Source organism: Rattus norvegicus, chromosome 1 (genome assembly GCF_036323735.1).
Source record: "Rattus norvegicus strain BN/NHsdMcwi chromosome 1, GRCr8, whole genome shotgun sequence".
Classification (NCBI taxonomy): Eukaryota; Metazoa; Chordata; class Mammalia; order Rodentia; family Muridae; genus Rattus; species Rattus norvegicus.
Window position 1 is genome coordinate 103,309,268 of NC_086019.1, and position 138,951 is coordinate 103,448,218.

The 138,951-nt window shown below is 46.5% G+C and overlaps 9 protein-coding genes and 1 long non-coding RNA gene across 18 annotated transcripts in view; 9 read left to right on the plus strand and 1 right to left on the minus strand.

The window, feature by feature from the left end:
• Positions 1 to 5,046, plus strand: part of Klk13 (kallikrein related-peptidase 13) — a 12,379-nt gene extending 7,333 nt beyond the window's left edge. For 2 of the 3 annotated variants that reach the window (XM_063283826.1, XM_063283832.1), the window contains exons 3-6: positions 1,095 to 1,284; positions 1,389 to 1,657; positions 3,634 to 3,770; positions 4,080 to 5,046. In XM_063283826.1, coding sequence (XP_063139896.1) covers positions 1,095 to 1,284; positions 1,389 to 1,657; positions 3,634 to 3,770; positions 4,080 to 4,262 — 779 coding nt within the window. In that variant the 3' untranslated portion in view covers positions 4,263 to 5,046. The remainder of the gene's footprint in view (positions 1 to 1,094; positions 1,285 to 1,388; positions 1,658 to 3,633; positions 3,771 to 4,079) is intronic. The other variant, NM_001170405.1, reaches the window with a different exon arrangement.
• Positions 5,047 to 50,006: 44,960 nt separating this feature from the next.
• On the plus strand, positions 50,007 to 54,919 carry Klk12 (kallikrein related-peptidase 12). Of its 2 annotated transcripts, none has more exons than XM_063261762.1 (6): positions 50,007 to 50,112; positions 50,308 to 50,363; positions 50,801 to 50,960; positions 52,037 to 52,293; positions 53,189 to 53,322; positions 54,578 to 54,919. In XM_063261762.1, exons 2-6 carry the CDS (start codon positions 50,327 to 50,329, stop codon positions 54,731 to 54,733), a joined length of 744 nt encoding a protein of 247 aa, XP_063117832.1. In that variant the 5' UTR covers positions 50,007 to 50,112; positions 50,308 to 50,326; the 3' UTR covers positions 54,734 to 54,919. The 2 variants fall into 2 exon arrangements, with proteins under 2 accessions (XP_063117832.1, NP_001100978.2); NM_001107508.2 differs by having other exon boundaries at positions 50,060 to 50,192.
• A 1,103-nt stretch (positions 54,920 to 56,022) lies between these two features.
• Klk11 (kallikrein related-peptidase 11) lies at positions 56,023 to 60,563 on the plus strand. Its single transcript, NM_001106252.1, has 6 exons — positions 56,023 to 56,201; positions 57,830 to 57,904; positions 58,231 to 58,387; positions 58,852 to 59,117; positions 59,660 to 59,796; positions 60,118 to 60,563. The coding sequence occupies exons 1-6, from the start codon at positions 56,150 to 56,152 to the stop codon at positions 60,268 to 60,270; spliced, it is 840 nt and encodes a 279-aa protein (NP_001099722.1). The 5' UTR covers positions 56,023 to 56,149; the 3' UTR covers positions 60,271 to 60,563.
• A 1,807-nt stretch (positions 60,564 to 62,370) lies between these two features.
• Klk10 (kallikrein related-peptidase 10) lies at positions 62,371 to 66,651 on the plus strand. Its single transcript, NM_001004100.2, has 6 exons — positions 62,371 to 62,446; positions 62,786 to 62,912; positions 63,884 to 64,067; positions 64,629 to 64,903; positions 65,543 to 65,676; positions 66,044 to 66,651. The coding sequence occupies exons 2-6, from the start codon at positions 62,822 to 62,824 to the stop codon at positions 66,197 to 66,199; spliced, it is 840 nt and encodes a 279-aa protein (NP_001004100.1). The 5' UTR covers positions 62,371 to 62,446; positions 62,786 to 62,821; the 3' UTR covers positions 66,200 to 66,651.
• A 6,969-nt stretch (positions 66,652 to 73,620) lies between these two features.
• Positions 73,621 to 77,913, plus strand: Klk9 (kallikrein related-peptidase 9). Its single transcript, NM_001106253.1, has 5 exons — positions 73,621 to 73,702; positions 73,842 to 73,998; positions 75,889 to 76,154; positions 77,079 to 77,215; positions 77,524 to 77,913. The coding sequence occupies exons 1-5, from the start codon at positions 73,660 to 73,662 to the stop codon at positions 77,695 to 77,697; spliced, it is 777 nt and encodes a 258-aa protein (NP_001099723.1). The 5' UTR covers positions 73,621 to 73,659; the 3' UTR covers positions 77,698 to 77,913.
• A 1,171-nt stretch (positions 77,914 to 79,084) lies between these two features.
• Klk8 (kallikrein related-peptidase 8) lies at positions 79,085 to 85,928 on the plus strand. Of its 3 annotated transcripts, XM_063261770.1 has the most exons (7): positions 79,094 to 79,155; positions 79,243 to 79,324; positions 79,554 to 79,631; positions 80,140 to 80,299; positions 80,498 to 80,760; positions 84,188 to 84,321; positions 85,731 to 85,928. In XM_063261770.1, the coding sequence occupies exons 3-7, from the start codon at positions 79,562 to 79,564 to the stop codon at positions 85,884 to 85,886; spliced, it is 783 nt and encodes a 260-aa protein (XP_063117840.1). In that variant the 5' UTR covers positions 79,094 to 79,155; positions 79,243 to 79,324; positions 79,554 to 79,561; the 3' UTR covers positions 85,887 to 85,928. The 3 variants fall into 3 exon arrangements, with proteins under 3 accessions (NP_001100979.1, XP_063117837.1, XP_063117840.1); XM_063261767.1 differs by lacking the exon at positions 79,243 to 79,324 and having other exon boundaries at positions 79,089 to 79,155; NM_001107509.1 differs by having other exon boundaries at positions 79,085 to 79,631.
• An 8,010-nt stretch (positions 85,929 to 93,938) lies between these two features.
• On the plus strand, positions 93,939 to 98,640 carry Klk7 (kallikrein-related peptidase 7). 2 transcript variants are annotated; one of them, XM_063283851.1, is made up of 6 exons: positions 93,939 to 93,991; positions 94,411 to 94,515; positions 94,838 to 94,979; positions 95,321 to 95,568; positions 95,703 to 95,839; positions 97,628 to 98,640. In XM_063283851.1, the coding sequence occupies exons 2-6, from the start codon at positions 94,449 to 94,451 to the stop codon at positions 97,781 to 97,783; spliced, it is 750 nt and encodes a 249-aa protein (XP_063139921.1). In that variant the 5' UTR covers positions 93,939 to 93,991; positions 94,411 to 94,448; the 3' UTR covers positions 97,784 to 98,640. The 2 variants fall into 2 exon arrangements, with proteins under 2 accessions (XP_063139921.1, NP_001099724.2); NM_001106254.2 differs by lacking the exon at positions 93,939 to 93,991 and having other exon boundaries at positions 94,449 to 94,515.
• Positions 98,641 to 106,143: 7,503 nt separating this feature from the next.
• Klk6 (kallikrein related-peptidase 6) lies at positions 106,144 to 113,415 on the plus strand. Of its 2 annotated transcripts, none has more exons than XM_006228982.5 (7): positions 106,144 to 106,290; positions 107,056 to 107,201; positions 107,619 to 107,679; positions 108,324 to 108,480; positions 110,072 to 110,319; positions 110,747 to 110,883; positions 113,107 to 113,415. In XM_006228982.5, exons 3-7 carry the CDS (start codon positions 107,619 to 107,621, stop codon positions 113,257 to 113,259), a joined length of 756 nt encoding a protein of 251 aa, XP_006229044.1. In that variant the 5' UTR covers positions 106,144 to 106,290; positions 107,056 to 107,201; the 3' UTR covers positions 113,260 to 113,415. The 2 variants fall into 2 exon arrangements, with proteins under 2 accessions (XP_006229044.1, NP_062048.1); NM_019175.1 differs by having other exon boundaries at positions 106,249 to 106,286; positions 113,107 to 113,401.
• Positions 113,416 to 123,475: 10,060 nt separating this feature from the next.
• On the plus strand, positions 123,476 to 132,744 carry Klk5 (kallikrein related-peptidase 5). 2 transcript variants are annotated; one of them, XM_063285199.1, is made up of 6 exons: positions 123,476 to 123,574; positions 123,834 to 123,917; positions 126,422 to 126,686; positions 128,215 to 128,471; positions 128,682 to 128,815; positions 131,454 to 132,744. In XM_063285199.1, the coding sequence occupies exons 2-6, from the start codon at positions 123,845 to 123,847 to the stop codon at positions 131,604 to 131,606; spliced, it is 882 nt and encodes a 293-aa protein (XP_063141269.1). In that variant the 5' UTR covers positions 123,476 to 123,574; positions 123,834 to 123,844; the 3' UTR covers positions 131,607 to 132,744.
• Positions 132,745 to 137,021: 4,277 nt separating this feature from the next.
• The window catches only part of LOC134484892 (uncharacterized), a 3,179-nt gene continuing 1,249 nt past the window's right edge, over positions 137,022 to 138,951 (minus strand). The window contains exon 2 of the long non-coding RNA XR_010062696.1: positions 137,022 to 137,254. This is a non-coding gene — a long non-coding RNA (uncharacterized LOC134484892). The remainder of the gene's footprint in view (positions 137,255 to 138,951) is intronic.

Genomic DNA, 138,951 nt, shown 5'->3' on the forward strand with positions numbered 1-138,951 from the left:
GCGCGTGAACTGGACTACTGGCATATTTGAGAAGTGTTTGTGAGTGGATCAACATTAGGTGTCTTCCTCTATCATTCTTCACCTTATGAGTATCCAAGTGGATGGATAGATGGAAGTAGGTGTGTGAGTGGATAGATGGAAAGATAGATGGTTGGGTTAGTAGGTGAATGGATGGATGGATATAAATGGATGGATGAGTAGATGGATGAACATGTGAATCAATTGACTGAGGATAGGTAGATTAGTGGGCACAAGGGTGGATAGATAGTATTGAAAGCTACATATGGATACATGGACAGATGGATACATTGATGGATGGGTAAGTGTATGGGTGTATGGACAGGTAGATGGATGGATACATAGGTGGATGAGTAAATGGATGAATTATGTGAGTCAGTTGGCTGGTGGATAGGTAGATTAGTGGTTAGGTGGGTAGATGGATAGATTGGAAGATTGATGTCTATATGAATACATGGATGGATGGATGGATGGATGGATGGATGGATACATGGGCAGGTAGATGTGTGAATGGATGGAAAGATGGGTGGGTAAATAGATGAGTAGATGCTATATAGAGGGATGGGTGGGTAGATAGATGGACATGTAAATGAATGAGTGTGTGGGCATGTTGGTGGATAGGTAGATGGGTGGTTAGATATATATGGATGGTAAATTGATGGGTTGATAGCTGGAAGGATGGGTGAGTGAGTGGATAGATAGGTAGATGGATTGATAGGTGGATGACATAATGAACAAGTGGATGAATGCTATCTAGGTAAATAGGTAAGCCAATATTTTCAGCTCAAGAAAATGCAGATGGAGAGAGAGGGAACCCCGCTTACTTCCTGGCAATCTGCTCATTCCATAAGCTCTCCTCTCAGTGCAATTAGACAGGCCGGCATTTCTATAGTACAGATGTCTACCTGAATCATCCCCACTGGATAGAATATGGCAACTTAGAAGCCAGCAAATGAATCCTCAGTCTTTGGTTATCCAAAACAATAATTTGACCCTCTCCACAAATCCAGAGCTATAACTCCGGCCTTTTCTTCTTCCTTAGCCCAGATTCTCTAAAAGTTTCTTGTCTTTGACAGGAATCTCCCGGGACTACCCCAAGATTCTCAATGGGACCAATGGGACCAGTGGTTTTCTCCCAGGTGGCTACACCTGCCTTCCCCATTCTCAGCCTTGGCAGGCAGCTCTACTGGTCCGTGGACGACTTCTCTGTGGAGGGGTTCTGGTTCACCCCAAATGGGTACTCACAGCAGCTCACTGCAGGAAAGAGTATGTGAGACATTGAGTTTGGGATGGGGAAGAGGCTGGGACTGGGATGGGGATAGAGGTGGGCTCATCTGCTGTCTCTTACCCACCACTTCCTGCACCCACAGTGGGTACACAGTTCATCTGGGCAAGCATGCCCTGGGGCGTGTGGAGAATGGCGAGCAGGCAATGGAGGTGGTCCGCTCTATCCCCCATCCTGAATACCAGGTCAGCCCCACCCACCTGAACCATGACCATGACATCATGCTTCTGGAGTTGAAGTCTCCTGTCCAGCTCAGCAACCACGTCCGTACTCTGCAGCTCTCGGCAGACGACTGCCTGCCCACTGGCACCTGCTGTCGTGTTTCTGGCTGGGGCACCACCACCAGCCCCCAGGGTGAGTGCTTACATGGTTGCTGGAGTCCTCACAGATGCCTGAGGAAACAGGCAGCCATAAGCAGAAGTCAGAAGAAGATTCTTTTATTACATTTTGGTTTTGTATTGTGTGCTGGTTTTGTGTTATATTTGGTATTGGTTTTGTGTGTGTGCATTGGAGGAAAGGTGCACGTGCCAAGGCAATCCGAAGAGAGGTCAGGAAACAAACTGTAGGATTCCTGTTCTTTCCTCCCACCATTGGGGTTCTGGGAATCAAGCTCAGGTCCTCAGGGTTGGCTGCAAGCACCTTACCTTCTGAGCCATCTTGCCAGTCCTAGGCTTGCTTTATAAAAGTAAACAAAGGTACATATCTCCTTAATATTAATATCACAAATATTATATGAATATATAATATATTAATATATGATAAATATATTATATGAATATATGAACTATATAATGGGGGTATTACTATGTAGCCCTGACTGACCTGGCCTGGAACTTGCAGAGATCCACCTGCCTCTTCCTCCCAAATACTTACTGGGAAATATACATACATACATATATATATGTATATATATTAGTTCTGTGTGTGTGTGTTTATAGGTTTGTGTGTATGAGTGCAGGTGCCCTCAGAGGCCAGAAGAGGGCCTGATTCCCTAGAACTGTAGTCACAGGCAGTTGGGAGCTGCCTGACATGGGTACTGAGAATCAAACTCTGGTCCCCCAGAAGAGCAGCAAGTACTCTTAGTCATTGAGCCATCTCTCCTGACTCAGAATAAATGAGTATGTAATAAGGTGGGTCTGGTGGCACATCCCTGTACAGTCGGTCGCCTGGGAAACTCAGTCTGTAGGGTCATGAATTCAGGGGCAGCGTAAGCTGCAGAAAAGACAGCCAGAGAGCTACACGGGTATGAAAACACCTATCATGTAATATCTAACACATTATTATATACTCACTGTAATAAATATATTTATGACCTGAATATTTGTAACATACGTAATGCATTAGTAAGTATATCTTGTGGAGGTGGGTGAACTATACAAACTGTGCTTTCCAGGTGCTTTATACATATGGCTAACAATGGTGTAATGTACATGAGCAGGCATTTCCTCAGCAATCCCTCGCTCCCTCCCGTCCCTCCTGTGTCCTTCCCCGCCGTCCCTCCTGTGTCCTTCCCCGTCACACTCCTCTCCCCACCACTGAGTTTTTCTGGCTCTCTTCCCACTACTCCCGGGACCCCCGCCCCTGCTAGTTCTCTTCCCCCCTGCCCCCTCTCTATTTCACACATGTGTGGTGTGCATGTGGTGGGTGTATGCATATTTCACACGTGTGATGTGCATGCATATTTCACACATGTGTGGTGTGCATGCATATTTCACACATGTGTGGTGTGCATGCATATTTCACACATGTGTGTGTGCATGCATATTTCACACATGTGTGGTGTGCATGCATATTTCACACATGTGTGGTGTGCATGTGACTGTATGCGTATTAAGAGCCTCAGGGTTGATGTTGGGAATCATCCTTGATCATTCTTCCACTTTATTCATTGAGGCAGTCTCTCAACCAAGCTCTCAACCAGAGCTAACTGTCATTGCTGGGACTGCTAACTAGCTTGCTTTGGGGAGGCCCTTCTGGGGCTGGAAACATAGGCAGGTCACTGTGCCCACTCCCAGCATTTACATAGTTCTAGGAATCTGCCCTCTGACCTCATGCTTGCAAGGAAAGCACTTTAACTACAGGGCCACTTCCCCAGTTCCCACTTTCAGGTTCTCATTTCTCCTCACCCCTTGTCCCTCTGTTTCAGCCCTCTTATCCACACCTCCTCTTTCTCCTCAGCTGTCCCCACATCTCTCTCCATATTTTTGTCTCCTTACCACTTTCTGCCTCATCTTTCTCTGCCATCTTACTCATCCCATCTCAATTTCCTACCCACTCTGACTCTTTAACATCCAGGACAAGCCTCCTCAGATGGTCTCTCTCCTCCCCAGTGAATTACCCCAAAACTCTGCAGTGCGCCAACATTGAACTGCGCTCAGATGAGGAGTGCCGGCAGGTGTATCCCGGGAAGATCACTGCCAACATGCTCTGTGCTGGTACCAAAGAAGGGGGAAAGGACTCCTGTGAGGTAAGACATGGAGAACGTTCAGGGCATGCAGTCCATCCCTCTGACTCTCTATCTCTCTGCCCCTCTCCCTGACTCCTCCTCTTCCTGATTCTCCCTCTCCCTGACTCTCTCTCCCTGAGTCTCTCTCCCTGAGTCTCTCTCCCTCTCCATGACTCTCCCTCTCTCTGACCCTCCTTCTCCCTGACCTTCCCTCTCCCTGGCCCTCCCTCTTCCTGCTGGTTTCTCTCCATCTTTCCTTTTCCTCCCCACATTGCCTCATCTCTACCTTCTGCTCAGCCTTATCAACAATTCTTTCTCTCCCCACCCCAGGGTGATTCCGGGGGTCCACTGATTTGCAATGGCAAACTCTACGGCATCATCTCATGGGGGGATTTTCCATGTGGACAGCCCAACCGACCTGGCGTTTACACACGAGTCTCAAAATACCTGCGTTGGATCCAGGGGACCATCAGAAACACTCCGGAGCAGGGATGGACAAAGGGCACACAATAAAACTGTGTTCGTTTGCCTGCCTCCCTCCCCTCTGTGCCTCTCTCACTGTGTGCTTCTCCCTTCTCTGTCACCTCTGCCTGAAGTGCCCCTTTGGAACAGCAGGCTCATATTCACAGCAACATTCCCTCCACCAGCCTTGGAACACCCCAGTAACTTGGGTGCTCCAACCCAAAGGGCATCCAAGTCCACTGCTACATCTTCATGACCACCATAAACTGGCGTTGATAGCTGCATATTCCAGTCTCTTGGTGCCACTCAGCCCCATCATGAACTCACCTCAGCAGCAGTCTGTAGACGACCCTCCCTGACAGATTCTAGGAACCCTCAAACCATTTACCCCTTGACAATGCATTTTTATATTCAAGAAGGTTCTAGGCTCATGGGATATTTCATTCTAAAAGTCTTTCTAGTCCAGAATCTTCTGCCTGGAGCACATCCTATGTACTTCAAGGTGACTCGCCACAGGTATTCTACACCCTTTGCACCCATTCCTACTCTGATGCCCTAACTCAAACAACATCCTACATTCTATAAGACCCAGCCCTTGCCAACTCTGCCCCTCTCTGAGTTGCCACCAACATGGATCAACAGCTCTCTGGTTCCTATAGTTACAGGACCCAAAGGGCCTCCCTCCTAGATCGTATCACCTCACAAATCTGTTATCGTCCCCACGAACATCCTTACTCAACAGTCCTGGCTTTCAAATCTTTGCCTATTATCCCGCATCTGCGTAATGCTAATCCCTGCTATGAATAAGTCATAAAACTCACAACTTCCTTGCTTCCTTTTTCGTTTTGTTGGTTTGTTTTGAATGACGCATCGGTTTTGCTGATGGCCTGCGCTGGCCTGGAAGTCTCCTGACTGTCCTTCTTCCTCCCCCTGCAGAGTGTGAGCCTGACAGGCATGTGCCACCCAAACCCAGCTCTTTGCTCTCTTGCCTTCAAAACAGGTTCATAATTTACCCTGAGAGCATTGTCACAAGGGTAAATTCTAATAGTCACCCTGTACAATCACCACTGAATTTGCAGTGTCTCAGAAAGTGTAGGTTGTATATACTGGGCTGGGTGCTAAAGATATAATTTTTTATTTGTTCAGTAAATATTGGCACCAGCCAGGGTCAGGCACCATGGCAGACACAAGTGAAAAGCAATGAGTAAGATGTAAGAAAGCAAATTGTAAGGGTAGGGTGGTGCATGCCTGTCATCTCACCTCGAGAGATGGAGGGAGAGGATGGGGAGTTCAAGGTCACCATTGACCTTGAAGTTTGAGGCTATCCTGGGCTACATGAGACCCTCTCTCCAAACACCAGGAAGGAAGAGCCATGTTGGATGTGAATGGGTTGAAGAGGTGGGAGAGAGACAACAGAATCCAAGATGGCCACAGGAATGTTAATGACCATTTTCCTGCCTCACCCTGCAGAGTGTGAGTATGACAGGCGTGTGCCACCCAAAACCACCTCTCCTTTATCTTGCCTTTAAAATGGGTTAATAATTTACCCTGAGAGCATTGTCATGAGTGTAAATTCCAAGTGACAAGAAAGACAGAATTTCCTAAAATAGGAGGTGGTCCTGAATGTGGTGGCACACCTCTGTTATGCCAGCACTTGGGAGACTGAGGCAGGAAATTGATGTTTGAGGTCAGCCTCAGCTACAAAGCAAAACTGCCTCAAACAACAGTAGGAGAGGCCAGGGAATGGGCTCTACAGGGAAGGCTTTGGCTGCCAAGTCTGACAACCTGAATTCAAGTATCCATGGTGGAAAAAGAGAGCTGACTCCTGCAGCTTGTCCTCTGATTTCCACACAGGTGTCCTATAACACACATACCACATGCGTACTCATACACATACACACACACACACACACACACACACACATACCCAGTATGTCCATACACATGCCACATGTCACACACCACACATCACACACACACACATTCCACACACACCCAACATACACACATCACACATATACACACCCAATATGTACATACACATGCGACACATGCCACACATCACACATCACACACACACAACATACACACATCACACATATACACACATACACAATACACACACCGCACATATACACATCCAATATATATATACATGCCATGCATACACACACATACATACAGGCCATACATACCCAACATACATGCCCAATATGCTCATATACACATGCCACACACAACACCACACATACACATACAAACATAAACATACACACAAATGTAATTTTAAAAATTTAAAAGAGGGGCTTGAGAGATGGCTTAGTAGTTAAGAGTACTTGTTCTTGAAGAAGAAGATGTAAGCAGGCAAAACATTCATACACCTAAAATAAATTTGATTTAAAAAAAAAAAGGGCAGGCATAATGACTCATGCCTCTAATTCCAGCACTTGGGAAGCAAAGGCAGTCAGATCTCCATGACTTTGCAGTCAGCCTGCTTAACATAGAGTTCCAGGCCAGCCAGGGATACAAAGTGACACTTTGCCTTTAAAAAAAAGTTTAAAAAGATACTGGACAATAATAACAACCCCCAATGTGTGACTGGAAAACCAAATGTGTGATGGGTTATGGGTTGTATCAGTTTCCAGAAGAACCAGCCACCTGCTCCAAGGCTGAAGTTCTTCCCTGCAGCAGGAGGGAGGCTAACGGTTGAGTTGATCAGTGACCAATAATAACTGGCCTGACCAAACAGAGGTGGCTGATCTATGGGGGAGAAAATCCAAGGTGTGACACTCAGCTGGAAAGCTGCCCTGTTGTCATGTGTTGTGGTGATCTCTATGGACTCAGGGAATGAGTCACTTCTGCAAAGAAGGATGGGGTTTTCATTATGGGATCAAATATGGCGGTTTGAGAACTTCCCTGGGTAGGCAAGAACCCTGCTTCTGACCTGAGCCACTCTGCACTTAATCTCTGAGCCATCTTGCCAGTCCCAGGGTGCTGGTTTTATAAAGTGTGAAGAGTATCTCTCTGGGAAAGTCACGGGATGATCAGTGGCTACAGCGTTAAGACACAGAGACAGGTCAGGAACATAGGATACTGTGAAGTATACCTTCTATTCTCTTTGTGATAGGCTTTCACTACATAGCCCAGAATAGCCTTGGATTCATTTATGCAGCTCTTGAACTTTATCCTCCTGCATGAGCCTCCCAAGTGCTGGGATTACAAAGTGTGCCACCATGACTGGTGTCTGATTCCTGCTTTATGGGTTCTAAGACTCTGATGACTACTATCTGAACATATGCATAATAAGTTTTCCTTAAAGTGTCCCTTCATCCTTGGTTCCTGAAGATACCCTCTATTAGCTGGGACACACAGGAAAATATACTCACAAGTCTGTTCAAATGCACTTACTTAGTTTTTGTTTTGTGTTTTTTGTTTGTTTTGAGAAATAGTCTTATATTGCTGAAGCTGACCTCAAGCAGAGGCTAGCCCCAAACTCCTTTTATTTAAAAAAAGATTTACTTATTTATTTATTCATTTATTTATTTATTATATATGAGTACACTGTAGCTGTCTTCAGACACACCAGCAGAGAGCATCAGATCCCATTACAGATGGTTGTGAGGCACCATGTGGTTGCTGGGGTTTGAACTCAGGACCTCTGGAAAAGCAGTACAGTGCTCTTAACCACTGAGTTATCTCTCCAGCCCTAGCCCTGAACTCCTAATCTTCCTTTCACCTTCCAAGTGTTGGGATTACAGGTGTACACCACCACACCCAGCTTCACCATACTCCAAATACATTACTAGAGAGGTTTGTGGAAAAATCCCTACAAAATCAGAGTTGAGGTGGTATGAGATTAGTTATTAGAGGGTCAAGCCTCCCAGTTCAAAGCTGAAACTTCTGGTTTAAGGTTGAATTCGTCACCAATGGCCAATAACTTAACCCCCTAAAGACCAAGTTCAGAAAGGCTAGTCATTGGCAAACACTTGGGAGGCCTCAGGAAGGTGAGCATGGGAACTCCGTTGAGACACAGGTGCTTGGGCTTGGGAACTTGCTGGCTGTGTCTACTGATTTCGGTCTTTTAAAAATATCTACTGTTTACTGCTGATGAGAATGGGGCAGTCACTACAGAAGTCAGTATGGAGATTCTTGAAGAAACTAAAGACGTGGGCTGGGAATGAAACTCAGTTGGTAGATTGATCATCTAGCATCCATGACACCTTGGGTTCGAGTCTTACCACTGCATCAACTGCGTGTAGGTGCACATACCTGTATTCCCAGGGCCTGGGAGGTGTAGGCAGGAGATCAGATGCCCAGAGTGGTCCTTAGCTACACAGAAAGTTCAAGGACAGGCTGTGCTACATGAGACCCTGTCTCAAAAATGCTCAGGAAGGAAGGAAGGAAGGAAGGAAGGAAGGAAGGAAGGAACGAAGGAAGGAAGGAAGGAAAAGGAAGGACCTGTTTCTGACCTGAGCCAGGAAGAAAAGGAAGGAAAGAAGAAAAGGAAGGGAGGAAGGAAGGAAAGAAAGAAAGAAAGAAAGGAAAGAAGGAAGGAAGGAAAGAAAGAAAAAAGAGGAAGGTAGATGGGCAGGCAGACCAACTAAAATAGATCTCAGTATACCTGAAGGATTCAAAGCCAACAAAGCACAAAGACACCTTCCCACTCACATTTATTGAGGCAGTACTACTAACAACCAAGATGTGGAATCAACCTTAAAGTTCATCCAGGTGAGTGGATGAAGAAAATGTGGTATGTGCATTGCTGTAGCTTTATTAAGACTTGGAGAATGAAGTCACACTGTTTGCCGAGAAATAAATATGACAAGCCAGGTTTCAGAAAGGCATTGTGACACAGCCTAGAAACACCAGTCTCTGCAACGTGTGCAGCGCCACGCTCGGCCAGTACTCTCCAGAATACCGCGACGAAACAGACCTTAAAACCAGGTGCAGAGGTGCAGACCTTTAATCCCAGCATGGTATTTTGTCAAGTGAAATTAAGACATGAAAATAGAGAGTATTGGCTGAGTGCAGTGGTTCCCACCTTTAATCCCAGTACTCAGAAGACAGAGGCAGGTGAATCTTTGTAAGTTTGAGGTCAGCCTGGTCTACAAAGTAAGTCCAGGTTAGCCCAAGCTTGTTACACAGAGAAACCTTGTTTTAAAAAAAATCAAGGAAGAAAGAAAGAAGAAAAGAAAAAGAGGAAAGAAAGGAAGAAAGAAAGAAAGGAAGAAAGAAAGAAAGAAAGAGAAAGAAGAGGGAAGGAAGGAAGAAAGAAAATATAGTATATTTTTGGGTGAAGAGGAATGAGAGGCAACAATAGGGTCTGAGTACAGTTGAGGCACACAAAATATAATGATTTTGTTCTTTTGTACAGTAAATATAAGATGATAATAAACTATTCTTTGTAATAATGCTGTGTGTGTAGTGCTTTCCTTAACCTCATGAACTGTTTTAAAAAGTCAGGAGTGGATGACAAACTTACTAAACTAAAATGTAACTCCTATGTGATCCAAGTATACCAACTCTTAGGCATATGCTTAATGGACTCTTACATTAAAATGCCACAAAACCACATGCATATGCATCCCCTGTCCTAGTTAATTTTCATTGTCAGCTTGTCACAACTTGGAATTATCTGAGAAGAGATCCCTAGTTGAGAAATTGTCTCTAACAGGTTGACTTGGGTGTCTGTCTCTGGGAATTGTCTTGATAGTTCATTGGTGTATGAGGGCTCATCCACTGTGGGAGGCACCATTCCCTAGCCAGGAGTTCCTGAACTGAATAAGATAGGAGAAAGCCAGATGAGAGCCAGAAACAGAGGCAATTAGCACAGGTGCACTCACCTCTCTCTCTCTGCTTTTGATTGTGGATAAGATGTGATTCACAACTGTAACCCTATTTTTTATATGGTGATGTTGGTCAGGGTATTTGTCACAGTAACAAATATAAAACTAGAACACCAAGTTTATAGTCACTTGGTCAAAACAACTTGAAGCTTGCAACTGGTATCTGATTTTGATAAAAGATGATCCAGGACTTCCCCGCTATGAGGTTATCTGAAGTAAAAGAACCCACTCTAAACACCATTCTGAGGTTCCCTTCTAAATACAAACTTAAAGTGAGCTGAGTGCAAGTATTCCTCCATTTCTGACCAGATGTAGGTGACCAAGTGTAGGTTGATGCCATTATGCAGGTGAAGGCAGACAAGTTAGATCATGATTGGACAGTAAAAAAAATAAGGCAGGGACAAAGCTTTTGTAAGGCAGGAGAGAAGGGGAAGAAGGGAGAATCAAGATGGAGACAACAGAGCAGGATGATCCAGATCTAGGTGGACGAGGTCAATTTTATCTTGTCTAGGTGGGCGGTTTATATCTTTATTAATTAGCAGTGAATTTATTGTGTGGCTGTATTGTGGGTTGAGAGTTTAACATATAAATCTGATTGTTGGGTTACAATTTGTTGAGTCTTGATTTTTCTGGGTAGTTGGGAGTTTATACTTTAACTACCAGGGGGTGGTTGCAGGAGTGTGGGCAGGTCTGTGGCAGGGAGCCGAGATAGGTCAGCCACTGCTGAACTTCTAGAACCATGATTTTACTGGGTAGCTGGAACCAGAGAGTTTGAGGCTAGCAGAGAGCTGCCGGGAGAGATACTAATGAGATAAATTAACACTAGTTTCAATGGCCCATTGAAGCCAGAACTAGAGACCGACAGGTTACACACAAGAACAGGTCCTGCTGCTTTTTTTATTTATACTGCAACAACCAAGGACCTCAAGTTCCTGGTGCCATGACTTCCCCACCATGACAGGTGATGCCCTTGAACTATGAGCCAAAATAAACCATCCCTTCCCTAAGTTGCTTTTGACACAGCAATGACAAAAGTAACCAATACAACAACTAATGCAACAGACCACTGGCACCCACTGCAGAACTGGCTCGGGTGACATCACCACAGCCTCTGAAGGTGTCAGATGTCTTCTGTTTTGGTTATCATTGACTGAGCATGGCACTACATGTGTGGCTTAGGGACTGGCCTAAGTGAGGTGACAGGGAACGAAGACATGACACACGTTGTGTTGATTTGAATGAGAATGGCCCCCACAGACACCCTAGTTAGTAGAACTGTTTGGGAAGGATTGGGAGAACATGTGTCACTGGACCTTTAAGCTCACTCGATGTACCCTCTCTCCCTGCCTCCCGCCTGCAGATTAGGATGTGCTACTACTCCAGCACCACACTTGCCTGCCAGCCACCAAGCTTCCGAACATAATGATTGTGAACTAACACAATCTGAAACTAAGCACACCTCCAGTTAAATGCTTTCTTATAAAAGTTCCCTTGATCATCATGTCTTGTCACAGCAATAGAACAGTAACTAAAATACACACACATATACAGAAAAGCTGGGGTTGGGTCAGCCCGTGATGTGCCCTGATAGAAACTCGGCAACAACAGCAACTTTATTTTATAAATAAAGCTTTATTGTATAGATCTGAATTGAGGGAATAGGCTTATCATGTACAGCTGAACCAGAAGACGAGTTTAGCTAATCTCAGGAGGGAGGTGTCTGTATGGGAGTGGTCTCAGGTTGTAAACACCCGGGAGGAGGAAGATGGTGTTGATATTTTCTGTGCACTGTCAACATCTGGACAAGGACCAAAGGAAAGCATTATCATCTCGAGCAGCCTTATCTGGGGAAGTCTTTGCCATTCCTGTGGGTCTGAGGCATTGGGGTCCTTGAGACAGCTGTGTTCGTGTCTATAGCACACAGTCACCCAGAACGTCATCCACTTCCCACACAAGAGTAAGAGGAATGGAGTCTGCTTTGGCCTGTACTCAACAGAAGACTGGCGGGTTCCTGAGGCCAAATATGCAAATGTTTTTAAGTTGCAGTAAGAGGATCTGGTCTGCTGGTCAAGGGCAAATCTTCTCTGAGGTACAGCACCTTTCTGGGTGCTGAGTGAGGGGCAAGGTTTGTGGAAAAGACAGGTGAGTGGAGAGGGTTCTATAGTATCAGGCTGGGCAAGGGGACAGCCTGGGGCCAGTTAAGAGCTGGAGAGGATTAGGAGAGTTTAAATTGGATATGGCGGCACACGGCTACAATGCTTTAAACACAGGACATTGAGGCAGGAGGGGGTAGAATGACTAACAACACTGGCAGAGGACCCAGGTTCTGTTCCCAGTACTCGTGTTAGGTGACTCCCAATGTCTGCAACTCCAGTTCCAAGGGATTCTATGTCGTCTTCTGGCCTCTGAGGGCACACACGTGATATGCAGCGCTGAAGAGATGGCTCTGTGGTGTTTCCTGTACAACACAAGGACCTGAGTTTGATGATGAGAATCCATGTAAAAATGCCAAGCAGGATTGTGTGCCCCTGGAACCCCAGAGCTGGGAAGCCATAACAGGAGAGTCCCCAGGACTCGCTGACCAGAAAGCCTGTGCATCAGGCTCAGCGTGAGGAGACCCTGCCTCAAAAAAGAAGGTGGTGGAGAGTGATTAAGGGTGACTCCTTATGTGGGTCTCTGGCCTCCATATTACAGAGAGAGAAAGAGAGAGGGGGGGAGAGGGAGAGGGAGAGGGAGAGGGAGAGGGAGAGGGAGAGGGAGAGGGAGATGGGATACACACCCATCACACACACACACACACACACACACACACACACACACACAATTCTTTGTGGTTACAGCAAAGAAACTCCACAATACAGTCAGTTGTGTTCTGCATAGTGGTTTTGTTGTGTACAACTTCTCTGAGCATCAAATGAGCAAATACTAAGCCTCGCCCAAGCAGAAGATAAGTTGAGGCTCCCGAAAGCCCCAATGTTTTTGCCTACTGACCCGATCTGTTGAAAGTGAACTCATTTAACATATTTTGTCATTTTCTCACATAGGATCCAGAGCTCAAGGCTCTCTAACTCAGCCTAGAAGAAGCTCATCTGACACGGGTACTTCTCTATGATGCTCAAGTCTTCTTACTCTTGTGGACATTAGATAGTGATTACAGCGTATCTATGAAGCATTCTAGACAGTGGAATCACAGTTACACACGGGCACAAAAATGTAGGAACTAAAATAGGGAGATTGTGGCTTTGAGCCAGACCTCAGCAAAACAGTAAGACCTTTTTGCTCAGAACAGGACAAAGCAAGGGACTCGGTATGTAAAGGTTGGACCATCAAGACTGACCACCTGAATCTGATCTCCAGGCTATAGAAGTGGCTCAGTGGGGTACCTAAGCACAAGAGCCTAAGTTTAGATTGCCAGCATTTGTATGAAAAGCCGGAAGTAGAACATACCTGCAAATCCAGTGGAGATGGGGAGATCCCAAGGGCCCACTGACCAGTCAGTCACTCTAATGAACCATCCAACTTCAGTGAGAGACCCTGGCTCAGAAAACATGATGGACAGTCCCTGAAGAACAGTAGTAGAAGTTGTCCTCTGGCCTGTATCTCTCTCTCTCTCTCTCTCTCTCACACACACACACACACACACACACAAACACATGCATGAATAAGGCACATACATACACACAGAAACACACAAAATCAACATAATATCCAATGTATAGCATGACCTTATATTATATGTAATGAGTGATCTAAACATTACTTAACCCTAAAGGCTATGGAGTGCTATCTGTAGATTCTGTGCACATATTGCACGGTGATTTCTATGACCACAGACCCTACAACATGTTACCCTTCAACACTGAGGGATGGTATGATGTTTAGTTTTGTCAACTTGACACCATCTAGAATTATCTGGAAAGAGTCTCAATCAGGACTGTCTAGATCATAAAAGCATATGACAAAGTAGACAAGGATCCCAGTGACTGAGGTGGGGTAGTTGGGGCTCCAGTCACACCCAGCTTTGCAGGGAGGCAGCAGGATAGGTTAGAGGTAGTTTTCTGTGGTTTTGAGTGTGCGTAATTTGCAGTTATTTGTGTGTGTGTGTGTGTGTGTGTGTGTGTGTGTGTGTGTGTATACATGTACCATGGCAGTATGCGTGTATGGGTGTATAGGTCAAAAACTATTTGGGAAAATAAAATAAAAACAGAGGTTGAACAGATAGCTCCATGATTAAGAGCACTTGCTGCTCTTTCAGAGCACCTGGTGTGATTTCCAACACCTCTGTGATGATTCACAACCGTCTGTGACTCTAGTGTCAGAGAACTCGATGCCCTCTTCTGGCCACTGCAGGCACCAGGCATGTAAGTGGTGCATAAACATGTATTCAGGCAAACACTCATCAAGAAGAAAACAAAGACTTAAAACAACAAAAGCATTTTGATTGTTGTTATTGGGAGTAAGCCCTTCTCTGTAGCCCACGTGCTCCCACCACCTCAATGTCCTCAAGTGCTGGGATGACAGCCATGTACCACCACAGGGGATCTCATGAATCACCTCCTAATGGTCCAGTGCTACCAAGCACAGTGGTAGAAGGTGAGACTAGAAATGCCAAGGACTGGGGAAAATAAGAAACAGTAGGAACACTAAAGATGCTGTTGGCTGCCACATAAAACACGGGAAGACCCCTTTGGAAAGCATGTGGCCAGCTCTTAAATAACTAAGCCATACACTTGTCACGTGACCAAGACATTTCACTCCTGAGTGCTTACCCAAGAGAAATGAGAAGTTAACAACCCCTACCCGAATGATTATAGTAGTATTATCCCTAATAACTAGAATCTGGAAAGCCACTCAAAGTATCCAACAACTGGTACATGGACAAACATGTTATCCCAGAAGGCCGTGCAGTGGTATGATGCCAAGAAAGAGGAAAGAGTGAGCCTGAAGTAGAAGATGCTTGCAGATCTGTGGATGGAGCAGACATTCGTGGGGCCAGGGAAGGAAGCAGTGTTCAGGTGAGGTTCCAAAACCAACAGGATAGAAGTAGAAAGTAAACCAGTAGCTGTCTCGGGAGTAAGCCAGCCGGGGAGCAGAGCTTTGTGGAAGAGGTTCAGAACTGTTAATGGGGTTGGGGATGAAGACTGCCACACATTTTGATAAGGATGTGGCCCAAGATGGATAGGGCAAGTATTCTTTTATGTAAATAAATACAAACTTATTAAAATGAGCAATGCAGATCTCGGTGGAAAAAATAAGGAAAACTATGTGCTGTACCACAATTGATGTAAATTTTAAAATATACACGTCAGAACAACATACAATTTGTAGGCACATTCTTTTTTTTTTTTAAAGGTACATTGGGCTAGAGAAAAAAAAACACACATACTCATAAAATAAAATTAAATAAATCTTAAAAACCCAAGAAAAAACAGCCTGGACGAGAGAGACAGCTCAGCAATTAAGAGACCACACTGCTCTTATAGAGGACCTGGGTTCAGTTCCCAGCACCCACATCAGGAAGTTCACAGTCACCTGTAATTCCAGCTCCAAGGCATCTGCTGCCCTCTGCTGGCCTCCTTGGGCACTGTGTTTGTGTACACACAGCCCTTGCCCCATCTCCCTATATACATAAACAAAAAATTAAAAATGATTTTTAAAAAGATTTAGAGTCTTGCTAATGCTCTAGGTGAAATTGATTGCGATTGTTATGTTTCTGAGATAGGGTCTCACTGTTCTGATTGGATTTCTATTGCTATGACAAGATGCTATAGCTAAAAGCAATCTGGGGGAGGGGGAGTTTATTTAGCTTACTCATCCTGATCATAGTCCATCATGAAGGAAAAGCAGGGCAGGAACTAAAGCAGGAAACTGGAGGCAGGAAGTGAAGTACATGCCATGGAGGGGTGCTGCTTAATGACTTGCTCCCCGTGGCTTGCTCAGCCTGCTTTCTTATTTACCCAGGACCACCTGCCCAGGAGTGGCACTGTCCACCATGGGCCCAGCCTCCGCACCTTAATCATTAATCAAGAAAATGGTCCACAGACTTACCTACAGGCCAGTCTGATGGAGGTGTTCTTTCAACTGAGGCTCTTCCCAAATAACTCCTAACTTGTGTCAAGTTGGGAAAAAAATAAAAAGTAACCAGGACACTCATGTAGTCCAGGCTGGCCTCGAACTTGCTATGTAGTTACAGACAATTGAACTTCTGATCCTCCCACCTTTGTTTTCCAAGGGCTGGGACCACAGGCCCACAGCAGCACCCTGGGTTTGTGCAGTGCGGGAGACAGAGCCCAGGGCTTTTGGATTGTTCGGTTCAGGGTAGAAATTGAGGAAGCTCACTTCAGATAGAAAGCTTTATTTTCTGAGCCTTGGGGCTCAGCTCAAGATCTGAATCGTACCCAAAGAGAGGTTGAACAACATTTTTAAAGGATGGGAACACAAAGTGAGGGGGAACTTCGCAGTGTTATCCCATCGTCTTTTGACATTATGTATTAAGCAAGGGTGTACCCTTTGGATACTGGGCCTTATCCAGGGCATCGCTTCTAGGTCTTTAATTTGTTCTCCCGGTCATTTGTTGCAGAGCTCAGAGTGACAAAAGAGATAAACAGGACATAGCATGCAATTGGTTATATATTTTTACAACGTATGCACCTTGGTTTAGATAACAGCAAGTCCTATATTCCTTACTAATTAACACACAATTAGGAAAACATTTGGATAAGTGGGATAGGTGTTCATTCCTAGGCTGGGAACATGAACTTGTTTGACCTTGCCAGCAGGATGAAGTTGTCCTCGAGATACCTGTACTCAGACAACTGTCTCCTTACATCTTGTCGCTGAGATGTCTGGACTCAGACAACCGTTTACAACAGAAGCTTTTCCGCTAAAGGGAAATCCCCAAGTTCCCCCAGGGCCTGGGACCTTAAATTTAGTTTCTCCCTATGATTTAATGGTGTCGGAAAATGAAACGGTAGTCCTGAGAACAAATTTCTTTTGCTTGTTTCCAGTATTTCTACCTGTCTTTGTGTACCTGGATTAAAGCTTTGATGCTGTGCCTCCTGACCATTATATAAGGGGTCGTATTATGCCCTCAAAATCATCAGTTGGATATCATTAATGCAGCCTTGGACAAAACATGAAATGAAGCTTATCATGCGGGCTACATAAAACATAACCAGGAGAAGCAAAGCTAAGGGCCAGTCTGTCTGGTGATGAGAGTGGTATGTCATTTGGCACTATAGGTAGCCATTTATCCTTTGTGCCAGGGAGTGTCCTTGAATTTAGCATTTCAGCCAGTTAGTGAGAAATGGACGACATATTCTCTTCTGTAACTACTTCCAGATGACAGCAGGATGCTGTCACCAGGATCCAGGAGGGTTGAGAGGCTAGTCAAATGTTGGTCAACGGGACACTTGTCAGAGCATCTGATTAGCCGATCCATCTGGAAGACAGGGAGCAATCATATCGGCTGGACTGGTTTCTATCAGATTTCAGCAAGTCCAGAGTTTAGGTACGTCTGTATTATCGTAGTTTGTGATTTGTGCTGAAATCCACATAGAAGAGAAAGCAATAGATTCGTATCTTTGTATCATAGTAGAAGCTTGGAAAATGGTTTTGGGTTAAAAGTATGAACACTCGTTAAGGCAAGTTCAGGGAAGACAGAAGCATTCCATGGAGCAGAAGGGGTGAACTCTCACTGGATTTTCAGTGTAAATCATGAAAGAGGGGGCTTTGTCCTTCTATCCAGAGGACTGGATGAACATAGATTTACCATAGTGAGAAACATTTTTAAGTCTGTATTTAAAAAGACAATCAAAGGAAATTTAAAATTTTTAGCTTGTGCTTATGATAGTAGATTGTAAAGTGGAAATCTTTACCAGAGTTGGACTAATAACTTACCAGAATTTCGTTGGTTAATTAAACATTAAAGCTCTGAACTTCTGAAGTCTTAAAATAACAGTAGCATGGTGAAGAAAAGGAATCTGAGACATTTTCAACCACCTTGTATCGTTTTCTGATCATTTAAGTTTTATGTATTCTAATCTTCATAATTTGCGCTCATCAACTTTAGAAAGTCTCCTTGAACCATCAAATTCCTTCTTAGATGCTCAAATGTTTCCTCAGATCCCCATCATTTGAGCTTTCATATCTTCAGACCTTACATAAATTTTACATTTTCTCCTGTCCCAGCTATTCATCACGAGACACAGGTGGTTGGTTACTGGAAGCAGTCATTATAAAGTGAGTTGGTTTAAAAAAAAAAGGGAAACATATCTGAAAACTGTTTATCTTTTAGTATGAAGCCTGTGAGCAGGGGAAACCTGCCTGCCTTTTCTTAACAAGAGACCTAGGAGATCTAGGAGAAGCAAGGCTTGGTCTTTATGTATGAAATGGACTAATAAGATGGCTGCAGCCTTGTGGGGAAGAAGATGGTTCCTTGCTGCTGCCGAGCTGACAAAACTACAGTTAGCCTAACCACCGATGCTATCAAAGATCTGAGAAGATTAAATCATAGCTGGAAGAATAATCTAAATGGTCTATGTATCAATTAAAATGACAGAGACTTACTTATCACCCAGAGGGCCGCCCCATTAGGCTCCTGAAGTCAGTGGCTTCATTGGGGGCATAAGTCTCAGGGCAGCATCAGTCTGGCAAATCTGAGAGGCCTTCCTGTGGAAGAGGAACTTGGGAGGCTGACTTCTATGTCTAAAACAATGCATCTCCAGTGTCCTGTTTGTAAACAGTTCAGGCCAGACCCTAGCGGCAGTCGAGGTAATATGGGGCAGTCTTTCCCAGTGGTTAACGTACCACAATCCATGGAGTCCTTTGTCATTGTACCCATATCTTCTTGGAGACCTTGAGGAGTCACTGTTAGGATTTTAGAGTCTCTGTCTTTCATAGTATGTTTAACCATCTTATATGACATATTCAGCAGATTCTCAGACCGGTTTGAGGACCAAAATCTATTAAGTATAATTGAGCCAAACAAACTTTGCTTGTTTTTAATTATTTGTTTCAGGCTTAACCTTGAGACCATGTACAGCAAGCTAAGTAAAGCTTTGTCACGTAATTCACTGCATGAGGTCTTAGCATGACTTCAAATGTATTTCTGCAGACACTAAAGGTGTGATCATTTACAAGGTGGCTGACTGTCAATTGCATTTCTTAGTTATTCTTGATAGTTTATAGTAACTTAGTAAATTCCTAAGACCAGGATCTTATGTTTTATCCTCATTATATTTAGATTTAAAATAACAGTTTTAAATTGCAGTCCTCTCAGCATTAAGATAAAAAATTTAAATCCATGAACATAGGCCATAAAGAGACTGGGAACTGTGTAACATTATACACAGTTTCCTGTATGACTCACTTTATAATAAAAACTATATTATAATAATGCTAGTAAATATAAGGTTAAATATACATCTTTAAATTTGTCTTGTTAGCCTGAATAGACCTTCGGAGCCAGTGACTCTCACTTTCTTTAACATAGTATTTTTTTATGTTGTGGTAACATGAATCATAAAATAAACATCTGATTTGCAGTCAATGCTAGGCTACTGGGGTAAAAACAGTCTTTAGAAAGGGTTGTAACCCATATGTTGAGAAATTGTTCCAAATTCTTTGTCAGACTGCCCAAGGTCATTGTCTCATAAGATAGGAATTCTTTAGTCTCTTGTGTTTAGCTGTGGTCCTGATTTAGGTTTTTTTTTTTTTTTAGTTAAAAATTCCTTAATTTATTTTTATTCCTGGTACCACTATCATAATTTATAGGGCAATCTACCTGATATAATGAAAAGAAAAGGTGAAGGCAAAGCTAAGCAGATAAAAGACCTCTAGTTAACATCACATTGTATATCTAGTTGACATCGCCTTGCCTTATCAGTAGCTGCACACTTCACCACTGTGGCTAGGACAGTCCTGAAGGGGCAGGGCGTCCTGTTTAAGCTGCAGTGACTTTCCTGACCGTCGTTCCGTCTACAGCAGAGTTTTACAGTTCCTCTAATGCATTTGGGATGACTGCCTCAAAATAACCGGCAGCTTTCCTGACAACTCCTTGCTCTCTCTCCTGCTAAGAACTGTAACCCTTTTCTGCTTTTGAGAAAACCCTCTGCTCTCATATCCACCACCAGACCCACAGCCATCGGCACAGGGACTGCCCGAGCTTCCCCCATCTAACTTGATCCCCTTGTGGGTCCATGATTTGATGGCTGTTGTCCATTATGATTTGATTTTCAAAGTCATTATGTTTTCCATCATCATCATGGTTACTCCACTAAAATTAACCTTCTTCATTGTAACCATCATATATTAATAAAGACATTTTAATAATACAATATTTGATAAATTTGAAAACATCTCAAGGTCTTATATATTTAACTGTTTTTAAAAGTTGGTTTTGCAATATTAAAATAAAGTGCCTTTAAGAGAGTGACGTTGTAGAGCATAACCATAATTTTTTAGAAGACAAAACCAATTTTTAGCAGTGTAAACAATTCAATGTCTCTAACATCAAGACCAAGGGCATTGTTTCTATGCTATAAAGTTTGGCTGCCACCAAGAAAGGTTCTTGTATATGAGCAAATGGAGGTACAGTTTTAATATCTCCTTATTCAAGCACAGTTTTAAACTTTCTTTTCTATAAACCTGGTTTTTAAGACAGGGCAGAAATTCTGTAAAATCCTATCCCAATTTAACAGTCTTTGGAGACCTGTTCCTTTGTTGGGTTCATGCCATTTGTTGCTACTCAGGATGGCTCTAACCTCGAGTTTCAAGCTTAGGCTAGCCTTTTCTTAGAGATTTTACAGATTTTTAACCATATCCAGTAATTTATAAAACAATAATCTATAACTAAGATGTATAGAACATAGTAAATCCATATATTTAAGACCAGTCAGAAACAAATATGGAGTGGCCACATACATTTAAAAATTTAAAACAGACAGATAAAACTTTCCTTCTTACCTCCAGCTGTAATTTCAAGGGAGGAGCCCCTTGTTACCTGCTGAATCCAACTGATCCAGACAGGAGGCAGGATTTCTCCAGCAGGACTCACCTCCTAGCTTCCTGGGCAGGGATACAAGAGCAGGGTCAGGTTATCCATTTTGTTGTCCCAATTCAGCCATTTTTTTCTGTAAATGCTTGAAATGAGTTAAAATTAAGTCAAAGTGTGAACAGCCAGCAGATGAAGTTTGTCTGTCCCTTTCCTCTGAATAGGAACTGTACTGGCTGGTTTTGTGTGTCAACTTGCCACAAGCTGGAGTTATCACAGAGAATGGAGCCTCCCTTGAGGAAATGCCTCCATGAGATCCAGCTGTAAGGCATTTTCTCAATTAGTGATCAAGGGGGCGGGGAGGACCCACTGTGGGTGGTGCGGTCTCTGGGCTGGTAGTCTTGGGTTCTATAAGAGAGCAAGCTGAGCAAGCCAGGGGAAGCAAGCCAGTAAGTAACATCTCTCCATGTCTTCTGAATCAGCTCCTGCTTCCTGACCTGCTTGAGTTCCAGTCCTGACTTCCTTTGTTGATGAACAGCAATGTGGAAGTGTAAGCTGAATAAACCCTTTCCTCCCCAACCTGCTCCTTGGTCATGATGTTTGTGCAGGAATAGAAACCCTGACTAAGACAGCAAACACAGAGCAACAATCAAACAATTGAAACTATAGCCATAAACTGACAGACACGGACAGACCGGCACACCAAGGACACAGAGCTGGGGAGGGAGAGGGAAGGGAACCAGAGGTCCCATCGGTGAGACCAAATCCTGGCTTCCTTCTGGAAATGCTGTAAGGTGAGTTCTAAAGGAGACAAGGCTAAGGAAGAACTTGGATCCATGGTTTCAAAGTGGAGTGAGAGACAGGCTGAAGAGGGAAGATGTGGACGGAAACCAAGTTTCACACCAACATCAAAGCCGCAAGAAGACAAAGGAGCTGGTCTGCTTCATGTAGTCAATTAAGGCATGGCAGGCAATTGGTTATGTGTTCTTATAACTTATGCCCCTTGCTTTAGATAACCCCTGTGAAGTCCGGAAGTACTGCATGGAGACCACCACTCGCATATGCAATTAGCAAGCATGCTTTTATTTCAGAAAGCAAGAAGTCTGCATGCAGGGGTTGGCCACTTGCCAAAATGGCAGCGACCAAAGACAAAGGTGCACGGAGCTTTTCATAGGGAACTAGGGGAATTTTAGCTAGGGTTAGGTAGTCTTTATTAGTGGATGCCAGGGATGTTACATGGGTTGGTTTCTGATTGGCTCATGTCCAGGTGGTCAGTGGACTGCATTCCTGTGTCATGAACATGTAACCACCACCGGGTGAGCTAGACAAACCATATAAGGCTGCCCGGCACAGATGGCCCATCCCGAGATAAGGTATTTCCCCATCCTAGTGGTTCTCTCCAGGCTGTTTCTTGGATTGGGGAGTTTATGGCCTAGTTTCTGGGACTGATGACTTGGGGGAAGGAGTTAGGGTCAGTTCCTAGAATGGATGACTTTCTTTTTGAAGTCAGGCCTGGTCCTAAAATGGAGTTTATGTCGTCCTCTCACCACAAGTTCTATACTCTTAACCCATGAGCAGACAATTAAGAAAACACTTGGAGAAGAGGGATAGGAGTTTGTTCCTAGTCCTGGAAACATGAACTTGTTTGATCCTGTCATATAGATGGACACGTTGTCCTTGAGATGTCTGGTCTCAGACAACTGTTTCCTTACAAGTTGTCCCTGAGATGTCTGGACTCAGACAGATGTTTACAACACAAGCTGTTCAGTCGTTGGGAAGTCCCTAGCTTCCCTAGGTTCTGGGACTTTGATTTTAGCTTCTCCCTGTGATTAAATTGAGTCTGAAAACGAAATGGTAGTCCTAAGAATACGTTGGGTAGTCCTAAGAATACGTTTCCTTTGCTTGTTCCCAACAGGATGATAAACACTCTACCAACTAAGCTACATGCCAAGCCCACATCTTAATTAAAGAGAAAAAAAACAGTAGGAAAAGATACACAGTGATGAAGATAAGTAGTCAGGGCTAATTAAAACCAATACTTCGGGAGATACACTAATAAAGGGAGTTGCGAAAGATACACAATGATAAAGGCAGTGTGGAATGGAGATAAAACGCAACAATGTGAATGAAGAGAAACAAGACTCTACCACTAAAGAAAAAAACAAAAGCAACACCACCAGCTAACTCTGAACAAAATAGACACTTAAACCACTTTTATTGTTCTTGTTTGGAGTGGGAGTCTCCACTGCTTGTTTTTCCAGGCTGGTTTCCAATTTCTGAGCTCTGGTTATCCACCTATTTTGGTCTCCAGCATAGCCGGGACTGCAGGTGCAAGCCACCACACCCGGATGAAGATTTTTTTTTTAATTGGAAAAAAATAGTAACAGAGACTTCAGAGGGTTGCTGGGAGGATTAGTCGGACTATTACTGTGTGGAAAGCACAGAGAACGCCTCGCACAGAGTGAGTGTTTAGTAAGTGGTAGCTGTCATCATTATTATTACTGTGGCAGTTGCCCTATGGATTTAATTGCCATGATGCCAATGTCTCCAAGGTTCCAGGGCCACAGCCAGCAGCCATGAATGACAGCAGGGGATTTGAGCAAGCCAGAGAGAGCCGCCCAAATCCCTCCGGTGGAACAGAAAACAAGGACAGAGTTGAGTTGAAGAGACTACCAGCAAAGAAAAAAAAAAAGAAGTCAGGAAAGCCAGCCAAGTTGCCGGGCTTCCTCCTCCTCCCTCCACCTTCTGCCTCCTCTTCCTCCCCCCTTCTCCTCCTCCTCCCTCCTCCTCCCTTCCTCTGAGTTTCACAGACAACTAACCTCCACTTCCTGTTTTTGCCCAAGGGAGTTTTAATAACCAAAGGAAGCTTATGCTGGAGAGGAAGGAATCCAGAGAGAGTTGCAAGGAGGAGACAGAGGAAGAGAGACTTGGAAGGACCTCCTCGGGGAAGGGCTTTGTCAAAGGGCAGCTGTATTTCCTGGCACACACCCGGCCCCTACAGCATGAGAAAGATCTCACCCAAGGGTGAGATGTCATATCCCTGTTATATAGAAGAATGGGCCTAGAATAAGGAAGGTTCAACTCAGGTCCATTCAGGTTGATGGGACACATTGTAGTTAGCCTGAAAGGCCAAGAAAGGGGTTACTGGGGAAGGGAAAGTGGATTCGTGTCTCCATTTAAACAGGTCGAAAGATGAGAAAAACATTCAGCTCATAGGAGCCTTGAGAAAACCAGGATGGCTGTTTGGGCCAGAGCCTGGATCTTGGGAGTCCCAAGGACCACCTGCTCTCAAAATAAACAAGTCATGGTAAAAAGCAGAAAAAGCATCCACTCTGGGAAGAGGGATCAAGGGAATCTGTAACACGAATACCCTCCAGGTCCCCAAACAACAGAACCCTGATATGAAGTGTATGCTTAAACAGTGGACAAGAGGTACTCGTAGCTGAGCAGTGCTGACCAAGCTGTGAGCCCCCTCGGTCTTCCCCCCTGTCTCTCCTACAGTGGTCTGACAGTTTGTGTTTGGGGGAGGGAGGGGTTCAGTCAGTAAAGTACTTACTGTGAGGACCTGAGTTCCATCCCCAGAACTCATACAAAAAGTGGGGTGCAGTAGTGCATGTGTTATCCCAGGGCTGGAGAGGTGGAGACAGGAGGATGCCTAGGGCTTCCTCAAGCCAGTGAGAGGCCTGTCCCAAAAACAAAGAAGCAAACAAAAAGCCAAGGTGAACGCTATCCAAAGCTGTCCTCTGACTTCCATACAGACATGAACACACACCATGCACGGGCACATGAACGTACGCACATGAACGCACACACTTAAAGTTTTAAGTCTCTTGGGGCTTGAGACGGTTCAGTGGTTAAGAGCACGGGCTTTAGAGGACCACAATGCAGTTCCCTACACTGATATGGTGGCTCACAACTACCTATAACTCTAGTTCTAAGGATGTAAGCAAACAGGCGATTCTTCATAGGCCTGCTCCCAGGAGCCTAGCAGCTGCTATGTCATTACCTGCCACCACCAGGGTGCTGCAGAAAAACAGCCCCCACCCCAGCTCCAGCCACCCTATATTTCTCCCTCTGCCCTCAAGTCTCCCTCTCCATCTCCCTGTCTGTCTGCTTCTATCTCTGCTTCATATTGACATCCTTTGGTTCTCCCTCCCCCAATAAACCTCCCACACCAGATCTGTTGCTTCTCATAATTTTTCAAGGGTATGTCTTGGCACAGGCTGCCAAAGTTACTTACCTGCATTTTTATCCTATCAGGAGATCTTAGAACTCCTTTCTGACCTCCGAGGGCGCCAGGCACTCATGCAGCACACATACATACACATAGACAATGCTCATGTAAATAAAAATCAGTAAGTTTTTACAAAATCTGTTTCCCAGAGGCAAACCATCCATCTGTCTTGTACATGGATTTCCCTGATTTCTTTTCCCAGCATAAGACTCCTGGGGATGTCTAGTTTCTTTGGGCCCATTGTCTCGAAAGTCTGATAGCCAAAGGGAGGTGCAAAAATGTCTCTTTGGAATATCTTCGTCTTCAGACATGGGCCTGGAGATGTCCAGGAGTCCATCAATGTTCTATGCTCCATAGATGGCCTCTGTCCCCTGTGGGGTGCAGCTAGCAATGTTGTCACAGTTCCAGTGATGTTCTGATGTGCTCTGTACAGTTTCCCCGGAAGTACAGGTAGTCTGGCATAGATTGAAGCAATGACGTCAGGAGATGTATGGAGGAAACTCTCCTTCAACTGGCCCTGGGTTCTGTGTCTGGCTTGGCTAGGCACTCTGTGTGGGCCTTGGTTTTAGTTTGTTTGTTTTCATAGTTTTGAGACAATGTTTCCCTGTGTGGCCCGACTGTCCTGGAACTCACTCTGTGGACCAGGCTGGCCTTGAACTCAGAGATCCACCTGCCTCTGTCTCCCCAATGCTGTGATTAAAGTTATAAAGCACCGGATAGTGTGATTTTTTAAAAAAATTCTTCTTTCATTTATTATATCCTGAACACAGGTTCCCTCCCCTTCTCTCTTCCCAGTTACCCTCCCCCACCCACTCCTGTATTTTCCGGCAAAAACTGCCAGACCTCTCATGGATATCAACCAACCACAGTATATCAAGCTGCAGTAAGACTAGACCCCATACCTCCAATTAAGGCTGGATGAAGCCTCCCTGGTTTCTAACTACAAGTATAGCAGAGTATCATTATGGATCATTTCGTTCACACGCGCGTGCACACACAGGAACACACACACACACACAGACACACACAGACACACACACCATCATCATCCTCATCATCATCCTACATAACCTAACCTGTATAACCCTAATGCTAACCCTAACCCTAATGCTAACCCTAACCCTAACCCTAATGCTAACCCTAACCCTAATGCTAACCCTAACCCTAATGCTAACCCTAACCCTAACGCTAACCCTAACTGTAACCCTATATATGGTCCTATTTGATTGTATCCTGGGTTTCTGAGCTATCCAGCCTCTGGCTTCTGGCCCTCAAGGTAGTGTCAGGGGTGGGCTCCATCTCACGGTCTCAAGATGGACCAATTTCTTTCTTCAAAACCTTGAAATTCTTGTCATACAGATTTTTCACTTGCATGGTTGCCTTAGTTGGCCACTCAAATAATGTCTGCAAGACCTTTACTCCAGTACATCTTGTAGGCAGGACAGATTAATTATAAATCAAGGCTTCTGTGGCTGGACTGGTGTCTCAGTCTCTCCACTGGAAACTTTGCCTAGTTACAGGCTGCTGGTTCAGGCTCCCCATCCCCCATTACTAGGAGTTTCCATTGCCTGAGGTTTATCTAGCTCACCCCTGGGATACCCCTCAATTCCAGTTGGCTCTCCCGAGTACTCTGTCCTTCCATCTTCCCCTCACCTGACCCCTGCTGTCTCCGTCCCCACCTGCCCCCAGATCACCCACAATATCTATTCTATTTCCCCTTCTCAGTAAGACTCACGTGTTCCCCCTTGAGCCCTGCTGGTCTCTTAGCTTTACTGGGTCAGTGACAGATTGCAGCATGGTCAGCCTGTACTTACAGCTAACAATTCATAGTGTGAACTGAGTTCATACTTACAGCTAATGCCCACTTAGAAGTGAGTTCATACTATGTGTGGTCTTTCTGGGTCTAGGTTACCTCAGTCAGATTTTTTCCAATTCCATCCATTTATCTGTAAATTTCATGATACAATTTTACAGCTGAGTGGCATTCCATTGTATATAAATATACTGAATTTTTATTGCCATTTTCAGTTGAGGGACATCTAGGTTGTTTCCAGTTTCTGGCTATTATGGATAAAGCTGCTATGAGCATTGTTGAGCAAGTGTCCTTGTGGTGGGATGGACTTTCCTTTGGGTATATGTCCAGGATGGTATAGCTGGGTCTTGAGGTAGGTTATTGCCATATTGCTTCCCAAAGTGGCTGTACAAATTTGCACTCCCACCAGCAATGGAAGGGTGTGCTCCTTTCTCCGCATCCTCACCACAGTGCACTGTCGATGGAGTTTTTGATCTTCACCATTCTGACCAATGTAAGATGGGATCGCAGAGTCGTTTTGATTTGCATTTTCCTGATGACAAAGGATGCTGAACATTTCTTCGCACGTTTCTCAGACATTCGAGATTCCTCTGTTGAGAGTTCTATTTAGATTTGTACCCCGTTTTTAAACTGGATTATTTGGTTTGTTGATGTCTAGTCTCTCGAGTTTGTATATTTTGTATATTAGTTCTCTGTCGGCTGTGGAATTGGCAAAGATCTTTTCTCATTCTATTGGCTTCTGTTTTGTCCTATTGATGGTGTCCTTTGCCTTACAGAAGCTTTTCAGTTTCATGAAGACTCATTCATTGTTTATCTTAGTGCCTGCACTACTAGTGGTCTGTTCAGGAAACTGTTTCCTGTACCAGTATTAGATTCAAAGTATCTGGTTTTGTGTTGTGGTCTTTGATCCACTTGGACTTGAGTCTTATGCGTGGTGATAAATATAGATCTGTTTTCATTCTGTGTGCAGGCATCAGTTTATAGAAAATGCTTTTTTTTCATTGTATAACTTTGGTTTCTTTGTCACAATTCAGATGTCTGTAGGTGCATGGGGTTCTGTCTGGATTTTTGATTTGATTCCATTGATCAACCTCTTGGTTTTTATGCCAATACCATGCAGTTGTTATTACTGTACTCTGTAGTACAGCTTGAAATCAGGGATGTTGCTATAGCTAGAATTTAAGTACTATTATGAATGGATGTGGAGGGAGCTTTGTCTTGTTTTTATTTTAGTAGAATTATTTTAAGTTTCTCTTCATTTAATTTGATGTTGGCTATAGGTTTGCTGTAAATTGCCTTTATTATGATTATGATTATGTCTCTTGTATCCCTGATCTCTCCAATAAAAGAAGTTATTTTATTGTACAGGATTGTTTTAGCTGTCCTAGAGTCTTTCCTTTTTTTGAGCATTGCTCTTTCAAGGTCTATAAAGAGTTGTGTTGGAATTTTGATGGGATTGCATTGAATCTGAAGATTGCTTTTGGTAATATGGCCATTTTTATCAAGTTAATCCTACTGATCCATGAACATGTAAGACCTTTCCAACTTCTGATATCTTATTCAATTTCTTTCTTCAAAACCTTGAAATTCTTGTCGTACAGATTTTTCTCTTGCTTGGTTAGAGGTATCCCAAGATATTTTATATTATTCGTGACTGTTGTGAAGGATGTTGTATCTCTGGGTTCTTTCTCAACTTATTTATTTTTTGTACATAGGAGGATTATTGATTATTTTTGTTAATATTGTATCCAACGACTTCACTGAAAGTGTTTATCAGCTGTAGAAGTTCCCTGGTAGGACTTTTGGGGTCACTTATATATATTACTATATAAAGCTTTAATTTTTCAAACTCTACTTTTAATGATGGCTCATAAACGTTTTAACCACCCTTCTAGCCCACCACCCACCACAGGTAGTGGAAAAGAAAGGATATGGGGCTGGAGAGTGGACCTGTTTAGAAATGGTTCTTTGAAGCAGCTCTCATCTGTGTTGTCAGTTCATAAAGCAGCTTGATCCACTCACAATATTCACAGATACACAATCAGTCCAGTCCAGTTGGGATAGAAAACATAAATCAGTAGGAGGGACTAGGACCAACAGGAATGTCAGGAGCAGTTGAAGTGGAAACTTCTAGTTTCTTTGGAAAGTGAGTTACATCAAATGATATTTTGCTGGGGCACACAGGTGAAAGGATGTCTTGCTAAAGCAGACATGGGAAAGAATGTTTTCCTGAAGCAAACATAGGTGGAGGGATATTTTGATATAGCAAACATGTGAAAGGACGCTTGAAGAAAGAGTATAAATATGACCCCACCAACAGTGGGAGACAAGCATTGAGCATTGGTTTGGTTTGCTCTGCCTCACTGTTGCTAAGGACATGAGTGTATTGTTTCACCTTATATAGTGCTGTTGAGCTCAACTTGTGATATCACTGCCATTGAGAGAAACTCACAAGGACCTGCTCCTGAGGCTCCTGTCACAGCTTGCCACTTTGGCTGATTGGTGTTTGTGCCTCATATCTGCCTGCCAAAAGAACTGGACTGTAGCTGCCAGTTCTTGTGTGCTGTCTGCCGACCTAGAGGACTCATCTACAGCTGCCAAGTTATATATGGTGTTTGCTATGGAACTAAACTGATGCCAAAGAAGATCGAGCTCACCCCCAAAGAACTATTGCTGAGGCCAACTTCCCCTATATCCTAATAACTTTTCTATTCCACTATCTCTTCTGGGTGGTGGGCTAGGGGAGAGGTTAAACTCTTATTAAGAGTGGGTTGCAAAAAAATTTGCCTACCAGAAGTTCTAAGTGGTGCCTCTCTCAATGAAGCAAAGATCAGTGAAGACTGGAGACCAACAAGACTTGCACAGCTAGCTCTACGAGCAAGCCAAGCTCTGCTTGCATTACTGTCTATCAAGTCCTATTAATACCCTCTAAACATCACGTGTCCTCCACAGGTTTTGCCTTACCATGCATCTTGCCTTAGCACGTGAGTCTGCCTCAGTTGACATCACTGTGCCAATTGGCCTGAGTCTGCAGAATCAGCAAGAAACTGCAGCACACCACTAGAAGTTTTCTGGTGCATTCCTTTCTATGGAGCCCTGACAAATGCAGCTCAACTATGCAGTGTAAGGTGGACTGATATGTTTGTGTCATTAGCAAAGAATCTTTCATCACATGACCTTTCATGTGCTTGCTTTAGCAGAACATCCTTTCACCTGTGTCTGCTTCAGAGAAACGTTCCTTCATGTGTCTGCCTTAGCAAAACATCATCCAACATAACTGACCCTCCAGAGAACCCTTAAGTTTCTACTTCAATTACATCATTCACAAATAACAATACTCTGGCTTCTTCCTTTCCCGTGTGTAACCTCTTGATCTCTTTTAGTCGTTTTATTGCTCTAGCTAGAACTTTAAGTACCATTTTGAATAGATATGGAGAGAGCTTTGTCTTGTTCTTGGTTTTAGTGTAATTACTTTGAGTTTGTCTTCATTTAACTTGATGTTGGCTATAGACTTGCTGTATATTGCCTTTATTATGATTAGGTATGCTCTTTCTATCTATCTATCTCTGATCTCTCCAAGACTTTTACCCTGAAAGGGCGTTGGCTTTTTCAGCATATAATGAAACGATTGTGTCGTTTGGCTTTTTTTTTTCAGTTAATTTATACGGTGGATTATGTTGGCAATTTTTTTTTCCTTTTCTTTTTTTCGGAGCTGGGGACCGAACCCAGGACCTTGCGCTTGCTAGGCAAGCGCTCTACCACTGAGCTAAATCCCCAACCCCATGTTGGCAAATTTTAGTAGGCTGATGATCTTCTTGATGCGTTATTGGATTTTGTTTGACAGTATTTTATTATTTTTGCATTAATGTTCATGAAAAAATTGGTCTGTGATTCTCTTTTTTGACTCTTTGTGTGGTTTGGGTAACTGTGACTTCATTAAGTGAATTTGCCAATTCTCCTTCTGTTTTGTGGAATATTTTGAGTATTGACATCAACTCTTCTTTGAAAGTCTCATAGAATTCTACACTAAAAACCATGTGTTTCTGGTCATGTCTTAGTTGGGATACTTTTGATTACTGTTTATATTTACGTAGGGATTATAAGTCTATTTAAATTGTTTATTATCTTGATTTAACTTTTGTAAGGGTTATCTTTCAAGAAAACTGTCTTTTACCAGTTTTGTGAAGTACAGATTTGGAAGTATGACCTTATGGTTGTTTGGATTTCCTCAGTGTCTGTTATTATGTCCCCTTTTGGTTCTGATTTTGTTAACTTGGATATTCTCTTTCTACCTTTTAGTTAGTTTGATTAGGGGTTTCTCTATCTTGTTGATTTTCTCAAAGAACCAACTTTTTGCTTCATTGGTTCTTTGTGTCATTATCTCTACTATTTTATTAATATCAACCTTGTTTGATTATTTCCTGCCATCTACTCTTCTTGGATGCATTTGCTTCTTTCCGTTCTAGAGCTTTCAGATGCGCTGTTAGGTTCTAGTATGAGATCTCTTCAATTTCTTTATGAAAGCTTTTTGTTTGTTTTTTGTTTTCTTGGTTTTTTTTTTGGAGCTGGGGACCGAACCCAGGGCCTTCTGCCACTGAGCTAAATCCCCAGCCCCCCCCTTTAAAGACAGCATTACTTTTTTATTTTTATATTTTTACAACAACACAGACACACCAGAAGAGGGCATCAGATCCCATTACAGATCGTTGTGGGCCACCTTGTGGTTGCTGGGATTTGAACTCAGGACCTCTGGAAGAGCAGTCAGTGCTTTTAACCACTGAGCCATCTCTCCAGCCCCTATGAAAGCTTCTAGTGCTGTGAATTTCCCTCTTAGCACAGCTTTCACTATGTCCCATAATTTGAGTATGTTGTGCCTTCATTTTCATTTCATTGAATTCTAGGAAGTCTTTAACGTCTTTAATTCTACCTTGACCTAATGTTCATTTAGTAGAGGAATGTTTATTTTTTCATGAGAATTCTGTTGTTGAAATCTAGCTTTAGTCAATGGTGGTCTTAGGATACAGGCAGTTTTTTCAAAATTCTTGTATCTGTTGAGACTTGCTTTGTGACCAAGCATATGGTCAGTTTTGGAGAGAGTTACATGATGTGCTGAGAAAGTATATTCTTTTATGTTCGGGTGAAATGTTCTATAGAAATCTGTTAGGTTAATTTGGGTCATAACATCTGTTACTTTTGTTATTTCTCTGTCTAGTTTTGCTCTGGAGTGCCTGTTCATTGGTGAGAATGGCGTGTTGAAGTCCCCTACTATTAATCTGTGGGGTTTAATGTATGATTCAAGCTTTCGTAATGTTTCTTTTTACAAATGCCCTTACATTTGGAACATAGATATCCAGAAGTGAGAAATCATCTTGGTGGATTTTTTTTCTTTAATAAATATGAAGTACCCTTCCCCATCTCTTTTGGTTAAATTTGGTTGAAGTCTAATTTGTTAGATATTAGAATGACTATGCCAGCTTGCTTCATTTGCATGGAAAATCTTTTTCTAACCTTTTATATAAGGTAATGTCTATCTTTGGTGCTGAAGTATGATTCTTGTAAACAACAGAAGGATAGTTCTGTTTTCACATGTATTTTGTTAGTCTGTGTCTTTTTATTGGGGAACTGAATCCACTGATATTAGAGATATTAATGATCAATGATAGTTAATTCTTGTTATTTTGGTGGTATGTAAAAGTATGGCACTTTTCTATGCCCCCCCTCTTACCTGAATAATGACACAGAGACCTACTATATTTATTAATAAGTTCCAAGCACTATAACTGGGCAGGTATTCACCTACTAACCCAACTCTGCTGCCTACTACCCACGCATATGTCCCATTTCCTGCCATATTAGTCCCACCCTGGTTGCTTCTGCTCCATCTGTGTCCCCACAGACTCCCTCATGGCCACTCCTTCCTGGAAATTTCTCCTTTCTTTCTACCCACGACCCTCACTGGGATCAGAAGCTTCATCTTAACTCTCCTCCTATAGGCTGATCAGATCTTTACCAACCAATCAAAGGTGATGGAGAATAATTGCCACGCAACCTTGAGACAGGAAATGCTTCAATAATAATAACAATACCAACATCCATACTGCAACAAGGTCTCTGGGCACAGTAATCAGCATCTGCATACACAGTTCACAAAACGATCCCCCAACTTCTCCCCCTTTTAGTTGAATAGAGGCTATTTCTCTTATATTAATAAACTATATACAATAACAACAATTATGAAAACTATCAGGTAAAAATTACATTCACAATGTCCAGTCCATTTGTACTTGGCAACCTTGGAGAAAGTCAACTATACTATCTTGGTGAGGTCAGAGTTCTGTATCTAAATCATTTTCTATCATAACTCACATTTATCAACCTATAAATATATCTTAGACTTTAAAACATTTTCTTAAATCCTAAACAGCTTGAACTTAATGGTGAGATTTTAACTATCTAGTCCTTAACCTCAGCAGAACCCAAGAAGGATAAATATTACCTGAGTGAACAGGAAGTGCAGAACAAGAAGCTTCCAAAACTGAAGAAATGACAAGGGTTTCTCACTACCTGGTTAGTCATTCAATGTTTCTCTGCATCGTCAGAGTATCATCTTCAGCCTTCTGGCCCCATGTATGATAGACTTTCCCGTGAAGCAGGAATTATGAAGGACTTGCCTACCCTGTACTTGCAAAGTCCAGCAGTCAACTTTTTCTGTGTTCTGCTCGTCCAGTTTAGATAACGTGCTGTGTACAGTTGAAACCAGAGCAGGCTTTTGCCTGGTGGCAGTTTGCCACATTTGGAGCAAATCCCACATGTAGATTCTTCAGTGCTCATCATTCTTCTTTAAAGTAGAATGGGTGTTGCCAGAAACTGACATGTCTCACTGTCATGAAAAGCCCACTGTTAATAAAGCACCTTTAAATGCCATATTCTGTAGATCGCTGAGGATTTTGAAGAGCATCTACCTATAATATATCTGAATAGGCAACTGTTGCTTGCTTCCAGCTATTTATTATCTGTTTATCTTAGAAAACACTTAATGGAGGCTAAATAAAGTTTATTTCTGTAATTAGCTAAACTATTACCTAACAAGACCATAAATTTGATTGATTGACTACTAATTTGCATTTCTTAATTATGAGCATTTGCAATATCAGTTTTCAAGGACTAGTACCTCACATTGCATTTTTAAATGAGTTGCATAGGCATAACACCTTAAACAAAAGTTAAAACATATGCAGTGTGTTGTTTTAAAAAACCTTAAATTTGTATCAGTCATACAAATTTCCATACCAGTGTAAACATATTTGGCTTGTTGATGTTCTTTAGATTTAATAGTCTATCCTTTTATTTTTTACTCCGATATCCCTTTTTTTCTTTCAATCCCTTCTCTCCCTCCTTCCCCAACACTAAATAGAAGAGATAGAAGAATAAAGGAAAGAAAAGAAAGAGAGAAATCCCTGAATCTAACCTCCTACATTTTATTTCCTCCCTGACCAAGACCATTTATAATTTGTAATCAACCCCCAAAGCAACAACAACGACCCCTTACCCACCAGACAACCAAAACCCACCCAACCCTTGTGGGGGGAATGGGGCATCATCCTCTTAAAACTGCTTCCTGCTGTCTGAAGTTGACATTCTCTTTTGGGAGCCCTAAGACAATTAGGATAATGGTCAAGTCCTAAGAAAGATAGCAGTATCATTTGTTGTCAAGTTTCTGTGTGACGGGAAAGTACAAGGCTTAACTGAAGTCCTGGCTGGAACGTTCTGTGAGTCTGCCCAGACTTACAAACTTACTGTCCATCTTGAAGCAGTTTTGGATGCAGATTCTTGAGGAAACAGCTACTGAGCCAGTCTGTGAGGTAGGGGGATCTGGGCTGTTTATCTCGTCTTCTTTGCTGTCTGGTTCCATTGCTCTGCAAACACAAACTTTCGAAGGCAAGATCCATGTCTGCATTAATGTGTGTATGGAATGTGCGGTGTGCCCAGATCAGCTAAAGATGATTCTTTGATCTTTGAGCAGGAAAGGCATATATCCTCTTTTTAAAAAGGTTCCTCTGAACTGTGTAACCGAACTGTAATATAAACATTACACAGACACACTAGAAAAGGGCCTCAGCTCTCATTCCATTTGGAATAATAAATCCTGAGGACTCCGTATCCACCAAGACTTATTGGGTAGACTCAGCTGAAGTCCTGGCTGGAAACATTTTTATCTCAGCGACTCTCAAAGCTGTTCCCACGTAGAGGGATCCATGTTCATATTACCTGTTTTGTTGTTACTCTTGAAATTTTTTTCCTCATGTCTGTAGCCAAGATTTTTCAAGAGGTCTCCTCTGACCAAATTTAATCTCTGTTCATTTTAATGGTATCCATAGCTGCTCTTCTCCTGCTGAAACAAAGACAAAACCTCTTCATTAATGCAATATATTTCTTTCCTTCCATTTCGAAGTTAGGGCATCCTTAAAATAGACAGAATGTTCTAATTCAGCAGTTTTTTCTATGAGCCAATATTTCTCAGCAGCTGTTGATTTTTTTTGTCTATTGCCAAGGTTTTAAGTTAATAAAGCATTATATTCTATTTCAAGGGGTCTTTGTTACCTCTTTCTGTTTATTAAGCATCTCTTTTAAAATTTGATTTGAACAATCGTTTGTCCTTTAGAATCATGCGGTATACCTGTGATATGTTTTATATTGTAATATGCAAAAATTGTTTCATTTTACTAGAGATAAATTCTGGAGCACTGTCTGTCCTAATTTGTACAAGTATCCCCATAATTGCCATAACTTCTAATACATGTGTAATTAGTAAAACAACCTTTTCAGACCTTAAAGCAGTTGCCCATTGAAATCCTGAGTACGTGTCTATGGTATGGTGCACATACCTTAATTTTGCAAACTCTGAGAAATGGAACATATCCACTTGCCCAATTTCATTTCTTTGAGTATCTTTTGGATTACTCCCAGTAGGTGATGGAGTTCGGTTATACAAAGAACAAGTAGGACACTGCCTTGTCATTTTCTTGGCTTGTTACCAAGAGATAAAATATCTTTAAACCTTTGCTGTTAACATGGTTGTTTTTAAAATATATATAAAATTCTGAAGCTTCTAGCATATTTCCTATGAATATCTGAATAATTTCTTTATTCCCCCATGTTGGGGATCCTGGTTAACCTGCATGGGTTCTCATACGTATTATACGTAATGGATGATCTCTGTTTCTGATTACTTGTTGTAGTTGAATAAATAGTGAAGTTAAATTGTGCATTATCTTGAATAAGTTCAGTGGCTTGTAAAACAACTCTTTCTGTAACTATGTTAAGAGATTCAGGAAAATCTAGTAATGTCATAAGAATGGCCTACAACTCTAATTCATTATGTATAAGTACACTGTAGCTGTCTTCAGACACACTAGAAAAGGGCCTCAGCTCTCATTACTGATGGTTGTGAGCCACCATGTGGTTGCTGCGATTTGAACTCCGGACCTCTGTAAGAGCAGTCAGTGCTCTTAACCACTGATCTATCTTTCCAACCCCACCCCACCCCCACTCCCCACAACTCTAATTTTTAAACTAAGTTATATGGACTCTGGGCCATTTTACTAATTTTTCTGACTTGTAACCTGACTTTTCTGATTTCTTTGCATCAATATAGAATGTAGGGGCCCTAAAAATTGGTGTCGCTTTTACTGTGTGAGAAAGAATCTAATTAGTTACTTTTAGAAATTGAGTCACTTGTGTTAGGCATTGGTTCTAATGCTGTCTCAATTCAATTTGGCTCCCAAAGGTCGTGTTATCACACACTGAGGGTCTCCACCCCCAGATGAATTTGATTGGCAATAAAGAACTGCTGTATAGACAATGGCTGGGCAGGTAGACTGAGGTGGGTCCTGGGGATTTGCACAGGCTAAGAACAGGGCAAGAGGAAGAAGAAGGAGATCGACATGACTGAGAAGAAAAATGATCAGCACTAAAGGTCCTCAGACATGTGAAAAATCAGGGAAAGTGGCCACAGAGGCCACTTTCCCAATTGTGCTTGGGGTAACAGAGATGAAATACAGATTTTAAAAGATGTTAATTTAGGAATACCGCTGCTTGCTAGCGGTGGGAAGGATTAGAAATGCCCAGTCAAGTCAGCCAAGTAAAAGTAACTCTCCCTCTCTCTCCTCTCTCTCTCTCTCTCTCTCTCTCTCTCTCTCTCTCTCTCTCTCTCTCTCTCTGTGTGTGTGTGTGTGTGTTTCATTTGAGAATCCAGAAAGCTCTTGGGTGGGTGTGCATGTGTGACCCATTGGGAGCTAGAGTGCTTAGCTAAATTACTTCTTCCCACTTGCTTCAGGGGTATTTGTTTTTAATCTCTTCCCCCCAAAATTATTACAAGGTTCTTGCCAATATTCACTTTCTGCCCCCAATGAGGCAATTTCAGCATTAGTCAAAGGTACCACAATTTCTGCTAATTATTAAGCGGTCTCGTTTTTCCTTCTAGAATCAATCCAGAAAACTTTTCTAAACAGATCTTTGATTTTCTTATTGTTTGTGTGCTAAAAATATCCATTTTAAGATAAAATCTTCTCCCCTGCATAAAAATTCCGGTGGGAAAATGAATAGAACTGAAAAGAACTAAAATTTAAGTCATCTTTGGATCCAAATGATGTATGTGTGCATCCTGTAATTTCTTTTCTATCAGAGTCAATTCTTTTTCAGCCTGAGCTGATAATTTTTAAGTCTGTATCACCTTGTAAGGTTTGAAATAAATTACTTAACTTATGAGTAGTTAATGCAATTATGGGCCTTAGCCAATTGATACCTCCCAACATTTTACTTTTTTTGGAAATCATCAAGAGTTCTTAATTGATCTCTCCTGATTTGTACCTTCTCTGATTGAATTTTCTGCAAACCTATCTTATATCTTAGATAATTATTAGGATATCCTCTTTGCATTTTTTCAGGATCAATTTGTAATTCCCAACAAGGCAAAATTCCCTTTACCTCATTAAATGTTTTTCCTAAGGTATCTCCATCTGAATCAGCCAGCAAGATATCATCCATATAATGGTAAATTATACTGAGGTAAATTGAGGAAATGGCTTATGAATTATTTCTGATAGTTGTTGTACAAAATATTGACATAAGGTAGGACTATTCTATATTCCTTGTGGAAGCACTTTCCAGTGATACCTTTTTATTGAACAACTATTATCATAATCAGATATTAAGAAAGCAAACCCTGGTAGCCATTTTCCAGTAACTCACACAAAGGGAAAGAGGAAAGGCACTTGGTTTATGTTCCCTAGGCCTTTTAGAAAACATGGAGTTGTTCCTTTGGCCACATACATATGAATCTACAAGGAGGGTAATATTGTAGACATCAAGGGAATGGGTACTGTTCAAAAGGAATGCCCATAAGTGTTATCACAGCAAACTGGGAGTCTACAGTGTCACCCAGCTTGCCGTGGGCATCATTGTAAACAAGCAAGTTAAGGGCAAGATTCTGGCCAAGAGGATCAATGAGTGGATTTAGCACATCAAACACTCAAAGAGCAGAGATGTCTTCCTGAAGCAGGTGAAGGAGAACGATCAGAAGAAAGAGGAAGCCAAAGAGAAGGGTACCTGGGTTCAGTTGAAGCACCAGCCTGTGCCACCCAGAGAAGCTCACTTTGTGAAGACTAACAGAAAGGAGCCTGAGCTGCTAGCGCCCATCCATACAGAATCATGGCCTAATGAACAAAAAGGAAATAAAGGAGTTGGACTGCACAAAAGAAAAAAAAAGAAAGAAAGGAAGGAAAGGAAGAGGAAAAGAAAGAAAGATAGAAACCTTTTTCTATCATACTCTGCAAAGATATTGTGAAAAGGCAATCTTTTACATCATAGACCATGTCTTAGGTAACAAACAAGCCAATGGATTCCAGGCTGTAAAGAGCCTACTGGTTGAATGATTTTATTGATTGCTCTCAGATCTGCTAGATTTCTTTTTAATGACAAATACAAGAGAATTCCAAGAGCTGCTGGGCTCTTCTACACGTTGAGCCTCCGGCTTCTCTTGGACTAGCTGTTCTGGTGCCTGTAACTTGGTTCTATATAGGTCATTGTTCTACACTAGTGAGTCAACCGCCTTAGTGGTAGGGCTGTTGGTGTTCTGCCAGCTCCCTCATATAAAGTTAGTCAGCCTCTGTTGTGTCCTGCTTATGGACAAGTTGGACAGACTTCAACTCTTCTTGATAACATTTTTGAATACCAATGTGGCCACTGGGATTCTTCTGGACATCAGCCATCATGGTTTCCAGTAGGGCCTGGGGCTTCTGTTGGAGTTGTGGGCCAGCATATGGAAACAAGTGGAGGAGTGCTATTAGAAAAATCTGAGCCAGGTCTGAGGAAGCATTGGACATCTATGAGTGGGTCCTATCTGAGGCTCTGGTACAGGTATGGTATCCAGTACAGTAGTAGCTAGTTTGATTTTTTTTTTTTGAGTCACAGTCTTGCACTGTAACCTAGGCCTCAGCTTCCTGAGTGCTAAGATTACAAGTATGCACCATCACACTTGGTTTTGTTCATGTGAGTGTGCATGTGAAATCAGAGGATAATCTTAGGTATCATTCATCACCTTTTATTGTATTTGTTTTTTGCACTATTTTGGGGGTGGGAGGTTACATACACCATTGCTCGGATATGGAAGTCAGATGTTTCAGGTTTGTTCTCTCCTGTGACCATGTGGGTTCCAGGGATTCAACTTGGGTCCTCAAGCTTGTCCGCAAACACTTTAGGTGATCCAGCTTAATGACTCTACCTCGTGTTTGGTTGTTGTTTTGTGGTTGTTCTCTTTTGTTTTTGTGGGTTTTTTTGTTTGTTTTTTAGTTAGGGTCTCACTAAGTAGCATTGGCTGGCTTAGAATTTACTGTGCAGACAAGGCTGACATTGAATTCACAGAGACCTACCTGCCTCTGCCTCCCAGGTACTGGGATTAAAGGTAATGTCACCATACCTAGCTCTCACCTTATTTTTAGAGAGTCTCTCACTAGCCTGAGACTTGACAAGTAGGCTAGACCAACTGTATTGAGCTTCACAGACCTTCCTCTCCTTATTTCCCTAGCTCTGACATTACAAACATATGACAGACCAGCTACATACAGGAGATTCTCTGACCCATGAATCTCCTACAAAGAAATCCAGGGTTATGGCTCTGGAAAGCCATAATCCGTGCTAGGGCAGCTTTTTGGCGATGCAGCTGTCTTCCTGTCATCCCTGCTCCTGTAAGTAACCCAATACTCATTGGTTTGCCAAGTTGGACCTTGGTATAATCTTACTTTGGTCTGTTGTGTGTTTCCTGTTTGGGCCAAGTAGATATGTGTGGTGTCTCCTTAGGAAAAGCCACACAGCATGGCCACTAAGGGTTGTTAACTGTGCCACTAACTGAAGTTAAACTCCAGAGGTTGGACTGAGAGCCTACCATAACGTCTGTGCTGCTTTATTCCAATGGATCCTCACATACCACACAGCACTAGTCCAGAAAATGGAAACCTATCCAAACCCTGTAAGCATTCACAAATTCAATGCAGACTCCATAGCTTTGAGAGTTGACAATACTGACTTGGGAACTTAGAGGAAAATAAGGAAGTAGCAGTATAAGAATGCCAAAGAGGAGCCACCCCACCTTGATGTGTATCCAGTCATCAAACACTTAAAGATAAATTCCAGTATCTTGAAATGAACTTTTTAAATTTAGAGGGGAAAAAACTTAAGAACTCCATTGTACAATGTGCTGACTTTAGCTACTACCCAGGCAATGTGTTCTAGGGAAAGCTAGAAGATTTCAAGCATTCACATCATTAAACAATGGTAGCTATGTATAGCAGTGTGTGTGTGTGTGTGTGTGTGTGTGTGTGTGCGTGTGTGCGTGTGTGTACCATCTGGGGTCATCCACCCAACAGAGCATACAGATTTCTTTGTGCTCTGCTTGTTTTGGTTTGCTTTGTTTGTTTTTACTTTGGTACTGGGTATGGAATCCAGAGCTTCATGACAGCTAAGTAAATACTCCACCACTAAGCCATGCTCCCGATTTTCTGAGGAACTGCCGGATTGATTTCCAAAGTGGTTGTACAAGTTTACACTCCCACCAGCAACAGAGGAATGTTCTCCTTGTCCCACATCCTCGCCAGCACGAGCTGCTTTTGAGTTTTTGATCTTAGCCATTCCGATGTGTGTCAGAAGGAATCTCAGAGTCGTTTTGATTTGCATTTCCCTGATGACTAAGGAAGATGAGTTTAAGTGCTTCTCGGCCATTCAACATTCCTCCGTTGAACATTCTCTCTGTAGCTGTGTTCCCTGTTTTTTAATTGAGTTATTTGGTTTGTTGGTGTCTTACTTCTTGAGTTCTTTATGTATTTTGGATGTTAGCCCTCTTTCAAATGTAGGATTGGTGAAGTTCCTTTCCTAATCGTTAGGCTGCCGTTTTGTTCTATTAATGGTGTGCTTTGCCTTACAGAAACTTTTCATTTTTATGAGGTCCCATTTATTAATTGATGATCTTAGAGCCTGAGCCATTGGTGTTCTATTCAGGAAATTGTCTCTTGTACCACTGCGTTCAAGGCTATTTCACTTCCTCTTCTATTAGAATTGGTATATCCAGTGTATCCAGTTTTAGGTTGTGGTTATTAGTGCACTTGAGCTTGAGTTTGTGCAGGGTGATAAATATGAGTCTATTTGTGTTTTCTACATGCAAGCATCCAGTTAGACCAGCACCATTTGTTGAAGATGCTTTCTTTTTTCCATTGTATGGTTTTGGCTTCTTTATCAAAAATGAAGTGTCTATAGGTATGTAGGTTTATTTCTGGGTCTTTAATTCTATTTCATTGATCAACCTGTCTGTTTTTATGCAAATATCATGAGGTTTTATTACTATTGTTCTTTGGTTTGGCTTGAGATCAGGGATGGTGATAATTCCAGAAATTCTTTATTGTTCAGGATTGTTTTGATTATTCTTTTTGTTTGTTTGTTTTTGTTTTTTCATATGAAGTTGAGAATTCCTCTTTCAAGGTCTGTAAAGAATTGTGTTGGCAATTCGATGGGAATTGTATTGAATCTGTAGATTTTTTTTCCGGTAAGATGGCCACTTTTTAAATGACTATTTATTTATACATGGATGAGTTTCTATCTGCATGTATGTCTGAAGGCCAGAAGAGGCCACCAGATCTCAATATAGCTGGTTATAACCACCATGCGGTTGCTGAGAATTGAACTCAGGACCTCTCGAGAGCGGCAAGTAAGTGCTCTTAACCTCTGAGCCATCTCTCCAGCTCCAAGATGGCCACTTATACTGTTAATTCTACCTATCCATGAGCATGGGGATCTTTCCATCTTCTGTTATCTTTTTCAATTTCTTTCTTCAGGGACTTGAAGTGATTGTCACACAGGTATTTTTCTTGCTTGGTTAGAGTTATACCAAGGTATTTTATATTGTGGTTATTGTGAAGGATATTCATTCTTAAATTTCTTCTTAGCCCATTTATCATTTGTATCTAGGATAACTACTGATTTTTTTTTAGTTAATTTTTTATCCAGTCACTTTGCTGAAGGTGTTTATCAGCTGTAGGCATTCTCTGGTAGAATTTTGGGAGTCACTTATGCATACTATCATATCATCTGTAGATAGAGCTATTTCGACTTCTTCATTTACAATTTTAATCCCTTTGATCTCCTTTAGTTGTCATATTGCTCTAGCTAGAACTTCAAGTACTATATTAAATAGATATGGAGAGAGTGAACAACCTTGTCTTGTTCCTGATTTTAGTGGAGTTCTTTTAAGTTTTTCTCCATTTAATTTGATGTTGGCTATTGGCTTGCTGTATATTGTCCTTATTGTGTTTAGATATGAGTCTTATACCCCTGATCTTTCTAAGATTTTTACCATGAAATGGTGTTGGATTTTGTCAAAGGCCTTTTTATTAGCATCTAACTGTTTATATGATGGGTTACATTGATGATGTTGAACCATCCCTGTATCCCTGGGATGAAGCCTACTTGATCATGGTGAATGATTTTTTTAATATGTTTCTGGATTTAGGTTGTGAGTATTTTATTATTTTGCATCGATCTCTAAAAAAGAAATTGGCCTGAAATTCTCTTTCTTTTTTGAGTCTTTGTGTGGTTTAGGTATCAGGGTAACTGTAGCCTCATAGAATGAGTTCAGCAATATTCTTTCTGTTTCTATTTTGTGGAATAGTTTGAGGAGTATTGGTATTAGCTCTTCTTTGAAAGTCTGGTAGAATATTGTACTAAAACCATCTGGTCCTAGGACTTTTTTAGTTGGGGGACTTTAGATGACTGCTTCTATTTCCTTAAGGATTATAGAACTATTTAATTGTATGCCTGATCTTGATTTAACTTTGGTACATGGAATTGATCCACTTCATTTAGATTTTCTAATTTTGTGAAGTACAGGCCTAGTGACCATTTCAATTTCCTTGGCATCTGTTGTTATGTCCCCTTTTTCATTTCTGATTTTGTTAATTTTTTTTTTTTGGTTCTTTTTTTTTTTTTTTCGGAGCTGGGGACCGAACCCAGGACCTTGCGCTTCCTAGGCAAGCGCTCTACCACTGAGCTAAATCCCCAACCCCGATTTTGTTAATTTGGAATCTCTCTCTCTCTCTCTCTCTCTCTCTCTCTCTCTCTCTCCCCTCCCTCTCGCTCTCGCTCTCCCTCTCCCTCTCCGTCTTTCCCTCTCTGTCTTTTAGTTATGTTGTATAAGGGTTGATCTATCTTGTTGATTTTCTCAAAAACCAGCTCTTGGTTTCATTGGTTCTTCATATTGTTCTCTTTGTTTCTAATTGATTGTTTTCAGCCCCAAGTTTGATTATTTCCTGCTACCTACTTCTCTTGGGTGTGTTTGCTTTTTTTTGTTCAAGAGCTTTTAGGTGTGCTTTTAAATTACTAGTTTGAGATCTCTCAAGTTTCTTTATGAAGGCACTTAGTGACAGGCTTGAGAGTTTCGAGGTGCAGCTGAATGTTACTGCCTCTGGGTTTCAGAAGTTGTGGGAATAGCAAGGCATTTATTTATACACTAGCACAAAGTGGGGCCCTGAGCTCTGAGCCCCTAATCTGAACTGAGACTAAACAAAAGGCATTCAGGCTTTAAGAATAGATTTGACTTCAGCTCCAGCCCTAGGACTTCCAGATATCTCAAAGTCTTCTCATCTGTTTGTCCATGAAACGAAAAACAAAGGGGATTTTAACCCAAAATTTTGGGGCCGTAGAAATACCCTATGACATACCTATCCAAACAACTGGTATGCAGGATGATCCACCAGTTTAAGAGCTATGGAAGCTACTGCTAGTTTAATGAAAGAAAGCAAAAATTAATTCTGGTTAGGACTTATACTCACAGCACCCCACAATGCACTTGAGGTCCTCCTCTGAGGAGCATCAGAACACTGGCTGTCTAATAACTGTGTTGCCCAGTATCAGGCCCTACTCTTGGATGACCTTCAAGTTGGTTTGAGAGATCCACTGCCATCAATCCTGCTACCTTCTTGGCTGATGATCCATAGGTGCTCATCCATGACTGTCACGAGATGAAAAATGAAAAGAGCTATAGTTGCTATTTTAACCAAAACAGTTTGGGCCCAAGCCAGGTACCTCAGCCCAGACAGCAGAATTGATCTGACCTAGACTCTCAGATGGGAAAAAGGAAAGTCCACCACCATATATATGCACCATCAGTCAGTATGTTTTTACTTCTGGGCGTGTCCATTGTATGATCTAAAGAGAAAGAGGACTTCTCACTACTGGGGAAAAAAAACATTAAAAAAAATTTGGCCTTCCTAGAGGCTATTTGACTTTTCCTACAAATTGCTGTTCTCACCTGCTGGGCTGCTAACCTGGCTGCTTGACAAACAGCCCAAAGACCAGCGGGGCCTGTTGATATTCTGATGACATACCAGAAATGGTGCTGCCTGAGTGAAGAAGAGATGGACATCTCGAACTCACAGGTTGAGGAGGACACCAGAAGGAAAGACCATTCTCCCAGAAACAACTGGCAGGACTCTGGTAATTGACCTTCAGCAGGCTTCTCAGCTGGGTCCACAAACACTTCTGAGGGCTCAGAACAAGTGATGCTATACGTAGACTGGATAGGCTAGCCTGAGAAGTCTCAGCCAGAAGCAGGATTGTGCTCAAGTGAATTTAAAACACAGCGCTTTTTACCCAGGAAGGGATTGGAATAAGAGAGCAACACCCTAGTGAACTCTAGAAAAACTGACTTCACCAAACCTCCCAGGGAAGATAAAAGAAAAATGCTTGCTACATTTTATAGAGACCTTTTCTGGGTGGGCAGATACATTCCACAGCTCGACTAAAACTGATCGAACAGTAGCCAAAAAGCTCCCTGGGAATTGATCTCCTGATTTTCCTTCCCTCACTAGCAAGGAGTCTGACAGTGGCCTAGCTTTCATAGCCAAACGTCTCAATTAATAGCTAAAGCTCTAGACATAGATCGAAAGTGTCACTGCTCATATAGACCATATGGACCTTACAGTTCTGGCCAGGTTAAAAAAAAAGAATAAACAGGACATTCAAAGAAAACTCTAGCAAAACTCTCATTAGAGTCCACAAAGGGTGGATGGACACTCTTCCCTTGCTTTGTTTTGAACCTGTTGAACCCCATATAAGGACAAATTTACACCACCATGAGATTATGTTTGGAAGACTTCCTCCATGCTTCCCAGGCTCAGAGACCAACAGTTGGCAGAACTGTCTAAGCAATCCTTTCTTAAGTCATCATGGGCCTTCCAGTTCTCCATACAGATTATTCATTGGACTATTAAAGAGACTCAGCCAATCTCTGAGTATACCACCAGTTTCCCTTTTGTTTGAGTCCAATGATACCATCTAGGTCAAGCCAAAGAGATGCTGGAACTAAACTTAAAAAGGAGCCCACAAGGTGATTTTCTCCACTCCTCTAGCAGTAAAGAAAGCTGGCATTACACCTGGATTAAGAAAGAGGAAGCCACAGATGCTGCTGCCAAATGGACTGTCTCTAGACTATAACATTAAAATTAAGCTTTCACTGGGCCCCAGGGACTCCTACTCCCCACTCTCTATCTCCTCCAGAGTCTTGTGTTTTACACTATAGGTATGAAGAGTCATGGTTCATCCCCCACCACCCTCAACCCTAGACTGGAAACAGAGGGAGACAGATACAGGGAAAGTATTCACAAACATGACTTCAGGTCAACAACCCATATCCATTTTTGATCTCATTTTGGTCCCATTTTGACCTTTACTGACTGATTCCTCTTTAAAGGTCTGGAGATGTGTGTGTGTGTGTGTGTGTGTGTGTGTGTGTGTGTGTGTGTATGTGTGTGTGTGTGTGTGTGTGTGTTCTAGTATATCGTTTGAGATAGGAATACAGAGTTTACAATTCTGTGCATGCACAGCAGTTGGACTCCCTAGTTGCCAGGAACAATGGAATTTCCATGGCGAAAAACAGAGGCAGCATCCTAAAAGCATGCAGATGAAGATATAGAAAGAAAGGCCCTTCCCAAGAAATACACAATAGGAAAATGTAATCCAATGACTGTAAAATTAAAAATCTGGAAATTCCTTAAAACATATTCTGGCTTTTGAGAAACAGGAAAAACCTGGGATATCAGACTCTACACCACTGGAAAAGACCTTGGGGATAGAGTTAACCATTCCCAGCCAAAAAATTAGCCAGGATTGCTGGTTATGCTTAGATACCCAGCCCCTGCACTACATAAGGATAGGAACTAATCAGACTGTCAGCCTAATGCCCAATAAAATCCATCATGACTGAGGGTATTAAAACAATAGTTAGATTCCCTTGCAGAAATGATCCAGAAACCGAAAGGGCTTAGACACATTTCTCCGAGATAAAGGAAACTATGTCTGCCTTCGAGGGTTGGGGGGAACCCCCTGCTGTTTCTATGCTAATTGATCAGGAGTAATTAAAACTATTGACATGGTTAGAGAAAACTCAAAACTCAAAAAAAAAGAAAAGGAAAGAAAGGAAGGAAGGAAGGGAGAAAGAAAGAAAGAGAGAGAGAGAGAGAGAGAGAGAGAGAGAGAGAGAGAGAGAAAGAAAGAAAGAAAGAAAGAAAGAAAGAAAGAAAGAAAGAAAGAGAAGAAAAAGACATAAACCAGATAGTTAATATCAGCCTTTGTTCTCTGGCTTCCCTGTCTAACTGCTGTTATCAGTACTGACTGGGCCTTTAATTCTCATTCTGACTATATTAATGGCAGGCCCCTGAATATTGAACTATATGGCCAATTATATATCCATTTAGTAAAATTAAACTAATGGCCCTTAGGACCAACTAGAGCTCTTTAGAGCAGGATGAGTCTAAGATTTGACTCATTCACTAAGACCCATGGAAACTGTTACAGAGCCGAGACCTTAGAAGGACCCGAGACTTTAGCACCACTGACTCCATGATGAATGTGCCATTCAGGCTGTAGAACTCAGTGGTAGACAATACCACCTTCCAAAAGGAAAACAAAGGCCAAATCCGTCAAAGTCCATAGTTCTGGGAAAGTCTCTAAATTTACTAATGTTTCCATTTGTTTTCTGTAGTTATGCTCTGGGTAACTGCTCTTGTTAACTGAAGTATGTGAACACAGAACATGGTATTTGTGCTTAAAAGCTCATCATGAGTGTAGCCAGGATCCCAAACACACAGTGTAGTCACTGTCCTGATTAATAAAGACTTCCTATTTGGCTTAAACCTGTCTGAGCAGTCTTCCCTGGTGAATGCCTCATAAGGATACTAATTATTGTTAGAAGGGTTTTCTTAGGTTGGAGAGATGGTTCCGCTGTTAAAAGTGCTTGGTGCTCTTGCATAAGACCCCAGTTTGGGTCCCAGAAACAATGTGGGGTGGCTCACACTGCCTTCAACTTCAGCTCGAAGGGACATGATGCCCTCTTCTGGCCTCTGTGGGCACTGCACTCACAAGAATATACCTCTACACAGAAACACACACAAACACACTTACGTAAAAAAATAAAAGAAATCTGCTTTTTATTTGTTTGCATTCTTGATTTTTCTTCTTCCTTCTTTTTTCTTCCTTTCTATGTAGCCCTGACTATCCTGAAACTCACTCTGTAGACCAGATTGGCCCCAAACTCAGAGATCCACCTCTTTAGTGCTGGGATTGAGTGTGCACCACTGTCTGGCTTGCCTGCCTGCCTTCTTTCCTTCCTTCCTTCCTTCCTTCCTTCCTTCCTTCCTTCCTTCCTTCCTTCCTTCCTTCCTTTTTTAAAAAGGAATTTTGCTATGATTAAAAAAATTGCACTGATAGAGTCTGGAGAACAAAAGGGAGCAGTGGCTATCCAGAAATTTCCATAGGTAGCCTCTCACTCAGGGTTCTGTGTTCCAGTCTCCCTCCCTTGCAGAGGCTTCCCTCTGTTCCTCCCATCTCTGCGTCCATCTTCCTTCTCTCCTTAGTTCACCCCTTCCCTTCCAGATGAGACACATTTTAAACAGGATTTAGGGATGGGGGGCTTCCTTAGGAACATACCTTTGTTGTACACTTATCCTGTTTCCCGTTGGTTGGATTCTTCCACTGTGGCAGGGGACTTGCCTTGCCTAACATTCGCGTCTTAACTTGTCTACCGGGATGTCAGTTGCCCATGTACATGTTTCTTTCTGCCAAGTAGGATGTCAGATTCCCAAGGAGGTCTTAGGAACTTAAACTTTACTCAATCCTTACTCAAAACGGAAGCCTTATTCCAAAGAGTTTCTTGTATTGGGGCAGGTGTCTCTCTTATACTGGGGTCCATCCCAGGGGCAGCTTATAAAGGCAAATACCATAAAAGCTTATACATAGATGCAGGAAGTGCAGCTGGGTGGTTGGTTCTGGTCCAAGTTTATTGCAGATAACCATTCAAAGCAGTTCTATTAACTTCTATCATGATTGGTTCCCAGTGGCATAGAACATAACAACACATTTAATCAACTTTAGAAAGTTTCTTAGCAACAGCAGAAACTTATGAGACAGTTTCCTTCAATGGCAGGCTAGCCAGGTGACAGTCACCTAGGCCTTAACATTCCTTCTAGGCATTAATGTGTGTGATCCCAGCACTCAGGAGGCCAAGACAGGATGGTTGCTTGAATTCAAGGATAGCCTGGGCTTCATAGCAAGTACAAGGGTTAGCTGGGGCTAGCAAGACCCTGTCTCAAACAACAAAACAAATAAACAAGATAAAAACAAATTCAGGGTACTGGAGATGTAGCTTGGAAGTTAAAAGCCCTGGCTATTTTCAGGGGACCCAGGTTCAATTTCCAGCACCCATATGGTAGCTCACAGTCACTTCCAGGGGATCTGACTTCTTCTTCCGACCTCCACTGGCACCAAGTACACAGGAGTTACATGGATATACATGCAGACAAAAATACCCACACACATAAAATAATTTAAAAAAACAGCAATGACAAATAAAACAAACAAACAATGACAAATTAAAAGGGGATTTGAACTTCCAAAGAGCCCAGGTCAGGAGCCCACATTGTACATCCCTAACCACAGGGCTGGGAACCTCTCCTGGCCTCTGTTCTTCCACCCCGGGCTCTCTCTGCTTTCAGTCCCCCACTGAGCCCTCATACCCTGTACTCAGCCTCTTTCTTCTGCCCTCCCAGGGTCAGGGTGTTCTAGGGCCCCACCCTCCCAGCGCATTCCTCCCAAGAGTGGGGATTAGAATCCAGGTCCACAGACATCTTGAGTCATTGTCCCCTGAGCCCATCCCCTGGGCCACTGCGGGTGGGGTGGGGGGTAGTCGAGCTGGGTCTTCATAGAGCTGCAAAGCTCAATTATGTGTCATCCGTGTGCATAGAGTTCCTGCAGGATTAGAGCCATGCCCCACCCTGTCTTCCTTGTCCTCTTCCACCCCACCACCACCACACGGAAATCCGAGGAGCTGACACAAAGGGATCAGGTGGGGCATCCTGTGTGACCGGTGGACAGTAGGAGAAGTGACTCTCAAGGCGGCCGGCATTTGAAAGGGCTGGAAGGTAGGTGAACCAGAAGATAGCAGAGCGAGACAGATAGACAGGCTGGGCAGGTGACAAACCATCGAAGACCTGGCAAACAGGTGAGAAGATGGAAACCATGAAGGAGTGGCCTGGGGGGACAAGGGGCAGAGAAAAGAGAGCAAAGATGAGGGGCACAGGAGAGAGTGATTTCAGATAACCCAACTTTCCTGGCAGACCCTGGAGGCAGTCCACCATGAAGCTCAACATTCTCTTGCTCCTGTGTGTTGTAGGTGAGTTTTCTGATTGGTGGTTGGGGGGACGAGGGAGGGTGTGGGGGTGTGGGAAGGGATGGAGGAGGAGTGGTGGCAGCCCTTGGACTGGGTCCTTCCCCCATGATAATATTTTATACCACCCTTCTGAAACTGGTGCTGACGGTGGGTCACAGGGCAACCCTACTTAGTTGTCTCCCTGTATCCGTGGGTCTGTGAACCGTCCAGCCTTCTCTGCTACTTCTCATCTCCCATCTTTTTGTGCATTTTGTTTTGTTTTCCTGAAACCCGTGACAGATCTCCTGCCTCGGCCTCCTGAGTGCTGGGATATCAAGCACACACCACCGCACACCTTCAGCCTTCATCTCTTCACCTTTCCCCTTCCTGTACCTTGCCTCCTTCTCCCACCCACAATCTTCGTGTCTAACCCCACTTCTCTGGTCCACACCCCACCGCAGGCCTCAGTCAGGCAGACAGGGAGAAGATCTATAATGGCGTTGAGTGTGTGAAGAACTCACAGCCTTGGCAGGTGGGGCTGTTCCATGGCAAATACCTGCGCTGTGGTGGTGTCCTCGTGGACCGCAAGTGGGTCCTTACGGCTGCTCACTGCAGTGGCAAGTAAGCAGCCTGAATGGGCCCTCCTCAGGTTAGAGGGGCAGAACTTCCTGCAGTAGAGTTGGGTGTTGCCAGGTGGGACGAGGTGCGCAGAGGGTGGAGGACCTGGATGGCGCCTCTGTTCCTTTCCCATTTCCTTCTGTGCGCTTCTCTTTCCTACAGTGTTTATCACCAGCCCCAGGCATTCGCTAACCCCAGCTAGACTCAGAGTGTCACTGAACTTGAGTCACAGCCTGTCCCCCCCTAAGAAGCCAAGTTCAGCCACCCTTCCTTGAGAAGCCTATTAAAACAAATTAAAAACAGAAAGATTAACTCAACATGGCCACATTGGGAAGGGCACAAAGCAATTCAGTGCTCCCCTCCACTCCACCTTTGGGGTCCCTCCGTGAGACTGAGGTGTAAATAGAGGGCTAATGTCCTGCATGTCTATGCAGTCCACAATGTGATCCTACCCAACCATTGACCCGACGAGTTCTTAGAACTGTGTGATATTTTTTCAGGGGAGATGTTACCTCTTGGCTGGCACCTTTTTCTTCTCCCAGCATGAAGTTCCTAGGAAGGAGATTGCCATTTCTTTGGGGTCCATTGTTCCAATAATCTGATAGATGGGTTGAGAGACACTAGTGTCTCTTTAGAATGCCTTCATTTTGTCTGTTGGTGGTGCAAACCTTTAAGTAGACAAAATACCAACTACATAACCCCTGAGCTATCTCCCCAGACCCCAGATGACCCATTTTCTAGGTCTTGACATCATTGTGAAAGGGGAGCCTAGGTGCTAAGAGACCAAGAGGATCCGTGCAGGACAGAGAGGTGGTGTCCTTCTTATCCATTGCTCAGTGAACAGCCCTGGCATAACTGCTGGTGATGGCTATGGGGATAAATTTGGCAGCTGGTATATTGAGGACACCCCTGCCCTAAGACAAGAGCAGCAGAGAGAGATGGGGGCTGTGGAGGTAGAAGACTAAGGCAACATACATCGATGATGGGGGACAGAGACCCAGAGACAAAGACAGAGAGACAGAAACAGAAAGTGGTAAGGGGCGACCTATCTGCCACTCACTAACCAACCACACCCTCAGGTACATGGTGCGCCTTGGGGAACACAGTCTCTCCAAGCTGGATTTGACGGAACAGTTGAGACTCACCACCTTCTCCATAACACACCCCAGCTACCATGGTGCCTATCAGAACCATGAGCATGATCTTCGACTCCTACGGCTGAACAGACCCATCAGCTTGACCTATGCTGTCCGGCCCGTGGCCCTGCCCAGTTCCTGTGCACCCACTGGGGCCAAGTGTCATATATCAGGATGGGGTACTACAAACAAGCCGTGGGGTAAGAGGGGTGAGAGATGTAGGGTAAGAGATCAAGTCATTCACTTCAGAGAGAGCATGGGGTTAATCATCAGGGTCAAGGGTAGGTCATGGTAGGTGGGAGTCTTTAGAGTCACAAAAGTTAAGAGATTGAATATGGAGTCAGAAGACAGGGGTTAGAGTTGTGACCAGAGATCAGAGTAGCACCAGGGTTGTCAGGACATCATGGGTAATGGGTTCAGGCACTAGAGGTCTATATAAGGCTGATATCATCGGGCCTCAAATTCCAGGTTCTCCAGAGGCTTCAGTAAAAGGGTTGCAAGTTCAAGGCCAGCCTTGGGTAGAGAATGAGAGCCCATCTCAAAATACAAAATGAAAACGTTTATAGATGTGGCTCAATGGTAGATCCTCTGCCTAGACTTCTCAATTGAGTGTCTGGGCTTAGTCTCCACTAGGGGTGGGACACTGAGGTCCCTGAATCACAATCTGGTCAGAATCTTTCTCATGTCTGCATTTGGAAGTCATAAGGATTTGGGCTAGGGTTTCTGCGTCATGGAATCTGAAGTCAAATGACCCAAGATCAGAAGACTTTTTTTTTTTTTTCAGTTGAGGTGAAGTGAAAGTCTGGAAGATGCAGAACTGAGGTCTGAGGTTAAACTGAAACTCGGGACATGGATTCAGGAGATGGGAGATGAGAGTGAGGCTGAGATTGAGAGCGAATGAGGTCAAAGGTCAAGGGACCAGGCCTATGACCTTGGGACAAGGGTCACTGTGAAACTGAGTCACGAAACTCGGAGTGTTTAGGAGGCAGTGGAGTTGAGGGGAGGGGTACGAATTTGGATGGAATGTCTGTGGGAAGAACGTAGCCTCAAAGGAGGGATCTCAGAGGGCCCTAAATCATCTATCTTCATCTCCAGACCCATTCCCAGATCGGCTCCAGTGCCTCGACCTCTCCATTGTCTCTAACGAGACGTGCCGGGCCGTATTTCCTGGAAGAGTGACAGAGAACATGTTGTGTGCAGGTGGAGAAGCCGGAAAGGATGCCTGTCAGGTGAATCCACTCAGGGTGGTGACCATGGCCTGGGACAGAAAGTAGGAAAGGAAGACATAGCCTTGGGTGGGGCAGGGGAGGAAGCTGAAGAAGGACACCAAGGTAGATGGCTGAGGTGTAAGGCGTTTATTAATAGAGTTCTTAGTGTCATGGACAGGTAGACAGACAGAGGCAACAACATGGCAAGAGCTGGGGAGTGTTCAGGCCCCAGCACCAGAGACAGAGAGCATGATAGGACCCTGAGGAGGAATCAGAGTCCATATGGCATATAAAAATGTCTTTTTATACCTTTCTGAGAGTGAGTTAAGTTTCACAGCAAGGCCTTGCAGGCAGGCTCTCTGGAGGCAGGCAGGGGGCACAGGAGCAGCAGGGATGGCCACCAATAGTCGCGTTGATGTAAACTCACTTCCCAGGCCAGGGATCCTGGCACCTGGGACTCTTAGCTAGGGGCTGGAAGACAGTACCTGCACAATGGCTATTGGTGTCCATGAGAGGTGAAGAGGAAGGTTGCTGCCAAGTATTACGGCTTGAGCCACAGCTGGATTCTGACCTCACACTCTTACAGAAGTGAGGAAAAACAGGAAGAGACCCAGACCCAGGAGGTGGGAGGTGAAGTAATGAGGAGAAGAGGACTGGGGGAAGGCAGACTCGCCTGAGGAAGGGAGAGGCAGGGATTAGGAGAGAGGGGTCAGAATGGAAGACCAGGAGAGGGAGGAAAAGGGACAAAAGGTTGACAAGAGGGAAGGACAAACAGACAAGCAGTAGAGGGCAGAGAACTAGCCAGGAGTGGATATGACAGGGCCCCTTCAAGGGTACTCCAAGGCTTCCCTACCACTAATTGGGCTTACCCACATGGGAAGGGGGAGGGAGAGGGAGGGGGAGGGGGAGGGGGAGGGGGGAGGGAGAGAGATTGGATGAAGAAGGTCATAAAATCAGCAGATCATGTCAACGTGTGATCAGATGTTCCTGATCTCTTGGATATCCTAAAAGAGGCCAGTGTCATAGGGCCCAGAGACCAACCAATTTTCTCAAAGCACTCTCTTCTATTATATATACCAGCCCTCCTCTCCTGGGGTTGGGCACGGAAGATAGCATTCTCTTTCCTTATTGGCCAGAACCCGGTCAGGTGGTAGACATCTTCCTTCCTATTGGCTAGCTATTATCACGTTCTTCCTGTGAGCTAGCTGTGCTCCTTTCTCCTGGGACCTGGCTTGGAGCCACTTTCTTTAATATCAGTCTTATTTCTGTCTTTTAGGGTGACTCTGGAGGCCCCCTGGTGTGTGGAGGGGTTCTTCAAGGTCTGGTTTCCTGGGGATCTGTTGGGCCTTGTGGTCAAAAAGGCATCCCAGGGGTCTACACCAAGGTCTGCAAATACACGGACTGGATCAGAGTAGTCATCAGGAACAACTAACTGGTTCCCTCGGTCTGCATGCAGCTCTGCTTAGGGCCACTCCGACCCTCGGAGCACCAATGTCTGTCCCCTCGCCACTCCAAGCTCCCACCCTTTGAGCTTAGAACCTCTTGAAACCTTGGTTGTATCTATGGCAGTGGAGAGGGGGCTGTACAACTGTCTGGAATAAAAGTTATACAAACAGGGGAAGGGACTGCACCTGCCTGTTTAATATCTGATATAAGACTGGAGGAAACCAGAAAGGGTGGGGGTTTGTGCTGGACTTGGATGCATATGTCTGTGATCTCAGTACTCTGAAGAGAGAGGTGAGGAGGATCAGGAGTTCAAGGCCGTTCTGGGTTTTGTGAGACCCTCTTGCAAAAACAAACAGCCCAGCAGTAATGGTGGAGGTCTTTAGTCCCAGCACTTGGCAGGCTGATCTCTGAGTTTGAGACCAACCTTGTCTACAGAGTGAGCTGTAGGCCAGCCAGAGCTACATAGTGAAAATCTGTTTTAAAATCAAAGGTGTGGGTCTTTAATAATAATAATAATAATAATAATAATAATAATAATAATAATAAATCTATTATATATTATTAGAATTATATTATATTTTTTTTCGTGTATGGGTATTTTGCCTGCATGTATGTCTCTGAGCCACATGTATGCAGTGCCCACCAAAGCCAGAAGAAGACATTGGATTTGGAGCCCCTGGGACTGAAATCACACACGATTGTAAACCACTGTGTGAGCACTGGGAATTGTATCAAGGTCCTCTAAAGAGAGCAGCCAGTGCTCTTAACTGCCATACCAGCTCTCCAGCCTCAGCTTTCGGCCTTCTTGTGAACTGGACATAAATGACCAGAGTTGGGGTGGTATTATGCCTGTATGAATACTGTACTATTCATCCGTTCTATCTGATATGGCATGCCAGTATGCTTTATTGTGTCGGAGATGGTCCAAGGTTAATCTGGAGATGAAAAAACCCAGCTACAGTGGTTGGTTATTCCCACCCCACTGGTCCTGTCTCCACATTCTCTTCAGAAGACAGAAAAGAGGGCCTTGCTAAAAACATGCCTAAGAGGGGACTTGGTGTGCTGGGGACCCGGTATACTGACCCAAAAACAGAAGGATGGTAGCCTTTCCCAGAATCCTCCTGGCATTTTGTCCCCCACTCCACCCCAAGGCAAGGCTGGCACCCCCCCCCCCATGTCACAGAGTAGGGAACTGAATTTCCCGGGGGTGGAGTCACCTGTGGCATGTACAGTCACCTGGTTAGGAAGAGGCAGAGCCCATAGTGTTTGAGGCCAAGGTAGGCTGCTGGCAGAAGCCAGGCCTACCCCGCCTTGCCCCACATCTAGTTGGGTAGAAAGGCGGAAAGGGCCTACAGAAGAAAGATCTGAATGAAAACATAAGCTGGGAGAGCTGAGCTAGCTAATGAGGAGGCCCAGGAGGCTGAAGAGTGACTGGAAATTATCTACAGAACCCAGTAAGTGCCGGAGGCCTGGGCAGTGGAGACCCGGGGCGGGGGAAGGGTCAGCAGAGAAAGGAGGCCCACATAGGAGCCCTGGGGCCCCTGGCACACCCGCTGAGGTTTCTCTCTCCTTTCTTGAGCCATGGCTGCCACAGGCCCTGACCTGCCTCCCCCACCGTCCTGTCCTGCCCCTTCACCTAGCAAGCAGCCCCACCTCTGTGACGCCCCAGATTACCCCCCTTCTCTCTTTGGAAAGGAGAAGGGAGGACCCAAAGGAGGCCAAGAGGCCCACTGGGCTGTGAGGAGGGAAAGGCATGCCGGAGAAGAGACAGTCACAGAGACCTTAGAGAGAAGGAGACAGAGGCTGGCACAGTGGGAGACCTAGAAAGGGATGGTACAGGACAAAATGCTGAGACAAGAGGAAATGAGGATCCAAAGGCATGCAAGGACAGAAGCCTAGAGACAAAGAGACCAAAATCACACACACAGAGGGGAGAGAGGGATGTGGGGGGCCTAAAACTCCGAGAACTACTGGAAAGAAAAGGGTATACCTACAAGAAGAGGCCGCCATGGGGAAGAGAGGGGTTCAGCCAGGTGACATCCTGGCTTCCACACAACCCTCTCCCAGGGTAATAAGGCAGGACTAGAAGCTCAGTCATCTCAGCCCCCCCTTACAGGGGCCAACCCCCTGCCTGCCTGCCCGCCAGCCTGCCTTTTCACTGGGTGCTCAGACCCAGCCGGATGCAGCTGCCAACCGCACCCTTTGGAGTCCCCATTCCCAAAGCCCAGGAATGAATCCAGAAGAGAAGAGAAGGTTCCCCCACTCCACCCGCACCCCTGCCCCCACCTGCACCTATTCCAGGAGACTGCCATCCTAGAAACTAGGCCTCCTGTTCCAGGATGCATTTCCCCCTCCGATCTGTCCTTGGACAATGGGAAGGGACTTGAAGCTACACTCAACTTCTCTCTGTATCTCACACCTCCAAACTGCTGCCCCCAAACTCAATGACCTCTGTCCCTTTCGGTGGCTAAGTCCTGCCCTCCTCTCCTAACCCCACCAGCCAGGGCAGCTGTAGGCACCCGCTGTCCCTTAGCCAACCACACCCAGTCTTGTCCGGCTGTCCTTCACAGGAGTTCAGCAAGGTGGAGGGAGGGATTTCACTGGTTGTGGACAGACCCCATGGGTCCCTAATACTCTGCCTGTTGAGACATATAAAATGAGGTCCTTTCCCAGTAGGCAACCCCTTCCTCTTGCCCTTCTATTTGTGGGGCTCCCAGTGGTAGAACAAGCCAGGAACTCGTGTGAGGAAGAAGAACAATATTCTCTAAGACTTTTCCAGGGGTCTTCCTTCTCCACTGGAAGAGTTTAAACTGAGTGAGACAGGAGCCTTGCTCAACAAAGTCCCTCCCAGCAGCTTTGCTGTTCTCAATACCCAGGAAGCTGCCAGCCTAGATCCGAGCCTCTGCCCAAGGCCACTCTAGAAGCAGAAGGCTTTTCTTACAGGCTTGGGAACTTGTGTGAGAACCAGGAGGTTCCCCTGGGGGAAAGAGGCGGGTGGTCAGAGAGGCAGAGAAACCCAAGTGAAGGAAATGGCTTTCCAATTGCCTCTTAAAAGTGATTAAGTCTTTCTCCTTGTCCCCAGGGGAACCTGGAGCCCGTCCTGCTTTACTCCAGGCCATGATGATTCTCCGATTCATTGCACTTGCTCTGGTAACAGGTACAGTGGGGCGTAGAGGGAAGTATGAGGCCTCCCTCTCCAATTTCTAAGTCTCCCCTATAACTACGGTGACCCCTGCTTAGAGATCACCTCCATGAACTAGTCTGAGCTATACCAAGCATCATCAAGTGGGTATAAGAGGAGGAATGAGGGGGTAGGGTCCCTTCAAAATCTTAGGACATCCCCTAATGACCTGGAGTCTTATGCCAGTGCGTGCCAGCTGGGAATGAAAGCACCTACCCTTTTGATCCTCCCATTCCCATATCTGGGGTCCTTCTACCAGCCTACCTCCTCTTATGCTTGCACCTCATCTTTTCCCCCTTCAGGGCACGTAGGGGGAGAGACGAGGATCATCAAGGGTTATGAGTGCAGGCCTCACTCCCAGCCATGGCAGGTGGCCCTTTTTCAGAAGACACGGCTTCTCTGTGGGGCAACCCTCATCGCCCCCAAATGGCTCCTGACAGCAGCCCACTGCCGCAAGCCGTGGGTGCGGGGGCTGGGGCGGGGCAGGGCGGGGCTGGGAGGGGGCTGGAGATGGAGAGATGGATGGAGATAGGGGCTGGGGCTAGGGAGAACATGTGGAGGGTGGCAGCAGTGGGTGGAGGGATTGGGTATGGAGTGGTGTTAGCATGGATGATGGGGGTGTGACCAAGACTGGAGAGGATGAAGTAGTATTAGTATGTGTAATGGTGGTCTAGCTGGTCTGAAGATGAAGGGGTGGGGGATGGAGGGGCATTCATTTTATGATGAGGATCTAGTTGGGTTGATGATAAAGGGATGAGGTGGTCTTGGAATGGCTGATGGCCTTAGGATGAGGATGCAGGGTGAGTGGTGCTGGAAGTTGGATGGGTCTGGGTGTTCACAAGGTACAATTCATCATCTCTCCCTCCCCACCCCTGCCCTGTCCCCCTACCTTTCTACCTCTGACCACATCTCTCCCACCTCAGCCATTACGTGATCCTCCTTGGGGAGCACAATCTGGAGAAGACGGATGGCTGTGAGCAGAGGCGAATGGCCACTGAGTCCTTCCCGCACCCCGGCTTCAACAACAGCCTCCCCAACAAAGACCACCGGAATGACATAATGCTCGTGAAGATGTCGTCTCCCGCCTTCATTACCCGAGCTGTGCGACCACTCACCCTGTCCTCACTCTGCGTCACTGCAGGCACCAGCTGCCTCATTTCCGGATGGGGCACCACGTCCAGCCCCCAGTGTAGGGGCTCCTGAGGGAAACGTGATCAGGGTGGGAGATGGGATGTGGGGAAAGGAGACCAGAAATCTTCAGAGAGAAAAATCAAGAGGCTTGGTTACCTGGGGCTGTCAGGAGAGGGATGAGCTAAAAGGAAAATGAGAAATTCACTTTTGGGCCTCAAGACTGAGACATGTGTGAGACAGGTGCAAGACAGACAGGTGTGAGACAGGTGCAAGACAGGTGTGAGGGGACAGGTGTAAGATCATTGTGATTCCCAAATCTATAACTTTCTAGCTGTGGGATCTAAAGCAGGTGGCTTTACCTCTCTGAAGTCTTTTTTTTTTTTCTAAAAAAGAATAATCATATCCACCTACGGGGTTGGGGGCATCAGAGATAGGACATAGGGAGCAAGCAGTGGGAAGAATTTACTCATAGCATTGCTGTTGCTACAGTTAAAAGCATAAATATGGGTAAAGGCAAGGATTATCTGAGTCGTTGGCTACTGTGGTGGGGTTAGAAAATCAGGTGACCGCTGCTCACACCCTCCACTGCTGTCCCCACAGTGCGCCTGCCTCATTCCTTGCGATGTGCCAATGTCTCCATCATCGGACACAAGGAGTGTGAGAGGGCCTACCCGGGGAACATCACGGACACCATGCTGTGTGCCAGTGTTCGGAAAGAGGGCAAGGACTCCTGTCAGGTCAGCAGGCAGGGGCTGGGTCTCCAGCCATACACTCATTCCAACCTCCGGCACATCTTTACTGATATCCCCAGCCCTGACTGCAGCCATATCCAACCCTGCCTCCCCATGTTCACCCTCATTTCCAGCTCCGTCACCCATGAAGAACCTCTGAACCTTAACCCCATCTATCTTCTCACCCAGAATCCCACCTTCATCTCCCAGCCTCTCACTGTCCCACTGTCAACGTCTTCCTTCTCCTCCCTGCCGCCTTCACCACCGTCCTCACCCCCATCCCAAACACCCCACTTGGCTCTAACAGGTTGTCTCCTCTCGTGCCAGGGTGACTCTGGAGGCCCCCTGGTCTGTAATGGATCTCTCCAAGGCATCATCTCCTGGGGTCAGGACCCATGTGCTGTCACCAGGAAGCCTGGTGTCTACACAAAAGTCTGCAAATACTTTGACTGGATCCACGAGGTTATGAGAAACAATTAGAAGGACCCTGCTTACCACCACCCAACCCCTCCAACCTCTTTTTAATGCTTCGACTTCTGTTCATCCTTCCCTAAGGAGTCCTCAGCTGGGACCCTTGCATGTATCTCTCCGACCTACCACGAATATGATCAACCAGGGGCTTGTTGGAATCAAATCCTGACTTGAACTAAATTGTGACTCTGGACATGATCATCACTAGTTTTGTTCGTCTGGTTGGTTTTTGTTGTTTTGTTCCCAGCTTTGAAGACCGTCCCTGGCATATTCCAGTGTTTCAATAAATATTTGTTAAATATAAATGATTCTGTTGAGTGCCAACTGCATATTAATCCTGGTCCAGAGGGCTCATAAATGTCGTATGTGTATGAGAGTTTGTCTGCATACTTGTTTGTATGCCGTATGTCCAGATATCTGAGGAGTCCAGAAAAGGACGTCAGATTCCCTGGCCACCATATGAGTGCTAGGAACCAAACCCTGGTCCCCAGCAAATGCAGTGAATCCTCTGAACTGCTGATCATCTCTCCAGCGCCCCCAAAGACCTTTTAAATATTACTAATCAATGGAATACTCACAAATCTCTAAGGAGATTGATCCTATTTTTCTACCCACTTGACAGACATGAAAGTGGGCACAGACCGGTGAAGGCACTTGCTTACAGCCACACGGCTGAGACCTGGAAGACCAGAGAATTTAAAAGCCCAGTGACTCTTAGCTATCAGCGTGATGCCCCATTAAAGCTCTGTTCACTTTCTTTTTATGTTACATCTAAAATATTTTTAGTTTTAGTTTAGTTTTGTTTTCCATTTGTTTAAACTCATTCATTTTTTTTAGGGGTGGGCAGGGAGAGGTTCATGCCATGGTGCACATGTGGAAGTCAGAGAGCAAATTGCAGGGGTCAGTTCTCTCCTTCCACCATGTGGGATCCAAGGATCAAACACAGGTTGTTAGGCAAGCATCCTTGCCCACCAAGCCACCTTGATGGCTAGGCAGGACAAAAACCACACTCAGTTTGTCTCTTTGCATGAAAAATTGCACACGCGCAAGCGTGATCACAGTGAGTGTGTCCTCACGCATAGAGTAAGAGTTCGTAAAGGAGGCTACCATCATTTTCCAACTGCCAGATTCAGTTCACTTAGGTCAGCGTTGACGGGCATCTGTCAGCCAAAATGAAGTCAATGGACTCAAAAGCAGGAGGAAATTCCTGTCATCTTTACCACATTTTCAATGCTCTGTAGCTCTAAGTAGCTGGTGGGCTGGTACAACGTAATCTCTGGAGCAAAAATCTGGACAGGGCTGAGCCAAAGCAACCTCTGCAGTTAATACAGTTCTCGACAGACAAGATGCCTCAGATAACACAGGTTCTAAGGGAGAGATCGCTGGAACTAGAGAGAATAGTCTCTAGTTGTTAGGTGGACTTGCTTGCTGTGTGACCTCTTATGAGTCACAGCCCTCTCTGAGCCTCCCATTCCTCACCCAAAATGAGGGTGTCAGCCAAGGTGATGTGGCCTGTCCCTCGAGGTGATTCATTAGCTCGTGTCACCTGAAAAAGACACACGGGAAGGGTGCAAGGTGATCACACAAGGGCTTAGTGCAAAACCACGGCTTCCCACCCTCACCCTCTAAGCACATGCTGAGACACAAGGAGCCTTCTGTCTCCTGGTTTAGACACTTGGGAGTGTGTCACTGCCTTTCCCACTCTTTCCTTCTGCCTACTTGAACTCTGCCCACCTACCTCTTCTTCCCCATTCCAGCAGCAGCCCTCTCCTCCTCTGTTTCCCCTTGCCACCACTCACCATCTCATCACCCCAAGCTCCCAGAAGACTTGAGTCCCCCCCATCTTCCCACCACACCTGGGAATACTTCTCAGAACAGGGCATGGGGGAACCCCCAAGAAAGCCAGCTCCAAAAGGTATTGTCAATGACAGGAGCCTGTATTCCAGGGCCCCTCCCAGAGCAGGAATCTGGGGCCCTGGTTGAATGCCAGCCCCACCCACGTTATAATTAGGGAGAGGGAAAGAGAGGGAGTGAATCCCTAAGGGGAAGGGTGGGGGGAAGCTTCCGGGATCTTGAGGGTTAAAAGGGAAGGTCTGACCAGGGGTCCCTGGTCAGAGGACTGTTTGCAGTCCATACTGCTGGGCAAGAGACACTTCTGAGTCGCCTCCTTTCTTCTTACTCCCAGGTGAAGCGGGATGCACCCCACCCTATTGGGTGAGAGGATGGGTGGAGACCCTCGGGCAACGGGCAGGAACTCTTTCGCAGTCCTGATTTCCCTGCAGCATGGGGAAGTCCCTCAGCTAGGAGGTTAGGAAGAGGTTCCCACGGGCTCTGAGGACGACCCTCACCCACCCACAAAGGAGTGTGGACCTGGAGTTCAGCGTGGCTGGTGGCCAGGAAAGGCTGGGTGCACAAATTGCTCCCCTCTGGAGGACTGGAGTCCTGGGGGCCTGTGGAGTGGGTCCCACTAAAGTGGCCCAGGTGTGCTGAGACGGGGGGTCTTGACGGAGTATCCCTGTTTTAGGTCTCCACTCCAGCCTCTGCAAGCCCGACATCAGCTATGAGGGTCCCGCTTCTTCACCTCCCTACTGCCTCTGGCTCCTTGTCCCTGGTGAAGCTACTGCTGCCGCTACTGATGATGCAACTCTGGGGTGAGCCTGGGGCCGGGGGCGACAGGAGGGGAGGGCCAGGACTGGAGGTGGAGGGAATGTTGCTACTGCAACCATAGTCAGCTCGCCTTCCTGGGAGTCTGGCACCCACATAGACATCCCAAGCAGGATCCACCCTCAGGTGGGCTCTGTCCCCAGATGCCGCTCCCATTTGTTAGAGAACCCAGCCCCTTCGCTCCATCAGCTTCTCTGCCTCTGTCTCCCCTGCCTTGCAAGCCTTCTCCTCACTCCTCTCAGACCCATTGCATCCCTTCCTCTTCTTAAACGAGGTGCTACAGCACCCCAATCTGCTGTGCACTGTTGGAGCACCTTCCCATCTTTGGACTAGACCTAAACTTCCGTCTTGCACCTCCCTTCCCATTTATCTGGGGCTTCTCAACCTTCTGGCCTCCATCTCCTGCTGTCCTCCCTTGACCCTCTCTCCTCCTCTCTGATGCTTTGGGTTCCAGTCTCCTGCTCCTCACTGCCCCACTGTGTGTCCTGTCTCCTGTTCCTTGCTGCCCCACTGTGTGTCCTGTCTCCTGCTCCATACTGCCTTCACCATGTTGAGCACTCCCATTTACCTCCCGCTGTATTCTGTCATTGCTTCTTACTGCTCCACTGTGTCTTTGCCCCTCTGTCCCCCGTTTGCCCCTTACCTACCACACTTCCTCTGCACAGTGCTCTGCCTAGGCTCGCATCCGGTCTCAGCCTGGTAGGTAAGATCCCTGTCTTTCCTGCACATTGCCTCACCCCCCATCCGACTCCCCCAGACCCAGGGTGTCTTGGATCCGTTCTTTTCTAACCCCCTTTGCCCTTTTATGTCTCAGCGACTGGTTCGCAGAGTTCTCTCATTTTCCCACGGCTCACGACTCAGCTGCGCCCCCGAGGGGTCAATCCTGTGAAGTGCTGCACTAACCCGAAACCCAGACTGCGGGCCAGTACTGATCCCCTTGTCCTGTTTCTCTATCCAGCGGCGCAGGCTCTGCTGCTCCCGGGAAACACCACGCGCGAGGACCTCGAGGCCTTCGGCACTCTGTGCCCGAGTGTCTCTCAACCCTGGCAGGTCTCCCTCTTCCATAACCTCCAGTTCCAATGTGCGGGTGTCCTCGTGGACCAGAACTGGGTGCTCACGGCCGCACATTGCTGGAGAAATAAGTAAGGAACGACTCGACTCAGAGGCAGCAATGAAGGAGCGGGTTCGGTCAGGATCGGGGTGTCAGCCATCCTACTGAAGAGGCAGGATCCAAGCTGCTATGCCAGGGCGGGGCGCTGTGAGCCCATCGATCCTTTCCACAGAAGTCAGGGCCTGTTGTAGTCAGTATTTAAGACAAAAACAAACAAACAAAAAACAAACAAACAACAAGAACAACAACAAAACCCTGTAGTCTCTTCCATATAACTGCAATGCAGGGAGAAAGGACCAGGTGACACGAAGAAAGGAGAGGTGGGCATATCAAAGAGTTGAGACACCATCAGCCTTCAACCTTCAAACTCTCTTCCCTCAGAACCAGGGTTTCAGTCCTTAGTCCTCCTCGCTCAGACCCAGGAGTCCAGTCTCTAGCCTCTTCCCTCAGTCCCAGGGGACCAGCCCCAACTCCTCTCCCAGGACCTCTGATCTCAGAAGCCCACTTCACTTCACCCTCTGACCCAAGGACTTAGATCAGGCTCTGTCTCCATGACGATTTTGGCTCCAGCTGACTCCTCTTCCCTCCCCAGGCCACTGAGGGCTCGAGTTGGAGATGACCACCTGCTGCTTTTCCAGAGCGAGCAACTGAGGTCCACGAATTCCCCTGTTTTCCACCCCAAGTACCAGCCTTGCTCAGGTCCCGTTCTGCCACTCCGCTCAGATGAACACGACCTCATGATGCTAAAACTGAGCAGTCCTGTGGTGCTGACGTCCAAAGTGCATCCCGTGCAATTGCCCTTCCAGTGTGCTCAGCCAAGGCAGGAGTGCCAGGTCTCAGGCTGGGGGACCACAGCCAACCGAAGAGGCAAGAACTGGGCTGGATGAGTGTACTTTCGGGAGGAGGGCTGAACTCCTGGGTTTAGGGGAGGATCCTGTGGCCAGGGTTTCCAGGTCCAAAGGGTGAAAGGCTGAATGAGAGCTAGACCCTAGATCTGAGGGAAGATGACTGAGCCTGGATGTCTAGGTCTGATGGAAGAGGCTAGAATATCCAATGGAAGAGGCTAGACTATGAACCCTGGGTCAGGACTCCAGAAGTTGGGATTGGATTCTTGGATCTGAGATTAGAAGGTTGGACTTTGTAGCCCTGGATCTGGGGAAGAGGGCTGGAGTCTAGACACTTCGATGTGAGGTCAGAAGGCTGGGGCCTGGACCTCTGGTTATAAAAGAGGAAGACTCCCAGGTTGGGTTAAGAGGGCCGAGGTCTGGCATCTGGGTTTGAGGGAGACTAGGATCTAGACCCCTGGGTCTGAGAGGAGAGTCTGGGTCTGGTACCCTGGGTCTGAGGGAGGAGGCCTAGGGAGGACCAGGAGGGTATGGATTTCTGTGCCTAAGGGTGGAGGGGTGGGGTTAGGTTCCCTGAGTATGAAGGAGGAAGGCTTGGGCCTGGACTCGGGGGTCTGGAAGAGAGAACTAACGGGTCCCTGTGTGACTGGCCTGTTCCCAGTGAAATACAACAGGAGCCTGAGCTGCTCCAGGGTAACTCTCCTCAGCCAGAAGCAGTGTGAGACCTTCTACCCGGGTGTGATCACCAACAACATGATTTGTGCTGGGATGGACAGAGACCAAGATTCTTGCCAGGTAAGAATCAGCAAGTGTCTTGGATGGGGGGTGGTGCAGGAAGACTCTGAAAGAGCTGTTTCTGCCTCCCTCCTGTCCCACCCCCAATCCACAGTCCTCCCTAATCTTTACCCCCTTTCTTGATCCGCTGTCTCGGTCCACTTTTCACCCTGCCAACCCTATCTCTTGATCCTTCTCAGTCCTCTCACTTCGGATGAGCCAGTTCCAGCTGCAAGCCCATCGCATCTCCACTGTCACCTCCCAACTTGACCCCTTTCCCCCCCATGCCAACATCACCTCTACCTGTGTCCCCTTACCACCCCAACGTCCAACATCATTCCGGCCCCATCCCAGCATCTCACTTCATGGTATCTCCTCCCATCCCCAGAGTGACTCCGGTGGACCCCTGGTGTGTGACAACACCCTGCATGGCATTCTTTCATGGAGCATTTACCCATGCGGGGCTGCTACCCAGTACCCAGCTGTCTACGCTAAGATCTGCAACTACACCAACTGGATTCGAAGAGTCATCCGTTCCAAATGACCCGCCTCTCACACCCTTCGTCCTCACTTCATCTGTCCACCCCCCACTCCGTCCTCCTCTCATGGGTGCCCACACCTCTGAGAATGCATCCTCTTCTCTCACCCCCGCCCACTCCTGTTCTCCACTCACAAGTGTAGAAAATGGTGGCTGGGAGTTCTAGGGCCTCAAGGAAGCCGGCAGTCTCCAAGTCTCTAAGAGAAGTTATCTGTTATTCAACCTGGCTTTCTCTACCTCCCTCCTCTGTGTGACTGGGACAATGAGCCTTAGTTTCCTTGTCTGAAAAATGGGGACAATGAATTGTCTACCTCTTACATACATTGTATGGGGTCTGTGATGGAGTGTGTGTGTGTGTGTGTGTGTGTGTGTGTGTGTGTGTGTGTGTGTGTTTATGGTAATTGTCACAGAGACGTGAAACCATCTGGTTATCGCCGATTAAACAGTACCTGATCTGACCTCCAATGTGTGTGCATCTGTCTGGGATCAGAGCCAGTGAGTGCACAGAGGACGGCCTTCATATAAGTCAGCAGCAAGGAAGAGTCTGTCTCCACACTGCCACCCAGAGTACCCTCAGAGCGCCTTTCTGTTTTAACGACCTCAGTTCCATCCAGTAAAACTGGATTCCTTGATGATACAGAGTGCAGTAGAGCTGGGGGCTTTTGGTGTTTTTTTTAATAACATTTATTTTGTGTATGTGCATGCATGCACGCAGCATGGAACATGTGTGGAGGTCAAAAGCAGTTGGTTCTTTTTTTTCTACCACGTGGGTTCCAGAGGCTGAACTCAAGTCATCTGGCCCCATGATGAACACCTCTGCCCACCGAGCAATCTTCAGATCTTCTCAGTTTACAAAAGCATGTATTTATTTCCACGAATGAGCGCGAGCACATTCATAGATGTCAGGGGACAGACACCTCAGGAGCCAGTTCTTCCATTTGAGGGATTAGGATGTCAGGCTTGGTGGTGCCTTCACCCACTGAGTCATCTTACTTGCCCACGTTGGAGTTCATTGCAAGAAATTTTTAACATAGATTTTAAGCATGAGGGTTAAAAGAAAGAGAGGCACTTTGGAAGAACGCCAGACACATCTAAAAGCATGGCATGGCCTTCTTTTCATTATTATATTTACATATCTATTTGTTCAAGTGTGCACAGGTGTGTGTGTGTGTGTGTGTGTGTGTGTGTGTGTGTGTAGATCAGAGAACAGTTTGTGAGAGTCAGTTCTCTCGTTGTGTAGATCCCAGGGATCAAACTCAGGCTGTAGGCTTACCAGCATGTGATTTCACCCCCGAAACCACCTCACCTATCCCAGGAGAGTGGGCTTCTCAAAGAAGAATCTGGCTCATTGGTTTTCACAATAGCCAGAATGGGCTTCTCTTTTCTTTTTAAAAAAGATTTATTTATTCTATATATGTAAATACACTGTCACTGTCTTTGGACAGACCAGAAGAGGGCATCGGATCCCATTACAGATGGTTGTGAGCCACCATGTGATTGCTGGGAACTGAACTCGGGACCTCTGGAAGAGTAGTCAGTGCTCTTAACCACTGAGCCATCTCTCCAGCTCCAGAATGGGCTTTAAAGTTAGCATCATAAGGATATCTTATTATATCAATATAATTGTGCCATTATATCTAAATGAGATCACAGGGTGACTTCAGTGGGCATCTGGTGGGACCACAGCAGAGATGGTGGTGCAACTCCAAATTGGGAGGATTTGGGAAGGTAGTTATCTACAATGTTGCCAGTTAACAGGCTTATCTCTGAGGCACTCAGAAAATTCTTAGGAAGTCAGGGCAGGAACTCAGACAGGGCAGGAACCTGGAGGCAGGAGCTGATGCAGAGGCCTTAGAGGGGTGCTGCTTCCTGGCTTGCTTCCATGGCTTGCTCAGTTTGCTTTCTTATAGAACCCAGGACCACCAGCTCAGGGATGGCACCACCCACAATGGGCTGGGTCCTCCCCATCAATGACTAATTAAGAAAATGCCTTACAGCTGGATCTCGTGGAGGCATTTCCTCTACTGAGGCTCCTTCCTCCATGATGACGCTCGTTTGTGTAAGTTGACACAAAACCAGCCAGTACACCTGGAGGCATGGCTCAATGGTTAAGAGTGTGGACTATTCCTACCGAGGAACCTGAATTTGGTTCCCAGCACACCAGGGGTCAGATGCCTCAGGCTTCCTCAGGCACCTGAACTTACATCCGAGTACCCATCTACAGACATGTACAAATATACACGACTTTAAAACAATGAATAAACCTAGCAACAAAAACTCAAACAAACAAACAAAAAGCTCCATATGGTTAACTGTTGGAATCCCTGACTCTCAGCTAGTGAGACACTTTGAAGCAAAGGATTCATCCCTCTTCCACCATTTTTCTTTCCTGTCTCACGCCCAGCCCACCCATAGGACTAATGGGAAAATCAGATTCTCCATTCCTCTTAACCTTCCAGAAGGGTCTTTCAACCACTTCCTTTTCCCCTCCCACTAGGTCTCATTTTTGGGTCCACCCAACACCAGTTCTTCCTGTCCTGGCAGGAACCAGCTTGACCTTGGGTCACCTGACACACTCTCCACCTCCCTTGGGGCCCTGGAACTTGGGGGTCTGGTGTAACATCCAAACCCACTCCCAGCTACAGCAGAGAGGCCCCCCCACTGCTAAGCTCACCAAGGAGCCTGCCCGTGGGCTTTAGAAAGAAAACCGTGCTGTATGCTAAGGGCTCCCCTCCATCTTGATATGGTCTGTGGATAAACGTATCTATTTCAAAAGGCATATGGGGTTCTTCCCAGAATTCAGATGAAATGTAAAAGTGGCTGAGCATCCTGACTGACCCTAGACCTAAATAAAGGGAACACAGAAATCTTGATAGAGGGGCAATTAGTTTGGGTCTTAAAGGATGACTAAGAGTTCGTCAGAAAAAAGGATATAGAGAAAAGTGATCAGGTATTAAATCAGCACATTTCCCCCTTTGAACACCAGTTAACTGAGTCTCTGTTATATGCCAGGCCCAGAGCCCACAGACTGTTGGTGTCTAAGGTCAGAACATGGAGTCTGACCTACAGCTCCCTTCCACTGGCTCCTCCCCTATCCCATACCATTAGCATACCCAGGAAATGCCAGTCCAATGTGTCATCTGAGGATCCGAAGCACAGTAAGTAGGGTCTTGCAGACCGGCCTCATGCTTAGAAGTAATTCATCCATGTCCCCTGCCAAGTCCCAGAGATGACTCCAACCAAGCCCTACCCCCAGGAAGCTGCTCATCAGGTCTGGGAGACAGGCTAGTCTCACATTCCTGACATTCAGGTCTCTGTGAGGTCACTTCCTCCAGGAGGCCTCCCTGGATTGACCTAGACAAACTCTTTGTTGGCTGTCAATCTCTCTCTCTCTCTCTCTCTCTCTCTCTCTCTCTCTCTCTCTCTCTCTCTTTAATTTTTATTAATAATTGTATCAGTTTTTATTTCAAATGATATCCCCCTCCCTGGTTACCCCTCCACAGACCCCCACTTCCTCTGTGACACCTGTGACAGCAGCTGTTGTACAGTGTGTTTACTCAACTTCATCGGCATACCCCAAAACAGAGATACCCACTAGATTAAATGAGATCATAGAAACCAACTTATTTAACTCCAGACTACTGGGGGGCTGGAGATGACTCAGTGTTTGAGCAGAGAGAACCCAGGCTCAATCCCAGCACGGCAGCTCACAACTATCTATAACTCCACTTCTAAGGGGCCCCATGCCTTCCTCCGACATCTGCAGATACCAGGCAATACACGTACATACATCCAGGAAAAAAAATCATGTGCACACAATCCTAGAATCTAAATACTTTTTATAAACCCCGCTCGAATGATTCAGCTGGAGAGATAGATGGCTCTTTGGGTACAAGAGCTTGTTGCCAAGCCTGATGACCCGAGTTTGACACCCATGACCCGTATGGTGGAAAGGAAGAACATGATTCCCACAGCTGTGCTTTGACCTCCACACACGTTCTGCATCATGCCCACAGACAATAAATTAATGTCATTTTTTGAAAGGTAGCTGCTAGAGGCAAAAGAGATAGCTTGACACTTACAAAGCTCTTGACATGAGAACTGCAGTAGGGGCCCAGCATGAGTAAACATTTGTTAACACATGAATAAAAGAAATCTTTTATTTTAAGGATAGCTATTAACGCTGACTTTTAAAAAGATCTATTTTATTTGCATTTAATTTTCTGTGTGTGCATACACTCAAATACCAGAAGAGGGCATCAGATCTCCAGGATCTGGTGCTTTAGCTCACAATACAGGCTGCTGTGTGTGTAGGCCAAAGGTATGTGCATGTGTATGTGCATGTGGAAGCCAGAAGTGTGTGTGCACATTTGTGTGTGTGCATATGGAGGCCAGAAGTATGTGCACAAGTGTGTGTGTGTGTGTGTGTGTGTGCATGTGGAGGTCAGAGGTGTGTGCACATGTGTGTGTGTGTGTACATGCACATGTATGTGTGTATGTGGAGGCCAGAGGTAGGTGCACATGTGTGTGTGTGTGTGTGTGTGTGTGTGCATGTGGAGGTCAGAGGTGTGTGCACATGTGTGTGTGTACATGCACATGTATGTGTGTATGTGGAGGCCAGAGGTAGATGCACATGTGTGTGTGTGTGTGTGTGTGTGTGTGTCTGTGTGTGTGTGTGCATGTGGAGGTCAGAGGTGTGTGCACATGTGTGTGTGTACATGCACATGAATGTGTGTATATGGAGGCCAGAGGTAGATGCACATGTGTGTGTGTGTGTGTGTCTGTGTGTGTGTGTGTGCATGTGGAGGTCAGAGGTGTGTGCACATGTGTGTGTGCACATGCACATGTATGTGTATATGTGGAAGCCAGAGGTATGTGCACATGTGTACATGTGTGTGTGTGTGTATGTGCATGTGGAGGTCAGAGGTGTGTGCACGTGTGTGTGTGCACATGCACATGTATGTGTGTATGTGGAGGCCAGAGGTAGGTGCACATGTGTGTGTGTGCATGTGGAGGTCAGAGGTGTGTGCACATGTGTGTGTGTGTACATGCACATGTATGTGTGTATGTGGAGGCCAGAGGTAGGTGCACATGTGTGTGTGTGTGTGTGTGCATGTGGAGGTCAGAGGTGTGTGCACATGTGTGTGTGTGTACATGCACATGTATATGTGTATGTGGAGGCCAGAGGTAGGTGCACATGTGTGTGTGTGTGTGTGTGTGTGTGTGCATGTGGAGGTCAGAGGTGTGTGCACATGTGTGTGTGCACATGCACATGTATGTGTGTATGTGGAAGCCAGAGGTATGTGCACATGTGTGTGTGTACATGTGTGTGTGTGTGCACGCACGTTTAGAGGTCAGAGGTCAGATCATTTCTCTCCCTGTATTGCTGCCCACCCTTTCTTCTTTTAGCAAATATTTCTTAAGTTTTTATTTTTATAATTCTTATTTTTTATAATTTTTATTTATTTGTTATCTATGTACATTTTGCCTATATGTGTGTTTGAACACTATGTGCATGCAGGGCGGAAGGAGACCAGAAGAGAGCATCGGATTGGATCAGATCTCCTGGAGCTGGAGTCTCAGTTCTGAGCCATCATGTGGTTGCTGGAAATTGAACTGGGGTCCTCTGGAAGAGCAGCCGGTGCTCCAAGCCATCTCCTCAGCCCCTCTACCTCTTCTTATTACATCATATTACTTTTAACTTGTGTGCATATGATGGGGGCTGAGAGGTATTCATGCCACAGTGCACATGCAGAGGTCAAAGGACAACTCATAAAAATCAGTTCTTCGTTCCACCATGTGGGTCCTGGGGATCAAATTCAGGTCAACTTGGCAGCAGGCCCCTTTACCCACTGAGCCTTCTCCTGGTCCTTCTTATTTTTTGGGACAGAGCCTTTCACTAAACCTGGACATCACAGATTGGCTAACCTGGCTTGCCAGCAAGCCCCCGAGATCTGCCTGTCATCATCTCCTGGTGCTGGGACTAAAAGGACATGAAACACCCTGCCTGTTTTGTTTGTTGTTGTTTGGTCGTAGTGGTGTGTGTGTGTGTGTGTGTGTGTGTGTGTGTGTGTGCACGTTCGTGCTTGTGTGTGCATGTGTGTGTGCATGTGCACGCATGTTCTAAACAGGGGCTCTGATAATTGAGCTCAGGTCCTCAGGTTTGCACAGCAACTACCCTACGCACTGAACCATCTCCCCGGGCACTCCGATGAGAGCACCATGGGTTCATTAGTGCCATCTGCTTCCTCCCTGCAGCTCTGGTTACTATTGTCACTTAACATCCCCAGCAAGTCACACATCTAATCTTCACCCCCAAGAGGATTGGGCACAGACAATCGGCTCACATTACAACACCATAGGGAAGGGCTGTTCCAGGGAGCAGATCTCAACTTGATGTTCAGGCTCCTGGGCATCAGAAAGTGGACACGAGGGCCAAGTCAGCCTTGACCTGAAGAAATCATTGAAGGCAAGTCAGCAGAGGAGCGCTGGGTCCTGAAGATGAGTAAGAGTTTATCAGAAAAAAAAAAAGAGGATATGGAGAAAGATACTCACTCAATCACTGACATCTTTGCAGGACTCCAGAGAGCCCCACCCACAACAGGGTGATATTGGGGACAGGGATGAGTCACACCCAGGTTGGGCTCTCCCAGGGGATTCACCCTGTGCTGGGAGGGAGATGCATGAATGATGAGCAAAATAGAAGTGGGGGGATGGGGTAAGATCAGCACAACGGGTGTGAGGCTCTGAGAGGGTGGCAGAGGACAGAGGGGAGGGGCCGAGAGACTTGGGCTTCATTCCAGGGACCATGAGCACCTGGGTTCTTGGGGAGCTGTGGGGAAGGGGGCAGGTTATGACAAGAGTGGGTTAATCCAGGTAGGACCAGATTTCTCAACACCACAGAAGGGGCCCATGTGCTTGAGAGAAGAAGCCCTGATCGCGGCCCCAAAACAGGTTTGGTTTGGTAGAGAGAGCTTCATTCTCACCCAGACATACATATTCTCTGTCTCTCTGTCTCTCTCTGTGTGTCTCTCTCTGTGTGTCTCTCTGTCCCTCCTCCCTTCCTCTTCCTTTTTCCTCTTCTGCCCTTCCTTCCTTCCTCTTCCTTCTCTTCCCTGTTCCCCTCCTCCACCAAGCCGTGCAACAGTTTGAATCCAGATCTCGAAGTCTGAGGACATAGGAAGCAAACCTCACCCTCTTAAGGCTCTGACGGAAACTTTCTAAGGCCCAGCAATCTTCTCCCACTTAGCCCATTCTGCTGAGCTAGGAGGCCACATGGAGAGTCCCCTGTGCCCCCTCCTCTTCCAGATGATCCTGTCATAAGGCCTTCCCCCTCCCCCGGGGACATTTCCCAACTCTGATTAATCACAGGGGCGGCCCCACGGAGGAGGAAGGAAGATCTCTATGGCTTACCATAAAGAAGGCCGGGAGCCCAGTAGCAGGCCAAAGGATCTGTGCCCAAGGCCATGAAGCTGGGACTTACCTTAGTGCTGTTCTCTCTGCTGGCAGGTGAGAAGCCCAGACCCACATCCTTGAACCCCATGTTCCCCTATATGGTGTCCTCGCCCTTTGGATTCCCCAGGAAACTCCTCCCTAAGCTCTCCCCAGCCTGCTGGCTCTGACCCCTGTGCCCTCCACCGCACCCCAGGCCACTGTGGAGCTGACACCCGCGCCGTGGGAGCCCGGGAATGCCAGCGCAACTCTCAGCCCTGGCAAGCTGGCCTCTTCTACCTCACCCGGCAACTCTGTGGAGCCACGCTCATCAATGACCAATGGCTGCTCACAGCTGCTCACTGCCGCAAGCCGTGAGTGTCCAGAGCTGGTCAGGCCCAGCAGGGACTGGGAAACAGAAGGAGGGGAAGGTCTAGCTTGGGGGTTTGGGGGCTCCGGGATTGGAAGCAGGAGAGGGATGACATCAAACCGGGGCTCTTAGCTACCTGCTCGGAGACCTGATTCTAAGACTCAATTCATAAGCTCTTCAGGGTATCACTGTGTAGTAATCCTGGCTATCCTGGAACTTGCAATGTGGACCAGACCGACCTGGAACAGAGATCTACAGACATTTGCCTTCCCAGAGTGCTGGGGTTATAGACATCCTGGCCCAATCAGAAATTCAAGATTATCCTCAGTGACATAGGGTTCTAGGCCAGCTGGGACACATGCAACTCTGTCTCAAGGAAAACAAGAAACAAAAAACAAAAGCGAGAAAAAAGGAAAGGGAAGGAAAGAGTGATGGAGGGAATATAAATGAGAGGAGGGAAGAGTGATGTGACAGAAGGAACAAAGAAAGAAGGATAGAGAGGAAGGAATGGAGGAAAGGAACATTCTAGAAGCCTGTAGTCAGAAATTACTAGATTTCCAGCCACAGTGTTTGGAGTGGACTGATGAACATGTAAAATCTGGCCAGTTTAATATCCCAGAATCACACCATTGCAAAGTCTTGTGGACCAAGATGGCTCTGAACTGTGGATGCTTAATCCACAATCAAATGTTTATACGGGTACTAGATCTGTAACACTCTTGTCTTATTGTCCTAGAACATTGGGATTCTAGAATCTTCGAGCCCTAGTATGCTATTTAATGCAGACCATCTTAAAATCCTGGAGTTTTTTTTGAGACGGGGTTTTGAATAGCCCAGGCTGTTCTTGAACCTGCTATGTAGCGAAAGGTGGCCTTGAACTCCTGTTTTCCTAACAAACTCTTAACTCCTACTCCTCCATGTTAGGATGACGGGCTTTCACAACCACTGGACAAAAATCTTGGACTTTCTGACAAAATAAGATGTAGGATGTGAGGGGTATGGACTTAGTCCCCTGAGTTGAACTTCTCAGAACCCCAGAGGCATAGACAATGTAGTGTTAGACTCTTAGCAATCTGGGATCCTGATTCCGGTTGTCCTAGGGTCCTGGATACTGTGAGGCCAAAGAATCCTCTCCACATTTTCTCCAGTCAAGGTCACCTAGGCTATGCCAATTTTCTCTCTAGGAATTTCCCAACATGCACCCTTCCAAGACGGGCACCATCTTGGGCTGTAAGGGTGATATTTTGATTTAGCCTTCAAGATAACAGGGTGGTGGAGAGGGAGGAAGAGTCATGGGGGCTAGATGGATGAAGGGGCTAGTTTCCCCGTCCCCAGGGTGTCGGTGAGGTGTAGACACAGAAATAACACCCCATACTCCTCAAACACCAAGTTTTCAATCATCACCCTGATGCTTCCTATCGAAAGTTGGAAACTAGGGGACCTGGAGACCATAGAAAGTCTCCAACTGCCCATAGCATGAACTAGACCAGAGTAAGTTTGCTTAACAAGGGAACCTTGTTAGAACCTGGGCAATAAAAGGATATTACAGGTAGAAGTGGCTTTTAGGCCTTTTGGAAAACTTGGGAGTTATCTATATCCCACCCCTCTCCACACACACGTTAAAAGTACTTAAAGCCACTCCCACAGAAGCCACCAGACCTGTGGGAGCAGAGGCGGGGTTGTTTTGTGTGGTAGGTGGGGTTCCTCAGCATCCACAAGGTTCCAGTGGACCCAGGTCACCACTGAGGCCCCAGGTGGGAAGGGCAAGAAGATGACTGATTTTGAAAAGTACAAGGAGCAAAGTCTTGGGTGTGTGGCTGTGGAGGGGCCTACAGGACCTTGGGTGGACAGAGCTCCCTGTCCCCAGCCTGATCTCCGAAGTCTGTCCTCACAGGTACCTATGGGTTCGCCTCGGGGAACATCATCTCTGGCAGTGGGAGGGCCCTGAGAAGCTGCTTCTGGTCACAGACTTCTTCCCCCATCCTGGGTTCAATCCGGATCTCTCTGCCAATGACCACAATGATGATATTATGCTGATCCGGCTACCTCGGAAGGTCCGGCTGAGCCCAGCTGTGCAACCCCTCAACCTCAGCCAGAGCCTGCCATCTGTGGGCACCCAGTGCCTTATCTCTGGCTGGGGCAGTGTGTCAAGCTCCAAAAGTATGAGTTTGCCCTTAACCCTTGCTCATCTCCTACCACCTCTCCTCTGTTCTCTGTCTCTCCCTCTCCTTTTCTTCTTCCCCTTCATCCCATCCTCCCCCTCTTCCCTTCCCAAAGGCCTCCTCTCTAGGACTTGTTAGCTCCCCGCCGAGCTCCAGGTTCAGGGAGAGACCTTGGGTCAAGGGAATGTTTCACAGAGTGAAACAGCAGGGGACCTGATGGCCTCCTTTGCCTCTGTGTACACCCCCCACCTCCACATGTGCATATACAGACAGAAGATTCAGGACAGGATGTGGTGGTTCGTGTTTTTCATCCCCAGATTTGGTTGGCAGAGGCAGACCTCTAGGAATTTGAAGTCAACTTGGTCTATACAGCATTATGTACATTTATACATATACACATACACATATACATATGGGAAAAAGAGGTGCTCACACTCTCAAAGTAGCACTAACGTGCCAGAATCAATAACACAGGTTCATCCCAGAGTAGCAGTAGACGCTACACTCCAGGGATTTCTGCAAGAGACCATGTACCCCACTATGCTGTCCAGTTCCTGTAAACATCTCTCAACCCTTTTCTCTTCATGTCTGCCTTGCAATTTGCCTCTGGTAGTGGTTTTCACCTCAGGGATGTTTATCTCCCTTCCTGGTCTTTATGCACCCCACTCCTGTGACACACACACACACACACACACACACACACACACACACTCCTGCTTCACTGCCTCTCTCCCCTTTGGTCTTCTCCCCTGCTTTGTCCATCTATTCTTTTTCCAGCCCTGGGCTGACTGTCTGGGATGCCATCTCTGAGTCTTGGCCCAGTGACTCTGTGGGAGTCCTGAGGAAAGAAGGGCTGCAGGGAAGGTTCTTAGGGGTGCTGCCTGGGATTCTGGGAACATCCTCCATCCTTCTCCCCCAACAGTCCAGTTTCCAATGACACTGCAATGCGCCAACATTAGCATCCTGGACAACAAGCTCTGCCGCTGGGCATACCCAGGACACATCTCTGAGAAGATGCTGTGTGCTGGCCTGTGGGAGGGTGGCCGAGGCTCTTGCCAGGTGAGCCATCCCCTGCAGGAGGGTGGAAGCAGTTTTCTAGACCTCAGGATAGGAGATGGCTGGAACTACAGATCCCAGGACCTAGGGATCCAGGATGAGTCCTGGGGGTTTCTGGGAGCCCAGGATGCTGCATGCTGGGGTGGGAGATAAGATCTCTGAGCTTTTATTCCTGGATCTGGGGGAGAAGAGATTGATTATACACCAGGCCTCCTGGGTATTGACAGCAAGAAACAGGAGGTTTTCTCAGGAGGAAGCTTCCATTCTCATGAATAAACCCAGCTAACACCTCTGTTCTTCACCATGTATAGGGTGACTCTGGGGGACCACTGGTGTGCAAAGGAACCTTAGCAGGAATAGTGTCTGGGGGATCTGAGCCTTGTTCCAGACCCCAGAGACCTGCTGTCTACACCAGCGTCTTCCACTACCTGGACTGGATTGAAAACACCGTGGAAAAATACAATCATACCAACAAGCTTATTTGAGTCCACGCTAAAGACAGACTGGAGAGGAAGATGGATGTAGAACAAGAAGACCCTGCAGGAGTCCACAGCCCCAGCTTCTCTGATGTGTGTCAAAACTCCCTCAGAAACTCCACTCCTCAGACTCTGACCCTCAGAGTCACTCCTTAGGCTCCGCCCAAAGACTCCACCCACTTACATCTTCCCTCTTGGGTTCTACTCCCAAGCAAATCAATGATACGACCACGCCCCCTCAAAAAAAACTGAGACACGCCTCCTTTGCTCCTGGCCCATACTACATGATTTTAATCACCATTCTCTGGAATAGCCCAACCCTCGGGATCACTGCCAAGAAATATCTTTCTCTAAATAGCTATTGCACCCCTTCAAATTTCACCCAAATAGGATTACTTCTCTGGAGTCCATCCCATTTGTCCCCACTCGGAGGGATGTTAGGACTGCGCTTACTCCGCGCACGTGGACCTTGGACGGCTCTGTGTTCTGCCCTGGGTGTCGTGGGTTTGACTCTTGAGAGAGGATGATGGGGGCATTGATCTCTCCAGAGCCACCAGATGAACCAGAATAAACTATAGGAACGATGACTTCCTGTCGCCTGTAATGTGGGATAAAGGGCGCGCACAGGTGGGGAGGAAAGGGTAAATGAAGGAACCTGCACCAGCCGAACCTTTGCTCTAACCTTAACAACAAGATTATTGCAGCACCTTGGGACTTCAGCCAGGGCTGGGCCCGCCGCCCTGGGAGGAAGGGGAAACCAGGTTACAGCCTCACCCTAACCTGCCTACCCAGCTGGTTACTGATCCACCCTCAAAGTCCCCAACCAGAATGCAGGTCTTTCCCAATTTCCACAAAACTCAGTTCCAAGCCCGTCTTCATGAAGGACAGAGAACTTAATCACAGCCCCCTGCTCCTTCAATCCCTGGGGAACACCCGAGTCCTCCTTCAGATTCAACCTCCACCCTCAGACTCAGGAGTCTAGATCTTAGCGCTCCTCCCTTAGATCCAGGGGTTCAGATGATGTATTCAAACCCCAACTCACTTTCCTCGGACTCAGGGATTCAGGCTTCCACTTTCCTCTCTCAGATTCGGGCCCCTGTCCCTCCTCTCTCAGACCAAGATATCCAAATATCAGCCCTCCCCTCTCAGGCCCAGGAGCCCAGATTCCAGCTGCCACCCTCCGACCTATCTCTTTCTTTTCTACTCAGGGTGCGGTGCACTGCCCCTCTAGTCCTCACCTCGGCTTCCGATCCGCCAGCCCCTCCTTCTAAATTCACTCCAGCCCCTGCTCCCTCCTCGAGTGTTTGCGGGTTCAGAGGCACCGCACCAAGGTGCGGGCAGAGGGAGGAGCCGTAGGCGGGGCTTCCTAGTTAAAAGGCAGCAAAATCTTGTACCTGACACACCGAAGGGAAGTCCGGGGGCCGCTTCCACCGAGTCCGAGTGACCCCGCCCCCTGCATTCTGGAAGGTGAGGCGCAGAAGTCCCCAGACATGGACCTCAGGCGCAGGGACTTTCCCCTTCCGTGAGCCCAGGATCTCACATTCTTTCTCTCAGGATCTTCGAGCGGGTCTTCTAAACTCCCTCCTCCCCAGGACGTTGGAGTCACAGCCTCAGATCTTTCTCTCCAATCCCACGAGTGGGTCAGAACTCCTTCCTTTAAAATGTCGGGATTCCCACCAGCAAGCTCTCCCCTACACTAAAATTCGGGAAGTCTAGAGCTCTGCCCCAGCTTCCTCAGACCCCAGCTCCATCCTCCAGCAAGACTCAAGACAGCTCCGGAAACACCTCCTTCCCCCAGTTCCCCAGACAACAAGATCTCAGGCTCCTCCCTCGGGACTTCCTCTCAGTTCCACCCTCTTCTTCAGGGTCCACCATGGGACGCCCCCCACCCTGTGCAATCCAGACGTGGATCCTTCTGTTTCTGCTAATGGGAGCGTGGGCAGGTGAGGGGAACAGGTACCACCACCCAGGGCCTTCAGTGGGGTAGGGATTACTGGACTCTGAGTGGTTCCTGCTGACACGTGGGTACGTGGATGCCGTGCGGTGGTCTTGGGGACTGGGGGGCTTTTTTGGGAGTGAGTAGAAATAACAACACATGGCGGGGAGCGGGGTGTGTGTGTTGAGTTTCCCATAGGTGCATGGCTGCCGAAGAGACCTCGTTGCCTGTTAGACAAGGGGCTGAATTTGAGTGTGCGGATGGATAAGAACTCACCTAGACGCATGGTGGGGGGGGGGGTCTGTGCCTAGTGTTGATTATTCTCAGGTCTCAATGAGCTTACATGTGTGGCCACGTGGTCATGTTCCAATGGATGCTGGGACCTCATCTGTTGAAGTCAAAACAGATGGTACACAGAGGAACTGGCCCGTGTGTCCATTTGAACCCACAGTGGCTTTCCTGGCTGGGGCTCTGACATCGCGGGTGGCGAGCCACCCTTCTCCTTCCTGATGCAGGACTCACCAGAGCTCAGGGCTCCAAGATCCTGGAAGGTCAGGAGTGTAAACCCCACTCCCAACCTTGGCAGACAGCCTTGTTCCAGGGCGAGAGACTGGTCTGCGGGGGTGTCCTGGTCGGAGACAGATGGGTCCTAACTGCAGCCCACTGCAAAAAAGAGTGCGTGGAGGACTCGGCACAGATGGGTGGATCTGGAGGGAAGAGGCTGAGGGCTGTTTGAGGAGGAGGAAATGAGAGACTTGGATCTGAGGGAGGAGGGCTAAGGAGGACTGCTGCGTCTGAGGCAGTCAGGCTAGGCCTCCTGCCTGGGTTCCAACGCTCATCGCCACCTCTCACCCCCCACCCCTCCTTGTGCAGCAAGTACTCCGTGCGTCTGGGTGATCACAGCCTTCAGAAAAGAGATGAGCCCGAGCAAGAGATCCAGGTGGCTCGGTCTATCCAGCATCCTTGCTTCAACAGTAGCAACCCAGAGGATCACAGCCATGACATAATGCTCATTCGACTGCAGAACTCAGCAAACCTCGGGGACAAAGTGAAGCCCATCGAGCTGGCCAATCTGTGTCCCAAAGTTGGCCAGAAGTGCATCATATCAGGCTGGGGCACTGTCACCAGCCCTCAAGGTAAAGAGCTGGGCCCCTACCTAAGAGGGTGAAAAGAAGGCAGTCACTCCAGTGGGTCCCAAGCCATTGCAGTCTGCACCCCCCACCCCAAAATACCCTGACCTACACACTCCCTAAGAGAAGATAATGAAAGAGAAAAGTGATCACATTAAGTTTTATGGGGAAGGGGAAGAAATGCTTTGGGAGGGGCGATGCTGTAAGTAAAGCATTTGCTGAGCAACTGTGAGGACTTTGAGTTCAGCTCCCCAGCACCCATGTTAAAGCCACATGTGGCAGCATGCACTAGTAACCCCAAAGCTGGGAGATGGAGAAAGATGGGTTCCAGGGTTCATCATTCAGCCAGTGTAGCCTAAAGATCCAGGTTCAATGACAAACCCTGTCTCAATACAGACATCTGGGTGCTGTTTGGTTTTTTTAAGTTATATCTATTTATTTGTGTGTTTGTGTATGTATGAGCATGTGTACGCATGCATGCCCTAGCATGCATGCAAAGGTCAGAGGACAGTCTGTAGGAATCAGTTGTTTCCTTCCACCCTTCGGGTCCTGGGGGTGGAACTCAGGTTGCGAGGCTTGGCAGCAAGCCCCTTTACCTGCTGAGCCGTCTCAGCAGCCGATGGTGTGCATTTGTGACCACTGCTCTAAGGAGTTAGATAAACAAATGGAAACTCTTTGGCCAGACAGCCTAGCTGAATTGCTGAGTTACAGGCCAATTGGAAATACTGGCTCAAAAAAACAAAGAAGACTCCAACTTGAGGATCAACACCATTGGTTAATCACTGAACACACACACACACACACACACACACACACACACACTCAACCAGAGCCCATGTTAAAAACCTTGAATGCTAGATGATAATGAGAAAGAGATTAAACAGGTTGTTAGTGTTAAGCAGAATTCAAAGGAAGGAAAAACCTTTCCTTTATCTTGTATGCACTTCCACTGTATAGAGCTTTATAGAAACGTTCTAGCAAACTTGGGCACAAGCTTCCGTCTGGCCCTGTCCCTTCCTACACCCTGGGGTCCAGACCCTTCATCATCACCCAGCCTCCAGGATCCAAAGGGATCCAGACTCCCTTCTTATTCATGAGCCAAACGTTAGTCCCTTTGGGACTTTGGCATATTTAGAATGTTCCTCTGCTCATAACTTCATAGTGAGAACAAGTGGGACTCAGCTCAGAGAAACAATGGGGCCCTCCAGGCATTGGCCACGCCAGCAGTCAGGTCCCTACATGCCTCGACTTCTACTGAGACAGCATGGCTTGGAAATGCAGACTGAGGAGTGCAAGGATCTTTCCATCAGCCCGGGGCAGCCCCTTTCCATCCCCCAGCCTCACTTTCTCCAGACAGGTCCAGGGAGTCAGCATCCAATTGGCAATAAGCCCCACGAGGGTTCTGTTTCCTTCAGTTTTATTGCATTGTGTATGTGCATGTGTGTGTTTCACAGTGCATAGGTGGAGGTTGGGGACAACCTAAGGGACTTAGTTCTCTCCTCCCACCCTGATGTCCTGAGAATAAAAATCAGGCCTTCAGACTTAAGGTTTGACTCACTGAGATACCTGTCCAAGACTCATCTGTTTCCTTTCTTAGGGTTTTTATTTTTCTTTTATGTGTGTGAGTGTTTGCCTGCATGGGTGTGTGTGCACTCCATCGATGGAGTACCTGAAGTTCTGAAACTGGTGTGATAGATGGTTTTAAATCACCATGTGGGTACCGGGAGCAGAGCCTGGGTGCTCTTAACCACTGAGCATATCTCCAGACCTCAGTCTGAGTTTTTTTGTTTGTTTGATTGATTTTTTTTTGACACAGGGTCTCTCTATTGTGTAGCCCTGGCTGTCCTGGAACAATGTAGACAAGTCTGGCTTTGAACGCCCAGGGATCCTCCTACCTCTGCCTCCCAAGTGTCAGGGTTAAAGGTGTCCGCCGCCACTTCCAGCCCTGTGTTCTCTTGATGATGTGTTCTATGTGCTTGGAAGTTCGCTGGGACCCTGGAAATGCTTTGTAAATCCCCCCCCGTGAATGAATGAATGAGAAAGTGAATGAGTGCACCCAGACCTCTTCAAAGAGCATCTGTGAGGGTCACATGAGATTGTGAGCAGAAAGATTCTGGGTTTTTCCCTCATCTTCTCCTCAGAGGGGATTAAGAGCAAAGTTAACTGTAATTCCCATCATTAATTTTTTTTGTCAGTGTTAGAGATTGAGCTGAGGGCCTTGTTCTTGCTAGGCAGGTGCTCTATCACTGAGCTGTGCCCCCAGGCCCTCTTGGGGGAGTCTAGGCAAGGGCTCCACCTCTGTGCCACACCCATAGCAAGTCATTAATATTTATTAAACACCCAGTGTTCCCAAGATACTGTAGTCAACATGGGAGCAAACATAAAGCCCTGAGCAAAAGCGAAGATTTGCTGGAGCTCACCCTAGTTGGGTGAAACAGACAACAAACCAATGTACGTACTGTAGAGTAATGGGTAGAGGCAAGAGGAAAGCTGTGGAGGGTAAAAGGATACAGAATCCTGGGAGTTAGCACAGACTATCATCAGGCACCAGGAGGCTGAGGCAGGAGGATCCCAGTCAAGGTCAGTCTAAGCAGTTTAATGAGAGTCATGTCCCAAAATCAAAAGTATAATGGATTATACACAGTTATGACTCCAACACTTGGGTAGTGGAGGCTGGAGGATCAGGAGTTCAGGCTCACTTAGCTCATCAGAGAGTTGGAAGCTAACCTTGGCTACGTGAGAGCACCTTGAAAGAGACCAAATTTAATGAAAAAGAGGATTAGGATGCAGTTCAGTGATTCAGTGTCTGCCTAGGATGCGTGGAGGCTTGAATTCTATATCCTCCCTCCTCCTCCTCCTCCTCCTCCTCCTCCTCCTCTTCCTCCTCCTCTTCCTCCTCTTCCTCCTCTTCCTCCTCTACTTCTTGCTCTTCTTTCCTCTTCTCTCTCTGTCTCTGTCTCTGTCTGTCTCTGTCTCTGTCTCTGTCTCTGTCTCTGTCTCTCTCTCTCTCTCTGTCTCTCTCCTCTCTCTCTCTACCCCATCTCTCTGCCCCCCCCCAACCCAATGAGGACAGACAGATGTACTTTAATTAGAGTGGTCAGGAAGGACTTCTAGGAGAATATTACATTTAGGAAAAGGAGAATATAGACTAAATTAAGAACCTGGTGGGCTAGTGACAAGAAATCTGGGAGGAGAGCAGGGGCATGTCACAGAGAGGTGTTCCAATATCCCCCTCCATCATCTGCCCCCAGATTTAAATTTTACTAAAGGCAAGAAATGGAAGGTAAGACTCAAGGGCTCCTGTCTAGACAGAGAAAGGTGCACTGGTCTGGGAAGCCAAGGGCCTGTGGAATGTCCAGCCAAGGGACAGAGGGAGCTCTGGTGTGGATGAGATGGCGAGAAAAGGTTCCTGTTCTTGCCTCTTCCTTCTCAGAGAACTTTCCAAACACCCTCAACTGTGCAGAAGTGAAAATCTACTCCCAGAACAAGTGTGAGAGAGCCTACCCAGGGAAGATCACCGAGGGTATGGTCTGTGCTGGCAGCAGCAACGGGGCCGACACGTGCCAGGTGAGCAACCTCTGAAACTGCCCCCTCGCAGCTTGGTGTGGATGGGGGTGACCCCAAAGATGTAGGACATAGGGACATTGTGCCATCCTGGCAGAGGTCAGAGAGAGTGAGCTACTCCCAGAGGTGAGGTTGGCATCTCAGGAGCCTTGCCGTGCACAATCCTTGTCTTGTCCTGTCTAAGGACAGGCTGTGAAGAGGTGGCAGAGGGTATGGAGGACCATCTGAGGCTAAGGATTAGGCAATGCTTCACTACACTGATGGCTCCTTGAACTGGTCTGCTTTCTGACACCGGGTTCCCCAGGGAGGCTTCCTTCTGTCATTGCGTCCTTGGGGACCAGCATTGCCTTCTCAGTGGGCCAGGAAGAGGAATCTGACTTCCAAATCTCTCAATTCCCATCCTGCCCTCCTGGGATTTCTTTCCCCCACATATACAATATTCTCTTCCCTGTCAACTGCCATGCATCTGTGTCCACAGGACTTCTTCTGGCTTTGACCCTTTCATGGAGGCTCCACCCACATCACCAATGATTAGACCCCTGAAAGGCAGATCTTTCTTCCTCATTGGCCAAGGCTGTTGTCATTCCCCTCACTGACAGGTCTGCCTGACTTAGAGACAATGATCTGTTTCAGGAAGAGCCTCACCATTGCCCCTTAGGGATTGGTTCTGTGCATGAATGAGGTATCTTTCCATCTGTCTCTATGAGGATCCTGTGCCTTCCCCTGTGCTCCCCATCTGGAGTCATTATCTAAGTTCCCTTTTAGAAGGAAGGCCTTGTGTCCTCTCTATGAATTACCCTTTGGATTCTTGACTTTCTTTTCTCATTGCTCAGGAATTTGAACATCACCTTTAGCACTCTTCTCTGCACTGGAAACTCCACTTTCTCCCCCTGGACCACCACATCTTATCCCATTTCCTATCAGAAACCAAGCATTCATTCCACCCTATGGAAGAATTGGTTTCAGGACCAGGAGATGTGGCTCAGTTGTTAGGGTATACTTACACACAAAACTACAGGGTCCACCGCCAGCGATGCAGAAACTGGGCGTGGTGGTGCACACCTGCCATCCCAGTACTTAGAAGGTGGAGGCAGGAGGATCAGAAATTCAGGGTCAATCTTAGCTACACAGAGAGTTTGAGGTACCTAGGCTATATCTCAAAAATTAAGTGCTGATGGGGTTCAGTGCAAGATAGCTCAGCAGGTAAAGCGGTTTGATATTCAAACCCAACGATCTGAGTTTGATTCCCAGGACCCTCCTTGTCAAAGGAGCGAACAGCCCCCTGTGCACCGACCTCCGATCTCCATGTACTGCACTAGATAGCAAGATGTAGTCCAGAGTTTTAAATGTTGGGGGCAGAAGAAAAAGAAATGTGGGCATATTAAGGCAAATGAACTTCTGCCTTTGTTCAGGGCGACTCGGGAGGTCCTCTGGTGTGCAACGGGGTGCTCCAAGGCATCACCTCGTGGGGCTCAGACCCCTGTGGGAAACCTGAGAAACCCGGAGTCTACACCAAAATCTGTCGCTACACTAACTGGATCAAGAAGACCATGGGCAAGAGGGACTGATCCTGGGGATGGGCGGTCAATAAAGACCACTGCTGGCTCCTCCACTGTGTTTCTGCCTGTGTTTAGGGAAGAGGGATAGAGGAGGGCAAAGGGCTACACCTTGCTAATAGACTTCGTGGGAGGCATGAAGGAACTAGGTCCCCATGGCTTCTGTGACCATCACATTTTCTGAGTGGCTATACAAGGATTTGAGGGACGTAGGCATGGTGGAACATGTCTGTCATCCTGGCACTCTGCAAAGGCTAGCCTCAGCAACGTGGGAGGAGGAGGAGGAGGAGGAGGAGGAGGAGGAAGAGGAGGAGGAGGAGGAGGAGGAGGAGGAGGAGGAGGAGGAGGAAAACAACCGTGGTTAGTGGGAAGCTGTTTTAAAGGATCAAAATTTATAAGAATTCCAAATACTATGACAGATCAGTATTTTGGGTTTTCCTTCCTCCACATCCTCATGAGATGGGGTTTCATCATATAGGACAGGCTGGTCTCAAAATCATGATTCTGACAGTTGGGGATTTAGCTCAGTGGTAGAGGCCCTGGGTTCGGTCCCCAGCTCCGGAAAAAAAAAAAGGCACACAAAATCATGATTCTGATGCCTCAGACTCCTGAGTGCTGGGATTGTGGGAGAATACCATCACATGCAGATTTCCATTATGGTTTTCCTGCTTTTAAAGTTAGTGCTATCAATTGATCCCAGGGTTTACCAGACCAGGCAAGTGCTTTAACCCCAAATCATGGCTCCAGCTCCTTACACAAGGATTCTAGGCAAAATCTCTACCACTGAGCCAATACCTCCTGCCCCTCACTGGTAGGATTTAGGTAAGCCCTACTGCCGAGATACGTCCATAGCCCTTTTTTAAAAGTTACTATCACTGTGTGTGTGTGTGTGTGTGTGTGTGTGTGTGTGTGTGTGTGTGTGTGTGATGTATTTGTGTACAGCATTGTCAGAGGACCACTTCATGAAGATGTTTCTCTCCTCCCTTTACGTAGGCTCTAGGAGTTGATTCAGGAAGTCGGGCTTGTGTGGCAAGGACTTCTACCTGCTGAGCCATCTTGTCAACCTCACAGGATACTTTTAAAGACACTTTAATTCTAGACATTCCTCAGTAGGTTGTCCAGACTGACTGGAACCTTGAACACACTCTGAAGCCACCACGGGCTTTGAATTAAAAATCCTGTTGCTTCATTCTCTCCACACCTGAGGTAGTAGGTCTTCACTACGAGGGCTGGCTGTGTTTTTGTCATTCATTGATTTGTAGAGATGGCCTCACAGAGCCTAGGTTGGCCTCAGTTTTGAGTTTCATATAGTCAAGGATGGTCTTGAACTCCTGATCTTTCTACTTGCACCTCCCATGTGATGGGATGACTGACAGGTGCATGCCACTGTGCTATAGAATTCAGGCTTACTGTCACATTTAGTATGGCTTTTAAATAATTTTTATTTTATATTTATCGGTGTTTTGCCTGTATGTGTGCATGTGCATGTGCATATGTATGTGTATACAGTGCCTGTGGTGGCCAGAAGGTGGCATTAGTTCCCTGCAACTGGAGTTACAGATGGCTGTGAGCTGCCATGTGGGTACTGGGACAAACTTGGGTCCTCTGAGAGAGCAGTGCACTGCTCTTACCCACTGAGCAATTTCTCCAGCTTCTCAATATAATATTTTTAGTGTGATACCTTAAGTTTATTCTCTGAGTCTTCATGGGTACAATAGTGGCACGAATGCTGTGAGAGTGACTGATGGCTTTGTGATTGGATTAAAGGCCTGTGCCACAGGAGGAACTGTGTACAGCCTAGAGCCGTAAATCTGGCCCCAAACTCACAAATTAAAAAAATTATCATATTCAGCATTCTTAAAGATTTATTTTATTTTTATTTATGAATATGTCTCTGTGTGTGTGTGTGCGAGAGAGAGAGAGAGAGAGAGAAAGAGAGAGAGAGAGAAAGAGAGACAGAGACAGAGACAGACAGAGAGAGAAAGAGAGACAGAGACAGAGACAGACAGAGAGAGGAAGAGAGACACAGAGACAGATGTATGAAGCTATCTGAGAAGACTAGAAGATAGCACCAGATTCCCTGGAGCTGGAATTAAACAGATGGTCATGAGCCACCATGTAGTCTCTGGGAACAGAACCTGCATCCTGAATTAAATTAAATTCCCTCCTCCCCATCTCCCTCTTTTCTTCTCCCCACTCTTACACTCCTCCCCACCCTGTGTGTCTGCCCACCGTGTGTGTGTGTGTGTGTGTGTGTGTGTGTGTGTGTGTGTTTCTCTCTTCTTTCTGACTCTCTCTTCATAGTTCTGAGTATTTGACTGCATGCATGTCTGTGTACTACATGCATGCCTGGTGCCTAGGGATGTTGGAAGAGGGCATCAGATCCTCTGTAGCTAGAATTAAAGGTGGTTGTGATGAGCTGCCATGGGGGAACTGGGAATTGAACTCTTGATGTTGTTAATGGCTGCCCCATCTCTCCAGCCCCAATAATTCATGTGTTGGTCTTTTTAATAAAAGAGGGCAGGGTTAGTCAATCTTATTTTTCTCCTTTGGCCACATCATAGATTACTAAATAGCTAATGATTTCACTGAGCTTTATTCAAGAGACCAATCCTAACTAGCCAGTGCCTGTTTGGTGTCATGTGGTATGAAACATGGCTGATTGGGTTATCTGAGGACCATTTTCCTCCACAGGTGTGTGGGTGTGTCAAATGCCTTGCACAATTAGATCCCAACTCTGGTCCAGCTTGAAGGGGACCCACCCCAGGAACAATGACTGTTGCCAGCTTGCCTTGAGTCCGTATCCATCCAGGATATTGTACTCATGAAGACTCAGAGAATAAATGTAAGGTGTCATACTAAAAATATTATATTGAGAGGCTGGAGAGATAGCTCCGTGGGTAAGAGCAGTGCACTGCTCTCTCAGAGGACCCAAGTTTGGTTCCCAGCACCCACGTGGCAGCTCACAGCCATCTGTAACTCCAGGGATTTAATCCTCCAGTGTGAGAGAGGGATTGGAGGACTCAGAGGGAGGCTTTCACCAGATATAGGAGAGGAGGGAACCTCTCCCTCAGAGAAGTGGATGCTGTCCTAAAGTGAAGGCAAATGAGACTCAGGAGATCAGAAGCAATAAACCACCAGACCCATGGATGACTCAAGCGTTGCTGGAGTCGCTGTGTGCAGCCACCTCCGGGCAGGGCACAGGTGGAAGGGTGACTGGCTCTCAGTTCTCGCATGTGATTGTGAGGTGCCATAGGTGTCACCCTCAAAGGCTTCAGGACGGAGATCTGAGGACAAGGAAGACATGAGACTGAGTGTCCGGATGGGGCTTTGATGACGAGTGCTGGGATTAACTCCAAACACAAAAAACTTCTGTTTGTTTTTTGGTTTTGGTTTTGGTTTTCAAGACAGGGTTTCTCCGTGTAGCCCTGGCTGTCCTTGAACTCCCTCTGTAGATCAGGCTGGCCTCGAACTCAGAGAGCCACCTGCCTCTGCCTCCTGTGTGCTAGAATTAAGGAATATGTGAGGATGTGTATTTAATAGGACCAGCAGTTCTGAGGAGTGTGTGTGTGTGTGTGTGTGTGTGTGTGTGTGTGTGTGTGTGTGTGTACATGTTTGAAGGTCAGAGGTCAAACTCGTCCTTCCCCAGGTTCAATCTATCACTGGCCTGGAGCTTGCTAATTAGGCTAGGCTGGCCAGCAAGGAACCCCCAGGGATCCATGTGTCTCCAGCTGCCCAGCACTGGGTCCTGGTCTTCATTCCCGGAAGGCAAGCGCTTTACTCGCTGAGCTAGCCTCACCACCTCACAGTTCCTCCTTCGGTATACAGCGGTTTGTTTTCTTATCTGTGAAACAAGGGTAACAATCCTCTATCCACTCCACATGAGAACGAAAAAATGGGCTCGAGAGACAACTCAGCGGTTAAGGGCATTTGCTACGCTTCCAGCGGACTAGGGTTCAGTTCCCAGGTCAGATGGTATGCAGCCAGCTGTAACTTCAGCCACAGGGTTTCTGACTCTCCTTTGGCCTTTACAGACACCGCCTATGTGCACGTATGCACACACACACGTGCATATAAATAAAACCTGTAAACACAAAAATCTACCAGGTCTGAGAAGCATCTGACACGTGTCCCGTAGGCCGACAAGGGATGGAAGCCTCTTTCTTTGTCGAACTTCCGTTTCAACTTCTCTGTACCCGTTTCTCGTGCACAGCTTTAGGAAGTCCTTCTTTCTGGTGTGGCTCTGCTCTCTCCTACTTTAGAGGAGGGAACAGGGAGACACAGAAGAGTAAAGTCACTCACCTAAAGTCACAGGGTGAGCAACTCTGTGTTGGATTGACCTGCGAGGTCACGTTCTTTTCTGTCACACCCTGAGGCAGAATGGCTCGGTTGGACTAAGTGTAAGAAGGCGGCTCTGTGGGTGCTAGGTGGTTTGCACAACACCATTTAAGTTCCTCCAGCTGATGCAGGCTCACCGCTAAAAAAAAAAAAAAAAAAAAAAAAAAACAGTGAACACCACACAGGGTTCGCTGAGCTCAGGGACCCGTGTTAAGTCACAAAACCAGCCTTACTTATGAAGAGACTGTAACAGAGGGCTAGACATACAGAAACAGCTAGGGATTTCAAGATAAACAGGCCTTTCAAACACCGGAGTTTCCCTCCCCCTTACCACCCTGATTCCCTCACAATAGAATCAGTCTCATGCGGTCCGGGTAGACTCAGAGTACCCATGTAGCCAATGGTGACCTTAACCAGTGGTGATCTTCCTGCTTCCAACCCCCCCAGTTGCTAGGATTGCAGTCATGAACCACCACACCCGTTTACGCAGTGCTTCCTGGACACCGCCAATGCTTACTTTGGGAGTCCAAGTCAGGAAGGCTGACACTCCCTGGGGCCAGAGTCAGTCCCATGGTGGGGGTCTGCCTTCTGGGGTCTAATTTGGACTCTGATAGGAGGAAGGGTCTTGAGCCTTAGTGACTTAGTTTGAATATAGTTATTGCCACTTTTGTGTCAGGGCAGAGCTGGCTGGCACAAGTTATCTTAGAGTTGGCTGCGGGGGATAAACATTGTGTCTGGAAGTCATGTTCAGCGGAAAAGTTGGTCATTTCACTCACTAGGGAAGCAGAGGCAAGGCAGGAGGACCAGGCATTCAGCTATAGATTAAGTTCAAATTCAACCTCCAGTGCAGAGCGAAACACTGTATCAAAATGAAAAGTAAAAAGAGGTCTCAAAATGTAGCTCAATAGTATATCTCCTGTCTAGAATCCCCCAGAAAGAGGCTGGGGGCGTGGCTCAGTGGTAGAGCCCCTGCCTAGAATCCCCCAGTGAGGGGCTGGGGTGTGGCTTAGTGGTAGAGCCCCTGCCTAGAATCCCCAGTGAGGGGCTGGGGTCGTGGCTCAGTGGTAGAGCACCTGACTAGACAACCCCAGAAAGGGGCTGGGAACATGGCTCTCAGCTTAACCAGTTTCCATGGTTGCTACCCATCACTATGGATGCCAACCCTCTGGAACCAGAAGCCAGAATAAACCCTTCTATAAGTCACTTTATTTATGTATTTGTGGTGTTTTGTCATAAGAACAAACACGCACACGCATACTCTCTCTCTCTCTCTCTCTCTCTCTCTCTCGCTCTCTCTCTCTCTCTCCCCTTCACATCTGTTTATCTGCATCTTGTGGAATGTGGGTGCATGGACCCATGCATATGTGGGGGAGGATAGAGCAGGATATAAGGTGCCTTTCTTGACCAATTCCATCTCAGCACCATGAGACAGGGTCTCTTAGTGAACCAGAAGCTTGACAGTCAACTAGGCTGCCCGACCAGCTAGGTCTTGTGATCTGCCTGTCTCTATCTACCCGCAATAACAGGGATACAGGAATATACAACGTGGGGTTGTAGGTATGCACAGCATGTTTGGCCATTTAAATGGGTGCTGAGGATTTGAACTCAGGCCCTCAAGCTTTCAGAGCAAGTACCAACGGAGCCATCTCCCTATCCTTATCGAGAGTTATTTGATTATTGTTTTTACAAAAGTCTACCAACACCTTGAAATAAGAGTCTCTATCCAAGTGTATGCACCTCTGTATCTTTGACATGTGGGCCAGCCCGGTATACCGTTGATACTCAATACAGTTCTTTCGAGTTTTTGAGGGACTGGGTCTGGAACAGGATATGGCATGAGAACTGTGAAGAAAGCAAGGGCCAGAGGAAGGCTTGGACTTTTTTTTTTTTTTTTTTTTTTTTTCCGGAGCTGGGGATCGAACCCAGGGCCTTGCGCTTCCTAGGCAAGCGCTCTACCACTGAGCTAAATCCCCAACCCCAGGCTTGGACTTTTAACTTCTGTGGTTTGACATAGGGCTCCAGAGATAGAAATGCCAACATAGATCTGACACCCCCACATTTGGAAGTCAGATGGGAGGATCACGAGTTCAAAGCAAGCATGCTATAAAGTGACAGCCTGTCTCTGAAAGACGAGGGAGAAGGAAGAGGGGGAGGGCAGAGTTTTAACTGGATTTGGCTTTCTATTGAGGGCCATATCTGAGTTGGCCTTGTATTCAGCTCCAAGAGTGAATAGCTATAACCCAGAAGGAGGCTCGGAACAGTCAGGAGAGGGAGACACGCCATTGCTGATGTGTCTGCTGGCTCAGAAGCAGCCCCAGAAGGTCACCTCAGTTCATCCACAGTGTGTTGGTCTAGCCGACTGCCATGTTCTTCATGGTTCTAAGAAGGCTCCTCCAGTCTCAGAATTGGCACCCCAAAGGGGGACACCGCCAGGTAGGATGAAAACTGAGCCACCTTTATAAAAATTTTATGAGACAGTATCGTGTGTGAGCCTACTCACGGAGCCAAAGTCAACCCTGATTCCCGACTCTCTTGTCCCCACCTTGGGAGTGCTGGAATCACAGGTATGTGATGCCACATCTACCTGCCTGCCTGTGTCTCCTTTTGAACATAAGAATCCCCCAGAGAGGAGCTAGGGTGTGACCCAACAGTAGAGCACCCACCTACTATGTGCAAGGAGCTAGGTTCAATCCCCAGTACTCTCCCCACCATAGGAAGGTAGAGTGGAATCTTTTGAAAAAAAAAAGTGAGATAAAGAGGGTTGTGGGGGATGGGGGACTCTATTAGATAATGCTTGAATCTTACATTTTTATTATCAAAAACAATACATATGCTTTTATATAAGTGTATTAAATATTGTATATAAAATGTACTAAATGTACTACATTTAATTATATTTATATTTATATTGTATATAAAATGTATTAAAATAATATGTATTAAAGTATATAAAATGTATTAAGTGTAAAAATGTATTTAAAGAACACAATACGTGTATTATATGATTAAAGATCAATATAACCACTGTCGAGATGGTGAGATGGGAAAAGGTGCTTGCCACCAGGCCGCATGTGATGAAAGGGGACAATCAACTCCCCAAAGTTGTCCTCTGACCTCCACATCTAAACCACAGGCAATAAATAAATATAATTTACAATTTTTTAAAGAACACGAGGACAGAGACTAGACCTATATCCATAAGAGCCCTGCTGGTGTTGGGTGTGGACTCCGTATTTAATTTAATTTAATTTTATTTTATTTTATTTAATTTGTCTGTTTGGGCTGGGAGTTAAGTTCAGCCTCACAGGCAGTACTGGATCCAGCAGGCAAGAGTCACAATGGTCACAATCATGGTGTGGGGTCTGGGCTACCCTGGGAGAAAGTTAGAGTTAGAAGATGATACTACTTGTAAGGCTCCAAACTGAACGCCCCTCTGCTTTCTGCACCTGATTGAACACTGCTCCAGGGGATGACTCCTTGACATGGTGATGCTAGAATGTGCGGGGGCCGGCTTCCACATGGGAGTCACCCTACCTGACTGCAGTACAGAGGGTGGAGGGAAAGATCTGTGGTATCAACTGTTAGGGCTGCCTCAGGGATTTCAGATAACTCTAAGCTCAAAGCAGAGGGAAGGCACCCAGAGACAGCTCCACCTGTGCCCCAGGGAGCTGGAGGCGGTGCGGGGGCAGAGGAGGTATAAAAGGATCAGCCCCACAGAAGGCTGAAGACACTGGACTGGGCTCCGGATCAAGGACAGAGCTTAGCCAAGTCACTCCCAGGTGAGAGGAGCTTCATCGGGGGTTGTGCATGAACCTCCCTGGAGACTGGGGTTCCAGGGTCCTAGATGGGAGGCCATGAGGGGTAAGAGGGCTGCTATCCACCCACAAGATAGAAGCAAAGGACCTTAGGTGCTGTCCTGGAACAGGGCCTGAAGGAGGAGGGCTGGGGTCTGAATCCTAAGAGCTGAGGGAGAAGACTGGGGTCTGGACCTTTGGGTCTAAGGGAGGACGGCTGGAATTGGACTCCAGGGTCTGAGAGAGAAGGTCTAAAACCCAAATGTCTGAGGGAGGAGGGCTCTGACTAGATTCCTGAATCCCAGAGAGAGACTAGAGGCCTGGACTCCTGAATCCAGGGACGGAGGGTAGGGCTGTGTCTTAGTGCCTCATCTTTCGTCATCCCTTGCTCTGGCAACATTTAGCTCTCTCATCTGGCAGTCCCTGAGCCACTGTCACCAAGATGGGAGTCTGGCTCCTTTCCCTGCTAACTGTGCTGCTGTCTTTAGCCCTGGAAACTGCTGGACAAGGTGAGGGCTTGCTCAGTGTCCCCAACATCCTGAGTCTGAGTCCCCTGTCCCAGATAGCTCCTGCCAGGTGACCTGACCCCATGACTCTGTGATCCTGGTTGTCTTTTCTTCTCACCTCAATCAGGCAGACTCCCTGTGGCCTCTGCAGGCTCCAGAAGCCTGTGGCTATCACCAGTGGTCCCCAGTCTCTCCCTAACCCATTCTCACATCCCCCTCATGATCCTCCATCCCACCCTCGACCTTTCCTCCCAAGCCTTATAGACCCATCACTGACTCTAACTCCCTGTTTACTGTCTCATTCTCCCCCTGGTGCTGGATAAAGGAGAAAGGATTATAGATGGCTACAAGTGTAAGGAAGGCTCCCACCCATGGCAGGTGGCTCTGCTCAAAGGCGATCAGCTTCATTGTGGAGGAGTGCTGGTGGGTGAAAGCTGGGTGCTCACAGCAGCCCACTGCAAAATGGGGTAGGTTCTGCAAGGGCAGGCAGGGTAAGTCTCTTTTGGGTCCCTGCCTCTGTCCTCACCCTCCTCTCTCTTTCTGTTCTGTGTTTTTCTCTGTGTGTATTTCTGCCCCTTTCTTTGGCTCCCTATTTTTTCTCTGTGTTCTTCTCTCTGGGCTTCTAACCCAGCTCTTCCTCTCACTTTCCCTCTCTTCCTTCTCCTTCCCTTCCTCCCCTCTCGTCCTTTCCCCTCTCTTCATCCTTCTCTTCCTCTTCCCCCTCCCTTCCTCCTTCCGTCCTCCTTTCTTCTCCTCCCTCCCTTCCTCCCTCCTCCCTCCTTCTCTGAGTGTCACTCTCTTCTCCCAGTCAGTACACGGTGCATCTGGGCAGTGATAAGATAGAGGATCAGAGTGCCCAGAGGATCAAGGCTTCAAGGTCATTCCGACACCCTGGCTACTCCACAAGGACCCATGTCAATGACATCATGCTTGTGAAGATGGATAAGCCGGTCAAGATGTCAGACAAGGTGCAGAAAGTCAAGCTTCCTGATCACTGTGAACCCCCAGGGACATTGTGCACCGTCTCTGGATGGGGCACCACAACCAGCCCAGATGGTGAGATTGTCTCAGTGTGGGATCCAGCACAGCCCCCTCCCTCACACACCCTCTTCCCTTTTATCCCTGATCTTGACCTGGTTCCTCAGGTCCCCACCCTACCCAGTCCCTTACTGAAGTCCTCCTCCCCACAGTGACCTTCCCCTCGGATCTTATGTGCTCGGATGTGAAGCTCATCTCCTCCCAGGAGTGCAAGAAGGTGTATAAGGATCTTCTGGGGAAAACCATGCTGTGTGCTGGCATTCCCGACTCTAAGACTAACACATGCAATGTGAGTCCCTACTGCCCCCACTCTCCCATCAAACCCCTGTCTGTCCACATTGGCCCAAAGCTCTCTGTCCCAGCCTGTCCTGGCCATCACCCAGATCCTACCTCCTTAGCTCTCTCACCTTCTGTTGGTCAACAACCTTGATTCATGCATGGACCACACTAGCCAGAGGCCAGTAGCTTAGTGGAGCTGAGAAAGATGGAGATAAAGGATGCAGGATTGTGAGTGAGCCTCCTACTTCCAAACTTCGCAGAACCTTCAAAATTCTGCGATTAATGAATTATTTCATCTTTACACTCTTGAGACAGTATTCTTCTGTGGTCCAGGCTGGTCTGGACCTCCCTCTGTAACTCAGGTTAGCCTGAAATAATCAAGTCCAACCTAGAACTAGGTAGCCAAGGCTGGCCTCAAATTCATAGAAATACACACACCTGCCTCGGTCTTCCCAAGTGCAGAACTTACAGGGGTGAGCAGTACACCAGACTGAACATTCCTTCTTAAATTTTATTTCTAAGATTTATTTAGAATGTTTCTGTGTATATGAATGTCTTGCCTGAGTATATGTAAGTGTGCTGTATGTGTGCCTGGTACCAAAAGAGGCCAGAAAAGGGCCACATATCCTCTGGAACTGAAGTTACAAGTGCTTATGAGCTAACATGTGGGTACTGGGAACTGGACCTGAGTCCTCTACAAGAGCAGGCAGTGCTCTTAACCACCGAGTCTCCCTAGGCCCCAGTTTTGTCTTTGAGACAAGGCTGTGTAGTAGCTCTGTCTGGTCTCAAAGTTGCTTTGTAGCTGAGGCAGGATTTGCATCCCTGGTCTTTCCGTCTCAGCCTCTGGAGTGCTGATATCCAATCGCCTCTTGATTTTTAAATCATTCTTCTTCATGATGACCACTATCATTTTCTGCCTGATCCAGATGCCTAACCATGGTCTTGGTCCTAGGACAGGAATGGATCTCTCTCAATTCTCCTCCATGCTCTTTTTTCACAGCCTGTCAGGGGCTTCTGCCTTTAGACAACATATTTCCACCTCTTTCTTTTTATTCCCAATTTTATTTATTCCTTTGCTTTTTTGCCATCTCCCTGCCCTGGGCTGGCTTCTGTTTCTGTCTCCCTCTCTCCCTCTCCTTCTGCTATCTCCAATCTTCCCAATCTGCTCTCCTTTCTCCCCGCTTCTTTCTCTCTTCTTCCCCTTCTCTTTCGCTCATCTTGTGTCCTTCTCTCTCTCTCTTCTTTCTTCTTCGTCACTCCTTCTTCCCACACCCCTCCTCCTCCTGTCCCTCTCCACCTTCTCTCTCTTCTTCTTTATCTTCCTCCTTCTCTCCCTCCCTCCATCCCCCCTCTCTGATCCCCTCACCTCTTAGGACAGATGCTGTGGTGTGTTGAAGGACTGACTGGTGGGAGACACATTCTTGTCCCTGAGAATCAGGGAATCTCCTCTCCCTGGGCTTCCTGACAGCCCAAGGGAATACCTACCCAATCCCTACAGAAGAGTCTCCTTCTCACCAGCCTTAATTAATAGACTTTATCAATAAGGAAATTATATGTAAATGTCCAGAAGTCCCATCCTTTCCTGCCAAGAAACTCTAATGGAACCCACGTCATCAACATGATGGTATGAATTCCTACTTCCCCATTAGTTCCTAAAACCCATGTTCCTTAACTAGGGTAGAAGTCAATTCAGATTGTCAGGACAAAGACTGAACTAGACATCCTTTAGTCTTAGGGTGACTTAGGGGTCACAGAGCTTTCCTCTGAAGGCAAAACTAACCTCCTCTGTTCCCCATAGGGTGACTCAGGGGGGCCCTTGGTGTGCAATGACACCCTTCAAGGTCTGGTGTCCTGGGGAACCTACCCTTGTGGCCAGCCGAATGACCCAGGAGTCTACACTCAAGTCTGCAAGTACCAACGGTGGTTGGAGGACACCATGAAAACCTATCGCTAACGTGCCAGGAGGGCAAGCTGCCAGCCTGGAAGGCTGTGTAAAGCCCTGCCTGGCTTTACCTTTCCTCCAGGACATAGCAAAACCTCAACACTACGTTAAGTTTATAAGCCAATCAGAACCCCAGAGACCAAAAAGCAAATCAAGTCAGGAGACTGAGAACCTGAGGGCTATGGAAGATGCCAGAAGAACTAAAACTTCCAAATGCAGTAGCTTGAGGATTCCTACGGTCCTTTATTGGAAAGTGGCTGCTAACTGTGAGACCTTCATCCACTGCCTTGGACTCAGGCCATCCATTTCTAGAGTTCTTTAAAAAAAATAGAATCAAATTTGGATTCATTACATTACTTATTGTAGAGGAAAAAGAACGGAAACTGTCAACATGTTCACAATAGTAGATTATTTCAGTGAAAGTTCGATTTCTCTCACTATGAAGTTGTGGGAAATACCGCGTATGCTGTGGTGCTCAGCCTTGTCCCCGAGGGACTGTTGTTGTCTGATGTTTAATGGGGACATGGGCTGGACATACCCAATGAATACTGATGAGACAGAATAAAATCTAAGTGATATCGATGTGTGTGCTCATAGCCTGGAAAATAATGTTGGGGAGCTGGGAGCATTGATGGTGGAGGGAAGAGACCTATGAGGAAGAGTTGGCAAGATGGCTCAGTGGGTAAGAACACTTGCTGCCAAGCCTGACATGACCTCTGGGGCCTGCACGGTGGAAGGGAGTAACTGATTCCTGCATACTTCCCCCTGACCTCCAGATGTGCGAAGGCACATGTGTACCTGCACACATACATTGACACAAAACCAGATTGAAGTGTAAATAAAGTCTTCTTCATATTTTTAACTTTTAAGGACATTGTAGCTTGTTTTCAGCCTGGTCCTGGTGGGTGGTGTGTTTTCTTCATTTCTTGAGTTTCTGTTTTCTCACAGGTAAAAAGGGAGGACAGAAAGGGAGGACCTGAGGGGAGAAAGAATGGGCAGTAAGCACTGAAGTCACCAAGGTGAAGGGATGGGGAGGGGCCCGCATTTCTCTCAGGTGACAGGGAAAGTTTTCAACCAGGGTTGGAGGAGACAGAAACTGGACATTTAGGTCCTCTGGGGGTCAGCCAAGAGTGAGCATCCAGAAACTCAGGGCTGAGGAAGATGGTGGCTAGTAGGCTTCTCTCAAAAGATCAGGGGGGCTCTGGAAGGGAGGGGTGCTTTCTGACTCAGAGCAGAGACACACCTAGGCAATTTGCCTTCCTTCTCTGGGCAGTGACACCTCAGAATCTGCTGACAATGGGATGCAACTAAGGGCCTGACCCTCCCACCTGTCCTTCCTGTTTCTCTCCCAGAGTTCCTTCCCCACAAACATTGTTTGAGTTCTTCAGAGTCTCCACTGACCGCCCTCAGCCAGTCAGTCAGAAATGCTGCAGCTACTAAACTCTGCCCATGGAGACACAGAGCACAGACCCCAGCCTCCTCCCTCAGGCTCAGGGGTCTAGGCCCCAGCCCTCCTCCCTTAGACTTGGGAATCTGGATCCCAGCCTCCTCCCTCAGGCTCAGGGGTCTAGGCCCTAGCCTCCTCCCTCAGTCTCAAGGTCCTAAACTCCTCCAACCACAGACCCAGGAACCCAGACCCAGACCCAGCCTCTTTTCTTAGGTTCCGAGGGTCTGAATCCTCCCCTCTGCCCTCAAATCCCAGAGTCCAGACCCTGGCCTTCCTCCATCAGCCTTAAGTCTAGACCTAGTGATTTCTCCACCTGTGTCTCATGTAAGGCATACCAAGGAAGCTGGCTCTGAATTTCCATGGAGTCTTATCAGCTTTTCCTCTCTCTTCAAACCACCCAAATCACCATTCGATCTCAAAACTTAAAGGGTCTGCTGTGATGGTGTAAATCTTTAATCTCAGCACTTAGAAGGCTAAAGCTAAAGGAGATCTCCACGAGTTCGAGGTCATTCTGGTCCACACAGCTGCTTTCAGGCTAGTCAAGGCTACATAGTGAGACCCTATCTCCAAAGGATCTAGGGAGGGCTCCGAAGATCACTCAGTGGGTAAAGTGCTGGTTGTGCAAGCCCAAAGATCTGAGTTTGCATTTCCAACACCCACGTCAAGCGCACACATGGCCGTGTATGTGTGTTTGTAATCTTAATGCTGAAGAGCTGGAGACAGTGGATGGGTGGTGGGGGTGGGGCTCACTTTCTGATTGTGTTTGAGGCCTGCTTTACAGGAGACTTATTTATCTATTTATCTCTAGAGAGCCAGAGACACTGTCTAAAAAAATAAGGTGGAGACGTCCAATGTCAACATTCACACACACACACACACACACACACACACACACACACACACACACACAACTCAGAAATAAGATATACCATAGCTTTTTAAAAGATAACCTAGACTCACAGGGGTACTGAATCAACCTGGCTACAGCAAGGGTGTGGTTGGTTACAAACACAGAGTTTCATACTCAGTTGGGTTCTTTGGAAAGGGCTTTGTTTTTCTTTGGTCAGACAGTAGACTTATAGGTAAAGCCAATAGCTGCTGGAACTTGCATTAAAAACCTATGGTGGAGCGTACAATCCATTTGCTGTGGGTACGTGTGTACATCTCTCCTCCTGCCTCGGAGGCCAGCCAGGGTAGACTTTCCCTCCATAGCTGGCTTTTGCCTTCATCTCCTGTTTTGCTGGTAACAGTACGAAGGGAAATATCATCTCTGAATTCCCGAGAGGATCAGCACGATGGGTCCTGACCTCTGTGTGTTAGTGACATGAGGTTTTCTAGGGGTAACCAACCACTTTCTGATCCGGTTTGAGGCCTGCTTTACAGGAGGGAATTTATACCTGATACTGTAAACCTGGTCAGTAGGCCAGGGCTTGGGAGGTCATAGGCCCTAGGATGGGGAATGGAACACCTACTATAGTTTAGTTTAAATCGTTATGTTGTCAAACTGCCCTCTAAATATTTGTACCCACAGACTAGTGCTACTCTCAACCTTGACCAGAGAAACCCCTTTATGCAGACACCTGGTCAAGGTGGGTAAGGGGGGTGACTAAGGGTGACTATGGAGTGCTCAGCCCTCAATAGTGACTAACGGGACAGCTATTCCAATAATGCCAAAACTCAGAGAACACGGAGGAAGAGTGTACACACAGAGCATAAGAGGACAGCGCAGACTGCCATGAAATGCCGTGTTCTGGACATGGTGGTTACTCTTGCATTTGTGAACTTGAAGCAAGTCTGTTTATCTGCCTGAAAGGGGAGGAAAGTGAGAGGGGTAGGCTGGGATCAAGATGGGATCCATCGTATCTCAACAGAACTAGTGGAGTCAGTACTCTACAAAGTAAAAAAGGAAGGGGGGAAAAGAGAGGCGAGGACATGAAGGTAGAGTGTCCGGGGGAGTAGGAGGTGGAGTAAGGGGCGGCTGTGGTCAGGATGCATTGAACGCGGGTATGAAATTGTCAAAGGACAACACAAGATGACGTTTTTAAAAAGCAAGGATGACAGGCATCGTGCCAGCTTTGTAGATAGTAAATGTCTAGTGCTTGTGAACAAGAAGGAAATAGGAAGGGAGGGAGGGAGAGAGGGAGGGAGAGAGAGAGAGGGAGAGAGCGAGAGCGAGAGCGAGAGCGAGAGAGAGAGAGAGAGAGAGAGAGAGAGAAGGTGGAGACGTCAAGTATTTTTCAAAGACCATTAAGAAAGAAGGCCTCCCACCTGTTCAAAAGAATGGAATCTACCTCTGGTCTGGGTGGAGACATGACACTGATTGGCTTCAAAGATTAGAACATGACAAAGATTAGAGATGACTACAGACTACTATCTCCTCAAGAGCTAATCCAGATGGGCCTGTCAATCACCTGGCTAGGAGTGCACCTCACAGGAAATCTGATTCACCTGGAGGCATGCTAAGGCAAAGGGAGGAGTAATTACCCCCTTAATGAGATCATGAATCTATCCTTCCCAGAAACCCCTCCTCCATGCAGGGGTTCCTGCTGCTTCCATGCTCCTCTGACTTACTTTTTTTTTCACATACTGGCCCAAACACAGGTATATTTCCCTGAAAGTCTGGGATTTCTTACTCTCTCAAGGCCCCTTCCCCTTTCCCTTTGCCGCTGCTTGCCAACCTCCATTGCTCAAGTGTGCGAGCAAAGATCACAGTCTTCTCCCTTACCCTTCTCTGTCTCCCTCCTCTAGGCAGCTTGCCTTCTCTGTTTAAGACAATATTTTTATTAATTTAAAAATAATTTCATAAATGCCCTGTCCCTGTCCCCTCCCTCCTAATTGCTAAATAAATTATCCCTCCAAGTCAGTTTTTAAATTCTTTTATTAACAGGACTAAAATTTCCAAAAGGAAACCTATATTTTCCAGGAATACCCACTGCCGCCCCAACACCCCCAACACCCCCACACCCCCCATGTGTGTTGCTTCTCCGTTCTGTTATCCCTGTCTTCTCCCCTGGCCTCCCGTTCCTTCTCTCCTCTTCCCCACTGTAGCCCCTCTCTCTGCTCTCTCCCATCTTTCTTCTCCTTTCTACCTTTCCTTTCCTCCTCCCTCTTCTCTTCTTCCTCTTTGCCTGTTTTGTTCTCCCTCCACCCTGTTGTCTCTCCCTCTTCCCCCTCCTCCTCATTCTTCTCTCCGGCTCTCTCCTCTCCCTCCTCCCTCTCCCTCTTCCCAGACATAAGTAGATTGCTCTGACCCTGAGCTACAACCCCCAGCCCACTGTCTGCCCTTACTATCTTGTTATCTTTCTTCCCCATCTGTGTTCCTTCATCCTTTAAGTGGGAGACAAAGCTCCCATCTCTTGATATCATCATAAAGATTTAATGACTCCCCATGTAAACAGTGGCTGGGACAGCATCACACAAAGCACCAATGATAGGAGTTGGTTCTGGATGCACACGGCTTCTCACATTCTCCCTGCTTACTCTCATGAAGTTTCCTTTAAATTTTTTATTGACTATTTTGGCTGAATCAGCCAATCTAGAATCAAACATTCGCAGATTTAAACACACGTGTCCTGATCAGAGATAAGAATGTGAAGATAATCAAGTTCACTGACAGACGTGTGGACCTCATTCTCTCTGAAGATCTTCTAGTCCCACCATAACTTGGGAACAGAGGAGACAGTGGGACGGGAATGGGCATGAGAAGGTCACAAGAGACTCAAACCCTACCTGTTCCCTCCTTCCTCCACATGGATGATCCTTCTGGAGCCCACTTACCCGGTACAGCAGTACGGAATTTTATTATCATCTTTGGGAAATTGTAGAGAGATGGATCATGACTGCCGCGTTGGAACATGTCCATGTTGGAATACCAAATGTGTTGAAATACTCCATTTTGGAGTAATGTTAGACTAAACCATGTTGGAATACACTGTTTTTGAATACACCATACTGGACTATATGTCAGGGCAGGGCATTTTAGAATTCTCCGTGTCAGAAGGCTTTCGGTTTTGGATGCTGCCATTTTGGCTCGTGTTATATTGAAATACCACAATGTCGGAAGTTGAGTTCCAGCTCAGGCTCTACCACTTCCTGTGTGCTTGTATGTGAGCGATGAACTTCCCTAGTCTGTGCCACAGTTTTCCTATCCACAACAGGAGTGGATGTGATGAGGTCATGGTAGTCACGGGTCAACATTTCCCGAGTTCCCTGTGGATGCAGCCATGAGTCAGCATAGTCCATGCCCTCTGGGGCTCAAGATCCGGCAGGAGAGATGGACATTGATACAGATGGCTCTGGTCCAGGCTAACACCTGGAAGGAGACACCTGTGGAAACCCACACAGGAGAATGACTAACCCAACCATGGCAGGTGGCGTTGGGTGGTGTCCAGTGGGAACTTGTTCTCAGAGGCAATGTTCCAGGCAAGACCAAAGGGACAAGAGGTGGTCAGCAGGAAAAGGTGGGGAAAGCATGGAACGGGAAGGAAATTTCAGAATCAGAGACTCCCTCCAAGGTCACAAAGCATGGAACCACGAGGGACACTTGATATGGTTTCCAAAGCTGGAGCACTAAAAACATGGGTAGGGCTGGTCCAAACAGTGTGTGGCCAAGGCACTCATAAAAGGGATAAGATGACCTCCCACAGAGTTGAGTTAAAAGTGTAAAGGGGTTATCAGATTCCAAGCACTCGATATGCCAGGACATGAGGCAAATGGGTTCTTTGGTGATCATTGGTATCCTAAATTCTGGACCATTAGTGTCTTGCATTATAAAATGGAATTGAGTGAGCTTCTGCTTTTGTTTTGTTTCATTTTACCATACCAGGGCTTGAACCCAGGGCCTCACACACGCAGAGCTATGACGCCAACTCTCTTCTTTTCATTTTAAGATGGGGTCTCATTCTGTAGCCTCGGCTTGCTTTGAACTTGCAATATTCTTGCCTCTGCCTCCTCACTAACTGAGATGACAGGCCTATGCTGTATCTTTTCAGCTGTTTTCTTTTCTAACTTCTTACATTTACTTTCAAGGAACAAATGAAAATTACATAGGCTTATGGTATTTTAATAAGTGTACACATACAGTGTGGAACAGTTAAGCAAAGCTAGTTAACCTAGGCATCACTTCACACCTGTGATAGGAACACGTAAGAAAACACACTTGGTAATGCTGAGGAACGGAACTGAGGAACATGCTAGGCACGATCTCGATCTCTGGGCTACACCTCAGACTATCACTGGGAGATTCTGGAAAGATATTCTACCTCCTGCCCCTCACTAGGGGTTTCTAGGCAGGTGATATACAGCTGAGCCACATGCACTACTGGCCACTGTAGGGCCCTAGGCAGGAGGTATAAAAAGAATCCAGATCCTCAGTCCCTCACTGGGGGATTCTAGACAGATGTCCTAGCCCCGAGCCACGCCTCCAGCCCTTTGCTGGAGATCTATAACTGGGTCCCTGGTTGCTGAAGATCCTCCAGTCTCAAACTGAGGAGTGGGACAAAGGCAAAACAAGGGAACAAAGGGGGTGGGACAAAGACAAGAAGCATGAGGAATTAGGGGCAGATCTGTGAGAAGCAAGGCCAGGGGATAGTCCAAGCAAAGTACAGGGAGACCCTTCTTGAAGTCTAGTGAGTGGTTCAGAGAACAGAGAGTGAGGTGGGGAGGGAACCAGGCTGACCTGGGACCGGAATACAGGACCAGAGGAGAGTGGGCCCCACAGAAGGGAAACAATGAGACAAGGTTAGAGAGCCAGTGGGTCGTGTGAGGGGGACTGACTGTGTCTGGGGAGACAGTGAGACACGAAAAGAAGACGCTAAGTTCAGAAGAGACCTAACATGAAGTGTCCAGTGTATCCTTGGTGGTAACTAAAGTCTTCCTTAGCCAGGGCAATGGGGCCTGAGCAGTGCGAGATCAGGTTAATGAAGAGAAGGGCGCGTGGAGAGTCACACCCAGCAAGTGCTGAGGGGCACGTTATTCATGCACGCTGCTATTGCCTGATGGCTTCCTAGTATGTCTCCATTTCCCCTCTTCATCCCCACACCCTTCCCCAGGTCCCTCCACCCTCCACAAGTCCCTCCCTTGCAGCCCACAGTGACCACTGCCTACTCTTCCCACACATGCCTGTGTCCTCTCCTCTTCACTGCCTTGCTCCCCAGACCCAAGTTCAAAGGCGCCTCCCCATAATTCTCCCAGGTCACGACATAGCTTATCGCTCTTGGTGCTGCTCCCCAGTGTCTGCATGCCAGGTTCTCTCCACTCGTGCATCTCTCTGCACAAGCAAAAACCCCAGGAGTGACTCTTCACGTCCTCCTGCACCTCACTAACCGCACCACACACACCTTGCCATACCTTCTCACACCCCAGGAGCATAACTACATACCAAGTGCACACATGTTTCCCCAAGTGGTACAGGAGGAGAGCCAGCAGAGAAACAGAAGATCTGGAGAATCCAGGGGTCTGGAAGACAGACAGACAGAAAAACAGAAAGACAGTTGCACAGAAAGATTTTATAAGGCAGAGGATCACACGAAAGGGAGAAATAGACAGAGACAGAGAGAAAAAGAGGGGAAAGAAGTAGAGATGTGGAAAGAGAGAGGGAACGATAGAAAGTCTGAGACAGACACAGAGAGCAGGGGTGGGGGTGATGAGCAAAGGCTCGAAAGATGCCAAGACGGCAAATACATTGAGATAGATGGAGGCAGACACAGAGAAGGATCCACAGAGAACACGAAGGTGGGCAAACTTGGAGGATGGGTGTGTAGAGCTCTAAAATATTCAGATGAGGGACTCAGCAGGGCTGGACCCAGCAGGGCTGTCACTCACACTGATACAAAGAGAAGTCATTGAGATAGCTTCCCGCCCATCTTCCTGGGAGCATGGCACCAGGTTTCTGGGGACAGACAATGCCCAATTGTTGGAAGACTCTTTCCCCATATTGCTCATGCTGCTTCCCGGCCTGGGTTAGGGGTGGGGGACAGTTTAGTGAAACACCCTTTCTCAATAGCTGGGTGGCAGCTCCCACTCTCCTCGGGACACGGAGGTCTTCAGCACCCACAGAGGGACTTACAGGTAGGTGAGTCAGTCTGACCCCACTGAACCTGGGCAGCTGGTTCCAGTGCCTCAAAGATACAAACCCAGGAGGAGAAGCTGCAGGCTCCGTAGGGGGTATAGGTGGGGTACTTGGGGAGGCTGGGGCACCACTAGCTAACCTGGGAACTGGCATCCAGTCCTCAGTCTTATGTCCCCAATCCTACAAATCCAAAACTAAGAATGAGCTCCCATTCCTCCGCTATGTCCATCCTAAAGATTTTGGCCCAACTCTTCTCTTTTGGACCAGGGGTCCAGGATCTTCCCTCCTCCTCAAACTAAAGAGTTCCAGATCAACACTCCCTACTTAGACTTGTGTTCTAGGCCCCAGCCCTCTTCCCTTAACCCAGGAGTCCAGGTGCCAGTTCTCCTTAGGCTCAGGGGTCTAAGCCTCTGCCTTTCTCCTTCAGACCCAGGAGAACATACTCATTTCCTCCCTCAAAATTCAGAGATCCAGGGTCACTATATTCCAGAGAGGGCCACTGGCTTCCCCATAGTTATCTGGTCAAGGGTCACCAGAAGCAGTGCTGTGGGGCAGAAGGAATGTATGTGGGAGGATTGGGTGAAGAAAAGGGTGTGACTGGCTTCCTCCTGGCTCAGAGACTAGAAGAGAGAGGGGTTAAAAAGGAGCTGGGAGACTCTGAGGACAGAGCCCGCTTCTATCTGGGAGGCTACAGAGCCAGGCGGGTTTCTGGAGACAGTCTGCTACTTGGGACCCAGCACCAGGTGCCTACCCCACTATTTCATGCAGGTCGGATCATAAGGCAACCTTCTGTCAGTCTGCTCTGCCCCTTCTCTTGTGGAGCACCCTGCCTTGCTGACTTTCTCTGCCTGTGATAGGTGGTGTCGTTTCCCCCCCACCTAAGTTCTGGCAGGTACACTGCTGGCCAGCAGCAGGTAAGGCCACAGGTGCTGTAGCACCTATGGGTATGGGGTGAGCGAAGGGTAAGTAAGGATGGATCAATGTGCAAAAGGAAAGTCCCACAGAGAGGAAGACTATCAGGGGCCTCTCAGACTAACGGCTCTATAGTGGACACCAGAGTCCAGGGCTGTGTTTCTTCCCCAAAGCCACTGGAACCATGGACATGGTCTGTGTAATACTGTCTTGCACCTGCTCTCACAGGACCCTCAGATTCAAGCTGTGAGTTGGGAAATGAGAAACCAGGAGATGAGAAGAGAGGGTGTGCAGAGATCCAACAAGGTCAGGAGAGCAGGACAGGATAGGAAGGATGGCGAGGGTAAGGAAGGAGCAGGGTGGGGACCTGAACAGAGGCTGGGATATGACTAATGGAATCGTTGGCTTCCCCTTTCAAGATGCCCACGAAGATGCTGACAGTGAAGACGCTGGCCCTGTGCTTGATTCTTGCTAAGTCAGGTGACTAAAGGGGGAGAAGGGGGAGGGGCTGGTAGATGCATTGGCACTGTTGACAGACGGTGGTTTGGGGCAGCTTTGAGATGAGGAAGGCCCCGAGGAGACTGGCTAAGAACAAGTCCGGAAGGTAGGTTTGAAGATAAGGCATGCATACAGCTTTGAGGATGGAGATAGCTAGGCGTGGTGGCACATGCCTTTGATCCCAGAACTAGGAAGGGAGAGGCAGGTGATCTCTGAGTTTAAGTCCAGCCTGATCTGCAGAGTGAGTTCCAGGCCAGTCAGGAATGCACCAAGAAACTCAGTCTCAAAAAGGGGGCTTCGGGGTGGGTGGGTGGGTGGGGGGAGACTGGAGAGATGACTGAAAGGTTAAGAGCACTGGCTGCTCTTCCAGAAGTCCTGAGTTAAATTCCCAGCAACCACATGGTGGCTCACAACCATCTAGATCTGTTGCCCTCTTCTGGCGTGCAGGCATACGCGCAGGGAAAACAAAAATAAGTAAATATAAAAATAAAGACCCAGAGGGTGGAGGTAGAGGAAGAGGAGATAGATTTGGAGGTGACAGTGAGATTAGGGGCCTATTTGATTGCAGTTCATCTCAGAAGGATCCAGGATCTCTGAGCTCTTCTCTCAAACCCTTCCTCCCTCAGCCTGGTCGGAAGATCAGGATAAGGTGGTACATGGAGGCCCCTGTTTGAAGAACTCTCACCCTTTCCAAGCTGCCCTCTACACCTCGGGTCACTTGCTGTGTGGTGGGGTCCTCGTCGGCCCACAGTGGGTGCTGACAGCTGCCCACTGCAAAAAACCGTGAGTTTCCTCTGTCTTTAAGAAGTCGACGGGAGGGGGTCCAGCGGGTGCCTTGTAGACTTCAGAAGGGAGGCAGACCTGGGCATCCATCATTCTGTAAGCATCTCTCTTCAGCCAGGTACCCATAGGTTCTGGGATCCTGGAGGTGTCTCAAGGCCTTTAAAAAATAGTGCACCATTTGCATGTAACCTATAGATATTTTTGTGTGGACTCTAACTTATATCTCTGGAGGGGCAGGTGGAGTGACTGCCATGAGTTCCTTCCCCGGCATCTCCTAAGTCGGGCCTGGCATTCACCACTCTAGTGTTAGCATTTGAGAAATGGAGGCAGGAGAATCAAAGTCACAAACTGAGCCCCAGCTACACAGGAAACTTGAGGCCAGCTTGGGCTGCAAGAGACTTCCTCAAAAAGGGGGCGGGGAGGCTGGAATGATAGCTCGGTAGTTAACCTGCTTCACAGTCATTAGGACTGAAGTTTAAATGCAAGCACTGGTGTCACAAGTCAGGCGGCCTCCAAATGCCTGTAACTCCAACCCAGAGGGTTCCAAAGCCTCCTTTCTAGCCTCTGCACATGCACAGCTATGCAACACATACTCATGGAATCAAATAATGTTTTTAAAGGTTGGAGAGATAGGTCCACTGTTAAAAGTGAATACTTCTCTTGCTGAGGATCTGAGTTCAGTTCCCAGCACCCATACGGCAACTCTGAACTGTCTGTAACTCCATCGTCGGAAAATCCAACACCCTCTCTGTCCTTCACGGGCACCTGCACTCAAATGTGCATACCCTACCTACACAGGTATTTAAATACAAAAATGAATCTTGTGAAATAAATAGTGAGATTGTCTTTAGATTACATGTAGTGCCCATGGCAACACAAACACAACATGAATAGCTGTTAGATCCTTTTGTTTGAGGAACAGTAACTAGAAAAAAAATCTATATATGTTTAACCCAAGCACATTTCCCCCGGATACATATTTTAAATGTTGAATTTATTAATCTTGTTGCACGGGTGTGCACATGCCACAGTGCACCTGTGCAGTTCACAGGACAACTTCGTAGAGTCAGGTCCTCTCTGTCCACATTCATGGCGGTTCTGGGGCTCAGCTAATTGGGCTTGTGCGACAGTCACCCGACCTGCTGACCTGTCTTGCCTGCTCCTCCTCTCTTGTTGCTTGTCTTTGAGTCAGGGTCTCTCTATGTTGCCCTATTGGCTTGGAATACACTATATAGACCAGGTTGGCCACAAACTCATAGGAATCCTCCAGTGTCTGCTTCCAGAGTGCTAGGAGTAAAGGTGTGCACCACCACGCTCTGCTACTCCACCAATATTTCTAACCTGTGGCCAATTGAATCTGTGCAAGCAGAACCCGCAGCTATGGAAGTTTGCTGTCAAGCTGTGCAGTAGAAAAGTTTAAAAGGCAAAATTCTAGAAGAATGAGCTTGCCTTTTACTGAGCTGGGGAAGACCAAGGGAGGAGGGAGGAAGGAGAAGGAGGAGGGGGGAGGGAGGAGGGGGACAGGTGATCTCTCTAGGAGCCTCCAGTGAAGCCCAGGACTGTAAGTGAGTCCTACCTGTCTTCTTCCCAGGAATCTGGAGGTGTACTTGGGGAAACACAATCTACGGCAAACTGAGACTTTCCAAAGGCAAATCTCTGTGGACAGGACTATTGTCCATCCCCGTTACAATCCCCAAACCCATGACAATGATATCATGATGGTGCATCTGAAACGTCCAGTCAAATTCTCTCAAAGGATCCAGCCCCTGCCTTTGAAGAAAGACTGCTCTGAGAAGAATCCCGACTGTCAGATCCTCGGCTGGGGCAAGATGGAAAACGGTCAGTGAGGGGAGATGGTTGGGAGTAGCCAAAGAGGCCAAAGGGAGGGGATCTAATGATGGAGGTGGGAAGGAAGATGGTAGGCCATGAGAAGGTGCTGATGGAGAGGATCAGTAGGCCACTCTGTTTATAGGTAAGAGACAAATGGAGGGAAGAGAAGGTTGAGGAGTTGGACCAAATGTGGAAAGGCCGCAAATGAAGGGCCAATGAGAAGAGAAGTGAGAACTCATGGAGGAGCAATGATTAGTGGGGAAGTCAGGCCAAGAATGATGGGGAAAGGGATCAAGCAGGAGACGGTGACAAGGAAAACAGATTCTAAGCATGAAAGAGAAAACAAAAAGGGAGTCTGCGGGAAATGAGGGAGAAGAGCAGTAAGGACAGCTGTTGAAGGGAAGTGTGTGAGCCTGGCCCTCCTCCCTCCTCCTAGGTGAATTCCCAGATACCATCCAGTGTGCTGATGTCCAGCTGGTGTCCCGGGAAGAGTGTGAGCGCGCCTACCCTGGCAAGATCACCCGAAGCATGGTGTGCGCAGGCGACAAGAGAGAAGGGAACGATTCCTGCCAGGTGAGACCGGGAACAGAGAACTGAAATCAAAGACAGACAGGAAGATAGACACGCAAGCCAAAACAGAGCTGAACAGAGATTGAGAGAGTCAGCCTGGGAGGACACTGGAGGACAAGACAGGAGAAGAGACTCTGCTTCGCACATGTAAAGACAGATAAGAGAGAATCAAGGCAGGTCCAAGCTGAGAAGTTGGCTCAGTCAGTAAGGAACTCACCATGCAAGTATGAGGACCTGAGTTGTAGGGCATGGTGAATGGCATATGCTCATGATTCTAGAACTTGAGGACAGAGGCAGGCGTATCCCTGGGGTTCATCGGCCAGCCATCCTAACCTAATGGGTGAGCTTAGGCCTGTGAGAAACCCTGTCTCAAAAGACACAGTGGACGACTCCTAAGGAAGGATGCCTATGACAACTGGTCTCCACCTGCACATACATGTTTCTGCATGCACGCATACTCTCAAATGTTCACACACACATGAGAGAGGAGAGAGAGAGAGAGAGAGAGAGAGAGAGAGAGAGAGAGAGAGAGAGAGAGAGAGAGAGAGACCCAGCAGAAACAAGAACAAGAGGTTTAGATGCAAGGTCAAAGAGGGAGATACCAAGAGCCAGAGAGAAGCTAAAATGGTTAGCCAAATATGGGTAAACCTAGCGAGCCTGAAAATTTAAGAAACGATTTCAATGAATGGTCACCTTGATGGAAGTTTTGAACAACTGGGGATGCCCAGGGGCCAGAGAGATGCTACAGAGAGCTATCCTTCCTCAGAGCTGCAGCCATGAAGCCCATTTGGAAATAGCTGAGCTCCAGATTAGGGGGCATCCCAGCTACAAAGAAGGATTCTATGCTCGTCTCTCAAAACCTGCAGTTGGGCTTCTCTGGAACTCATTCACAAGCCTTGTCTTGTCCCCAGACCCACAGCAATTTCTCCTGCATCAGCCTGTGTGGTACTGGGGATGGAGGCATGCACCATCACACCCCTCCAATCTTCAATACCTTATCTGGAACCTGTTATCCTCTCAGACTCCTTTTTATTCCAGAATGACTCTAGACCATGGAGGGCCAATATCAGCCTACCAAGAAAACAAGGATAGGGATGGGGTGGGGGTAAGGGTGGGGAAGCCAAGAAAGTGAGATAGTGGTTTGGAAACAAAACAGGTAGGCGTGGCTGGCCTGGGATCAAGGGATGGGGAGCATTGAAAGTTTGTGCCTCCCTCTTGAGTCCCTCCCTTTCCAGCCTCCCCTTACTGATCTTATCACTTTTGTCTCCCTGCTCTTCTCTCTCCCTCTACTCCATTGATAACCTTTACTTTTATGGACCTTGGTGTCTCTCTCTGTCTTGTGATCCTCTTCCTGCAGGGATAGACAGGTCTCCATCCCAGATAGGGAAGCAATAACCATCCAGTGAATGACACCAAAGTCCAACTTAGTGAACCAACAAGATTTATAGGGTTGCTTCCAGGACCATGGGCAAGAGGTTACTTACAGGAGCAGAAATGACTCATGGGCATTACCAAAAGCTCAGCCCATCATGGGTGACAGCTCATCAAAGCCAGAATGTGGAGCACAATGCACAGCCTGCAGGCAACACAGCAGGTTGGAGAGCGTCTCCCTCTGGCAGCTGAGGTACTCAGGGTCTCTTCCAGGCAGCTCATGTTGACGTAGGGAGACTCCTGGTAGCCCTTACTGCTTATACATACTTGGGGAAGAAGGGACCTAGTATATCTGGTCAGTCCCAACGTCTTCCTGAAGCATTGCAGTTGTTTGCGTATGGAGCTTAAGGAACTTCACCATGGGGTGCAAAGTTTCAACTCCCCTTAGAACATGTTGTGTCTTAACAACCTTCTCCCCAAGATGGATGGTTTATTTAAACACCCTCTCTCTCACTGTACCTTTGTGGAACTTGGTATCCTTAAGCCCCCGTCTATCTCTGTCGTTTCCTGGGAATTAAGTCCAGGATCTTATGCCTGCTCAGCAAGCTCTCTATTGGTGAGCTGCTGCCCCCTCCCTCTCTTACTTTGAGAAAGGGTCTCCCTACATAGTACAAGCTAGCCTTAAACTTGCAATCTTCCCACTGTGGCATCCTGAGTAGGTCAGATGACAGGCATGACTACCAATCCAGCCTTTCCTCCATCTCCAAGTATCTCTAACTTCCCCCCCACTACTCTTCCTCTTCCTCCTCCTCCTCCTCCTATGTGAGTTTCTGATTTTCTCTCTCTTCCACACAGGGTGATTCTGGAGGTCCCCTGGTATGCGGTGGTCACCTCCGAGGGATTGTGTCATGGGGTGACATGCCCTGTGGATCAAAGGAAAAGCCGGGAGTTTACACAGATGTCTGCACTCATATCAGATGGATCCAAAACATCATCAGAAACAAGTGACTCTGGCATGAGACATGCAGTTCTTGACCTGTCTCTCCCCTGACCCTAGCTGGCTACATATTCTCTCTCCCTGAAACCCTGCCCCACTCTCAGAGCCTTCAGATGTCCAGCTCTGCCCCCTCATGCTTAATAAATGCAGTGACACAGAACACAGAACACTGCCACATATGCTTTGTTCAATCCTTGCACCCCAGGGGGATTGGAGGACACAGGTTCACCTACTCCATGGGTGTGGTTAGCAGATGGAACCCCAGTGTGGCCACCCTTGACAAGTGATTTCCTTTAGAGTGTGAATGCTCTCATCTGTAAAATTGGGATAATATTGGGGCTGGAGAAATGCTCAGTGGTTAATAGCACTTACAGCAAAAATAAGGAACAGGTGTTCATTCACATCTACCAGTAAAAGGCACACAGTGGGTGCTTTTCTTTATTCCATTTCTGCTTTCTAGAAGCCTAGCTTTGCCCACTGCCACAACTCAGTTTGATATCCACCTTGGATGACTCTCCTCAAGCTTTTGTGTTATAGTAGAGGTGAGATAGCTACAGCCCACTACACCAGAGTCCTTGCTTTTAAGTCAGAGACCAAGAGTGAGCTAGTGCCATAGAGTGACTCTTGAGGCAGATGCTCAGTAGGAGAGCCTTTTTGTTGTGGTTTGATTTGATTTGGTGGTGGTGATGGTGGTGGTGGTGGTGGTGGTGGTGGTGGTGGTGGTGGTGGTGGTGTGTGTGTGTGTGTGTGTGTGTGTGAGAGAGAGAGAGAGAGAGAGAGAGAGAGAGAGAGAGACAGAGACAGAGAGAGACAGAGACAGGGAGAGACAGAGAGAGAGACAGAGACAGAGACAGATGGGGGGTGTCTCTCTATGTAGCCTCGGCTGACCTGGTACTTGCCGTATAGACCAGATTGGCCTTAAACTCACAGAGATCCACCGACCTCTGCTTCCCGAGTGCTGGGATTAAAGGCATGAGCCACTGCTCCCAGCTTTGTCTCCTTACTTTTGCTGCTGCTGAAGTGACTAAAGTAACAAACACCATCTTGTCTCAACTCTGCCAGTTTAGACTCTTCTCAGTTCTCTACTCACACTCCCCAATGGCAGCCCGACAGCATGGAGGGTATGGTGTTTTTGAAGGCAAAAAACATCGTTACATCTTTATTAGTTGAGTGTCAGTGTAACCTTGCAGCATTTTTGACTGAATATAGTCATTATTTCAGATACAACATGACAATTAATTTTGATTTATGTGATTTTTGGTTATTTTAGTTTATGTTTAGTTTGAATAAAATATTGAGTATTTTGGTGAATACATCTGGGAGATGGTCAGGGTCATGGAAATTGCAAATGTGTTTGCCAAGGTGGGCATAGTGTGGTGGCGCACACCTTTGATCCCAGCACTCAAGAGGCAGAGGCAGGTGGATCTCTGAGGCTACCCTGGTCTACAAAGAGAGTTCCAGGACAGCCAGGACTACATAACAAACAGAAAGGGTGAGAGGTCTGTAAGACGGTGGTAGGAATAAGAATGATAGCAGACCAGTATCAAAAAGGACCTCAGATACCAGCATCTAGGTGAGGACTTTCTCCTAGAGGTCATAGGAAGACACGGACCATTTGAGAGCAGTCAAATGCACAGCGAGACAAACGTAACTGTAGGGTGTGGGAGGCATTTTGGATGGTGGTTCAGGGAGAGAAGAGGTGGACTGGGGCAGGGTTGAAGAAAGATGTCTGGGTGTGGAGGTTGGGCGGGTGGCACTAACAGTGAGGGAACATCCTAGGTGTGAGAGACCACACCAGGCACTGGATCTGAGGCAGAAGTACGTGACATGCATGTTGACATCTGACAAAGGGCCAGGCAGGAGAACTGGGCTTGGCTGAGAGAAGAGTTCAGAGCTGAGAGTTAGAACTTTATGCAGTCCAGGATGTCCTTGAGCTTCTCATCCTCCTAGCTCCACCTACTGAGTGCTCAGAATACAAGCATGGACCACAGTGCTCAGTCTTAAGTGTGACGCTAGGCAATGAATCTGGAGCTTAGTACATATTGGGCAAGTTCTCTGCTAGAGCTTCAACCTAAAAACCAATGAAATACTAACATTATAGTCAAGCCACAGTGGGGAGAAAGAGAGCTACCATTTTGAATAGATGGGAAGGAGACCATCAGGCAGTCTCAATCAGCACTCTTTAAATGTTAGGAGCAGCAAATACAGTCATGAAACTGGCCAGAGCCACCAAGAAACATTCAGAAAATGGGTGTCAACATCCCTGAGTTGGGATATCAGGCACGATGAAAGTAGCCTAATCCAGCCACACAGGCTTGTCACCTCACATCTTAGTTAAGATTACTGTTGTGATGAAACACTGTGAACAAGACGGCTGATTTAAAAAGCATTTAACTGGGAGCTCACTTACAGTTTCACACAGTGAGTCAATGACCATCATGGCAGGGAGCAGGGTGGGAGACAGCGCGGGCATGGCGCTGGAGCAGAAGCTAAGAGCTTACCTCTCGAACTTGGAAGCAGAGAATGCGAGTGGGCGTGGCGTGGGTTTCTGAAACTCCAAAAGGTACAGAAAGGGTCCACAGGCTGGGTCCAGCTGTTTTTCACACTGAAAGCATCTTTCACCTGAGTGTGGAAAGGTTTAGGATTGACCCCTGGGAATCTCCACAAATTTGATTTTTACTCACATTACAAAGAAGACACCTCTCTCTCTCTCTCTCTCTCTCTCTCTCTCTCTCTCTCTCTCTCTCTCTCTCTGTGTGTGTGTGTGTGTGTGTGTGTGTGTGTTAGAAAGGGGGGGGTGAGTGAGCATGCCCATGGGCATGGGTGTGAAGTCAAGTCCCTCTTGTGGAGGTCAGAGGACAACTCAGGGGTCACTTCTCTTCTTCCACCTTGTTTGAGACTAGGTCTCTTCATCACCACTGTGTTGCCAGGCTGGCTGACCATTGAGTTTCTGTGGACTCTCTTGTTTCTGTCTCTCATCCTACCAGGTGTGTTGAAATAATGAGATATGCTGCCATGTTTGACTTTACTTAGATTCTGTGGATTTGAATTCAGCCATATACGTGTATAGCCAAATGTTCTACCCCCTGGGCCATCTTCCACATCCTATATAAATCTCTTTTGTTTTTCTTTCTCTTGTGGTTTCTGGAGTGGACTATCTAGCTTCAAACATACTAGGAGAGCACTCTGCAGCAAGCCATCCCCCATCCCTCTTAATACATGACTTTTGAGTTTGTAACTACAAACATTAAGTTTATATACAGTATTATATATATTATTATATATATGTATATACATTATATACAGTTTATATACAGTGTTGGGATATTTGAAAGAATGCAAGAGTAGTCATATTTTCAAGTATAATGTGCTTGGGTAAGAAACTTATCAGAATGTCTGGATTTTTGGTCTAAAAACTAAATGACTTCCACAACGGTGCATGTATTCTTTTCAGAAGTGAGATCTGAATTTAGTTTGAAAGTGGGACAAAATAATACTGTAATGATCTCATCCGCGTGACTCTAAAGAAACCTCTAGAAGACTCACAACTGGTCAAAGAGCAGAGAATACTCAACTGTACAGTGTTCATCCATAAACAAAACTTCTGTAACACACACACACACATACACACACACACACACACACACACACACACACACACACACACACACACCCCACTCCAATTCTCAGAGAACTTACTGAAGAGGAGGATGAAATATCTCAAGAGCCAGAAACTGGGGAAGAATACTTTTAAATAGTGTATTTTAGACTTGACATGGTCACTGAATTCATGAATTTATGGTAGTGTGTGGTTACCCTGTATAAGAGATGTACAAGAACAAGTCCATAGATCTTACAACATGGACGGCAGGGACGTTCACAAGCCCTAGCTCTAGCAGAGAGCTATTGGCAGTTGGTGGCTGCTGAGGGAGAAAGTTAGGTTCTAGTGGTGAATGACCCCTAGCAAATTGCCTTTGCTCCAATGGATGACCCCATACCATATACATGCAGGCAGCACTGATTGAACTCAGTGGATTATTAGAAACAAACAATAAGCCCCTGCTCAACCAGAGGCTACTATAGCTCCAGGAAGGTCACTGGACTTAGGACCTCCCCCTTGCTCTTCATACTCACAGGCTTGATACTATCCCCAATGTCCCCCTCCCCTCTTCATCACCATGTCTAAGCCCCCAATTCAGGAGACCCCTGCTCCACCAGAGGCCACCCTTACTATCAGAACTCCAGGTAGACCACCCACCTGTGAACCTCCTCACTCTCTTGATGCCCCCTTACTATCCCCAACCCCACCTCTCATCATCATTGTTGTGTCCAGCTGCCCACTTGGGAAGAGAGCTCCTGCCTGACTGGAAGCCAGGTTGGCTGGCCGGCCCATGGACATCCTCAACTCTTTCCCCCCTCCACCTTATCTCCCTCCCCCTCCTCCTTGTTGTATCCTAACCTCCAACTGGTGTGGAGAGCCCTTGCTCAACCACAGGCCACATCAGCCAGAACACCAGAAAAGAAACAGAAACCAAGGAAGAAAAACACCCATCTAAAAAGACAAACTCAGAAATTAGCACCAGGCCTATAATCGCCCCAAACCGGGATGACAAGATGCCAGCATTAAGAACACAATCAATAAGAGGCAGGGCAATATGTCTCCATCAGAACTTAGCTATCCTACTACGGCAACCTCTAAATAGTCCAACAGAGCTGAAGCACAAGAAAAAGATCTTAAAACCAATGATAAGTGTCCTTAAAGAGGCAATGAAGAAATTCTTTAAGGAAAACACAAAGAAATGAATAAATCCCTTAGAGAAATACAGGAATATACAATTAAACAGGTGAAGTAAATGAATAAAACAGTTCAAGGCCTGAAAATGGAAATAGAATAGAAGCAATAAAGAAAACAAAAATTGAGGAAATTCTAGAAATGAAAAATTTAGAAATTCAAACAGGAACTACAGGGGCACACTTTGTCAACAGAATACAAGAGATGGAAGAGAGAATCTTAAACATTGAATATATGATAGAGGAAATAGATACATCGGTCAAAGAAAATGTTAAATTTTTAGAAGTCCTGACACAAACTATCCAGGATATATGGGACACTATGAAAAGACCAAATCTAAGAATAATAGAATAGAAGAATCCCAGCTCAAATGCCCAAAACATATTTTCAACAAAATCTTAATAAAAATGTTTCCTAACATAAGGACATGCCTATAAAAGTCCAAGAAGCTTACAGAACACCAAAATAGATTAGACCAGAAAAGAAAGTTTCCTCATCACATAATAATCAAAACACTAAACATACAGAACAAAGGATATTAAAAGCTGCAAGATAAAAAGAGCAAGAACACACACGTGTGTGTGTGTGTGTGTGTGTGTGTGTGTGTGTGTGTGTGTGTGTATTAGACCTTATTTCTCAAGATAGACTCTAAAAGCCATAAGGTCCAGGACAGATGTCCTGCAGACTCTATGAGACCACAGATGTCAGCCCAGACCACAAAACCAAGCAAAACTTTCAATTGCTATAGATGGAGAAAACAATAGACAGCACACCCAAACATATGGGACACAATGAAAGCAGTGCTAAGAGCAAAGTCCATAGCACTAAGTGGCTACGTAGAAAAAATTGGAGGGCTTTTATTGTAGTGACTTAGCAGCACAACTAAAGTTCTAGAACAAAAAGAAGTAAGCACACTCAAGAGGAGTAGATGGCTGGAAATGATCAAACAGAGGGCTAAAATCAATAGAATAGATGCAAAGAGAATGATACAAAGAGTCGACAAAACAAAGAGTTGGTTCTTTGAGAAAAATCAACAAAAAAGACAAACCCTTATCTAAGTTAAATTGAAAATGGAGAATTCAAGTTAACAAAATCAGAAACAAAAGAGGGACACAGCAGCAGACACCAAAAAAAATCTACAGAATCATTTTTATGATTAAAAACCTGTGTTCCACAAAATTAGAAAAATCTTAAAGAATAATTTTCTTGATAGAACCACTTACCAAAGTTAAATCAAGGCCAGATAAACAATTTAAATAGACCTATAACCCCTAAGGAAATAGAAACAGTCATTAAAAATCTCAACCAACCAAAACAGCTGAGGGCCAGACAGTTTTAGTGCAGAACTTTACCATATGTTGAAAGAAGAGCTAATGCCAATACTCTTCAAATTATTCCACAACATAAGAACAGAAGAAACATTGCAAAATTCATTTTATGAGGTCACAGAAACCCTGAAACCTGAACTACACCAAGATACAACAAGAAGAGAATTACATAACAATTACTCTTATAAACAGATGCAAAAAAAACCTCAATTAATATTTGCAAACTAAATCTATGAACACATCAAAATGATTATCCACCATGACCAAGTAGGTTTCATCCCAGAGATGCAGAGTTGAGTCAACATAAAAAAGTCAGTCAATATAATCCATCATATAAACAAACTGAAAGAAAAATATAATAATCTCATTAGATACCAAAGACAGCCTTTGATAAAATCCAACACCCTTCATGATAAAAGTATTGAAGAGATTAGAGATACAAAGAACACACCAAACATAATGAAGACAATTTACAGCAAGCCTATAGGCAACATCAAATTAAATGGAGAGGAACCCAAAGCAATTCCACTAAAATCAGTGACAAGACAAGGCTGCCCATTCTCTCCATATCTACTCAGTGTAGTACTTGAAGTTCTAGTTAGAGCAATAAGACAACTGAAAGAGATCAAGAAGATACAAATTAGAAAGAAGTCAAGTTAGCGTTATTTGTAGAGGATATAATAACACACATGAGAGACCCCAATAATTTTATCAGGGAACTCGTACAACTGATGAACACCATCAGCAAAGTGACTGAATTCAAGATTAACTAAAAAAATCAGTAGCCCACATACATACAAAAAATAAATTGACTGAAGAAGAAATTAAGGAAACAACATCTTTCACAATAACCACAAATAATTTAAAATATCTTGGGGTAACTCTAACCAAGCAAGTGAAAGATCTGTATGACAAGAATTTCAAGTTTTTGAAGAAAGAAATTGAAAAAGATATCAGAAGTTGGGAAGATCTCGAATGTTCATGGATCAGACGCAGAGACCCAGAGCCATTAGGCAGAGAGAGAGAGAGAGAGAGAGAGAGAGAGAGAGAGAGAGAGAGAGAGAGAGAGAGAGAGAGAGAGAGAGAGCGCTTAGGTTGGAGGTCTCAATCAGGTCTCCCCACTTGCAGATTAGAGCTGGGAGGGGAACCCCAGTGAAGAAGAGGAGGCGGAATTGTGGGAGGCAGAGGGGTCAAGGATACCTGGAGAGTACCACAGATTGAATTAACTAAGCAGGGCTTATGGGGGAATCACAGAGAAGGAAGCGGTCTGAGTTAGGTCCTCTGCATTTATGTGATGATTGCTGAATCCGTGCTTTGTGGGGACCCCTGACAGTGGGAGTGGGGGTGTCTCTGACTCCTTTGCCTGTTTTGGAGGAGACTCTTTTCTCCTACTAGGTTGCCTCGCTTACCCTTGATTTGAGGGTTTGCGCCTGGTCTTACTCGATCTCGTTGAGCTCTGTTTGGTTGATATCCCTTGGAAGCCTGGTATTTTCTGGGGGAAACAGATGGGAATGAGGAGTGGATGTGGGGGAGAGAGGAGGTGGGAGGGAACTGGAAGAAGTAGAGGGAGGTAAAGCTGTGGTTGAGACGAACTACATGAAAGAAGAATAAATTTTTAAAACTTTTTAAAGAACAAACAAGGCATTGGGATAGGGTGTGGGGATCTGGGAGAAGCTGGGGAGGGAGTAAGGTGGTTGTGACCGAAATACATTGTACGCATGAATGAACTTCTCAAAGAATAAGTTTAAAAATATTTTGTTAAAGATCTCGCTAGGAGCTGGAAAGATGGTTCAGCAATTGAGAGCACTGGCTGCTCTTACATAGGACCTGGGTCCAATTCCCAGCACACACATTGCAGTTTACAACTGTCTGTAACTTCATTTCCTGGGGATTCCATACCCTTAGATAGACGTACATGCAGACAAAACACCAATGCACATAAAATAAAAAAATAAGCCAATCTTTTTTTTTTAAAGATCTCTCTAAAGGGCAGGGGAGATGGCTTCTCAGTTAAGACCACTGAAGACCTGAATTTGGTTCCTAGCACCCGCATCTTGTCTCACAACTGCCTGTAATTCCAGTGCTAGGGAATGGGGCATCTTCTGGCTTCTATGGGCGCCTACATGCTGCATATACATACAAGTTAGCAAAAGACTCATACACATTTAAAAAAATAGATATCACTAATTAAAACAATTGAGGCATAATGTAGCTCAGTTGGCATTCATGAAGTCCTGGTTTTAATCCAAAACACTGCATCAAACAGGTTGTGGGGTACATGTAACCCCAACACTCAGGAGCTGGAGGCAGGAAAGTCTGCAGTTCAAGGCATCTTCAGCTGCGTAGGGCATTGAAGACTTGCTTCATAAATAAAGTAAAAAAAAAAGTTGGCTTTTATCTAAATGTGATGGTTCACACATATAATCCTAGCCAAGAACCAGAGGTCAGCCTGGCCTACAGCGTAAGGTTTTATCTCAAAGAACAAAAACAGGAGCTAAGGAGACCACTCAGCAGGTCAAAGCACTTGATGTTGAGCCTACTGACCTTGCCTCGGTCTCTGAGACCCACGTAGTGGACAGAGAGGCCCAGACTCCTACAGGCTGTCCCTCTGACCTCCACTTGAGTATCACACACACACACACACACACACACACACACACACACACACACACACACACATACCCCAAATAAAACACAGAAAAATGATACATAAAGTAATAAATAACTATAATACAATACAATTTTTAAAAGTCAAACGTTTAACAACTGTAAGCTAAACTTAAAAGGCCACATAAGTGAGAAAAAAAACAGAGAGAAATTGGTGGCTGGTTTTGTAGCCATTTAATCATCGCGTTAAACCTCAAGGTGGGTTTTGCGGTTTAGTTTTTTTTTCCTTCTATGCAGTAGAGCCCACCCCAGGTTCTAACACCTCTATTGGAATCTGTGCATGGTAATGACTGTCATTTCAAGTGGAGAAAGTTTGTGTTTGGCACGAAGCTCACGGATCTGGGCTCCCGCCTCCCTGTGGGGATAAGACCTGGAGAATTGGTGTGGGCATGTTGACAGAAAGAGAAGTCAGGACACAGAAGAGGGCAGGAAAGGCTGCCAGGTGGTAAAGATCAGACAGGGAGGGGTGCTGCTCTGCTCCCCATTCAATGCCCTATTTCCCAAAGCACTAGGAGCCACCCAACTCTGGTCCTGGCCCTTGGCCTCTTTTCCATTAACAGGGTGCCCCACCCCATTGCCCCATTTTGTCATCCATGTCTGGCTGTGCCAGCTGGACCAGGGCACCTAGTGGGGGCAGCCTGCTTCCCTTCCTCTGGCTGACCCTTGGCCTGGGACCTAGTATCAGGGGTGGAAGTTGATGATGGGGTTTCATCTACAAACATCTTTGTCTCTCCTGCTCAAATGACAGGGAGGGGCATAGGGAGACAGTAAAAGACAGAGAACCAATATTCAGAGACTAGACATGAGTGGGATGAAAATCAGAGAGACAGAGAGACAAGACAGATGGGGAGACAGAGAGGCGAAGACAGGGGAAAACACAGAAAGACACACAGAGAAAAAAAAGAGAGAGATATAAGGAGAAAAAGAGGGACAGAACAGAGACCAAGAAGATCAGTGACAGAGAGACAGATACCTAGGAGGCAGAGAAACACACAAAAGCAGACAGACAGAAACAGGGACAGAGTGATGGAGAAAGACACACTGACAGGGTCATTGGGTGCCAAGGGGACAGACAGCTAGACCACAGGTAGAAGAATTTTAAAAACAGAGTGGGAGGGATGAGAAAGGAGACACAGAGTTGTAATGAGTGAATGGATGTGACACGGGGAAAAAGGAACATTAGATATCAGGAAGAGTGCCTGAGAGCTGGTGAGATGCCAGGCCTGAGGAGGGCCCGGCCTGCGCTGAGGACCCCTCCCCATCCTTGGGGCCAGGCAGGGAGGGAGTGGCACTCAGCACTGGGTGGGGGGTGGAGGGGAGGGGAGGGGAGGCAGGAAGAGTGAGTGCTGGGGCCCAGACCGACAGGAACCTCACTGCCTGGGAATGTGCCCCAGGGACCAGTGGGTGGTTATATCACCAGGTGCCAGAGCAGAGGAGGAGGTGGTGGCTAAAAGGCTCAGGCCAGCTTGAGAAGTCTGCAGCTATATTGGGAGCCATACCCCACCACCCACTGCCCAGGGAACAGGGGCAAAGTGTCAGGTGAGGCCTGGGGAAGGGTCTCAGCAGGTAAGGAAAGAGAGGGAAGCTGATCCGGCTCTGTCTTATCTTGGTTGGATTCACTCTGCCTCTCTTGCTGTCCACATGTACAGGGACTATAAGATGCTGGCAGTCCTTCCCCTCCACTGCCGTTCCCTGGGTGCTCATGGTGAGGCAGGGACGGGATGAAAGTGGAACAGGACTTCCAGAACCACCTAGGCCTCTTCAGAACCACCTAGCCTCGTCCTCTATTTCTTACCAGGTTCAGCGGTCATGGCGAGGGCAGGACACCCCTGGAAATGGGCAATGGCTACCCTGATCGCAACCCTGGTTCTGGGGGTCTCAGGTAACCAGGGTCCCCTAAGTGTGTGGGGAGGACTGCCTCTGTGGACCACAGGGTGTGTCTCCAGGACCAGGTGAATGTGTGTTTGTGCCTCTGTGGTTACACAATTAAATGTGGGCCCCGTGGCTGTGTACGTATTGCGGGGAAGGAAACGGCTTTTATGTAATTTGTTTATTATTATTTTTGAGACAGAGTCTCACTGTGCAGCCCAGGCTGGTCTAGAACTCATTATTTAGACCAAGTTGGCCTTGAACTTGCAGCCAATCCTTTTATATTTGCCTCCTGAGAGGTAGAATTGCAGTTGTGCGCCATCATATGTTCTTGCTGTTATTGGTTTGTTTGGTTTTTTTTAATTTATTTTACTTATGTATTTGTAAAGATATTTTGCACTGTGCATGTCAGTGCCCAAGGAGGGCAGAATAGGCTTTAGTTGGAAGCTGTAGTTGCAGCTCGCTGTGAGCCATTAGGTGGACACTCGGAATCATACCCAGGTCCACTGCAGGAGCAGCCAGTGCTCTTAATCACTGAGCCGTCTCTGCAGACCCCTTAGTTTTAGTTCTTGAGACATAATCTCACTTTTAGCCCAGGTTAACCTAGAACCTGTCGTATAGCCCAGGCTCTCCTAGTACTCACTGTGCAACCCTGGCTGGGTTTGAATTCTAGGCAATCCTCCTGCTTCAGTTCCCTAAGTTCCAGGATTACAAATGTGAGTGATTCTGCTTGCCTTGCATGTGTCCTTGTCCCCTATGGAGTGACTGCATGGCAGACGGTATGGATCCTCTGAGGCTTTGTGGGTAGTCAGGTGTCCATGCACCTCAGTTCACTTTGGTGCTGCAACATTGTGGGTGCACATTCCAGCTTGGCGTAGACGTTGCTGGGCGTTTGACTCCGTGTGTCTCCTCTGTACCCCAGTGTCTATGTCTGGGATGCAATGCAGCTCTGCTCATCCCCGTGGGAACGCATGACCCTTGTGTTTGCAGACAGCCCCTTCTGAGTGCAGGGCTGTGTCCGTGACTGTATTTGTGGTCCTGTGACAGTTAGGATAGTTAGGGTTTACATTCAGGGGACAGTGTGTTTTTGGAGGGCTGCAAACGCAGCTGGACGTGTTCTCATGCCCCTGTAACTGGGGTTCCTGACTCTGCCTCTAGAAACTGATTGAGAAGTGACTGACCGTAGCTACTGAAACGGTTTTCTTGCACTGTGCCATTCTGGAAAGTGAAATACAGGTGTCCTTTCAGTGTGACACGTCAGCATGGCTGTGTGCAGAAGTGTCTGTGGTCTCCCCATGCACACACACCACCACTCAGGTGGCCAGGTGGGCGAGCTCCAGAGAGAGCACCTGTCACTCGGGAGCAGCTGCCTTTGGACACAGTGTGTGGGTTTGGTTTTTTTGTTTGTTTGTTTGTTTTGTTTTGTTTCTTGTTTTTTGTTTTTTGTTTTTTTGAAATGTGCCTGTGAGTGCAGACAGCACTAAGGCGACCCTTCTCTGGGCCATTAGCAGGAACATGACCAATGATAGCCCGTGAGGGTGAGGGGTGGGGAACAGAATGCATACAAGTCTATGTGAGAATTCAGAAAGTGAGACTTGCTGGGCCCTTCCAGAGTCCCTGTTTCCTGTCCCCCACCCCAGCTCCACCCAAGGGCTCCCACTCTACCCACTGCTCTCACCAAGTCCCTAGGCCAGGCGTCAGCCCCAGAGCCTACCCCTCTTCGCTAGGCTCCATCCATTTGCTATAAGTGGTTCCAAAGCTTAGCTCCATCTTCCTTTCCAAAGTCAGGGTTTTTATGGGACTTGTCACCCCAAGAGACCTTGCCTCAGTTCTCCCTAGACTAATTCCAAGTCCCCAGCCTCTTGGGTCTTGCCATTCTGGTGCCCTAGTCTCCAGAATAGGTAGGGTGACCAGCTTGTACCACTGGTCTTGGCTTCTGACTCCACTTCTGGAACTTAGGTCTCAGTGCTCAAGCTTAGTCTGCCCTTAAGGGCTCCTGTGCCCCAGGGCACCATCCTTCTCTCCAGGTATTTCCTGTTGAGTTCCGGGGGATATCAGGAATCCCTGGGGCTCACAAAGTCCAAGAAGCCCACTGGAACCAAGGTTCCCTGTCCTAAATCCCAACTTGCTGGTTGAGTTGTGGTTTCAGCTTGTTCTACAAGCTCCCTCCCTGTGGTCTTGGCTCTGCCTACACTGCTCTGACCCCACCCCTACAGATCTGGCCACATCCCAGTCTTGGTTCTATTTCCATAGTCCTGACCCCGTCTTTCAGTCCTGGCCTACACCCCTACAGCTCTGTTTATATCCCTAGATCTAGGGCTTAGTCAATCCTTCAGCCCAGGCCTATAATCCCTGGCTTCCCCTCCACAGTCCTGGTTCCAACTCCTTATCTAAAAGCCTAGCATGTCACGTCAGACAATTTGGGTAGTCCCAGTTTCTGACTGTAAGAGCATTCCTGCATCTAAGCCCCTTCCAACCCCTACCGCTAGATCCATTCTCCACTCACTCTATTTCCAGAGCTAGCTCTTGCTGATGATGTTGCCTCTTGTGACAACTCCTCTGGCACCAAACCCTCTGGAACCAACAGAGACCTCAACACAGATTCCAACTCAGGGGAGGACACCCGTTCAGACAGCAGCTCTCGGATTGTGAATGGGTCAGATTGCCCAAAGGACACACAGCCATGGCAAGGTGCCCTGCTTCTGGGGCCCAACAAGCTGTACTGTGGGGCCGTTCTGATCAACCCACAGTGGCTGCTCACAGCAGCGCACTGCAGAAAGCCGTGAGTGGGCCTGGAGAAGAGGGGGTGGAAGAAAGTTAGGGATAGGGGGCAGGAGAGGACAGAACTGGGGAGGGTATTAGGAAAGAAGACTGGATGAGTTCATGGATAGAGGATGGAAAGATGAATGGATGGATGGATGAATGAATGAATGGGTGGATGGGTGGGCAGGTGGTGGATGGATGAGTGGGTGGATGGGTGAATGAATGGGTGGGTGCATGGGTGTGTGAGTGGGTGGATGGGTGGATAGATAAATGATAGATAGATAGATAGATGAGTGGGAGGATTCATGAATGGATAGAAACTTAGAAGGTGGATGGAAAGTTGGGTGGATGAAAGGATAGAAGGGAAGATGGGAACAAACAGCGTGAGGAAGAGGTAAACACTGGTGAGAGCTGGTCTGGGCATGGGAGATCAGGATAGGTGAAATTACAAACTTAAAGGGACAGAGACAAAGAAAGATTGCAGCAGAGATAAGAAAATGCTAGGAGAGAGACAGAGGTGATAAGGATTATACAGAGACATAGACACACGGAATGGTTTGGTATGGAGCTAGGATTAGGACCTATGAAGATGGGGTTCGGAAGGGGCTAAGTGTACGGCTTGGATTGGAGACCGGAATGGGGTTAGAGTCAGGAAAGGGATTGAACCTGCCTGGGCTTGGAGATGGGGATAGTTGAATGCAGGTTGAGAGATACATGCACATGGATTTGGGTCAGGAAAAGAGAAGTGTTGGGGTTGGGCACACATACATTGATGGTCTAGGGTGAGATGAATGTGGGTTTGGATCTAGAATGGAGGTTAGTGGAAAGTGTGATGGGTAGAGAGAAAGACAGGGTTGACAGAGTTTGGGACCAGAAATGGATATAGGACAAATGGTGTAGTTGGGCTAGTTTGTGAAGTGAGGGATGGCTAAACACTTTTGGGTTGATTTGTTGTTTTGCCATCATTTTGCTGTTTTGAGAAAAGGGCTCACGTAGGCCAGGATGGCCTCAAACTAGCTATGCAGCTAGAGATGATCTTGAACTCCCGGTCTTCCTGCCTTTGTCTCCTAAAATCTGAGATTATAAACCTGTGCTCCCATGCACTGATGGAATGGTTGCATTGCATATGGAGGATGGTTTGATTATAGACAAGACACAGTTAGACTTGAGGTTGAAAATGAATGCTCAGGCTGACAGTTACTGGAGGTTATGCACTTACGTTGCAGTTGGTGTGAAAGATGAGAGACAGATAGGCTGGGAGCTGGGAGGGGCTGGAGGTGCATACGGGATAGAACCTGATAAAGTTAGGTGTAGAGTTAGGGTTGAGGATGGTGTAGAACTGGGTTTAAAATGGGGGAAGTTGGGGTTGAGGCCAGGGTTGAGTTGTGGATGAGGATGGGAAGGAGTGAGGTTGGGGATGACATGGAGTTGAGTTGAAGATGAGTGGAATTGTGGTTGAGGATGGGTTAGAGCGGGTAGCGATTGAGACTGCCTTGGACAGGGGGATAGAGTTCTGGGCGGGGATTGATCGTTGCCATATTCCTCAGAGTGTTCAGAATCCGTCTGGGCCACCACTCCATGTCACCTGTCTACGAGTCTGGGCAGCAGATGTTCCAGGGAATCAAATCCATCCCCCACCCAGGTTACTCCCACCCTGGCCACTCCAATGACCTCATGCTCATCAAAATGAACAGAAAAATCCGTGCCTCTCACTCAGTGAAGCCTGTCGAAATTACTTCTGACTGTCCCAAAGAAGGGACCAGGTGCATGGTATCTGGATGGGGGACAACAAGCAGCAGCCACAGTAAGTATCGTGGTTCCTCCTAATCCCTGCTCTTCCAAGCAGAATCTCCCCACATAGCACAGGCTACCCCGAACTAACCCAGACTACAACTGTGTATTCTGTCACCGCCTGACTAGAGCTTGGGCAGCAAGCTTGCTCCACCATGCCCAACTTTGTTTTCTCTCTCTCTCTCTCTTGCCCTCTGTCCCTCGTGATTCTCTTGCTTAACAGATAACTTTCCCAAAGTCCTTCAATGCCTGGATATTACTGTGCTCAGCGAGGAGAGGTGTAAAAACTCCTACCCGGGACAGATAGACAAGACCATGTTCTGTGCTGGTGATGAAGCGGGCAGGGACTCCTGCCAGGTAAGGACTGGATGCAACTCCATTTATCCAGAAAATTACATTTATTTTACTTATGTGTGCACACATATGTCATAGTGTGTGTGTGCAGGTCAGAGGACAACACATAGGAGTCAGTTCTCTTCTTCCACTATGTGGGTTCCAGGGATTGAACTCAGGCCATCAGGGTCCTTTTACCATCAAGTCCCTTTACCTCAGCAGCCTCCTAAGCAGTGCATCAAGGGCCACCCTGGTTACCTGTACTTTATTAAGCACCGAGATTCTTATTTTCACAGAGCTCCTGCCCCAGGACACTGTTCTATATGATGCTTACACAGATTGAGCCTCCACATTTTGTTTTCAGTTTTCGTTAGAAAGTTTTAAAAAAGAGAAAGAAGTGGGGCGTGGCTTGTCATCTCAGATATGTGGGAGGCTGAGTTAGGAAGAATGAAACCAAAGGCCAGCCTAGGTTACAGAGTAAGTCGAAGGATGGCCTGGGTAACGTACTGAGACCCTATCTCAAACTAAAAGGTAAAGATGAGGCTGGGGGTATGGCTTAGTGGTAGAGCCCCTGCCTAGAATCCCCCAGTGAGGGGCTGGGGGCATGGCTTAGTGGTAGAGCCCCTGCCTAGAATCCCCCAGTGAGGGGCTGGAGGCATGGCTCAGTGATAGAGTGTTTTCACGACATGCTACAAGGCTTGAATTTTATCTCCTGCCCCACAAAAGAGTAATTAACTAACTACAGATATAAAACTAATGTTACTATTATATTTTATTTAATTGAACATCTGTGGCCTCTCTATGTTCTCAGGTGAGAGTTTTTAGAATTGATTTAATGTGTAACAGTTATAAATATACAGCTTCCACCCTGCTTCTGTGATGCCTTTTACCCTGAGAATCCATCTCAGTTTGCTAGACATACAGCAGCTTCGGTCTCACAGTTCAGGTCTGGAAGGAGGAGTCAAGGCTGCTCCCTGTGGCTAGAGAATACACTGCATAAAGGTGCTACATCTCAGGGGTCCCTTTACGCAATGGCCATCATAGTTCTATTTATGTGGCGTCTTCAAACATGTAATGTCTCATTGCAACTGAATTCATCAGGTGACAGTTTTCTAATAAGAGCTAATAAAATGCCATGAGGAAAGAAAAGAGAAAACTTGTTTTAAATATTTTTTTTTAAAAAAAGAGCATATAGGATAGGCTTCATTGTTGGAAGTACTGAAGAAGCAGACATAAAACACAAAATCCTATAGTCAGGGGGGCTGGAGAGATACCTCAGCTCTTAAGAGGCTGGCTATTCTTCCAGAGATCTCGTTATGTTCCTAGCACCCACATCTGTAACTCCAGCTCCAGGGGATCCGACAGCTCCTTCTGACCTCCTCTGGTACCTTCATTCCCATGTATATAGTCACACACACACACACACACACACACACACACAATTTGACATGGGTTCTATGGGTTTTGTGGGTTGCTACCCCTTTGGGGTTGAACGACCCTTTCACAGGGGTTGCCTAAGACCATCCTGAATATCAGATATTTGCATCATGATTGATAACAGTAGCAAAATTACAGCTCCAAAGTAGCAACAAAAATAATTTTGAGGATGGGGGTCACCACAACACGAAGAACTGAATTAAGGGTCAAAGAACTAAGAAGATCGAGAACTACTGATTTAATGTAATAAAAATAAATCTTTTAAAAATGTACAGTACAATTTTTAAAAAACCTATGTTCAAGAAGCTTTACACGTAGGGCTCTTTCAGAAAGTTATAAGGAGTCACCAGAAAATAAAACACTAGGACCCATCTTCATTGTGGTCAAGAGGAGGGCTTCCTTATGCGTACATAGGCAGGGACTGTAAACCACCCTGGAGCCAGACTCATACAGGCTAAGGAAACAGAACATGGACTCTCAAAATTCAGTGCAAAGATTCAAAGAAAAATAACTGAGAAAGCACTTGAGCCGGTAGCATAGGACTATCATCCCAGTTATTCTGAAGAGTGAAGTAGGAGGATTGCAAATCCCAGTCCAGCCTGGGCTACATAGCAAGATCATGACTCAAAAACAAACAAACAGGGAGGAGAACAGACAAGATGGGAAGGAGAGAAGAAGGGGGAAGGCAGAGGGGGAGAAGAAAAGGAGAGAAGGAAGGGAAGCAGAGGTGGATGGATGGATGGATGGATGGATGGATGGATGGATGGATGGATGGGTGGGTGGATGGACGGACGGACGGACAGATGGACGGATGGATGGATGGATGGATGGGCAGACTGACAGTCAGATGGACAGATGGATTGACAGATGAATGGATGGATAGATAGAGGGGAGAGAAAAGGAGACAGGTTAGACATCTTGTGAGGAGAAAAAAGATAAGGAAGATAGTAGAGACAGGGCTGAAGGGGGTGTGGTGTTAGCTAGAGTCTGGCTAGCGGGCTTTCTACAAGCTGAACCTGAAGTAAAATACTGACAACATCCTCCCTCTCTCTCTCCACTTTGCTCTGTTTTACCTACATTCAATCCTGTTGGCCCTTTCACCCTTGTCTGCACCTGCTTCCTGTGTCCTTTCTGCATTGACTCATGGTACTGAATGTCTTGTTCCTCCCCATTCGACCTCACCCCCACCCCTGCCTCCTTCCGTGCCTCCGCTCTTCCCTAACAGGGTGATTCCGGAGGACCTGTGATCTGCAATGGCAAGCTACAGGGCCTTGTGTCCTGGGGTGATTTCCCCTGTGCTCAGCCCAACAGACCAGGTGTCTACACCAACCTGTGTGAGTTCGTTCCTTGGATTAAGGACACCATTCACTCCAACTAATGAGCCAATACCAGGAACCATGGAGCCAGTGCCACCCAGCTGCAGTGAGGAGCACCGTCCCTCTGTCCCTCTTTGAGAATGCTGAAGCTAATGTCAGTCTCTCCAGACCTTGCTCTGCCTCTCCTGGCACCAAGATCACCATCCCCCAAGGTGGACTGGCCCTGTTTCTGTAGCCAGACCCTAGGAACACTTCCTGAAATGACTAGATTGGGTTCAAACCCATCACTAGCTATGGACCCATCCACAAACCCCGAGTTGAGCCTTTTCCTCAGCCGTAAACCAGATTTAGACCCTGAAATAAAAAAAAAAAAAAAAAAAAAAAAAAAAACATGGGAAGAACCCCTTTGCTATTTCTCCTTCTGTGCCATGCAGTTGTGGACAAGTAGGGATCGTAGTTATTTTTCTATCATTTAACAAGACAACAACGCCATGACCAAAATAACATATAGAAGAAAGCGTTTCTATGGGCTTACAGTTCAAAGGGTCAGAGAACCATGACCATTATGGGGAGGAGCATGGTGGCAGTCAGGTAGGCATGGTGCTGTGAGTAGTAGCTCAGAGCTTAAATACTGAAACAGATCCACAAGACAGAGAGAACGTTAACTCAGTATGGCACTGGCATTTGAAACCTCAAAGTCCACTCCCAGAGACACACCTTACCCAACAAAGTCATACTCCCTAATGCTCTCCAAACATTTCTACCAACTGAGAACCAAGCATTCAAATACATGAACCTACAAGACCAATCTCAGTCAAACACCACAGTGGCTGCTCCTTGCCCCCAGGGGGTCTTTAGATGACTTTACGTTTTCTTCACAAACAGTAACTATCTTACTATTAAGATGCTGTGGTAGACTTTGATTGGCTATGTTAATTAGGTGAGTCAACGGATCTTTTGATTGCTAGATTTTAATACTTTGCAGTCAGCCTCCAGAGGAGGAAGTGACCAAATAAGGGACTAGACCTTGATGGCTAGCTTTAGGACTGTCATCTAACAGTTTAGCAAGAAAATGGGGGGGGAGGGGGGAGGCAAAGCCTGCCAGAACCTTGCTAGCCACACTCAAGCTGTCCCAACCCAGAGGCAAGAGGACTTAAACCTCTATAACTCCAAACCTAAATAAACCTTTTTTCCCTTTAAGTTGTTTATCTTGGGTGTTTGTTTCTTTTTTAAATATATATTATTTTATGTGTATGGGTAGTTTGCCTGCATGAATGTTTATACACTGCCTGTGTCCAGGGCCTGTGGAGGCCAGAAAAGGCATCAGATCTTGGGGACTGGAATGACAGACTGGAATTTGAGACGCCTTCTGGGTGCTGGGAACAAAACCCAGGACTTCTGGAAGAGCAGCCAGTTAGTTACCTTAACCTCTGAACCATCACCCCAGCCCATCTTTATGGTTCTTCAATTTATTTATTAATCTTTTGTTGGGGGGTGAAATTAGGGGGCTCTTGCTTTTAGAGATTAAAGAACTTCTTTGAGAGTTAGTTTTCTCTTTCTGACTGTGGGTTCTGGGATCAAAGCGAGGAAAGCCTTTGCCATGGATTCGTCTCATCAGGCCCTAGATGTCTTTATGTTTATGTTTTGTTTATGGGTATCTGTCGATGGGTATGTGCGCTTGAGTACATGGCCCACAGAGGCCAAAAGAGAGCATCAATCCCCCAGCGCTGTGACCTACAGGCTGCTGTGAGCCTCCCAGTGAGTGTGCCGGGAGCTAAACTTAGGTCCTCACCAAGAGCAGTATGTGCTCCTAACAACTGAGCCACCTTGCTGACCTCCAGATTTTTTTCTGCAGAGCCATCCTAAACCATGCATACACAGTGTGAGTCCCACTGGGTGTTTGTTTGTTTGTTTGTTTGTTTGTGGGGGTAGTAGTGGTAGGGGTGGTGATGTTATTTTTGAGAGAGGGTCTCTCTATTAGCTAGCCCCTGGCTGTCCTCGAACTCCCTATGTAGAGCAGGCTGGCTTCAAATTCACAGGGACAAACTTGTCTCTGCCTCCTGAGTGCCACCATGCCCATTTCCTAGAGTAAAAGGGGTGCTGTGCTGTGTTCTGAGTGGCCAGGGCTATACTTTATTAAAAGGTTCGCTGGCTCTGAATGGCACAGCCAATCAACAAAGCACAAGTTGGAGAAGAGGGTGTGACCTTGACCAAGTGTTTTGATTTCCAGAAGTGCTAACCCTGGGGGAATTTCTCCCAAACAACAATTTTATTCTATTTTTAATGGAGTTTTGATTTATTAATCCTCTGACGGAAAAGAGCATACATTGTATTCATGTTTTACCACAGAGAGAACAGGTAGACAGGTAGATCCTTGGGGTTTGCTAGGCAGCTAGCCTAGCCTACTCAGCACCTTCCAGGCCAGTAAGACCCTGATTCAGAAAACAAGTGGACAGATCCAAAGGACTGACACCTGACATTAACCTCTGCCCTTCACACACCAACATACCCCATACAGGAATGTGCATTCACATGAAGACAGTGGGTTTGTGACATTTACTGTAACTAAAGGGGAAACCCAGCAAGGGAAGCTTGCGGTGGATTCTCCACTTCTCACAGACGTGGGTCTCATCTACAACCTTGTTGCAAGTGGCAGAGCTTGGATGCACCCTGACTCAGGATCAGAGTCAAAGGTGAGCAGAGAACTCAAGACAAAAATGTTGTTTGGTTTCAGATGCCAGGACAAGGGACTGAGGTGCATATCTTACATAACAAAGCAGACCTGGTCTCCAGGTTCTCCCAGCATTTCTCAGTCCCTCTCTGGCATACTCTGTCCCCAACAGTGAACTTCCCATCGTGGGGGCAGAGTCTCTTCCCTATATAATCCAGACATTTTTGTCTCCTGACTCTCTCATGTTCTCTCTCTCTCTCTCTCTCTCTCTCTCTCTCTCTCTCTCTCTCTTTCTCTCTTTCTCTCTCTGCTCCCTTGTTCTTCTTTTCTCTTCCCCCTCTCCTCTCTCTCCCTTCCCATGGTGACTTCCCTGGCTTCCTTCCTTCCTTGGGGCCAGTAAATGCTCCAGAGCAGCTTCAGACTAAACCTGCACATATATATATATATATATATATATATATATATATATATATATATATATATATATATATATATATATATATAATCTGACTTGAACTGGCTCGTTTCATTGGTGGAGAAATAATTTTTCAGATATGACTAGGAAGAAAGACCAATGCCCTGTGTCCCCTCTGACTGCACACTAGATAATTTGGATAAAGCTGAGATGAGCTCACCCAAACCCTTCTACACCCCGGGCAAGATCAGCTCCCACTTACGTTAGTTAGCAAGTGACCTGGAAGCATCACAGAAGCCACAGGACTTAGCTCTAAACTAGGAGCTAGGACGGAAGCCAAGGGCTGGGCTGAGCAATGGCTCAGTGGTTAAGAGAACTGACTGCTCTTCCAGAGGTCCTGAGTTCAAATCCCAGCAACCACATGGTGACTCACAACCATCTGTAATGGAATCTGATGCCCTCTTCTGGTGTGTCTGAAGACAGCTACAGTGTACTCATATAAATAAGTAAATAAATATTTAAAGAAAGCAAGCCCAGGGCTATTAACCCTCAGTCTTGGGGAATGTTTGTTTACATGGTAGAAGGGAGCAAGCAGAACTGGAATCGTGGCTCGGTGATGGCACCGGTCTAGAATCCCCCAGTGAGGGGCTGAGGAGTTCTTTCCGGGTCACATGTGGACGTGAGCAGTATCTGCTTGGTCAAGAATGAAGTAGGAGGGTGGTTGATAAGCTCATTTCAACTGCACCCATCTTATCTAAAGTGTGGAGTCAGACGAGGTCACAGAATGACTCCACCTTGTTCCAAGTGACAGGAGTATGCGAGGTCCTGAGTTTAATCCTCAGTGCTGGGTTTAAACATTTTTTTTACATTTTATTTTATTTTATTTTATGCATGCAGGGGTCAGGGGGTCATGAAGAAGCAGGTGCATGTCACGGTCACTGCCTGTTCTGAGAACGATTTGCAGGATTATCTTTTCTATGTCTACCCTGTGGGTCCTGAGAACTGAACTCGGGCTGTCAGGCTTGGAGGCAGTCACCTTTACTGGCTGAGCCATCTTGCCAACCCCTTTCCCACCCTCAGCACTGATTTTTTTTCCAAGCATGAAGATGGGAAATGAAACTGAGAGGAGTGGTTGACACTTAAAATTCCCGAACTAGGGAGGCTGAGGCAGGGAGAACCTGGAGACTAAGGCCAGCCTGGGCTACTTAGTGAGAACTTGTCTCGGTAACAAACACAAACAAAACCACCGTGGGTGTAGTTCGGTTGGTGGAGTGCTCGTGAGGTGTAAAAAGGGAGTGGTGGCGGATGCTGTAATCCAGAGTTTGGAGATGGGAGCAGGAGGCTCTGGACTTCAGGGTCATCCTTGGCTAAATAGAGACTTCACAGCAAGCTTGGGATTCGTGAGACCTTGTAGCAAAAACAAAAACAAACAAACACCATTTAAAGGAAGATAAAGTCTGAATATCCCTCTCCTATTTCTCACTTAGAAGGTGGATACTCTGAGGAGGACTAACCATCTTAAAACACAAGAAAAAAAGCCGTCAAATGGTGACCAGACAGCAAGCCATTTATAACCCACCCTCTCAGGAATTTCCTTCCTGCTCCAGCCTTGAATGGGTTTCTCCCATCTCAACTGGGATCCGGGAAAATAAAATGCAAATGTCAAAGATGCTGTCTTCGTTTGTTTGCACTGATCCACAGGGGAGGGTGTGGGGAAAAAAGGCTTCCAGAAGGTGGGAACTGAGCTAACACTCGTGTTCTTGGCAGCCCTAACTTTCTTTTCTCACATGAGGATGTGTCTTTTCCATGCAGACGCCGCTTCCAGAGTGGGGAGGAGGCAGGCGTCTGTGAGCAGTCCCTTAATATCAAGGGTGGAGAAGGTTCTCCAGCACAGTGTTGTAAGACCGAGGAGCACAGGGCTGAGGTGGCGAAATAGCAAGCTTCTCACCCTAGGACACATCACATCCTGGCACTGTGACAAACAGAAGTGACATTCAGAGCAAGAGTGAGCTTATCATCAAGTGGGCCCAAGTGCAACATCGGAGAGGAGACTCAGACAGGTGGATGTGTAAGTCTAGGAGTTAACATGAATTACTACAGCAGACCAGATGGACAGGGGAACACAGGATGCTTAACAAATGGTGTTGGGAAAACTAGTTCCCTCCAAACCAGAAACCAAACCCAGGGCTGGAGAGATGGCTCAGCAGATAAGGTGCTTGCTGCACATGCCGAACGCCCTCAGTTTGATCTTTTGAACCCATGTAAAGGTGGAAGGAGAGAACTGACTCCCTAAAGTTGCCCTCCAACCTCCATACCCATCATATATATTCACACAATAACTGATAGGATTAGGCAGCGGGTCCCAACAAAAAACACACCATGAGGCAAGGCAGGTCTCACGTGGGAGATTTATTGGGTGAGAATACAGAGGGAGCTTCTTCGAGAGGGAAGAACGAAGAGAGTGGGAGCAGGGAGAATGTGACTTTTTAAATGAGATTTGCGCATGGGCAAAGAGACAGGCAAAACACTATCGAGATGATGTGTCTGGTCGCTGGGTCCTTCGAAAGCTGGCTGTAAAGATGCCTGTTTGTTGTGGACTCACTTTTAGCTGTCCACGGATATGTCTGGTTGCCAAAAATAACAATAAATAATTGTTTAATAAAAAAGAAAAAAACTGTGCCCCCCTTCCCCCACTCCTCCTTATATAATCCAGACAATCAAAAAACTCACACTTAATGTAATCTAATCTGGTTTGAATTGGCTCATTTCACCAATGGGGAAATAACCTATCACTTGGGAAACTCTGGGTCTCAATAAAACAAAAAGGGGAGCTGGAAAGATGACTCAGCAGCTTAGAATTTGGTTTTGCAGAGGACTCAGGTTCTATTCGCAGCACCCACGCGGTGGTTCGCAACCATCTAAACTCCAGTTCCAGGGGATCTGATGCCCTCGTCTAACTTCTAAGGGCACCAGGTTCACATGTAGTGCACATGTATATGTGCAGGCAAAATATTTGTATGCACAAAGTAAATAAGTCTTAGAGGAAAACTGTAGGGGTACACTGACTAAGGATTCCCAAGTTGGCCTATGGCCTCCACAGGCACCCTCCTGCATCCACACACTAGCCGCATGTGAGATATATACATGCTTCACAAAAACAAAACAGGCCACTACCAAGCCATGTGCGGTGGCACATACTTGTGTCCTCTACACTCCAGAGTTGGAGACAAGTAGAATCAGGAATTCAAGGCCATTCTCAGCTACACAGTGAGGGTATGTGAGGTTCTGCCTCAAAATAAAAATTAAAAAAACCTCTTAGGTACAACATACTTGGAGATTTAGGAAAGAAAAACCAAGGCAAGTATATTTGACTCTGGGGATTGACTTGTTAAGCCTTCAAACTCACAAATTGTTCAGACAAAATTCTGAGTAGTTTGAGGATTTGCATTTTAAGTGTTCAGGTTTAAAGGTGGAATAGACTGTGAGAGGCATTGTTCAAAGTGGAGGAAGCTATTTGGGGTAGCCAAAAATAGAAAGACCTATACCTATACTGTGTAAGAAACAGCTGTGAATTTGTGTAGCTTGTGTGTGAGTGTGTGTGTGTATCTGTCTATCTCTGTGTGTGCATGTGTGCACAAAAATGCAGTTACTCTCAGAAGCTAGAAAATGGTCTCAGATGCCCTGGAATTAGCATTACAAGTGATACGGAAAACCAAATTCCAGTCCTCTAGAAGAGCAGCGAGTTCTCTTAACACTTGAGCCATCTCTCCAGCTCCTTAATTTGCTAAGGAGAGAACGTGGGGAGGTGGGGGGAAATGTCTTCATTAAAAGATTGATCAAAAAAATCAGCTTTAAAAAATAGCATAATTCGGGGTTGGGGATTTAGCTCAGTGGTAGAGCGCTTGCCTAGGAAGCGCAAGGCCCTGGGTTCGGTCCCCAGCTCCGAAAAAAAGAACCAAAAAAAAAAGCATAATTCAAAAAACTATTGTTCTTAAGGAGGTATTTCATGTTATCAGTTATCATGGGCCAGTGTGATGGCTCAGCGTGTGAAGGTGTTTGTCACCAAACCTAATGACCTGCGCTTGATCTCTGGACCCACACGGTGGAAGGAGAGAATATAGTCCCTGAGCAGCGCACAGCAGAAGCTGATGAGCCAGAAAAGTGGGTCCCTCTTTACAGTCCCAGCCTACAGCCACAGGAGTAAATTGTGCCAAGGGAGCTCCAATGGCTGTCAAAATGGTGGCACCAAGATATCTTCTCATCTTGCTGCTGTCCCAGGAGCTGCCCATGGTGGTGGCACCTTTCCTGCCTCAGTTTACAG

What these genes read in the sequence shown, in the direction of transcription:
- Klk12 (XM_063261762.1), top strand. Translation starts at nt 50,327, where the DNA reads ATGAAGCTCAACATTCTCTTGCTCCTGTGTGTTGTAG. An exon ending in CTTGCTCCTGTGTGTTGTAG is followed by an intron (nt 50,364 to 50,800) that starts GTGAGTTTTCTG and finishes ACCCCACCGCAG; the next exon opens with GCCTCAGTCAGGCAGACAGG. An exon ending in CCGGAAAGGATGCCTGTCAG is followed by an intron (nt 53,323 to 54,577) that starts GTGAATCCACTC and finishes TCTGTCTTTTAG; the next exon opens with GGTGACTCTGGAGGCCCCCT.
- Klk11 (NM_001106252.1), top strand. Translation starts at nt 56,150, where the DNA reads ATGAGGAGGCCCAGGAGGCTGAAGAGTGACTGGAAATTATCTACAGAA. An exon ending in GCAGCCCACTGCCGCAAGCC is followed by an intron (nt 58,388 to 58,851) that starts GTGGGTGCGGGG and finishes CTCCCACCTCAG; the next exon opens with CCATTACGTGATCCTCCTTG. An exon ending in AGGGCAAGGACTCCTGTCAG is followed by an intron (nt 59,797 to 60,117) that starts GTCAGCAGGCAG and finishes CTCTCGTGCCAG; the next exon opens with GGTGACTCTGGAGGCCCCCT.
- Klk10 (NM_001004100.2), top strand. Translation starts at nt 62,822, where the DNA reads ATGAGGGTCCCGCTTCTTCACCTCCCTACTGCCTCTGGCTCCTTGTCC. An exon ending in ACTGATGATGCAACTCTGGG is followed by an intron (nt 62,913 to 63,883) that starts GTGAGCCTGGGG and finishes TTCTCTATCCAG; the next exon opens with CGGCGCAGGCTCTGCTGCTC. An exon ending in GACCACAGCCAACCGAAGAG is followed by an intron (nt 64,904 to 65,542) that starts GCAAGAACTGGG and finishes GCCTGTTCCCAG; the next exon opens with TGAAATACAACAGGAGCCTG.
- Klk9 (NM_001106253.1), top strand. Translation starts at nt 73,660, where the DNA reads ATGAAGCTGGGACTTACCTTAGTGCTGTTCTCTCTGCTGGCAG. An exon ending in GCTGCTCACTGCCGCAAGCC is followed by an intron (nt 73,999 to 75,888) that starts GTGAGTGTCCAG and finishes CTGTCCTCACAG; the next exon opens with GTACCTATGGGTTCGCCTCG. An exon ending in CAGTGTGTCAAGCTCCAAAA is followed by an intron (nt 76,155 to 77,078) that starts GTATGAGTTTGC and finishes CTCCCCCAACAG; the next exon opens with TCCAGTTTCCAATGACACTG.
- Klk8 (NM_001107509.1), top strand. Translation starts at nt 79,562, where the DNA reads ATGGGACGCCCCCCACCCTGTGCAATCCAGACGTGGATCCTTCTGTTT. An exon ending in GCAGCCCACTGCAAAAAAGA is followed by an intron (nt 80,300 to 80,497) that starts GTGCGTGGAGGA and finishes CTCCTTGTGCAG; the next exon opens with CAAGTACTCCGTGCGTCTGG. An exon ending in ACGGGGCCGACACGTGCCAG is followed by an intron (nt 84,322 to 85,730) that starts GTGAGCAACCTC and finishes GCCTTTGTTCAG; the next exon opens with GGCGACTCGGGAGGTCCTCT.
- Klk7 (XM_063283851.1), top strand. Translation starts at nt 94,449, where the DNA reads ATGGGAGTCTGGCTCCTTTCCCTGCTAACTGTGCTGCTGTCTTTAGCC. An exon ending in CCTGGAAACTGCTGGACAAG is followed by an intron (nt 94,516 to 94,837) that starts GTGAGGGCTTGC and finishes TGCTGGATAAAG; the next exon opens with GAGAAAGGATTATAGATGGC. An exon ending in GCAGCCCACTGCAAAATGGG is followed by an intron (nt 94,980 to 95,320) that starts GTAGGTTCTGCA and finishes CTCTTCTCCCAG; the next exon opens with TCAGTACACGGTGCATCTGG.
- Klk6 (XM_006228982.5), top strand. Translation starts at nt 107,619, where the DNA reads ATGCCCACGAAGATGCTGACAGTGAAGACGCTGGCCCTGTGCTTGATT. An exon ending in CTTGATTCTTGCTAAGTCAG is followed by an intron (nt 107,680 to 108,323) that starts GTGACTAAAGGG and finishes TTCCTCCCTCAG; the next exon opens with CCTGGTCGGAAGATCAGGAT. An exon ending in AAGGGAACGATTCCTGCCAG is followed by an intron (nt 110,884 to 113,106) that starts GTGAGACCGGGA and finishes TCTTCCACACAG; the next exon opens with GGTGATTCTGGAGGTCCCCT.
- Klk5 (XM_063285199.1), top strand. Translation starts at nt 123,845, where the DNA reads ATGGCGAGGGCAGGACACCCCTGGAAATGGGCAATGGCTACCCTGATC. An exon ending in CCTGGTTCTGGGGGTCTCAG is followed by an intron (nt 123,918 to 126,421) that starts GTAACCAGGGTC and finishes CTCTATTTCCAG; the next exon opens with AGCTAGCTCTTGCTGATGAT. An exon ending in GACAACAAGCAGCAGCCACA is followed by an intron (nt 128,472 to 128,681) that starts GTAAGTATCGTG and finishes CTTGCTTAACAG; the next exon opens with ATAACTTTCCCAAAGTCCTT.